Source organism: Anguilla rostrata, chromosome 2 (genome assembly GCF_018555375.3).
Source record: "Anguilla rostrata isolate EN2019 chromosome 2, ASM1855537v3, whole genome shotgun sequence".
In the NCBI taxonomy this organism is placed as follows: Eukaryota; Metazoa; Chordata; class Actinopteri; order Anguilliformes; family Anguillidae; genus Anguilla; species Anguilla rostrata.
Window position 1 is genome coordinate 12,203,480 of NC_057934.1, and position 144,179 is coordinate 12,347,658.

The window sequence follows — 144,179 nt, forward strand, 5'->3', positions numbered from 1 at the left end:
TCAAATGAAACAACCTTCCCTCCCATTTAAAAATTGCCTGCTCCTTATTCCTCTAAAACCTGGTGCCTGACTACACTGAATATCCCCACCAGGTTAGAAGGATAGGGTTCCATACATGCTCCTTCAGAGTAACCTAGTACGCCAGATCCTGTTTAACTTCCTGCAATTTAAAAGGCTCGTCACCTACTTCCACCTAAAGCCAGGCAGAGCCACTGTAGGAAAGTCTTCCTTTATCCCTGTAGTGGTGCCGGCTGTTTGACCAGATGAGATTATAACACTGTTGCTCCAAGGATATCCTCCCAAAGGCGAACTTTAGTCATTGCTAAGCAAGTTTGAAGTAACATCCTAAAGACAATTCTTACATCAAGATATTGTGATACCTGTCTTCTGTAATCTTGCAACTCCATTATTTTATTTATTAAGATTGTTAAGGTGTGCATTTTAAAATACAGCAATGTTATGTTTTAGTGTACATAAACTCTAATAAAATCAATATAGCTCCGACCGAGTTGATATGAAACAAGACAGGAAGACTTTGACCCAGTTTTTGAGCCAGGACCTCAGTTGAAATAAATGATAAAATATTTAGCAATCTGTCTTTTCTAGTACATTTCTAGCAATATATAGAACCCTGTCTATTATCGGTTATTCAATTGTATTACAAGGATTCGAAATGCAATGACTGCCATACTATAGGGAACATAATTGATGGTGCATATAATAATGGAATCAATCATAACTGGGGACATGGCTAAAGAAAGATGTTTGCACTCTTGAAAAAGAGAGCACTGATCCATCAATGTGTCTTTGAGTACAAAATAAAAGAAAGGTTGAAGGAACATAACAAGCAAAAAAGGGTTATATTAGGTTCACTGTGATTGTTGTGGTGCACATGTATTAATCAGAATATTTAATATTGGTTTTAATTCTCATTTCTTATTTTCCAGCTGTAAATGATTCTGTTTTAGCAGTCTATGAAGCGTACTGGTACTGGAGGTGACGACACCAATTCCTAGACATCATCAGATCTTTTAAGAAACTTAATGGCAATATGATTAGACAAAGGAATCTAGGATTTAAATGATGCATGTAGGATTATGTACTCCAGCCATGCACAGTGCTTGAAGGATGGTCTGAAATTTCCGTTTGCATCAACTGAACAGAAATGGCTAATAGTTCTCATAAAAATGGAAATAAATGAACAAACAAATATTCCAGGTAGTGGTGTATTGATTTAATCAGGTAGACCTCCAGGGTGTGCATTTCTGTGTATGCATACTAGCCTTTTCTTTTTGTATTCTTTTGTTTAATCCCAGAATATAGATTTTTATTCTTATAGTATGAGCAGGACATTAAACTTCCTTAAGTCTTCCTGGACATTCAATGCTAGTCTCATAGGGATGTTTGAGGACAATCTCTTTTTTCATTTTAAAGACCTTTTTAGCACAATAAAAGACAGTGTACTGATTTCTTTAAAACGTTTCTGTTACCTGAGTTAAATGTCACACGAAATGTCATAAGCTACATATTACAAGTCATCAGTCAAACTGCCATTGACTCATGCGTCGGTTTCTGTTCTCTTTGTTCTGGCGTATTCCGGCTTTAAAGGGCTTCCTGTGTATCCAAACTTCACAAATATTTTACCACTTAGTTGATCAAACCCTCTCTGTCAAACAGAAGCCCAAGTGCTTTCATGTTAGAGGCAAGCATGTGGAAGAGGTAGCAAAAACGCGGGTGAAATGGCCAGCAGTTGTTGTATTACCCTCTCTTGCGGCAGTCAGGAAAACTAAAGCCAAACGAAGTAGAACTATGGAAGCTGGAGAGGGAAAAAGGCAAACATAGTTAACCTATTCAGGAAAAGTCTCTCTCCGGGCACTGCAGGCAGTGTCTTCATAAAAAAGAAGGAAATGGCTAATTTAGTCTGAGGTGAGCATGCCTGTATGTGAAGACTGCTGTCCAAAATCCTGTAGGATTTGAGAGGGAGTTTGGAATTGACTGACTAATGAACTCATGAAAATGACAATATTTGATTAAATTTGGGTGTTTTTCCAACATTCCAATACTTTCTTCAGAAAATCACTGGCTTCAGGCTTTCAAAAGGTAACACACCCAATGTAAACATAACTTTTAGACTGAGGAAAGCAGCCGCCTGACAATTTTTAAGGGCAGCATTTAAGCATGTGACACTGCAGGATATTAAGATATATATATATATATATATATATATATATATATATATGTCATGGTCCTGTTTTCCTGTCTGTGTTTCCCTTGTTGGGCCGCCAGATGGCGGCACTTCTGTTTTGTGTCCTGCTCCCCCCCTGTTAATTGTATGATTGTTTTCAATTGTCTCGTTATCCCATCATTGTTCCCACCTGTGTCTTGTTATCCCCTCCTTCTGGTTTGATTGTTTTTTGAGTTCACCTGTGTCTTGTTACCCCTTGTCTATTTAAGTTCTTTGTCCCCTTGACTCAGGTGCTGGTTCCTTGTGTTTGTTCCCGAATTCTGTTTGTTGCAAACCGTATGTACCTGCCTGTATTTTGTTCCTGACTTGTGTTTTGTTTGACCTTCCCTTGTGCTCTGCCTTCCCGTGTTTTGCCCTGCCTGTGTTTTTGAGTTCCTGTTGTTTTCGGTTTCATTAGATTATTTTTTGAGTTTGTGTTTTTGCCCATTGTGGCCTTGTCTGTTCCCTACTTGTTTGCCTGTCGTGTTAGTAAAGTCTTTGTTAATTTTCCCTTTGAGTTTGTGTTTTTTTCCCTCTGCATTTGGGTCCCCCCTACCCGTACCGTGATATATATATATATATTTCATGATAACCATCAGCATATCGGTGAACCTACTGAAAGTCAAGAGTGCTTTGTGTCTGGCATCATATGACATCTCAATGCCTTTATATTGGGTATTGTACAGCCAGAATCTGATGCAAAAAATTTAATGATTCAGATTGAGGATGCTAGCCTTTTTATATAAAATTATTGCTGACTGCTATTTGTGGCAGAAAAGAGCAATAAACTTCCAAGCTTCTACTTTTGTTTCTCATCCAGTCACCTATGTGAAGCGCTGTGGCACACTTTAAGCTTGTCATCACTTTATGAAGACCACCTATCTATCTCACAAAGAAGCTCACATTCATTGCTGGGGGAAAAATACCCAAATCTTATCACTAACAGAACTTGAATGACAGGGGTCATGTAGAGGCTGAGTCCTTGGTATATTCAATTACTGTCACCCAGGGACAAAGCAGTCAGTTGACACTGGCTATTCATAGAGCTCTCACAATGTGGCAATTTTAGATTTCCATGAGTCAGATGAGATTGTTTTTCCTTTTTTCCTGAGTGGGTTGCACAAAGGGTGGAGGGTGGGCAGTACGAAAATGTAACGGTGCAGCCACAGACAGGGCTATGGGTATATGTCGCGCAAGATGTATAGTATAGAGAGATGGCAATTCCAGCGCCTTGAATTTCACTGCGAACTCTAACCCTATTTCCGTTCTCAGCTTGTTGAGTGATGTTTCAGTACAAAAGAGGCATTTACTTGTGCATGTTTTCATTCTCATACTCTATGGATTTGGCTTATTGTACTTGTCCCTAAGGGGACTGTTTCTAGTTTGTTGCCCCTGTCTTAAACATGAGATTTAAATACACAGTTTATCTTTATTAATGAGCTCAACAGAAGCAGAAGCACTCCAGTACACTAGGAATGCTGGTACAGAAAATCAGTGTTCACAGGGTATGGTTTAAAAGCTGTCATATTACATTTAACACCACACTACCATAGTAGTGGTCATCTAAACTGCTGTTTATTTTACGACACAGCTTATTCATTCGAAACAGGCCAGAGGATGCTAAACAAAAAAATGTCCTTACTGTAGATAGACAATGCATGCTTTTATTCTGAATAGATATAATGTTGGGGGGGGAGTAGGGTTATACAAAAGCCTGTAATTCCTAAAAGGATCATGGGCCACATATTTATTGTTTCATTTCTAATCCAAAAACCCCCTGTAAAACATTTTGTGATGTTCTGTCCCCAGGCCACTGCAAGGTTGGGACAGACATTTTTTTCTTGATTTTGGTCCCCTTTCACATTAGAAAATCACTCCATAAAACTGCCATGTCATCTCTAACTAGTTCCTATTTTAGTTATGGAACCAGTGTTGTGTGGAATCTCAGTTGATTTTTTTGGCTAAGCATTGGGCAGCATAACTGATACAAATATACATATATTTTTGGGTCTTTTCTTTTCCCCACAAACTTCCTGTTTTTCACTTAATCCTCTCAAACCAATACACCTGGATTGGGTGTGCTACTGGCAGACCCCCAGCAGTTTCCATGACAGCATTGCATAAGTATGGATTATCTCATAGTTATGTAACTCACCTTCCTGAATTTGCATGAGAAAAACGTGTGTATTCACATGACAACTCAAAAACCAAATATGAGTAATCTGATAAACAATAAGTAATATGAGCGCAATCTTTGCTGAGCCGTTTTTTATTTTTATTTTGAGGGTTTTAAAAAATCTGAATTTTATGGTTTTATTAAAAATCACTGTGGAGTTCAGAACTGGCATTAATTTATTGACCATAAAAAAATGTAACTATGAATATTTATGCAAATGAAATGAAAATGAAATACATTTTTTAAATGGAATACTGCACAACTCCTTGTCTGTCTATCTAACTCTAGTGCCCCTCTAATCAACTAAGCTGAAATTATTTCCTAAAGGAATTTACTTCTCCCCATAGGTTAGTTTTTGAAAGTGATGATCAGTGATCACTCTGGGATTTGTTGAGTGATTCTAAAATTATTTATGTGTATGTGTATACTGAGGTTTTGTTACGTTACCTTCCTATGCATCATTTATCACATGAGAAGAAAATATTTTGGATGTGCCAAAATAGATTGTACTGAGGTTATATGCTGTATTTGTGTGTGTGTGTGTGTTTATATGTTTGTGTTCTTTGTGTGTGTGTGGGGGGGGGGGGGGGTGCGTCAGTGTGGTGAATTGAACCTCAAATAGTTAATTATGAATCTAAAAATCTTGGTCGTGGGCAATTCACTTCCTGAATAGGCTGGATCAATGTGATATTGACCTCAAACCTGGAACCTGGTCTGTATTTGTCCAAGGCTAAATATTTCCATTCGCTTAAAGCATCTTTAATGTCATGTGAACTAATTTATCTAGAAACACACTTTATTGTAGTTATTTGGTTTTATTGTGTAGTTATTTAGTTTGTGTACTTTGCCCATCTTACTAAACAAAAGGAGAGTCTTGGGGTTTATTTAACTGTTTCCTGATGTTGCATTGCCATCTAGTGAAATAATTGGGCACTACCGAGCACAAAGGCTGATTTGGGAAAGCTCATACCATGTCACGTCAGCTGTGTGCTTTGAAACTAAGAAGTACAGATTAATGAACAAATTACGAACCATCAACCCTTCATATATTTTCAGCAAAATACGGGCTGTTTTCAATCAACATTTTTCTTTAATTTGGATAATAGATAAATGCAAGACTGTGTCTTTGGTTTTCCTTTTTTTTCTTTTCTTTTTTTTTTACAAATAAATCAGCCAAAACCAATTTAGCAAGCACCCAAATGATCTCACTGTATTGTGTTTGTGAAGAAAATAATAATAATGTACATTTATTTGTATAGTAAATATTACAGGAAATGTTAAATGAATTCTGAACATGGAAAATAAGGGGTGGTTTTCCCCGGAGTCTATATCTATATGTGTAAATTGATTACATCAAAGCTTTTAAACATAAAAACACACACATTGCTTGCTGTAGTCAGTCAGTCATACTGTCAGTTATAATTCCTGATGTCTTAGTATGATGACAATATATAATAAAAATGTTCATGATTTCAGTTGATTCTTTGAAAAAACATTTTTTTGAGTACTTTCTGACAGTGTTGAGTTTCATAAACTAATCTTGTATCCTTGGTGGCCCTAATCCTGATTTGGGCAAAATAATGTATCATCGTAGATTTATATTTAATGATTTTTTAAAGACAAATATGTTTGGTCAAATTGTGTAATTTATCAGTATTGTGTCTGCTCAAACTCTAAAATAAGCACTCACCATTTCTGTGTGAGGGCACTTGTCTTAATAACAATGGAACTGAATAAAATCAAATGCTTTGGTGTGAGAAATCACCAATATGACAAGTTCAGTGAGGAGGGGAAAAAAAGCATTAATGAAACTATAATCGTTGTTTTTTATTCCAAGAAAAATGAAAACAAAACCTCGCTTATGACAGGGTTTGTTTTAATATGAAGAGATATGTCATCTTTTCTTCTTATTCATCGGACAGACATTTCCAATTAACATTAGTTTCTCATGCAGAATGTCACATCTGGAATGAGTTTACTTTCAATACACAACTTAAGCAACAGTAACTACACCAAATGGACTGATTTGTTTACAAAGATCACCTGAGACATTGGCCGCTGATTTGTAACATGGTGCAAGTCTCCAAACATGAAAAAAAAAACAAACTTGGCAGTCTCTGCCTAAGAGCACACCGTGATCCACTTACAAATATTCCACCCCCATGCATGATAATGGAAATTTAATGGTATTAACAAATCACATGGACTGATGCAATTTTTTTTACAAGATCCTTCTATGAGATTTTTCTATGAGGTTTTACGCTCAAGATCTGTAAGGATCACATCCTTTTTTCTCAGCACTTAGGGTTGGATTTTGGCTGACTTTTTACAGGAAGTTTTTCCCCCTCTTCATTTGTTTACTTGACAGCGTGCCTTGCCAGTTGAAAGGCTAAACGGCTTGAGTGTAGGCCATCTTTTATGATCAAACATCAGAATCGCTATGTTTACATAACCCATTGGACATTTCAGTCTAAACATTCTGTGATGTGACACAGTTGTTGCCAAATGTGAAAGCAAATGTGAAAACTAATATGTATTTCCTCATGTGGAACAAGTTGAGTGTTCAGTTTTTGAAGGGTTGATTTCAAAATAGAAATGATTTAATGGAGCATTAAATTGTAATAAATACTATTAGATTATTGTGCCCTGTTCAGCAGACAAAGACAGGGTAGATGTGCACCATGCGCTCATATACATTCATATCTGTAAGACACGTCATATGTAAACCATTCCTCATTCTATCTAGGTTAGATCTGGTTAGAGCAGATTGTCCCATGCAGTAACCTTAGACCACCAGGCAAAACGAAAGAAATAAACATAAACTAGGCTTTACCATCATACACTCACCGGCAAACTGCACCCGTTAATGCAAATATCTAATCAGCCAATCATGTGGCAGCAACTCAATGCATTTAGGCATGTAGACATGGTCAAGACGATCTGCTGAAGTTCAAACCAAGCATCAGAATGGGAAAGAAAGGTGATTTAAGTGGCATGGTTGTTGGAGCCAAATGGGCTGGTTTGATTATTTCAGAAACAGCAGATCTACTGGGATTTTCACGCACAACCATCTCTAGGGTTTTCAGAGAATGGTCCGAAAAAGAGAAAATAACCAGTGAAGTTCACCTAGGGAGAAACAGTTATTTTGTTATATTCTATTCTACATTCTGATATTGACTTTGTCAGAGGCTCAAAGGGAGTTACAGAATTTCTCTACCTTAATATATTACATAATGTCACTTATTAGAGTACGGGGCTCCCCTACAAATCAGCCACACCAAGCGACCTATGAAAAAAGATTTTTTTAAATCCACCAGCCTTAACAATGATTGTGTTCTCGGATTCACTAGCTCATATGCCTTTAATTAACAGGGATGGTGCTGTGTCGAGGCTCAACTGAATGTTTGGCAGACATATCACCCTGATTCTTACTCACACTCATCTTCTTGAAAATAATCTACAGAAAAAAGCTCACTTCAGATTGGTGCTCCCATATAAAGAGTATCAGCCAGCTTAAATTCAACAACACATTCTTTAAAAGGGAAGTACAACCATTTGAGATGATTCTGCCAAAATGACTATTTCTGCTTTTATGCTGTTTAGACTGCTTGTGAACTCGGATATGTTCACCGGAAAAAATAGTACAGATCTTATCTGATCATATTGGCGGTTGTGTTTGGATTCAGTATGTGTTTGACTCTTGACTCGTGTTTGATTCTTGACTCTTGTGAGCAAGTCCACAACTCCCTCTCATGTGACCTGCAAGGCAGATGATCTGTAATCCTGGCATATGACAACAAGGTAGTACAGGTTCAGTAATATCATCAGAAGATTCTTGACAGTGAAGAAGACCAGCATTGGATGCAAGACCTCAAAGTAGATCATGACCATCAGCCGGACCAAAAGGAAGGGTCCGTCCTGGATAAAGAGACTCTGCATGATGTTCCAGATTTCAGTTCCATGCTTCTTCAGAAGAGAGTCACTCTGATCCTCACAATATTCGTCTTCTGTTGATTTCCCCACTGAGGAACACAAGCATGGTGCACTTAAGAAAATTGGTTTTTAAAAATCCCAACAATGAAGGGTCCTTGCAGCTTGCAAAATTGATTAAGCTAATGTAAGGATTTCAAAACCCTATAAAAGACTGGCCTCACAGTTTAATTTCAACATTTCCCTCAAGAGTAAATGCCAACTTCCTTCTTAATGGGAAGACATCTATTTTAAAATTTCCAGCCAGGGATATAATTACTTCAAAGAATCAGGAAGTAACAGATCCAAAGTTTCTCACACAAAACATTTCTCAGAATTCTTTTGCAGTCTAATACAGCTTCTTAAGTTTCATCTGAATAGGACAAAAAAGTTTGGGTCAGGGACAAGAGTGCTGTAATGGTCTACAGTTTCTGGTAGGTTGGTATGCACGCAGACAGCCAGATACATGTTTTAAAAGACTGACCTGACAGATGAAAAGGAAACTGAAGCATGCTCCATGTCCACACTGCCAAAATGAGATAGACCAGTTTAGAACTGTGGTCCCTGTTGAAAACATACATTTTGGACGTATTATTGTGGAATGGAGATGAATCTGGGTGAGAAGGGTTTTGGGTTGGCCAGGAAATCAAAGTTTGGTTTCCTGAATGAGGAGTATGGGGAAAATGTGTTTTTGTAAGCATATGACGCAAAGCAGCTAATTTCCTAGAAGCAGAGTTGTGACTTGATTGGCAGGATTGAACGTACTCAGGTTACAGCTGGTTCACATGGTGCAGAAGACCCATCAAAAACATATTACACATTGCATGACTTCAGCCCACTTTAGCTCTTTTAATTGACCTCTAGAGTTTGTCTTGACTCAATCTAACACTCAGTAGGTACATATACATACCATAATGAGGGTGTTGTGGGCTATGATTTCCAATAACTGATCTGCCTCACAGTTTCCCAAGTGACATGCAGACATCAAACAAATGAAAAATTCTCTCATTCTTCACCAAGTATTACTGTCCAGAGCCCAGAGTGGATAAGCAACATCCATTAAATTCATAAAATTCCATAAAATTTTATTGGAACAGTTGAAAAAACCACTGCAGTCTTTGTTGGCCTTTTGTTTACATCTTTTTAATACCTTCCTGGAATCTCGGCTACATGCTTTCACAGTACTAATGCTTAATGCATGGTAATTGGTTTGCTTCCCTAAGAGGTGGCTCTTCAAATGCAACAGTGGGTTCATGAGAGACTCAATAAAGAATAAAGAAACCCATTAGAATCAATAAATTCACAAGCGCAAGCACAGGCGAACCTTATGTCATTAGCTGAGTAGAGTGTGTTTTAGTTGGCTTCATTTCTTAGAGTTCTTGCCACAATTGTTTTTCCCCGCAATGTGCCTGATGCACACAGGTTACCCGTATTCATCCGAAGGAATTACAGTTCCCCACTGACTGGCACTACCTTTCTGCTGTAGCACTATGTGGTCTGTTGGGTTTCAAATTGTCACTGGTTTGCCCAAGCAGGAGAGGGCACATGGCACAGATTCAGGTGGCACAGTGGCCACTTGAGAAGCAAACTGGCAATTCCAAATTGGGGAGAAAAGAAGGGGAGGGAAATTTGTTTAGGAGGGTGACGCATTGCTATGCCTGGGCTGTACCAAAGGAAAGATCGGCAAACTCACTTTATGTCTGAGAGCGTCTCGTTAGTGAACTCCAGTATGTCAGCGGCGGTTCCCACAAAGCTGAGGAGAAGCTGTGCGAGCTTGTCCCGGGTCACCCCGCCTCCGAGGGGCAGCAGCCACTTCCCCACAATAAGCAGGACCAGGAGGCTCTCATGCAGGACTAGAATCCAGTCATCAGCGCACACAGAAGACAGCAATTTTAAAGGGTCCTTCAGAAGCACAGAAGAACATAAACAGTCAACAGCTCCATAAAAAAACCCTCTTTTCTAAAAAAGAACAATAGATCCACCTAGGAAACAGAAAAAAATCTAAACTTCTCTTCAGAGTCCTTTATTATGAGTACTTGGCTGTCTGCAAGGTCTAGGTACAACCTATAGCCCTTTTCTAGAAAACCTATGTGCATGTTTGTTTTTTTGTTGTCATTATTACAAGCTGGGCCAGTTTTTTAAATAGTTTTATTGGTATAGTATAAAACCATTTTTCCTTCTGTTCACAAATGCTTCTTGTTGGCACAGAAAAATATTACCAAACAAACCACTTCGTAAATGGTTAGGCTAGACAAGCACTTGGGGGAAAATCTCAAGTAATATTTAGGAATATAACTGAAAATGTAAGAAAAATAAACATACCTCAAAGGTGTCATTTTTCATGGGGCTGTTTATAAGGGAATTTATAATGCTTGTCCAATTCTTGGCTGAGTTCAGTTTCCAGCACTGAAAATAAAAAATACAGTACATTCATCATAAGATGTGCATTGAGTACAGAAAAAGTTGTCATGGAAGCTACCGCAGGTGAAAATTCAAACCACACAGAACAGCATGCTGTTTGTAGGCCTGGAGATTTTATGCTACTTTGACTGGACGAAAAATTGAAAACATCCCTATCCATGACAGGGGATATTAAAATATTAAATAGCATAAAATATACTCATGAAGACATAACAATGATCTGAGGCCACAGTAGTATGAAAGGGGGAAATAAATGTGATACAGCATTTTTGTAAGTATATGTAAAATCCTACCTGAAGATCATTTGTTTTATTCATGTGGTCGTCTAATTCCAAAATCCACATAGATGGTATAATGCTCATGAGAAATAGCAAGAGAGGTGGCGAAAACCTGTCAGATGAGAAACCAACAGAAACATAAAGTTCTTAAGGTATTTAAAACGTAGATAGTTCTGTTCACCAGCAAACACCTACAGACCCGGACACGTTTTACTTTCGGAGATTTCCTTCCCCGTATAGTAACAATGGAATTTGCAGGACATCCGTAGCAGAGCACACTGTTGTTTAATTATAGTCACAATTATGAAATGCATGCCTATCATGCAGTAGCCAATACAACTGTGTAGTTCTTAGAGAAAGACCTGCAGTGTGTGTGTATGTGTGTGTGTGTGTGGGCAATCATTCAATAAGTATATGAAACCAATGTTAGCTATCTCTGTGTAATTATCACAATACAAAAAGGCATAAACGGGAAAAGTCGACGTATTTAAAGGATGTGATGTGAACTAGGCTTAAAACTGTAAATGTGTTTCATCTTACCACTTGTAGCCATTTCCTTTTCTTCTTTTCAAAGTGAAAAACATTTCGACAATCAGAGGCAAGAACAAAAAGGTCAGAAACCAATACAGGTAATTATTTGTAACCAATGTCACTCTTAAGACAGAAATGAGCGAAACAAAAATGAACAATGATCTGGTAACAACTGCGCATATAAAACTAACCAGGATCATATTGTAGGCTATGTAAACACGGTAGACTAGTCTATAAAGTATGTAGACTATCCACAACCTCAAATGCAACCTCAAACCTCCTACTGTGTCCCGTTATTTCTGTAACCCTCCAGAAAAAAAATGAAAGCACAAGCCCTTGACAGAAGTCCCCGTTTTTCACGGGGAAAGTTAGGTCTAGGTCTCATCTACATCCTCCCCTCCGCTGGACACAAAATACAAGATAGAAAAATTGCTGCGATATGGTTCGAGGAAGCTAAAAACTATTCGGCTGCACGTTGATTCGTTGTCGGACTGTTCCAAATGAACGTATGATATCGTCTCGGTTAGGTTAATGCTGAATTTTCCTAAGCATATAGGCTATACCTCCTAAAATGCAGATTGCAAATAGGTTACCATTACATTAGGTATTATAACCATGGACCATAACATACGCGGCCAATTAGTCCGAAGTCAGCGTGGGCTATTAGCTACTATTAGGTTAGCCCATGGGCGTAAATTACGGGGGGATGGAGGGGTTGTAACCCATCCATCGGGGGTGTAGCCTGTAATGTATTTTACATTGCAATTAAAAGAGTCAGCAGCAGCAGCATTGTAACATAGTTTATATAGAATTGCCTGTTTAGTAGCCTTTGTCTCGTGGAGATGTCGGGACGTTTTGCACTACTTCTCAAATGTAGCAGAGTATTTGTAAAATTCTTAGTAGACTTTATTTGTCTAATGCCGTCCAAGCATGTTTCAATGATACAATTGTTTGATTGGTTTAAATACCTAAATACCCGTAGAGCCAATTCTAGGCAATCAAAATGTATCGCGCTCCGTGCGCGCAAAGAAAACCAATCATTATTGAGCTCTCTTTTACTTCTTGACGTTGAAGCCGTGCGCTACCATATTTTGAGGCTCAACGGCACACTGTTTTCGTGTGGTGATAGAATCGCCTCTCAGCTCACTGTTTAAAGATGAATGGTCGATCTATTATGGCCATTACACACACTGTATACTTCAATTCATGTTAGCATTTGCAAATCTTTATACAGTCTATGGTTTATCCATAGGTTAAACACTGCTTTTGGCTTGTTGCAGCCTAATTAAAACGGAGCTCAGCAATGTGAGTTCAAAACTATGAATACAGATTCGTTAGCAATTAATGGCAATGCAAAGAATGATAATCATTTATGACATGATCATTATGTCGTCAATGACCGAGCATCATTTCAAGAAAACTAATAAAACTTTGAGTATCCTGCTTTGTCCCGCCCAGTCAGGGGCGTTGTAGACATTTTACCAACCCAGCTGGCTCCTGGTTACTATGGCAACGTTGTTGGGAAAACGGATGTATAAGACATGGCTGCTACAAGAGAAAAAGTAAAACCGAATAACAAATCCCAAGCGTCAGATTTAGACACTACTGGAATTAATACAAAAGAGCGTGTACGTATCGGCTGAATGTTTATTTATAAAAACTTCCTAGAGATTTGAAAACGCTTAAGTACGTAGCAGTTTTTAACTTTAGCTAGGTAGCCTAACTACCTTAACGTAACTTTCGCTGATAATTGTTATGTTGCTATTTTAAGGAGTTATAGCCTACTTACATTTTTGTTTCAATGCAGTTATTTATTTGTTGTTTTAATAATCTAACTTCAGGAAAATGGTGACAGTGAAAAAGAACATCCTATCGTCACTGAATGGAAACATTTAACCCTCGAACAAATTAACCTGCTGTTAGACCTAACAGTGGAAGAAGTGCAATTGTGAGTAGCACTTTTTCAGTTTTTAGCTTTATTTAGTTAGTCTTTGTTAGACTGAATACTCTATTACTACAGCTATTATCCTAGCATGCTAATGGGAACTTCTTACAGTTAAGTATTGCCCCTTAAATGACCTCATTCGCTGTCTTCAATCATTATAAAACCACTGGTAACCTAATAGCAAATCATATGATAGATTTTGGAGAACATTTTTGTCCAAAACATAGTCCTTCCCTTTGACAGTTCGCATTGTCAGTGAAACATTTGGTTTGTAAACACTGAAGATGAAAATGTAATGTAGCTATTCTGGAAGGGTCTGTCTGTATAGGTTTTGAAATATTATTTCTCTTTTAGAGTAGGCCTGAATATTTTTCTTAACCTTTGTCTATAAACTACAGTATATGGCTTACACTGGAGTATGTGGTGAAGTACTGAGGGTAAGCCTACACATTAAGCCCATACACCCACAGTATATGATTTACACAGGAGGATGTAGTGAAGTACTTATGGTAAGTCGCTCTGGATAAGAGCGTCTGCTAAATGCCTGTAATGTAATGTAATGTAAAGCCTACACATTAAGCCCATGTACCCATTACCATTTTCAAGTCAAATAAAAATTGATACATAAAACTACATCAAAACTACATCTCCTGTTCTAAAATGTCTCTACCAATCCACCAATTTACTAGTTACACTAATTATTAGTCCAGTCATTCAGATGAGGCCTTTTTAAGTTATGGGTTACAATGGGCATGCACTTCCACCTAGTTTGGAGGTGGTCAATCTGGCGACAAGATGGCTGAGATAGCAACCGTGCTGGCAATACCATGTCCAGTTGGTGGACCAGGTTGACACAGACAACAGACCATCACCAAATTTGTAATGGCATCCAGCTGGAGCAGAAACTGGTTCTTGCTAGATTCCAATTTAGGCTGGTGGCTGGAATTTCAGCCAGAGGTTGTAAATAATTTTTTTTTTTAATTCACTGGAATGTGCATTTTGTGGGCTTAATTGGTACGCTTACCCTATATGTTGGATTTCTGCCTTTTATCTTTTTAACAGACAGCTGGAAGATATACTCAACTTCAAACACCGCCAGACATGTTTGAAGGAAGCTGCCCTGTTAGATTACTTTGTCTCTGGGTTCTGGTGGGCCAAGGAAATGCATTTTACATGTCAGCAAGTTTCAGGCTTCATGGCTTTGCTGCAACTGTTGCTGGATAATATCAGAGGTACAGTGAGAATATTCTGTACGATTGTTGTAGCTGAAAGACAGCTGTATCAATCACAGTGAAGGCCTGTGCCACTTTCCTTGGTCAAGGTAAATTTTGTAATGTGGGGTGCAGTAGTGTGGTCCTTGCTCTATTCATGCAGAAGTCCTCCATCTGAAAACAAAAATGATTCACTTTCCAACAAGGGCAATGAAACACAAGACTGCACTCATAGAATTCATGTGTTTTCTTTGCTCATATCATTCCGCCACAGTGAATTCGAACAATATGTAATCCAACCAATGCTTTCTTGTTTTTTCTGCAGAAAAACAGATGCCACTAGTTGATAATTTCGCTGAATTTGCTAAGGCAATTGCTGGAACCAGGCAGCCTTTGTCACCACCAGACTCAAGTCCTTTGTTTTATGTGGATCAAGCCATTTCCATTACTGACTACTTCAAATCCAGGTTGTGTTTCTAAGCTGCTCTTAGTAGCTTATGTCTTTTACTGCCTGACACTGCAATTAAGAAGTGGGGGTAGATTACAATCGGAAAGGCCACCTGTGATTTACGAAAAAAAAAAAAAAAAAACTGAGCACTTTACGATAGACAGGCAAAAGATCAGGGGCTCAAGCAACAGTTGGGTCTGCATGTGCTTTCTGCCCAACTTTCTCCCTGGGAAATACTGTAGAAAAATATCTGATGCATAGTGGGGCTTTTGGGTAAAGTCAGCAGTTAGGATTCAGTGAGTGTTTTAGCAAGTCCAGGTCTCCCAATGGAGAGTATACTTAAGAGCAGGCATATAACGATTCACAAGAATAGAGCCAAAATAAGAAAACCTTGTTTATATAATGTCACATTGAACTCAAAAAATGATTAACCATTTCAGTATTCCAGATTCCAGTTTGTGCTGTGGTTTTTGGGATAAACAAGTAATAATGTTGAGAGAAGGTTTCAGATTTCAGCAGAAAATGTTAATTGATGTTTTTTTCATAAAACACGTATAGACCTTAGTCGGGGTTGGAAAGTGGAGATCATGTCTGGGAGAAAAATATTGATTTGAATTATGAAATACCCAAGAATATGCTCAGTATTAAATCAGTGCTGACTGAGCAATTTTGCGCTGCACCATCAGAAAAGAGGGTGCAGTGGGCGATCATTTTGTTCTCTAAGGTACAATGTTCCCTCACTGGGTAATATTTGTACCTTAGAGTACTAATCTAAAAGGGTAAAGGGTACAATGGGCATACCTTTGAGGGTACTGCCCCAATGACCATTGTACTCCTTTAGGTACAATTTTATGCACATTTTTTCTCATAATGTGTTAGAGTACATTCTATCGATTGTTGACTCATATAAACTCTGTTATAGCTAACACTGAGGATTTTACTGTATATAATGTAATGAAAGGTGCTATTTACAGACTAATTGTTATTTTTTTATGGAATGTAGAGACTGATTCTTATTTGTATATTATAATCTGAACTATATTTATCCTAATTTAAATAATTCAGTTACTTTATTCTCAGAATATATTTATTTCCAGAAATAATCAAGTCAGTCATGAGTTCTTATTGCACTGAATTCTTTGACAGCAGTGGTTCATGTTGCATACTTTTAAAATGACCGCAGATATTTTATAACCAACATTTGGCAGTCTGCAATTTATATGTGAAAAGGTTAGGAACGCATATTGCAATCATTAGCAGACAGGATATTCTTCAGTCTCGAGAGATAAAAAAAGAAACTTTCCCGACCGCAAAAAATAATCTGCACTAAATAATCAGTTTCATTCCAAGATGCTTGCAGATGAGTCTATAACATGAAGTCATGTCACACAATCTAAATGAATCACTGCGTTCATTTAGTTTGAAAGCTGAAACAATATATTGCTTTATACTCTCAGCCACCCTTTTGTTCCCATACAGTTCCTGAGTCTGCCCTCTAGGAATGACGTCATTGTGTTCTTAAAATGGTTTCATTATTGTGGTCAAATATTATTTGAGAGGAAAAAAATAGAATCATTGTGAGACTACACTGAGACTACGAGTCAACGTGACATAGATTTGGACTGTTTTCCTGTTATTCACTCTGTTTTATTGGCAAGGCTTTCATTAATTCATTCTGCATGAAAGTGTTCACTTTGTCCTACATTTCTGTTTTTTTGGAGATTGTAGCTGTCAGCATGAAATAAAGTGCTCTTAGGTGCCTTGAATCGATCTAAACGAATGCAAGAACATCTGACTAGCTGTTATTACATTATTTGATGGATATTCTCATATCAGATATTCTTACAAAATAAGTAATCTATTAGACACTAAAATACTTTTTAAAAAGAATACAGGGCTGTGTACTTTGTGTAGTATGTGGCCATGCGATTTGAACAGAAATTTAGTTAATTATGTACACTGGTAGGTATTTATGATCAGCAACAGAAATTTCCTAAACTGGCACATTTAGTGTTTTGTAAATTGTTTTGGTCTGAGTAACATTCTGGACCAAGTTTTAAACTGATAAACAGACAGAAGGGAAGAAAGCCCTACCTGACATTCTGTGGTGAAGACACTAGGTAATAAACATGCAAAATAGAATTTTTGAATTCTGTACAAAATAGAATATCATAAACAGCATCCGTTGTTCACCACTGTTGATTGTTTGCTTGGGGCTATGAAAAATAGCATTCGCACCAACACTTTCAAACCTGGCCGTCTACGGCGTACAATTTTTATCAGTTGTTGTCAGAGCTCACACTGTAGCCACGCACAGAACCTGAATGTGGCATAGTGGCTGAAGACTGCATCATTTTGACAGCTCTTATCTCTTTAGATCTCAGTTGCTAATGTGGTTCACAAAGGTGGCTTAATGCTGAGACTGTCTCACACCCATTGTGGGGACCTTGAAACTAACATTGGCTTTCCTGCTCAGTCTCTTTCAGCACTATGAACTATATGAGTTTCTCTTCACCCAGCCCAGAGAGGAACGACTGTTTTCCACTCAAGTAAGAGTCTTCTGTCTTACCTCATATTGTATTATAAATAAAGTAGTGTGCATGACTTTAATGCTGCATCTCCTGGATAATAAGAGGTGCACATAACCCTGATTAATATCCCCTCAGTAGCTGCCCCTGCCTTTTTTTTTTTTGACAAGATTTGCTCACCATGTGACATTGATTTCAGGGTTAAATAAATCTATCTATTGTTGCTTCAGAATCCACTCCTTCTGCACGTCTGACTGCCTATCAATGGTGACTGATTCCATTGTTAAATTTGACAGTGATTTTGCTATTACAGAAATTTGCTATTAAACATCAAGTATTACACCTACTTGACTATAGTCTAGTAGTACTGCAGGCAACATAAATGAATGACTAAAATCAGAAAAACAACCCCAGCCTTCTCACCATTATAGAGTGTCAGCACATAGGCAATTATGATTAATTATGTTTGCCCTGAAATTAAGTCATGGTCTGAATAGTTAGCAAGCTGGCTTTACTTTGCTTCTTCCATAATACCCAGAACAAATAGACAGCCAGCCAATAAATCTGTGGAAACTCTATGAATAAATATAGAAACAAGATACAATCCTAATATTTATGCATCACATTCCACGAAACAAATTTCTGTTGGTCTCTCTCTGAAAACAGTTGCTTGTGAATATTTTACCTCACAGTATAGTCTGACATTTAATTCAAACTGATTTGGTGGAAATGTTATTCTGGGGAGGAAACTAGATCAGGTTGCTAGGAAGGGCAGTGACCCTTGAAGAGAGACAGACCTTTCCTGTCTTTGTTCCAAGTTGTCTGTCACACCGAAGACCCACGTAACTACACCAAGCCCCTATACTGTCCATGCTCAGAGAATCAAAAATACAATGAAATCAGAATAGAGAGAAACTGAAAATTTAAATATGAGGGGGAAAAGCAGTGAACAAGTTAATTATGTTGTCTGGGGAAAATAACGGACGATCATGAAATGTGTTCTATTTAGTTAGGCCAATAACCCGGCGGTGGCACACCGAAGGACGTCGTATAAATAGCCTAATGTAAACTAATTACTTCCGGAAAAAATGTAACGTGGCTCACCCAGCAGAGAAAAATCAATAAGGTAAAATGGACTATTAAACAGAAATTATGCTCAAACCTTAAAAGATTTTGAGTGAGATGGCGTACTTTGGACCTTAACTGGAAATACGAGAAATGTATGCAGGCCCATCCGCTAATGATGCTTTGATATCATGTCTGAAGCCGCCTCTGACAGCTAGTCTCTAGACAGCAACGTCTGAAGTGGAAACAAGATCTGTTTGGAATTAGGTCTGCCTTATGTAAACAGCGATAGATCTTTTGACTGGTACACCGAAGCAGGCGATAGCACAGACGTGTCTTCTTCTCCGCTTTAGACGTGCTAAATAATGCTAATGAGGGTTTTCATCTTCCATGTCAGAGAAACAAAAACACGAGCGGAATAAATCAGCCGTTCAGGATGCGACTTGTACGCCAGTCTGGCTCTGGCTATTTCATTCACCGCTGGCATCTGAATGCTGCATATGCTATATTTATCCCCTAATGAGTTGCTTTTGAGGCAGGGAGAAATGCGCTCGTTGGTATTTTTTTATTTTTTAATAAGCGAACGTTGGCGGGTTTTGATTTTACATGCATTTACGTGTATGGAGATGTCCTCTAATTTTAAAATACAGATTGCATCCAAATGTTTTCTGACAGCCAGCATTGAACGATTCTTTATTTTTCAGCGAGCTGGAAGTGGTTGCGAGCTGATTATGATTTTTGTTTTGGAGTGTGCTGCAATGTATCATGAATCAGAAACAGTATCTAGGTCAAGCACTGCGCCACAGTCATAATGGGTCCCAAATGTCAGATTATGTAAAAATAACAATTTTTCATTTGTTTTGATGAAGGGCTTTCAGCATCTTTTTAACATCTATACATGAGTTTTATAAATTGAAAATATTTTAGTATTTATTTTTTTGAAAAAGAAGCGCACGTAGTGTGGACGTTAGCTTACAATTCATTTCTATTAATACAATTAATTTTGTCCACCTCACAATAGGGCAGCCAAAGGAAACATGGGGACAAAATAGTTTTTCTCATTAATTAATTTTGCCTGAAAGGATGAAATTGTGCTGTTTTTATTTTGTTGTAAGTTTGGCAGCTTAATTCTCTTCTGTACATAAACCTTAACATCTTGTGGCTTTTTCAGCTGATTATAGATGTGGGTTAGTGTTTTGCTCCCAGGAAAAACATAAAACTTGAAAAAAAAATGAACTGGAAATTTAAATCAGCATTTTAAGTTAGCAATATTCTTTCCAAACATAAGAGGGCAGTGTTTCTCTGGCTGGTCCCTGAATTATTTATAAAGCATAGGCATGCATACTCTCTCTCTCTCTCTATCTCTCTCTCTCTCTCTCTTTCACATACACATACACGCATACGCACACTCCATATACATCTACTATTCTGAATATATAGTATGTTTCTTTTAACATCTTGTCGGAAACAAAATAGGAGCATGGCTCAAAAAAATCACTGTTTATTTCTTCAACATAAGAGCATTGAGATCTGCTCTTACTGAGCAAATGTGCAACATTCATGTTGATCATAACAAACAGGCTGTCCTTGGCAATGGCAGATATGCGTGTACATTGAACAGAACGGAATACCGTTAAGTGAAGTCTCACGCTGCTGTTATTTCAGAATTTGTGCTGCATATTTTAACAGAGGCCGTTGCCAGGTGTACAAAGGACTGCAGGTTAAGTAACAGGTGAAAAGGTGTGCTGACAGATAACTTGTTCTGTTTCAGGAGCACATTGAGGTGGTCAACCCAACAGACTTCATTCCACCCTTAGAGGAGGGCATGCCGGTTGATGTCTTTTTCCGTTATATGACCCAGACCCCTGTGGAAGAGGCCAAAGAGGTACCATTGAAAACCCACTTTGGCTTTTCATTTACTGTGATATAGAGAAGAGTATCTGTGTCTTATATCTGAAGCCACCGCTGCATTAATGGGAGGAAAATATGGGCTGTTTGTCAGCTAGTCTCAAGAACCAGACACCTTTTAGAAAGCTTATAAGGAAATGTTAGCGCAAAATTTTCCCACAATATGGTTTGTTTCATTTTAACATTAACTTCACTGTAAGAAGAAACATATTCATTCATCTGGCATTGAACCGAGAATGAATATTTTGTACTTCAAAGGAACCATGACGGCAAAATAATAATTCATATCATCTGCTGTGATGTGAGGAGAAGATCTAGTCCACTCTTGTTATGCTAATCATGTTTTAAACAGCTTGCTTTTTTCCCAGATAGATCATATTTACATAAATTCTATCTGAAACATATGTGGTTTCAATTGAAGCGCTTTGTTTCCATGAAAAGAAATAAATCCTGAATCTCTAAGTAGGGTATAATACAATATTATAACAATAATACAAAGTTTCATTCAGTTTTTTGTTAATAAAAGGAAAAAGATTTTTTCAGCTATTTGAAATAGAAAGCACAGAAGTGCTCTTTTTTGAAGGAAGACATGTTTATTGCCTTAAGTACTTCGATGTTTTTGGTTTCTTTTTTGTTCAAAATTTTGACTTCTGAGAGGGTTCCTGGGGTGGAGGCCTGTACCTCTGCCATGGCAGCATAATGGCTGCCTGATTTGTCTGCATTTAAGACACCGGAATGTAGCAGTGCAGTATTTGATATATTATATTGTGCCCACTCCATTTCTACTGTCGGTGAACAGCAGAATCCACACTGTGCTTGTGCTGCTGTTCCTCAGGCGACCACACGTAGGTGCCGTTCCACTTCTGAGCACCTTCTCTGTAGATAGACTACATGGCCGAAAGCATGTGTACACCTGACATCCAACATCATTCGTCCAAAATTATGGGCATTAATATTGAGTTGGTTCATTGTTTGCTGCTATAACAACCTCCACTCTTCTGGGAAGGCTTTATACATATAGATGTTACAGAATTGCTGCAGGGAAGTGGTTCCATTTAGCCAGACATGCATTAGTGAGGTCGGGCACTGATTGGGGCGATTAGGCCAGGCTTGCAGATGGCTTTCCAATTGATCCCAAAGGTTTGGATGGGGTTGAGGTCAGGGCTCTGTACAGGCCAGTCAAGCTCTTTCATACCGTTCTCGACAAAACCATTTCTATATGGACCTCGCTGAGTGCCTGGGGGGCATTATAGCTTGTTCCTCTCCCTAGTTTGGCTTGGCATAAGTTAGGTCAGAATAATGTTCACTGCATGAACTGAACTGTGTTCTTGGCTATAAACAGCTGTATGAAATGAGTATTGTACCTTATTGAACCTGTGTTTTGTAGTTGTCCAATGACCACGATTTTCTTTTATTTGGATAAAAGCGCCTACTAAATAAATGTAATGTAATGTAACGTAATGCATTGTCATGTTGAAAGGGCCTTCCCAAACTGATGGGGAAGTAAAGAATCGTCTAGAATGTAATTGTATGCTGTTGCATTAAGATTTGCCTTCACTGGAACTAAGGGGCCTAGCCCAAACCATGACAAACAGCCCCAGACCAAGGGCTGTCCAGATACGTTTGGTCATATAGTGTATGTTCAGGTTTTCCAGTGGCAAAGATTGACTCATTTCTGAGAGCAGTTGTAGCAGGGTTTTAAGGTAGGTTCACACCAAGCTCTGCCCCAGCTTCTTTTTCACGTGCGCCTTTCTCAAAGCCCTAATGGCCTGTCAGCTCATAGCTCCTAAACTGTTCCGCAGTAAAGTAATTATAATCTTCAGTCTACCATCTGTAGCGCGCTACCTGCAGGAAACAAAGACCTGTCCCTGAGCGACTTCCTTTTGTGCATTTAATGCATTTTCTCCCTGTCACAGCAAAGGTTTATAAAACATTCTCAATAAAGCGTCACTCAAAATCCCTTTGAAGAATGTTGCTCGGGCATAAATAGCTGTCTCTGTGCTCTCTAGCTGCCTTGTGCGCCTGATTGAGCAGCTTAAGTTTCGGTTTCTTTAGCAAGCGGACTGATGGCAGCTGGCCTATAGAACTATATGGACTCCTGTTCACCTTGAGCTCCGGGTCCCTGTCCTGCTTTGTGTTGTTTCTGTGCCCTGCCAGCACCGCGTTAAGAGCAATCCATGGCACAAATCTTCTGTTTGCTATAAACAGGTACAGTTGCACAAACACACGCACGCAAAATGACCAAGTTCATTTGAATGGGGGCAGGTGCTTAAAGGACCTCCAGAGATCGCTGAAGAGGAACAGCAGGAGGCCGAATCGGCGGAAAAGGGCCCGTCTGATGGGGGCGCCGTAGACGCCTCTCAGGAGGTTCTGGGGCAGGTGACTGAAGACCCAGTCGAAAATCCGCAGGTACGTATTTAGGCCATATTTGACTTGGGAATCTGTGTCTGGTTTACCTGGCCTATTCTGGCTTCATCGTGAAGCGCACCCCAGGGCATGTTCTCTGAACATTACTGCCCTACGGGCATCATTAACAAGTCTATCTGGTTGTAGCATGAAAGCCATTTAACGTTTTTTGAAAAAAAAATGTCATTAAATATTTGTACGTGAACTTTAGGGAGTGGGACTAATGTGGCTGTTAAACAGACACATCAAGACAGTGGCTCATGAGGTTGATGTCTAACCAAACACGTTGCTGGGTTTTATTTTCTCATTGAAACGCAGCTACCCTTTTAAAACATAAACATAATATGTGGGGAGGTACAGAATTCTTGTTTTGTCAAGTTTTATTCCTAATTTTGTATTTGTTTTCAATGTGTCAGTGCCTCAGTGACTAGAAAGGTCAATGTTAAAATACACTAAAATGTTCATTAAATTGGGGACCACAGTCTTTTCTGGACATTTTGACATTTCTTGCAAATTGCCAAGTGTGTGTGATCAGAGAGAACTCAGACCAGAACAATGGCAGTCCAAGAGCAAAATTTGAAGCACAAGACCGTTCACTTCACTTAAATCAATTTAATGCGCACGCCTCCTTGTTTTTCAAAACTGCTGGTATTCACAGCGGGCGATCTCATGTGGTTTAATGATGAAGTTGCGTCTGTGTGACTCGATTATCGTTTCTGAACAACATTATCATCTGCACAAACGTCCTGCACTCTTAATAACATTAATATTTCCAGGAATATCATTAAGTACGCAAGGCAGTTCTCAACAGATATTTTAAATTTCAATTTCCTTTGAGGGTTTTGTAAGCTGAATGCTGTTACTTGTGTTATTGCCATGGTTGCAGAAAACAGGCCTCTTTTTATCTTTTGAAAGTGCTGTTGTGTTTTGCATCTTTTGCCTGTTTTTCATTTTGGGAACATTGCTTCATTCTGTATTGACATACATCCCTCCAAAAAATTCAAAAAGGCATTTTCATTTAGCGCTGGACAGGTTGGCCCTGATGAACAACGCACTCTTTGTTAACCCTCGGAAGCCATCGAATTCATAAAAGGCTTGATGTCCACATTTTATGTAAATGATGACCTTAGCAACTGATCCTGCATCATAATTGGCATTCTGAAAAGCAGTGTGTAGCCTGCCACAGCTTTACTCTGGGTGGGAGGGTTTAAATCAGCAGGGTACCTCCCCCCCCTAGTCTCATTGGTCAAATGGAGCTCCTCCGGTCACAGTCTGCAGTCTGCCGTCCCACAGCACGAGCTGCACATTCTTCCAGCACAGTGACCGCACGGTTAAATGTTCGGCGTCAAATCAACTCCGACAGAGTACGTGCGGTCGGTATTGGACTCATATGTACTCTGTTGGAGTTGAATTAACACTGGACATTTTACTTTGGGGTCTGCTCAGGCGGGCCGCAGTGTGAAAAGAGCTGACGGCTGACTGTGCACACTTTGGAGGACACGCTAGCCAGCCTGTGCTCTCTCGTCATGACCGGGGACTCTGTCAGAGTGGAAATGGCTTCGGATTCCAAAAGAAAGAAAAGGAGATGAAAATATGTTTAATGAATGAATACTGCTCGGATTTAGTTTTACCCACTGCTTCATAAATAGCTGGACAGCTGCAGTGTCAGGCCCTTCAGTTTATTACATGTGCTTTCTGTAATTTGAGACCAAGTGTACATATGGTGTATGTACATCCTGAATTTGGATTGCATGCCATACAGTATGACCAGTCTATTTCAATCCATACCAATGGCTTACCCCACATTGCAATGTTTGTTGAAGGTGTTGAAACATTGTTCTTTTAAATGTTAAAATTCCTAAAATAAAAAATAAACGTTTAAAAAATGTAATTCTTAAAATTTTAAAAGTTAAACATTTGACTCTTTATGAACATTTTGGTTCTTGATATTGTATTGGTATTTCAGGTCACACACCACTTTTGAGAAGAATCCCTTTCAGAATTTGCATGCTTTTAACTTTAGTGTTAACTGTAGTCAATCTTGTCATTCAGTATGAGGGCTTTTCTGTATTTATGTAAATTTTATGTGGGCTGGTTGTGCCACTCCAAGCTGTTTTTCTCCCAGAAGAACAGTATTCAATAACGGCTTCCATTTTTCTGAAGCATATTTTGGTTCTAAATGTTCCCCAGGGGTATAATAACTCACGTGGAGCTCATCAGACTGCTCCTTATATGGTAAACTCTTAAATTTACAAATCAAGTGGAGGCTGTAGTTAAATTCCATATATTCATACCATGTTGTTAACTTTCCATAAGAGGATTGAGCAATGAAAGGCTTTTTATGAATGCGGAATCAAAAAAAGGACTTTTATGTTCTGGTATGCATATGTGCCATGTGGACTTTTATCAAAAACTCTTTCTTGATATCTCTTGAAACTAAGTTAGCTCATGAATCAAATTTAAGCCAATTTCATTGTCACAAGTCAAAAACCAACAGCTCAGTTTTAAAAATGAATTGCCCTTAATCTGACAAACCTGAGGGTGGTATTTGAGTTATAAGACATATGTTAAATGTATGCAGTCAAGTTGTTTATCTATGTTTAAATATATCCGTTAGATATAATAAACACCTGCAGCAATCAGGGAGAATAAGACTGGCACTCGGTTGAAAAAAGGAGCAGAAACTACACTTCCATTCTCTGTATCTCTGGAGCATATGTTGAGTGCTGCTTCTATTTAAGAATTTTGGAGCTAAAATAGTGAAGAAAATTAATTGGACTGACAATGAACCAGAAGCTCTGGGAGGGATGTTCAGCGAGCCCCTCTGTGGTGTGTTCTCCTTTTTTTCTGAAGGCAGGACATTTCTATGGTGAGGGACACATGAGCCGGAGAATCTTCTTACACTAGTTTTGGCCCACCTGTATACTGACCTGAAATGTAGAATGGAGGCTGTAGGCCCCAGAACAGTCAGGGGCCTACCAGAGCTGGGAGGTGGCAGCGTTGGGTACGATGAGCTGATTGAATGGGACTTGCCCTTCTTGGTTTTTCCCCTGCAGGTGGACGTCAGTGAGAAGCTACAGGTCCAGAAGGAGTCTTCCTCAGCCAGAAAAGGCAGACCTAAGAAAACTTCTTCCAAGTAACATTTAGGAAATAGGGCTAATGCATGTCCGTAAACTTCCCTGTTGCGCTTGTATTCGATTTCTGTTTTAAATGTCATTTTGTTTGTCGCCTTTAAAACATTTTCTTATCACAAAAATGTAAAATATAAATAATATTGTTGACTGATTTTTAAAAGAATTATGTGGGATTCAGTCACTCTGGCATAGCAGCTTGTCTCTGGTATTTAAGCCATACACTGAATCATTTGCCATTATGCAATAACATTACACCTAAAACAAACCTGTTTTGCCTTTTGAAGGCCAGAAGGACAAATGCGAACAATAGGCTCATAAAAGCATTATCTCTGTAGTTCTGTAATGGTGTAGTTCCTTAGACCTCTCATTTTATTACGCCGGCTTGATTGCTTGTAAATACTTCTTGAGACACTTACGGTTTGATATAGTATTTTAAAGAAAGAACAATGTTAATTATTTGATTAAGTACTACTAAGGGATCTCAAATCTACTACATTCATTAAGTTATAAACGTGTTAAATGCTACAGCAAAGCAAGCTTCTCATCGTCGTTTAGCAAGCAAAGCCCATATCCAAATGAATGCTTGTATAATGTTTACAGTAAATGTTTCTCTTAAGCCATTAACTATCTTTAAATACTCCAGCGCTGTGGCAACCCGGCGTGGTTCACCAGCTAAGGAGCTGATTGGCTATGCAAAGTGCTGTATTATCAAAGCTGAATGGTTATTTTAGCTGGGTTATTTGAACATTCCCACTTAAAGGGACTGCAAGCACAGCAAATGCACTCAGGGGGAGATAAGAAAGGAGGCTGATAAAATGTTGCTGTCGTCTGTTTTGTCTTTTGTCTTGTAGTTCAGTTGTGGGAATGGTATGGAAGAAAAATAGTTTAAGACAAACCTGGGCTCCCAAGGGGGAAAAAAAAAGAATATTTCAGCCCGGTTTTGTTCATTTAGTGTGACAAGTTCATTTGTCACAACTCTTATCCATTGCAAAGCTTTTAATTACATTCAAGCAAGAATAGCCGCATATAATGATGAATTTCTCCTCAGTGCTTTAAGTTTGTGTCCTCTGTTGCATTTTATAGCTGTTTATGCTGCATTCATTTCAGAATTTTGTAATAAAAAAATTAAAAAAGAGCTCAGCCTGAGGAGGTAAGTTGAGAACCTTTGTCCAAATTCCTTGAGAACATGTAGGCACAACTTTTTTTTTTAACCCCCCCCCACCTAATTTGATTGATAGTTTTGTGTCTGAGCCAACTGCAAGCTGATCTGGTTTGGTGTTTAGCTGAAAAGGATCTCAGGTAGGGAAGACCCTCTCATGTGTCACACGGTGCCCTCTGCTGGTGAAGTTGGGGCATTTGAATAGTATCATGGCTTTCCAAATGGGTGGACACAGCCAGCAACACGTGATTTGATGAAGGATTTTAGGAGCCCATTCATAGACGTGCAAGGTGTTATGTGTGGCTTTACTTTCCAATTACAAATGTAAGGCATTACAATTACAGGAGATTCCGAAGTAATTTTCATGTTTCATTGACTCGCTTTCCATGCACTTGGGCCCAGCTTAATTGATATTCCAGGGTAACTTTGAGATATACATTTACATAGATGTTACTAGATATCAGGATCTTTCAATGGGGAGTTTAGATTGAGCCCTGAGTTAATCACCTTTTGTTTAGTCCTGAATCAGAGCTAAGCTTGTTAAATTCAAACATATTTTGAAAGCTAGAAGATTTATTTTTTGACACTGACGTATTATTGTCCTGTGACATTATTTGTTAACAGCCACCCCCCCCCCCCCCCGCCCCCCCCGGAAGCAAATGTTTGTTCCTTTATTCCATTAAAATAAAATACATTGGTTTTGGAATCAACTTCATTCAAATGAGATGAAAGAACCAATAAATTAATCTATTTTCCCCTGTCGTTGTTTTGTTTCTGTTGTGTTTTTCAGAAGCTTAATCCTGCATGCCATCCCATTTGAGATATGAGATGTGTCAAAAATAAATCAGCTCTCACCAAGCTATAAAATAAAATATTATGTGTCTGCTTGTTTTTTTCAACACACCTATTGGTATTAAACTGTTTCTGAACAATGGAGAATATGTGGTTTTAAAATGACAGTCCTTCTCTTCAAGTCCTCTATCTTTTGTTTGCACTGCAAGTGAGAGCATGTTCCTCCCTGGCCTTCAGCTTCGGGTACAAGGAAAGGTAATTATTAGGTCAAACTCTATTTTGCAAAGTAACTGTATCATTATAAATAGAAATAATGCTGTTATTTCAATCCTTTAAATTGAAAGGCAGAGGCACATATATCCAAAGAATTCAGAAAATGCGTTTGTGGCAGTGTGTGTTTTTCAGTTGAGGCTAGAGTCAAACCTTTTGACATACGGTCTTTATCAATGAAATATATATATAAGGGAGCTTCTAACACCATGTTACTGAAGAAATGTTTGAATCTATATCCTGATATTAACTGAATAAGTAATCTTTGTTAATATTCTAAGTATCACATTATTTTGAGTGCATTGAATGTGAACACAAAAATACCTTTCAGAGACTACAGGACATGCAGTGTTTCACAATATTTAAAGTGTAACACTTGCCTGAAGTCAACACCAGTCAAAGTTTATGACAAAGCATGTGAAATTTAACATATGGTACAACACACACACACACACACACACATATATATATATTTATATATATGCAAAGACTGTACCCCTACACATTTCTTTCGTATGGTGATTGTTTATTTAGTAATTTAACTTATTTATTTTCTGTTGAACTCACATTCATCTCTGGACATTTACAGAGATATGTATGTTTTCTTTCTGTGAAATAGCATAGCATTATCAGGACCATAGAACCAGACTTTGTAATCAGTTCTACAGATGGGTTTAACGTTTCAAGCCAGCAACCAGAAACCTGCTATAGACCCATAATCTGTTCCCATTGACAGTACATAATTGTTAGTCAAACAAGATATTGAGCTGAGCTTATTATTGCATGTTCTGCATACACAGACCTGTTTATTTTTCTGCATTCTCTGTAGTCGCAGGGAGCTTGTAACACTCTTTGATCTCCTCTGCCAATATGAGATAGCACAATGCATATCAGTGGAAAATAACCATCTCAGACTAACTGCCGACATGTGGCAGTTTCAAACAAACAAATTCCTGAATGGCGAAGTTCGCATTTGTCTTTTTTCTTATTGTATTATTGACTCAAGAAATTTGTGTGAGGGCCAAAGTGCTGAACAAAGCCCGCAGGATTTCGTACATGCAAAATGAGTCAAATGCTCCAGCCACCTGGCTTTGATTAGTCATGTACGTACCACTGTGAATTAATATGCTAGCCGAATGTTGCTTAACTTTAACTATTAAACAGCCTTATCTCAGTCTGATGGAAGATAAGCTCAGCTTTCACTTAAAAAAAACTAAGGGAAAAATCCTATGTCATCTGAAAAGAATAATTTATGTTTAAAATTGTTTCAGGATATAAACACTTGGTCTGGCTTAGTCATAAAGCCAGATGTTTGACTTTTCTTTTAGCCGGAAAGTTATGAGGGTTATCCAAAACTCCTGACTGTTATAACAGCCTTTTGGCTTTCCACACATTCCTAAATTACCATGTAATTTAAAACCTTGTTTTCATTGCAAAATACTGGAATGTCCCGTTCAGCTCAGTGTGGTTACAGTCATAATGTAGAACACAAAATAATAATGTTTGTATTGTTTAATAAAACTCATTCAGTCCAAAAAATAAAAGAGGTAAAAAAAGAGCTTTTGATGTGCTTGTTGCACTCTGCTGTTTTAAACCTATAGTAACTTATATAGACAGTACAGTACATGTTAGCGTGAAGTTTTTTCCCCCAGATTCAGGCAAATGCCAAAGATGACTTCTCCTTGTTTACGTCATGCTCGTGCAATTTTAGATGCCTTTTAAGTCACACTGACTCAGTCGTTGTTCTCGTTGAGAAACCGGACACAACAAAAAAGCTATTCTTTAACTGAGCTCAGTGAAGCCCGTGGTTGAACCCTATTATACAATACTGTTTATATTCACGGTCAGCACCATTAACGTCACGTATATAATGAAATTCATTGAGTCTTAAGGGGTTGTTGCATAAATCATTAATTCCTCCTTGTACAAGTGGCAGTAAATCAACTTCACGGTACACCTTCCTTGTCTCTTGCTTTTGAGTAATTGTCCTGGGCTCAGATGTTTTAAAACATATCTTATCAGTTGCAATATGTTCTTGAATTTACTTCTCCAGTGGTACGAAGCTGAAAACAGTGGCAAAGTTCAATTTTATTGACAACCCAGCACTTTGCAGTAGATACAGTTCGGATATGTATACAATGTAAGGCACGATATACTAGCACGTACAGAACTTGGAATGTTGACTGCCTTTGTGAGGGAAAGTGTATCTTAATTAATACTTACCTTTCTAGGTCATGGTTGTTCACTATCTTTGGTTGGGCAAGAAATGGGTTAGAAGAGTTTGTCCTGACAGGACGAGTTTGAGTAAAATACATATTTTGAGTGGAGTAAATAAGCATGGTAGATAAAACGAGTAAGTGTTATTGTTCAACTGGTGGAATTAACATTACACATTCACTGTGTTCCCTCAGAATCCCATAATAATTTTCTCTTAAAGGGGTGCTCACCAGTATGGTATGGTAAAGAGCTAAAGGGGGCATTTTATGAATGTTAGTATAATATTATTGAAATTGAAATATTAATTGGCTCTTGGAAAATTGCAATTCTGACCACACTCTAATTAAAGTTAAAGTGTCCAAATGACTGCAAAAAATAATAATAAAATAAATTGGCACGTGTGGCCTTGTATTAGGCTATGTTTCTAGTAGAATTTTAGTTGCCATAGCCTGATAATCATTATAAACATTATCTTGAAAATGTTTTAAGATAGTAGTGACACTGGGTGATATTGATGATTTTAAAATAAGCTTTGTGAGAATTTGAGATGGCACTCACTTTGTTAACTGTCCATTTCTGATTGGTCCAATGATATCCAGACAGATATGTGCACAGTGCGCTGAATCTCTCTCCCATTTTATCCTGCCCTGTTGGCTTTGTTTAGACATGTGGGTCTATGTGAATGTGATGAGAGCTTCGAGCAGAGATCATGTTATTAGTCAGCACAGGACACAGTGAAACATGTTTTGTCATTTTTGATAAACTGTGGTGTAAACGAGTGCGTGCGTGTTTGTTCATGTTACAAACTGAGGTCCTGCTGTGACAAGACATATTTTCTTGTTCAATCCAATGTGGCAGGAGCAACGTCTCAGAAGGCCGCAGGGCTTCAAAAAGAATGGCTGGACACACGATAGCTGTGTAATATAATTGAATCCGAAATTTTAAACCACCTCGAGTACCGAGCTCTGACGTTACAGTGGGTGCTCAGCCTTTGGTCTTTTTTTTTTTTTTTTTTTTTTTGCATGTTCCATGTACTGCTTAACCCCTTATTGTGTGTGATAATGTTAGGACTTACATAATTTAAACGTGGGCATGTGTTGAGGTGACAGCTGAAACTTATGTTGTATAACAACCTGAATGATGCATTTTTAATAACAATCCTTAAAGCAGGCTTCTACTGTAATGAATTGCATTTTTTTGCAAGCAGCAGTTTAAATAATGTAATAGCTGGAGTGTCAAAGATATTGTAATGGGTTTTGCCTAATAGGTGCACTGTTAGCATATAGAGAATATTTCAAAGACTAGCTTAATAGAGGACTCAATCACAGACAGGTTATGTCAAGAAGTGTCTCCAATTAGCTGTTCATCCAAGTGTCATCTCCTGGGATGTATGATAAACAGGATCAATAAACATTGTTTTCTGTCCTTCAATCACGTGAGCTTGCTTATAGATTCATCTGATAAGGGGTGTGTGAGCATACTGTAGGACACCCTGCACTGAGAAATGAAACAACATGCAGAGGATGGAGTAAAGGGCTCTCAGGAAACACAATGTCATTACCTGTTTTTTTTTCTGTAGGTGAGAAACTACTGTGCGAGCTAGTACTTCAACCAAGGGAGGATCAGACAGCAGCCTTGATTACAAAGTGAACATTTACGATAATAATAAGAGGCACAAGGGCAAAAAAACAAACATTGTGTACAAATTCAAAGAACTGTTTGTTGAATTTTAGGATGATTATGGTCTTCAGAGACTCTGACCTGCATATTATCATGTTTGCAGACGAAGAAACCTGTACCCTCAGAGGTGGACTGTTTTTGTTTTTTTTTTGTTTTGTTTTTTTTGATACTTTAACCTTACAGATTAACAACAGAGGGGAATTGCCATTTGTCAGAGTATTTGAACAAGTCAATATGATTTGAAACCTCCAGCACTTGCATTGGAATCACGTTTGCATTAGCAAACAGTGTTTGGGCCTTTTTGAAAGTTGTTGATCAAAAGTGAAACTTAACCAAATTTGATTTTAAGAACTATCTATTCCTGAATTATTTGTAATCCTGGATAGCATTCCCATATGAGCTTTGGGGAAACTTAGGGGACAACACTTTGGAAAGACCTGCTCAAAGGAGCTGTTTCTTGTTTCTGTCTGCATGCAGCGTGTAATATTAGTGTCAAAATAAAAGCTTCTTTTTTCAATGAGAAAACCACTGCAGGCAGCTTCAGGTTTTTTGTGTGCTAGAAACCCTTTGAAACAGCACCCAAATACCGAATGATCAACAAAATGCACAATATGTGGGAGATGTATAGCAAGCACTCTCCTGGTAGTTATGGTTTTGTGATCATATTGTATTTCACAGAAAACCAACTGCCTTCAATAAATTGTGCTAATGATAGATTGGTAGTTCATAATATCAATTAATCTTAATTAAGTATTCTGTTTCACAAAATATTTAACTATATCCAAGATGTTTCTGTTATCACAGGGTATTGCACGGTATAATTCTATCATTATATTCATGTTCAACCAAACAGGTTGGTGCCACCTACATAGCTGATTAATGAACACATTGTACTCCCAATGTTTTTCATCAACATCCACTGACATTTCTTTGAACCAAAAATAAACAGCAAGATACTGTATGATTACTCCCACAATCCTGTTTTATCACACCTATGATCCTTCGCCAATGTAATACATCTCTACTTCTTCTCAATGTGTTTCTTTTATTGCTCCTGTCTCATGTCATTTTACTTCATAAAATGTGCCTAAAATGAACATGGTTTTGCGCTCGACGGAATGACCGTTAGCTCATTAATTATCAATTGCCCTGTGCTCCCACACTTAAAAAAATAATTTGCGGTTATACTGAAACCATAGTCCCCGTGTATTGGATACAGATCATAATTATGGAGATTGTACTTCCGTGAAAATGGCCTGCAACCCTGTGTGCAATACGATTTGTCAGACCTTGCGGAAATTTCTACCTTTTCGCTTCCCATGAGACAAAATGCTATTCGTTTCTCGCTGTTTTGTTTACACTTATTAGTAGATTGTTTTACAGGTACTGCAGGCATTCCAAGCCCCATTTAAACCATCTGCTCAGCCCCTTGGCAGAAGCATTTCATCATAAATTATTGATAGCTTCAGTCTGGCAGTAGGGCGAGTAAACTTTACATCTAATTTTACATATCGAGCAAGCAAACAATAAGCAGTTGCAGTGTATGGGGTGCTCAGAAATGTTAAAAAAAAATTTTTTTAAGTGCATGAAAACAGGCCGCTGGTCATCTTTTGCACTTCATGTTGTGAATTTATTTTTGTTGAGGAACCTGTGGTACCTCAACAGGGTTGCAGCATGAGTTTCTTGAATGAAATTTTTATGTTCATGCAAAATAAAACAGCAGTCAGAACTATAGTCAGTCTCACTTATCAGACTAAAAATTGGATGACCAATTTGTGGATAAACAAATTAGATCATTAGAATGAATGTTATTATTTTATAGGTGAAACAAAAACAACAATAGAGTCTTGGGGATAAATAACACTCAGTGTTACAGGATCATTAAGCATAATTTTGTTCCACACAAAATTACATTTTATAAAGGAGGTGCAGCCCTGTTTGCATGCTCTTTGATTTTCTAAATCTAAAAAAAAAAAAACTGCCTACAAATATTGAATTATTACATTTTCCCCTCTGGCAGTGCAATTATGATTCAATCCAAACCTGGTGTAGGTTTTTTTCCATCAGCAGTTGCCGAGATTAAAAACAAAAACTAAAAATTATGCACTTTAATTTCATGTACTTGCCTTTTTACTCAGTACATTGGATGTTTTTTCTCATGTAAAAATCTGGATCTTTCTAGAATATTTTGGAGAGATGGGAACACATTGTTGCTAATCCTTTCAGGCTGTTTTTTTTTTTTTTTTTTGCTGTTCTTAAACATCTTTTAATTTAAGATTTGATGGTATCAAAGGTGAATTGTCAGGCCCCATATCGATGCCATATTTCAGCCAAACCTTCATGAAATATGGTTCAACTATGCCCTATATGATGCCCACTTCTGAAACACAATGTGAATATTCTGCTTAAGGACAAGGGTCTCCAGTGTGAAGTATTTATTTTATTACCCTTCAGAAATGACTTTGCTATCCTTCAGCCAGTTTTTGCCATCCATATATATATATATGTATATATATATGGACAGTAAGTGAAGACAGAAACCAGCTCTGTCCCGTTATTTCTGAAATGTTGTTTACTAGATGTTAAGTTATGATAGACCATGCAATGTGAATAAGGTGTATAAACACTCAGCTCTTGTTTATCAGAAATTCTATAAAGTATTCTACCTACCATCAATTTAGACACATACATACATGGACCACTCTGTCAGTGGCACACCATCCAAAAATATGCAGCACTGTGTAGACTCTACAGTGTAAAAAAGTTAGTAGCAGTTCCCTTACTATCAGGATGACATGAAGGCACCTTGTACGAAAAATTTAATTTTCCCGGATAAGGCAGCATTTTCTAAGAATACATTATCTCTGTTTACTGTGTTTTACTGGCAAGTGAAGGTGTACCCACAAGTGTAAAAAAAATAATTTGAATGTGTAAGCATGCAATACACAGTTCTCGCCACCAACTGCGCTGTAGAGTTCATAATGGCTTGTCATTAATTTATATATCATCTCCAAAGGGAGAAAAATGCTGACACTGTTTTTGTGCTCCTGCTCTATGAATTACTTACAGTATGATGAATAGCATCTGAATCCCTTGGAGCAATCATTTAAAACAGCACCATTTGAATTCAAAACAGGTTTTTAAACCTCACAAGACTGTGTATGCATTTTCTACATATGTTGAATACTAATAGAATTGCAGGGCAAAGATGAAAATTACTGAATCTATCATTCATGTTCCTGACTTATATGATCTAAATAATATAAAACACAATTTATGATCCACATCATTTAAATGTAGAGAATTAAAATGTGAATTGAATCAGCTGGTATTTTTGAATGTATGTTAAACAATCATTGTGATGTTATTCACTGCAATGTGCATAATTTATTTATGACTGAACTAACAATCTATGCAATTGTATCTATATGTATTGATCACTGATGCACAAATACAAGCACACACCCATACACCCACATAGATTTCAACACACAGACCCCACCCTCCCCCATACAGAATTCAGTTGTTTTTTTTTTCAGAAGCCTTTCCCACTGCAAATGTTCCCAGGAGCTCAGAAAGAGGGAAAGATTAGGCTATCAATCTGCTATACTCATATTGTCACCAACAACGAGAAATCCATGCTGCACAGAAGATACTGAAACATACAATCTGTAAACCAAATTATTCTCAGCAATGTTATCATCATTTATTATTACTTGGACGTTTTCACCAGTCAGAAAGAATTGCAATATCTGATTGTGTTTGTAGAGCTATCCTTTTGTTGTTTTGTCTAGACAACCTGTTCATTGTGTGTGTATGTGTGTGTGTGCTTGCTTGATATAATAAAAACTATTCAAATGTATTGTTGGAAGTGCAGCCTTTTTTTACTGAAATTTTGTGATGGTTTCATGTTCATACACATTTGGACGTGGAAGTATTCACTTGATAACATTATTTATATTGCACTGCAGGAGCAGTCTTCTCATCCCCTGATGTCAGTGTGTCACTGTTTGATGTCTTACATCAGTTGGGTGATTGATGGTGCCTTGAATACACTTGCTATTTCTCGCACACTGTCAGAAAGAAAGCAGCTTAATCACTGCATTACTTTACGACTTTACTGCCACAAACAGCGAGTAAAATAATTAATATCCTCATATAGCCGACCCCCGCCACCAACAATCTGTCACCAATATTAAAATTTGTTACAGCTCAATAATTTTATGAAATTTGGAGTGGTTGCCAATTTTTTGTAAGATCCACTGAGATTTAACATAATATTTGATGTGTGCATGTGTGTTAACAACAGAGAGGCTTACATCAACCCTGGCACAGTTTAAGCTGTTTTAAACTTGATTATTTACGTCAGTGTCCAGGGGCCATTCTACTGCTACTCAATGTTTGCACGTGACACATAGACAGAGAAACTGACAAACAGGACAAAACGAAAACGTGACGACTACAATACGCTCTGGTTTTGCTATAGTACGTGATCATACAGATCAATTATTTGGGACTAATGTAGGCTACTTGGTTCAGGTGGGCCTATTCCTGTTTTCTACTGTTACGCATGCAATCACCTATAGAGGGTTGGTTTTGGTATAAATATGCAAATAGCTTGAATTACATGTTTTTAAAAAGATGTTACCTTCATAAATATTTTAATGGGGAAATTAACCATATTCGTCTATCATAATGCATTGAAAGGGGACGAAATATAATGGTCAGCTGTTTTAATTCATTAAGACTTCACAAATGCATAGTACAATAAGGTCTTATTTATTTCTTTGTCTAAGCCCTTTCATTCCCTCGTTACGCCTAGGCAACTTAATTATAACATTTTATTCACATTCTCTGCCGAGCGTGCTTCGTCTTGTTGGGCCCCTACCCCCACCTAAAATCCCCTTAATCTACATATAATTAATAGCATTCTCCTTTGAACGCATGACATTTTTTTGCAGCTATCACATGACGGTATGGTTGATTTTATGCCTGAAAGGAATAACATCGCTCTGCAATATTACTCGGTTAATCATTTTAAACGAAATGCACTTGTTTAATTGAGCTCAGTGTACACCCAATATCCCTCGTGCCTTCACATGAAACATTGCGTAAGTTATTAAAAAAAGAAAAGCGCTGGTATAAATGCTGCATCTTATATCATATAAAATTTCTCATTTTCATATTGCAAAAACAACATAACAGCCACAGTCGATGGAAGGGAGGGGGGGGGGGGATGGGGGTGAGCCCGAGGACTTCGGCTGAAGTTACACAGATCAAAAAACGCCATCGTACTGACTTTCGTTAATTTTTTTTCGTTACCCGTCTGTATAGCCTATTGTTTACCTCTTCAGTCTAGATCTGTTCATAGCGGTTAGTTGCTTGTTTCCTTGTTCTACTGCGGTTCAGTTTCTAGATGTTTGCATAATTTTTGCCTGCCAAACCGTAAAATGCTGAAGGCATGGGAACAATAAACCTGCATTTAGATTGCGTTATTATCTCAGAATTTTAATAAACTTCACTTTGCTTTAGGAAGTTGTAGCCTGCGTGTATAGCTACCAGAGCAAACCTTTCAGAAATAATGATCAAATTTAGAACACTGAAAAACAGTCGCTGTTTCGCGTAGCTATGAAAGGCGACTAAAGCTGAACATAGCCTAATCGTTATTAAAACTAAATTGCCTTACAAATACTCCAACTCGATGTAGTCCAAATCACACACTGACCTACGTAAAGACTCGGTAATCGGTCGCGTTTGTTCCATGTTCCTGTTCATTGAAAAACAATGGCAGCAATTCAGTGTTGTCAGTTGTTTCCATATCTCGTGATGCCTGCCAGTATATTTATTGCTGTCTCCCCGCCCGAACCGTTTTAGCACTATAAATCCGACTACCAATATTTAGCCTATATTTCGGTGCTAGGAAGTTATAATTGTTAAAACAATGTAACAGTCCGTGAATTGTACGTCACGACAAGTACACTCTTTACAAGAAAGGTTTTTGATTAAAAATGTACAAAAGTCTGTCTTCAATCAAATAAGCTACAGTACATGCACTCCAGAAATAAAAGAGCGCCCCGAATCTCTGCAGGTCTGCAGGAAATGTTCTTTCTATTACACATACAGACGTCCTAGTCCAAGGTCCTGTTAGACACATATTCCGTTAATCATACACATTTGCACAACAAGAGGATTAAATAGACCCACTTTAATATGAATTTCTGCATACAAAGCGTATAATATTGATATATTTTTATTTAAAGCATAACATATGAAAATAACAACCTCTCATATTTTAAAGAGAGTATAGCTGCGAGAAAAATCTCTAAACCCGTAATGTCCCTTCGCCATTTTGAATTAAATGTGAGTATTTTGCGGTACAAATGACACAGAAATAATCATATTTAAAATTCTGCATCCTAAAGAAATATTGGATAGCAACTTCCGACATTTTCTAGTCTGTGCCTTTGTTCTGTGTGGATTTCATATTGACAGTTGGGAAGATATTGTACGTGAAAATATTGTGCCCTTCCAGGACCGTCAGCAATCCATTCAAGCCAACAAGTTTGGAGAGAATGTTGAGTTAAATCAATTCAGAACGTCGAGATGGAGCCCAACTCACTCAAGGTATTATCAAGCCTACTCTGAATGTTTTATTTGCAGTTTTCTTTTTCTTTTTATTTGCTGATGTTATTGTAGAGTCCGTATTAATGAATGCATATATGAAATTCACGGAGCTTTAAAATAAACGTCATGAACTTTTAAAACAACTTCATGTGTTAACAAACATTAAATATATCGCTAGGTAATTTGCTTATAAACATTTGTTGTTAATACATATACAGTTTGTCAACAGTTCTTTTTGATGCTATACATGCGTACGTCTATTACTTCAGTTGATCTGAAGGTATCTTTGTGTTTTTCATTTATTGAATTTGAAGAGTGTGTACTAAATACATTTATCATTACTATTTCCGCAGTGGGTAGGCTCACCTTGTGGCTTGCATGGACCTTACATTTTCTACAAGGCATTTAGATTTCATCTTGAAGACAAACCAAGAATTTTGTCCCTTGGCGACTTTTTCTTTGTAAGATGTAAGCCAGAGGATCCGATTTGCATAGCAGAACTCCAGCTGTTGTGGGAAGAAAGGACGACCAAGCAACTTTTATCTAGCTCTAAACTTTATTTTCTCCCAGAAGATACTCCCCAGGGAAGAACTGTCAGTCACGGAGAGGTGATTACAAATATATTTCAATTTTTCCTCTTATGCGTGGTTTACAGTATGTTACTGATTGCTTAGAACAGCATTTGGACGAAATTTAATCGATGCATTTCTGAAATATGACCTAGCTAGCTACTGTAGTTATATGTATCCATTCTGCTTTCTGTTTGCAATGACGCAAAGCCTGATAGCACGTAGCTAGCATATTTTCCTCTCATGTAAGAGCTCTGATCGGTTAATTCATACGATGGTGCTAAAATGTAAGAAGGATTAGGTCATTTGAATTCCAACGTACTTTCATTTCATTAGTATTTATTTCCTTGTTGGAATTGGCGAGTAGCCTACATTTAGTCTGTCATACAATTTGAACGAAGAATTGAAAATAAGATCTTGGTTGGTTTACTGACGTGACTTGCTGTACTGTAAAGTTACTGTATTAGTGTTTTAATGTTTCATATCAGCGCTGTGTAAAACAGGGCGGAAATTACGATATGGAGATAAAGAAAGATCAAAAGCCTCGTGTTGGCTGAATTGCGTTGAATAATGTGATGAATGACATTACAATATGTTTTAAATTCTCGATCTTAATGGGCTTATTTTAAATAGACTTATGTACAAGCTACTACCATAGCTGGTTGAACAAGCTTAATCAATAAAATATCGTCTGTCAGATTTAATTTACAGCCCCTTCTATTTTATCGCGCAATAAGACAGAAATTAGCTAGCTAGCTATATAGCTTCAGAGGTAAGCTATTATAAGCGGACATTTTCTCCATAAGCGTTCAAATGCTTTCGGTCAGTGGCAATTGATTAATAAAGGCAAGCCGATAAGGCAGGCAGATGCAACGGCTTAAAGGGAGCGAGTGACATTTATGAAGGTTATTATGTCAAAGTGCTACAGTTTAATTTTTTATTACAGATACACGCTCCTGTAGGCTAGTTTTGTCAAAATAATAATAATAATAAAAGATTCGTGTGGTCCTTGAAGGTTTAACTCGCAAATTGCCAGCCTTGATAGTTGTTTGTCTTATCTAGCTAGCCTATATTGTTCAAATCCTGTGTTGCAATATTGAATATGGCGATTACATAGCTAAACACAGCTGCTGGTTACACATGGGTAATGTAATGAGGGGGTAAACCTGTTTTATCTTGTACTAGGCAGTATAATCACTCTGGTAGATTACAAAGAAAACAGCTCTTCTCTTCTGAACTTTTATTGTAGTTTTCCCCTGAGGAGTTTGGGTATCAAATTTCTTTTTCATAATAAGCAACAGGTTTTTTTGTTTAGCCTGTCTTGGTGAAATCTCAAGGTTGCACTGCCATATAAGTTTAAATATTGAGTGCATATTATCTGTCCGCTGAATCGACCTTGTGCGCATCGGTGTTTACACAATGTAACAAGGTGGAATTGGGGGGAAAACATTCGATTTACTCCCATGCTTACACAGTTGATCCGACACTGTTCGTTCGCAAACTCGTCATCTTCTATGCTCCCCTCCCCCCGCCCCCGCACACCAGCATTGCGAATTATTTGCTTTTCAAATTTATTACGTTACAGGATTGGTGATTTGGAAACTGGGAGAGATAGAATTACACGTCCAAGGACAATGCTCGCCTGTACATTTGCTAAACATAATTTTAAATTATTGATCAACTGTAAATGGCTACAGTCAATTATTCGGCTACTTGGAATTATTTGACGTTTTTTCACAATAAATTATTTATAGACTTTGACATGGAAACAACAAAACATATAGCCTATATTTTAGTGGTGTGGCTACTTTTAAGATGTTTCATATTTGCCCTTTGTCACACATTGACCTGAAATGTAGGCATTTGTTAGATCTTAAGTGTTCTAACTGATGTTGGAAAATGAGTGACATATGTGAAATCTAAATAACAATGCGATTGGGTTCCCTTCTGCAACCTGCAGTAATCTGAAGCCTATAATGTGACTGCCAGATCACTGAAAATGCACTCAGCAAATTGCACAATTAAATTCAATAAATTGAAACACAATTAGGTTTTTAAAAAGCTGGCATGAGGTTTCTTTTTAAATATTCCCAGAGGACTTGCTTTGTCTCCCTCTATTCTGCAATTGATATGTTTGTTTTGGTTATGCTGTGACACTTTAATCTAAAATTTGAAGACTCCCAGAATTTTTTTTTTTTTTTTTTAATGCATACACTTCTTGAAGGGTAGCAATCTTTCCTTATTCCCACTGAGTCTGATACGTCTTTGTTCAGGGAGATTGTCACTTAATTTCCTGGAAACCTGGCTTCATGCATATTTTCCAAGTCAGGGAATCTTAACATCATCAGTAGGCTGTTATGACCATGAACTTATGTTTAGAGCTTTGCAATACAGTTAGAGTCACTGTGATAAAAAGTGGTAGTATATTTCCAGATGCCTTTTGTATGTACAGCCAGGTGATGTAATTTCCCCTCTGGCTTGAGTTAGTCATTCATTAGCAGAATAGCAGTGGCAGGAACAGCAACAAGCTTGCAATGATCTTGCCCTGGCAGCCAGCCTATAGAATTTAACACTAAGAGCTTGAACCTAGAGAGGGCAACATTACGCTCCTGTTTAGCCATGTGCTGTTTTTACTTCGTTGAACTGACTGTGTCTTCTTCTAAAGAGGTTTGTTCCTGCCAAGAAAGTTCAGGCACTAAATTACTTACTCTCTAACTGAGAAAGTAGCCTGTTATCACAAATGCATACATTTGGTGTTTGTTCTCCTTTATGTTGGCCTTTGATTGTAAATATTTTTTCTCCTTTTGCCTTATTGTCATTTACAGGAGTAACACAGTTGTTGCAAACATTTAATTGACATTAACTATCATAAAGAATTCTGACCCTTGAATGTCACATGAGAACGCATTATCTCTCAGAACTGAGGGGTCAATATTTAAATTATTATATCACCTTGGAGGAGATATATGGGTGAATGAGGAACATAAAATAGACTTAAAAAGCGAAATGTAGCTCAGTAAGTCATTTTAGTTAACATGGTCTGGTTGGCAAGCACATATAATTCAATAATTTCAGTACATAGGTTATGGTAATGTTATACAGCATAAGATTAAAGGCAGTCTCCCTGAATAATGTTGAAGTGATTTAAAGAATGTTGGTGTGCTATAATTAAATTCCATTTCAGATTCTATCAGCCACAGTATAATTAATGTTGAAATTATAGTTTGCAGAGCTACAAATAAAGTTAGTATTTTATACACACAAATGTCTTTATGTAACCAAATGTGGTTGTAAGTTTTGTATTCAGTTTCTTCTAATCCCAACACAAGGTGGACTGAAAACAGAAATGATTGTAGTCTGGCCCACATTTAATTAGTTCTCTCTCTCCCTGCTATTGTTTGGATTAACAAAGCAGTATGGCTTGAGATTTGTGACTATTGCGAAGAAAATGCATGGCTTGTATCCAGAGACATCTTCCTGGCAAAAGTCCATGTTTCTGTTTGAATGCCCGGAATATATTTATAGTTTAAATTAGATCATCAGATTTTTTTCCCCAAAGGTAACATTCTTTAATGTGATATTTATGGGTTTGAGTTGGAACATGCTACTTGAAAAGCACTGTTCCTAAAGTTAGCACACAAGTGGTACATGTACCCGTGTCTATTTCATATATGTTCACACATGTGCAACATGGCTTAGACAATGCAAGAATTTTTGTGCAGGAGGGGCTGAACTACATTGAAATAAGGATATAGCTGTGAATATTAGGCCTGCCTGTTTGTTTTCAGAATAAGTACAAATTATTCTCATATAAAATGTGTGTGTACCTATACATTTATTGTTCAAACGCCTTATATTTACATCTACAGTATATTTTCTCATTTGTCTGCATAGTCTTAATTTTAAACCTTGCAAATACATATGGATATGGTTCTATATATGTATAAAATAATTATAGGGCCTGTACTGTCTGTGTGCCCATTGTGTTTTGTAGCACCGTTTTTAGCACTGATTGCAGCTATGCTCACTGAAAATAATGTAAACAATACTTGACAACTTGTACTGTGAAGTTTCAGTCAGCATTCTGTCCTTCTGCAGCACATGCAGGACTGCTGTAGTCATGACAGGAGCACAGGCAAAGATGGACAAAGCAAAATTTTTTCAGATTCATTAGTGTTTATTTTCTTCCAGTTTCACAGTACATTTTTAACTGGGCTTTAAAACTTGGATCATGGTGTGCAGCTTAAGTTTTATATACTTTCATTATTTAACACTGGCTATTGGAGACATCCCCTACTTGAAGAGAAAATTGAATTATTTTACTTTAAAAAACTTTAGGCTGAGACATCCCCAGGATCTGGTTGGCACATTGTTCATGTTACCAGGTCAATAATTCAATAGGCATGCAAGCAGGTGTACAAATCTGCTCTGACCTGGGGAATTCTTGCCCTGACCCCCAGAATCAGTAGGGTGAAACAGGCTCAGCATGACACTGCTAGTGGGCTTGCTGCTTTAGTTTACTGCACAGCTTTGGCCGGCTAATGGCTCAGTTCCCCCTAATGTGTTATAACAAGGAGCTGATTGTTTCTTGCTACTCAAATTCATAATGTGCAAACCTTTGCAGAACAGATTTGATTCTTTTGAGGACATCAGTCTCATCTGAAAGAAAATAGAAATCAGTGGTTGGCTAATGTATTCATCGATGTGCCCTCCTCCCCTTCCCCCACCATCTGATAAACAAATAAGTTTGAGAAATATTTCTATCAAACATGTGCAGATTGTCAGATCTTCAAAGCAGTGGGCTAGAGCACGTGATCTTGTGGTAAAGTTTGCTGTGTCGCCATTAGGATTAACAACGTTTGACCCACTTAGTTTTATTGGAACATGAAAACAGATGCCTCTGTGCTGCACTGGTTATTATGTAGAGGCCTAGACTGATAGCTATGTGGCTATACTTTAGGGCCTAAACTCCCCAGGGACTCAAGGAGAACTGATGAGAATGTGTTTGTACTCGTATTTTCTGCACAAAGGAGAAATACATTGTTTAGACTGGAAAGTAAACATTGTTTTCATTGAGCAGCATTCTTCTGCAGTTTTATCCCACATGGAATGCATGTATTTTGATCAGCTTTGTTTGATATCCAGAATGAAAATGGCGTGCTGCAGCTTTTAACTTAACTGTAATTTACTTATAGTGCAGAGGTAATGTCCTGTTCCCTTTGCAAATGGAATTATGAAACACTTGGCATTCTTTGATAGTAGATTAGTGGATGGTAAATTATGATGGTAGATTTATAGCTGTCTCAGATGTGTTTCAATGGTGTTCTTCGCATTTAAGACTATGAAGTAAAATTATATTATCCTGGAGGATCTCTTATCTTTCTTTTACCTAAATTAAATTGTAATTTTATTGTGTGTTTAAAGTGCATCATAACAGTAAATAGACTTGGCTGCAGTAATTTCATAGAATATATGCTATACCTTTGATACCCATATATTTGTGCAGGGTTTAAAATAATTTAATTTGTCTGAAACAAAAAGGCTGTCTAGTATCTTTCATTTAAAGGCGATGGTACTGAAAAACAAGTGCAAAGGTTTCAAATTGTCACAAGGATGCTGTTTATTTGCAAAACAGGAAGCCATGTTTTTTTTTGGTACACTGTATGTAAATGATGCATAGTTAACGTAGAAGCTGTTTCAACCTGACTGCTCGACCTGACACAATAGAAAGTCTGATTAAACGTCTTATAAAAAAGTACAATCAGCACAAGTTTCTGCCTGTAGTACACAGAAATGTAGCCTAGAGCGGTTGAAAGGAGGTCTGTAAGCAAACCTTGTGGAACAGGTATTGCCTGCAATCAGTGTTTTCTATTAGGTCATCTCAGGGTGTCAGGCCCAAAGGTGGTGTTAACATCCATTTGTGCACAGTGTTATTTTAGCACCAGAGGAGCACTTGAGAAAATTGAAAACTGTATGTAAAATGCCTTACTCCCATACCAACATATCTGCAGTCTAGATTACTCAGTTAACCAGGGCCCTTCAGTCTTTGCCGGATAACAAGCAGAATGTTAAGTCTGTTCTGTAATATGGGAGTAGATTTAGAAATTACCTTTTTGTACGGCCTTGATTCTACCGAAATACGAGGGGAAAGAATCTTTTTTTAATATTTTCCTCAGGTTTGTAATTCTTAGTTTGAACAAACCATGTTTTGAAGGTTAGAAAACAACAGTGATGCCTACTGTGCTTTGGTGCACTTGTGGCATCGTGCTCATACGTCATTGGCCAGGGAAGCAGATGTCACAGAGCTCAGCGCGAACGGAAACTTTGCGTATTCCCGCCTACCACCTCCCCTGACTTCATGTCTCTTCTTCGCAGGACGAGATCATCGCCGTCTCTGAGAAAGTCATAGTGAAATTGGACGACCTCGTGAAATGGACGGTCTGCGATTTCTCCCAGTGGAAGTGCGGCCTGCGGGCCATTCCGCTCAAATCCGCCACGCTCAGGGATCTGGGGAGGAACGGCCAGTGCGAAGCCCTGCAGAAGTACAGAGAGTCCACGCTCAACAGCGGCCTCAACTTCAAGGATGTCTTAAAGGAAAAGGCGGAGCTAGGTAATAATCTATTTGTCCCTCTCTACTCTCCTGTGCTGCGCACTGGGCGTGTGAGCGTTTCTTGGAAACCGCAATTTTGTGTTCTGGGTGGAAATTTCTGTTTTGGCAGGCGTTTGGGGGATAGTGGGCATTTATTGTTGTTAGATCCATAACCAATTGTCATCTTGTGCTAATACTGTATGTCTACCTCACGTTGTATTCGAATGCAAATGGGACCACCCAAGAGTGAGCAGTATATTTTCCACAGGTAATGAAAACTGATCAGGCATAAAACACATAAAACGTAGTAGATACTACTTATGGTGAATGATGCCCCCATTGTTTCCCAGCATTGCTTTTTTTGCCCAATCATATCTCTGACACATGGTGTGCAAATTATAGGGGAGAGAAGATACCCAGAAAACGAAAGACCCCAGTTTTGACTTAAGACCCAGTTTTGACTTTTGACCCAGATTAGTTTTGGAGAAAGCAAAAAGAATGCGTGTGAGAGTAAGGTCACGGTTGTATTTATTTCACTGCAGTTGAGGGTACAGTTTAAAGCTATATAACATGTATTTATACATCTCTAACATGCCTCAGTTCTCACCAAGTCCTTTGCAGCTCAGTATAAAAGCTGTAGTGTGAGCTTTATGAGCTTATAAATGTCATTTTTGGCTGCATTTCTGTGCAGCAGATACCTAGTTACAGCTAACAAAGCTTGTCCTCCACGCGTGCATATTCAGTCTTTAAGCTGCCATGTAGCAGTCCTGTCCCACATAACAAATTGGTCTTTGTTGCCGCATCAATATGTGCCTCTGCGATACCTGCGTTATTTTTCTGCCTCTCTAATGGTTTGTCTGGCCTATTTGTAAAACATGTTCTTTTTCAGGGTTAAAAAAGAATGCAGAACAAGCTCATTAAATGCATGCGTTGTACGATATCTAGTGGATGCTTTTATTATCGTAATAGATAGATCTTTCATTTGACTCTGCCAGTTACTGGAATTTGCATACTGCTTTGTTTCAGTCCATGGAACCAAATGTTAAATTGCCCTTGAATCGGCTGTTGTATTAGATTCTTATAGAGATTAGACGGAAGAATCAATAATGGATGCTTTGTCACTTAGGCACGCATAGAGCTACAGCTGCATATACGAATCAATAGCGGGCAGAAAAATGTGTTAATGGATTTATTTGCTGTCCGACTTGTAACCTTATTATTTGTGTGTATAGGTTTTTGTAATGTTAATAAGTTGTGCTTTAATGACTATGTTCCCCTGTTTGTGTTGTCAGGACACTAAATGCAGTTACTCAAAATGCCTCTGAATTCGCTTGGTAAGCTAAATATTCTGGCAGTGGACCAGAGGCCGTCTCTAGCTTAAATTTGCTCTTCTTTGTTACCCAGAGAAAGAAAAGGATCATTCAGCAGAAAGCAGACTTTAAAAAGCAGCCCTGCTGATGGAAATAAATCATTAATTGAACAGCCACATGAAATAGCCACGCTCACTTTTTTCTTTTTCCCTGAGGTTGCTCTGCTAGTATTTCTGTGAAAATCAATTCATTATTAAGAGATGTATTAAATTATAATATGTTCCAGCAAATACAGAATAAACTAATTTGCCATTTCATTTGACATATAAAAGTATAAAATTAATTTTATGAATTTATGAGAAAGGGTGTATCTTTTCCAGATTTCTTAACTGAGACCGAGTGTCCTTTTATCTGTGGGAAAATGAATTGATGAATGTCTGTTCTCATTTTTATGTACGCGTTCTGTGACATGTCACAAAATGAAGGCAGTTGAATGAATATTAGTTGTTCCCTTGATAGAAATTTATTTCTGTAATTAAGTGAATGGGTTTTCAGTGCATCATCAGGAACGGAATAGCAAATTGTGGTGGGTAGCTTTGATTACCATTAGTGTGCTTTCTCCAGTTTGGCATAATAGCTCAATGGCCTGGATTTGGGATATGCATATGCAGTATTCAGCTATTTCCTGAGTCATCATGCCAAACTGTGTTTGTGAAAAAGCAAGATTTTGTCAAGAGTCCAGGCCACAGTTCTGGATAAAAATAAAGTTTGATAGTAGTCAAGGACTCACCAGGAGTATTCATCTCTGAATGTGAAGAAAGTAGCTTTCCCAAATCACATTTTAAAAGAATGGCAACTACCACAACTTTACCAGACTGCATTCTGCAGCTTATGTGCGCCTGTCAGTGTTTTTATTTATTTATTTATTTATTTTAATCTGAACATCTTCCTGGATTTCTTATTCTAATAGAGGGCCTGAGTATAGTAATTTGTTTCAGATTGGCCTACCTTGCTAGCTCTGTATCACTGTGGGTTTTTACTGCAAAGCAAAGAAATGGTGTTATAATTTAAGCCCCATCTCAGGGGAGAAGGCAGTGCTATAAAGATTCTCTCACAGTAGACTTGGGTCACCATGGAGAGGGAGGGCTAATAGTAATATTATACTTATCTGGGCTGCCATTTGAAGTAATGCCAATTCAGCAAGTGCTGTCAGAAGGTTTATAATCTCTCCCAATTGTGAATTTCAGCAAGCTGTTCTGAGTCCCCCTGTAGAGGTTTTGGTGCTGTTTCGGACCCTCAAAGAAAACTGATATAGCTAGTGTGTTACGACATCAGTGAACGTTAAATGTTGAATGTGTTCATCAGACCTTCATTTGAGAAATATAATTTCAGTGTGTACGTAATTGGGGAGTACAGATAAGCACTCATTTTTATGTCAAATGAAATATGACACAAATTAAAATAATAATTACACAGAGTGATGTGTGTGGATTGCGTGCTGGAAAAAGCATTCCTGTGTAATCCCTAAAATATTCTTTCCCCTGAGAGATTTAGATACGACTTATATGACAGACGCTTGAAGTTAAAGTGTGTCTCATCTTTGGCACTAAACTTTTCCGGAAGGGTGAGAAGTGGAGTTGTGCCCTACTTTGTCATTTTTTTTTTTCTGAGAAAGAAAGTATTGCAATTTTCATGATTAGGGAAAAATATTAAATTAAATGAATAGAAATTAATTTGCAGCTTTTATCATTATCTTGTCCCAAAGCACAAACAGTTGTTGCCCCAGAAGCCTGCCGAGGTGATTAAGTAAAATTAAGGATCTTAATTTTATGTTTTTTTAATGCATGCAAAAGAGCTGATTGCACTTTGCATCAACTTGTGCAAAGCAGGAGAACTGAGGCCAAGGGCATGTTCAGTCCAACCTCAAAGGCACTTTGCCTTTAACAAGTATTTAAGCAAGTGTGACATATATTTTTTAAGAAAGCAAACACCCATGGTGCCAGCAGTTAACGCTTCCCTGTTCCACGAGCATGAGAAACAGTAATGCAATCAGAGAAAATCACAATGGCTCCACGTTCAGAGTACAGAGCATGCTCAGAAACAGCACCGGAATCTACACAGTGGGTCTGTAACATTGTGTCTGACATGCTCAAGTGTATTGTGGAAGGAAAAAAAAGGCAATATCTCCTCTAGGATGCAAAGTCAAGAGTCGGGAAGCAGTCAAGGCTTATTGTGGCTCGCCTACCACACAACCTCTATTGTTTGTTGATGATAGCATTCATTTATTTTGTTAGCCGTGAGATTGGAGGGTTCTGGGGATGTGCCGCCACCAATGTACCTATCAATATAACATGCTCTCTTAGCAATGCTATCAGTAAACCCAATGGGAAAAATGAAGAGACACAAATTGTAATTCTTCTGTGATTTGTGTATAGTGCAGGAAAGGAGGTTTTGCTGGATGAGAATGAAAATTCAAACGGCAAAGATTGTCTTTTTTTCTGTGGGAGCCATGGTATAAAATATGCCTATGCAAAATACGACAGCTGTAATACGAAGTGCTTCTAAACTTTGCTTACATGCCTCAGTGCTCAGCATGGGAGTGCACCAGTGATGGTTTGCTTAAGTGGTGACATTATTGTTACTTAACAGTGGACTCGAGTCTTGACCAAAGGGCAAGGTTGTTGATAGTCTGCTTGGCCTGGGTGCTTGAATTCCTAACCATATTGAACCTATATATTTAGCCTCAGAGAGGATGTTTGTGAAGGTGCTACCTCATCTCTCAATACTGGAATTCATGCTCTTTCCCCCATTCTGTTTCATGTGACTGATATGATCTGTCACAGTCGTGTCATTTGTTGACAGCAAGCTCGTTGTCAAGCGAAAGAAAAATAAAGCTATACACTTATCAGCTATAACTGTCTTTGGCTTGGATCCCTTTCTGATCCCTTTTTGGCTTTGAAAGGGAAAAGCACTTGGCTCATTTTTACAGCGACGGCACTTGCTGACCTCTCTTTCTGATTCGGTGACATCACGTCGCAGAAATGCGGCTGGTATCGCCGATTTGGAACAGGGATCAATGGGATTGCACTGGCGTGTTTGCTTTTTTCCTGTGGCCTGAATGTGGCTTCCACCAAATATTTGTGCTGACGCAGGCAAGGCGAGTAATGGGAAAGTAAAAACAGACACGGTGGTGCTCGCAGCCCAGGTAATGTATTCTGCTCCAAGTGCAAATGACTTTGCATTGCTGCACTGTGACTTTTGTCCGGGAAATTGTTATATTATTATGCGTATGCTGTAGAATAAGTAAAAACATGCACATACACACCTACCCACACACACACACACATTCTTTCTAGTGCACTTCCAGTGAGGATCTGATGAAACTGCTTATGCATTTGATATTGACAGATTTCACAAGTAGTCTGTATTGTAGTAATAATTGCTAGATCAGGGGTGTCCAGTCTTATCCATAAAAGCGCTGCTGTGTGTACTGGCTTTTGTTCTAGCCCAGCACTAAGACACCTTATTGTACCAATCAAGGTCTTGTTTGACGATCATGATTAGTTAATTAGTTAAATCAGTGTCTCAGAGCTGGGCCAAAACAAAAACCTGCGCCCAGACTCGCCCTTTTGCTATGTGAGTGGACTCCCCTGGCATGGATACATGAGAAAAAGAGAAACTATGTGTTTCTGGAACATTCTTTAACTCCGCTAGAAGCCTAAACATTCTGAAGTAATTAAGCCAATGCTTTATCTACATTACATTCTCCTCTGTTGGGCTTTCAGTGTCAATTGATGTAGTGTGCACTGTGTGCAATTTTAGACTGCCTTTTTATAGTCATCATGTCATGATTATTTGCAGACCTTTGGGATATTCACATGGACTTTTTGCCCATTATAACATGGTGATCTGTTCAAATCATTAGTTCCCTCATGACTGAAGTCTGAACAGCTGCCAAGAATTCTAAATCTGTGTGTATTATGATCTGGAGTAGAAAGTATCTGTTAGCTCTTAAGAATGTTGGAGCAGCTTTTTAACATGGAGCAAGAGGGAAAAAAAACAGTAATTGTTGTAATTATACGATTCCAAATACAAACTTTTTTTTTTTTTTGCTTTTGTTGGTTGCGTTTTGTTTCTGTAATTTCCAACTTCTTGTGTTTCATTCCCTGCAATTTGTTGCGCAATAATAGCCGCACTGGTAGACAGTTAAACAATGTGCATGTCTCCAGGGGGTGACCTTTCAGGAAATGAATAGTTTTATTGTCTGCCCATTACTGAGTCTGAAACAACAGAGAAGTTATTAATGTGACTTCTATAACATAAAAGATCCCAAACTGCCAACAGCCAAGTGGGAGGGGGAAATAAAGCTCACCAGAAATATTCCCATTTACGTTTGCTTTATTAGATTTTCCCGGTTTTTAAAACGGATCTTTTTTTTTTTTTTTGAAAGGGAAATTCAATTAAATGTTAATGCTGTGTAGTGTCCTTCATGAAGTACCCCACCCCCTCTAGGCGGCCATACTGGCATTGTTAATTTTAACCTGAGGGCACTCCCCATGTTTGTAAAAATACAATGTGGCTTTTTATGGTTGTTGTGCCAGGCCCCATCTAGTCACGATGACTAATCTGCTATTATCGCCAGCCAATCATTTTGCATCAAGCCGGGGGTTGTTGCAAAACCGAGAGGCCTTACTTAAATATTAAACATCTTGGAACTTGCACACAGTACCATCTCTGAGTCTAATTAATCCGTTATTTGGCACCGGCTTTTTAATGACATTCTGTGTGCTAATCCATTTTATTTAGTCATAGGAAACTGCGTGCTGGAAGAATATTGTGTGCGTGAGTATTTAATTATTCACTAATCAGATTCATCCCAGCTGCAGTCTTATCTCAATATCCAAAAGAATTAGTGTTACATTTTTCAGTTGTCTGCTTGTGGAAAGGGGCTGGCCATAGTTATATTTTTTAAAAGTACATATTTCTTCAAAAGTCTTAAAGTGGATGTGGTATTGTACTGGACTCACCTTGATAAAGATGCCATTGTCTGTCAGACATCAGGCTGTGTTTTTATTCCTGTTTTTTATTTTTGTATCTTGCTAACATGGCAGTGTGGAGAGCATTTACTGTAGAGAGGAGATGGAATATTTCTGCCCTACCCTGGCATCAGCCGTAGACCTATGGCTGTGTTTTCTCATTGGCTGCGAGTTAGTCCTCAGCTTTCCTGAAGCTCCGTCTCCAACCAAGACAGGAGGAGGTGAGAGTAGCCCTGTGTCCTTCAGCTAGTCAGGGCCTGTGACCCACCCAGTGTTTTCTATGAGCAAGAGTCACTGTTGACCTCTGTACCTCTTGAGTGGTGATCCCCAGCGAAAGGGAACCATCCCTGATGGTTTATTCTCTCATACATCTGGCCACAAACTTTTTTGGCCAGATGTATGAGCACATTTATTGTGTTTTATGGCAATTTAACTGTAGAAATGCCCTAAATATATTTTGATTGCGTGATTGATCGTAGTTACATAGGCCACCCCATGAACTCTCTGTGTCTATCTGTCTATCTATCTTACATCTAGTTCTTACATATGAGACCCGGCTGCATAATGGTTATTTTAAATACATGAATAATATACATACAGATTTTTCATCACTTCAGTCCATTTTGATATAAAACCTACGACTGGAGATTAGTTTTCATCTTTGGTATGTTTTTTGTCTGGGGTTTATTGACAATAAGGACAGGAATTATTCAGTGTTCTTGTAAAATTGATGCAAAAAATCTTTAATATACATACCCTTTGAGACAGGCCCTAGAATTATGAATGATTTATTCTTTGGACAGTAATTGAAAGAGCCATCTTGAAGTGACTGCAAATAAAGAAATCAGCACAATGGGGCCTTGATAATACACCATCTTGTTATCCTGGCCGTCATCTAATCCTCCCTCTGTGACAGATTCTAAATGCTCTTTAATTGGTTTCATTGAGTAATGCCATTATTCTCTGCCATTCTTCCTGTTCTCTGGAAATTGTAATCATTTCACCCACTCATATGCTAAAAAAGAGCATCCATTGTTTAGGATGGCTTGTTCGAATTTAATTTTCATTTTGCAAAACAAGCCAAAGTTAATCGCTTTGACATTTGCGTTTGTTCGTCCCCTGTTTGACACCTACATGCAAGTTAATACATATTTAAATTGCATATTAAAACCGAGAAAAAAACAAACATTTTGTTTGTTATGCATAATTTGTTTGAATAATAGCTAGCAGAACTGAGTTTTGCATTAGGTATTCCAGTTCTGCTTCTGCTGTTCTTATTATTTTAGTCTGTGGTTGTGATCTTGTCTGTGTATATAATATAATATAATATAATATAATATACAACGTGGATGTTACAGTCCCTGGCATCTAATAATTATTTAAGGCATTAAAATGACGTTTCATAGATCAGGTGTGTCTATTCAGGCAGCTCGCAACGGCTATCATCATAGCTGCTAAACTGAAATAATGCCAATTTTGTGTTCATGGCTTAATGGAACCTGTTAATTTTATTTTATTATTATTAATATTATTTTATTTTCTCTGACACACGATTTAATATTGTTCTACAAATGAGGATATTTTATTTTTTTTCAGCCTTTACAGTGGATTTAAATTGGCTGCATTAAATTATGTTTCACGTCATGTCTTGAGCCATTTGTTAAGGTTTGTTGCAGATTACTTTTGGCGAGGTTAATCAAAAATACATACGAGTCCCCAGACCCACTTCAGTCTCTTCTATTGTCTCATCCTGCCATACGCTCAGCTAAAATATGCATTTTGCATCTCATAAAAAATACATTTATAGGAAAGTCACCCATTTCTGACACTATTTAAAATTCAGCTGACTGATGGCATTGCGATCACTGTTAACTCAATGGAGCTTGCGTTGAATAAGACATTTGTAAATTCATGAGAACACCGCACCGCTTTCAAAATGAGCTCAAACAAAATCCATTGTTCACAAACGAAAATGGTTTTGCTTAGAGGAACCATGGACAAAATCTGTAATTTGATGTCATTAATTATGTATGTTAGCATGTATGAAGACATGCTTAACACAAAAAGCATAGTGCAGGCTGCATATTGAATTCCTGATGATGTCACTGAATCATTTCTGCTCGGCACATTGCAAGAAATCAATAGCTTTTTCTGTCTGAAATCCGAACAACTCATTCTCTCTCTCCACAAAGGCCTGCGATCACAGATATGCAGTGATTTTGATCAAGTCTTTGATCGCAGTTGCATTTTTACTGGATTTTTTTTTTTTTTAAACTGAAACTCTTGGCACAAAGAGAGATCCACTTCCAATTCCAGACAAAAACAATGGCAACGATTATCCTATAGGGATCAACGTAACTGCTCACTTACTTGGTTGGGCGTTAATTGTCATAAAATCAGTAGTGCTTATAAATGAAAACAACATGAGTTTCGCAAGGTAAAATTAAAATGAGCTCTAAGCGCAATCGAGGAATGTTCCCCATTAGGGCCAAACATTTTGGACACAAAATATACAGGAGTGGGAGTCATTTTAGTAAACAGTTTGGCAGCATTAGCTGATAGGGGTTATACTTAAATAGGGGTCATATCTTTGATGGGATATGGGCTGGGAACTATGCTTATAAAGCACTTTTTTTTTTTTAATTCAAAAACACTGTTGTCGCATTGTGGACATAGTTTTGTGGTCTGAGGTATAAAGGATATGAAGAGAGGTCTGCTCATTTCCTTATGGTTCATGTTTTTGGCCACTTCCACTTTGACTAGCATTCAGTAAATGCTGCTGCATGCCATAATAGTATATTGGGGCTCGGCCAACATGTTGACTGAGTATACAGTTCCTCCAACAAGCGAATAGTTCCTGCCGGAGTATATGGGCTTGTACTTTGATCCAACACCACTGTGTTGAGCATAGTTTGCCAATTTATAATAGAAATTGTGAATGAAATGTGCTGTATGCACACAAATTAGGCAGATTTTCTTTTTTCTTTTTTTTACTATATCAGTATTCAAACTATGTTGTGTATTCATTCAGAAAGTGTGTATTTTGCAGTTCTAAGAATATGAAATAGTATTTCAATGACAGTATATAGAATGGCAAAGGGTGTATATGTGGCTGCGAAGGTGAATTGAAGAATAGCAACTGAATATCATAGCAACTGAATATAACTGTACATTAGCATTCCACTGGTGGGTATGTAGATGAATCATTCAGCAACAACACAGTTACTTAAAAAATAAATTACTGCATTATAAAAACTGATTTTAAATAGATTTCCTAAGTTCAGCCTGGGCAGGAAAATACAGTGTGCTTATTTAGAAAACTACCCTGTGATTAGACCGTAGTCAGTTAGTTTACACATTAGCGCCAGTACAAAGAAAAGCATAAAAACTTCTGGCTGCTCTTTGCTTGAAGTGTTTCAGCCATGTAGTGTATGTAAGTTACCACTATGTTTTGTGGACATAATGATTTGTGGATGGGTGAAAAGTAAGTGAGATAGAATGTAATTGTTCTGCAGCAGTGTAGGTGTTTGCAACTAATGTCTAAACAGTGGTAGTGGAATGAGTTATTAGATTATGTTTGAGAAAAAGATCAGTGTCAAATGACTGTTTACAGCCCTAAGCTACAGTAGCTAGCTAAGAGAGGAAGAAGTAAGGGAATTTTCCCTTTGTAATGCTCTGCACCTTCAGTGAACTCTATTATATGTGGTTTAGAAGGACTTAATCAATGTTCCAACTTTGCTCCTTTGTTGTTAAAAAACAATAATAGATTCTTTGTAGTGACTAACTATCCAGTTTGATTTGGTTACCTTGAAAAAGCTAGCTGCATTATCCTTTACTGTAATCCCATATATAGTGTTCATATGACCTTCACGTTACACCATAAAGAATGCCATTTTGTTTTTTAAATCTGTGGTTGTTGTCATTCAGGCATCCCTCCCCTAACCTTTGATTGGTTAATGAGTGCCTTATGTTATGTTGTTAAGGTTATGTAAAAGTGAGATCATGCCTCTTCCAAAAAAAAAACAAATTAAAATAATAATTCCATGACACATTAGAGATTTCAACTGACCCAGACCAACTGCATTTAAAAATGCTGACATGAGTTGACAAACAGAGAAGCACAGGCACCCTGACCCGCTGGCTATTGTCCCAGTCTGATGGGAGAAGTTGGAGCCTTGCACATCCATTTCAGGGTTGTAGGTAGGTTAAAGGTGGCTTCTTAACATCAACAGAACACCACTTGCAGCGTTCTGGGTTTGAATCATGCACCTGTGACACTCAGTAGGCCCCATGAGGGATTGTATTTCGTTCATTAGCATATAACTACTTTTACTGATCTGATTGGTCAAACTGACAACGCTAATAGTTTCTTGAGGTACACAGTTTTAAAAGAGGCGGGGACTGCATTACCTTTACTGGGATATTATGACTTGTGTACAGGAAGAGGAAGTGCCATGTTACTCTAACAAGTGAATAAGAGTTAGCCTAATAGCACAATCCCTTGTATATTACAAGGTAGGTCAGTAGGGTGCTTAGACTGTCAAGATAAGGAAAGGAATTTCAAAGTGAAAGCTAATTTCTGTTTAGTCTTCTTTCCGTTCTTCACACGAAGCCACAATGCTACAATGTTCTTTGCGTCGTGCTGTTGATAAAATAAACTGTGGTGATATTTACAGACAAGTTGGTGTGAAATGAATTTCATGTGAATTACATCTGAAGCACTGAGCTCAATTTTTATTGTTAAAGATTAACCGGATAATCCTGTTCTAAAACTGCTCTTTGACCAACTATTCTGGCAGTGTACAGCTTCAGGCAAGCCTGTTTCTCAATGCATTCTGTGGTGATTACTGAGTAGTGCTTTATCTTTTTTTCATTTGTAATAAAAAACAATGGTGTTTGCTTCAGTTCAGATAGCAGAGAGGAGCAATTGGGAAATGTATTTCCTGTACATAAAACCCATTTGGTCTGATCTCCCGTGTCTTTATGAAGTCATTTTGTTCCTGGTTTTACTCACTGTTGCATTAGGTTAAAACAATAATGGTTTTATGATACAGATATTTATCAGCTTATGTGGTGGTTAGTGTGGGAGTCGTGTGCAAGTATTATCAGCTAAATATGCTTCGTCTAGCACTGGTTGATATAGTGGCTTTGTTTTTTTTAACAGCAATCTCTTCGGGCAAAGGAACAATTTGGCACGACAAATTTTGTATAATTCTGTCATGTAGCACAGAAGCTATTAAATGCAAACTTTGCAATCTAGCAATCAATAACACAGACTGTTAAAACTGGAACACTGCCAGCTCCACAAAAATCACTGCTTTGGTTGGTTGCTAGGGAGCAGACTGAAAGTGCAGGGCTTAGAGAATGGAATGCCTAATGTAATAAAATAACATGAGGTAAAATAAATCATCACAGGAGTGTTTTACGTTGACATTTGAGGTATATTTTGGAAAATGTGGCTAAAGCCAATTTAGGTTTCAACAAAAATTGATTCAAATAAAGAGCAAAGTTATTGTGGTCTGGGGAGAAGCAGGGCATGTGGTTATGCCCGTGTCCATTTTCAGTAAATTGTAATACATTATGCCTAGATGTTCAAAATGTTTCTTTTGGCATCTAAGTAGGCAATTGCACAAATATAACAGCCGGGTAGAGAAAGGCACATTTGACTGTTTGGGTAATTAAATATAGGAACAAACCTGTATGGTACTTTACCAGGCACATAGTTTCAATAGAAGGTTTCCTCTGGCTTCTTGTAACCTTTTGCACAAATGTGATACGCTTTGAAGAGTTTCAGACATGCTGAGAGAGAAAAGCTGGTTCAACCCCTAATGATTTCTAAATGAACAGATCTGAACTGAAGAGGAACCATTTTGTGGTTTTAATATAGGGCATGTGCAAGGCTCCAGAAAGTTCACAGAACAATGTAAGCAGTGGCGGAGCTTATTAAATTCATTTAAATATGAAAAGGTTTTTCTCTCTCTCTCAATATTTAGCGGTGGTGTCGAACCTGCTGAAGATTCTATGTCCTTATATTGTTCCCACATATTTCACTGGCAGCTCCTGGTTTTTTTAAATAAAGACAAACAGCTTGAGATGCTGCAGGCCCGCTGCTCACTGTGGCACGTCTTTTGTTAAAAACCGTTGATGTTGCAGAAAGAGTGTGATGCATTTGTGTTATTAGGGGCTGTGTTGTACGCATGAACGGGGACCGCTGAAATGAGAACAGTGCAGCCCTGAAATCAATACCAGTGGAACAACAAACAGCACAACTCGCAGAATTCAAAACAGTCCTCCTCTTGTTAATGTTCACCTTGTGTGTTTACTTTTGTTTGTGTCATACTGCTAAAACCGACACCAGCGTTGCCTTTGGTAATGTTATGCATTTATGCTCATTAACATACGTCTCTGCCAAGATGGATAATGCGGGGGGGAGGGGGGAGGGGGGAAAGCTTCACAGCTGATAAAAATATATTTTTTTATTTTGTTGTGTTAATGATTCAAATGTGGTCAATGAGAAATCAGATAAGAAATTGCATATTTATTTATACCAATATCAAAAAATGAACAGACTACGCCTTTTGTTATCAGGAGTTTGGTTTACACATGTGGAAAATATGTTGTGCCTGTTTGAACATAATCTGCTTGGATCTCAGAGCATGAGTAATGGTAGGATTTGAACTGTCTAAGCTGTGATCTACACCCCAGCAAGAACTGTCGAGGTGATGGTTCTAAGTGAAAATGTCAAATCTAATATACAATGCTGTATTGTGTACGAGAAATATGCAATATGTGGGGGTATTCAGTCAACAGTGACAAAAACCTGCCCTTTAAGATAATAGGTGGTTTTATACTGTTAATTATAAAGACATACTTTCTAGTGTCAACACAAGGCTTCAGTTTGTTTTTAAAAAACTAGAATAGCAATTGGCATTTGCCATTTTCAGGCATTATGGTTATGTTTTCTTTCACTCCGCAAGATGAAATAATACTTGTCGCCTTTTTTAATCAAGACGTTTTTGTTGTTTGCTGAGTCTGAGACTGAAAAGCGAAAGATATTGAGAAATGCTTGAGACTCTGGGTGGGGCACCGGAGGAATGCGTTTAAATGGCAGTGTTTGTATTTCATGGGAACCCATGTATGATTGGTGTTTGAGACATTGACGCTTACGCAGAATTGGCACCGGAGGGAACACACGGCCAATTGTTTGTGTAAGGAGCCCGGTCACTCCGCCGTGGCGTCTGAAAAATGTGTCTGGGCTGATACGGGACAGTGTCTTTTGAAAGACTTCATTTCCCAGCAAGATAATCAAAGGATCTTTTGATGTAATCGAATGTTATCTGGATTGTTAAAATTATGTGAGGATTCATTTTCCTGTGTGTTAACCGCACGATGAATTGGTTTTGTACTCCTTTTGGTCAGGGTACATTTAAAGAAAGGGGAAGAGTGTTAATAATTTACAAGTTTTTTCAAAAAACTACAAACTTCAGTGGGAAAGTTGGCATCCATGTTGTGACCATTGACATTCCCTCTATCATAGACTTATAGACTGTCTGTCATAGACTGTCTGAAAAAGACACTCTGTTTGAAACTTATAAATGGCAAATGTTGAATGCCACAAAAGGGAAGTGGTCATGTCTATTTTTGTTCTCTAACGTGAGTGCAGAGATAAATTCTTCCAAGTCAGACTAACCATCACTGGTGCATAAATGCCCTGTGTCTTACATTAATGAATCGTTTTTATTTTTAACAAACTAATAAAGTGTGATGTTATTGTTTAAATTGTAAAATATGTAATAATAATAATAATAATAATAATAATAAGTAAAAATATTCACATCAGATCTGAAATAATATAATTTCCTTGTTGTTATCGCTGTTGTTATCTGTTTTGTAAGTTGTAATAAACACATTGATTGGTTTCCGTCTAAGAAGCCCTGCTCCCAATCTGTGTCAATGTAACATTTTGCACTAGTAGAGCAAAGCTGACATTGGTCTCCTGTATTTTGTGCCATTTTGAGATAAATCAATAAACCATCACTGACTGAATTTAGGTAATCCTCAATATATGGTTTTAAGTGAAGTTTTCACATTTTCAAACCATAAAATGACTGTTGATATTCTCATGGTGTGTGTGGGTGTATGTTTTTTAATCGGATTACATCATCTGATAGAATGTGTTGGCTGATATTCATTCTGTAAATATTCCCACAGTTGTCTAGACCTTCTGCAGGAAGACATGGTTTGTAAACCAGGAGAAAACAGTTGATATGGTTAAGAATTGGGAGTTCATGCTTCCTGATCTGATAAGACATGCGAAGCTTAGTCAGGCAGATTCGGAGGTTGATTTTGCAACCAGTCTGTGCATACCTGTTTTCTTGACAAAGGCCGCTTGTCAGGAGTATTAAAGGAAAATTGCCTAATGTGATTTTCTCTGCTCTCTAATGATAGTGCGGCCCCAACCAATTAAATTGCTAAGATAAGGATTCCTTTATTTAAAAAGGGTAGATTTTATTAACGAAAATGGCTGTGAAGCGAGAGGGGGGCTTCAGTTACGTCCCCTCTTCTCCGGTCTCATCTTTGCCCAGAGCAAATGCGCCGAGCACAATGGACCGACTCTCCTGGTGAGATTAGCAGGGCCTTGGTAGCCCATAAAATCCTGGATATTCTGAAAAGCAGTTTCAGATGCATTGATTGGCCGTGGGGGGAAGAAAGGTGTGTTGTCAGGTTTTGAGACGAGCTGAGAGGTTTTGTGTCGTTGAGGGAAGGAGCGGTGGGATATGAGGAAGAACTGGAGCCCGATGTAAGCTTAAGCTGTGCAATGTGAGGACTGCTACAGTGCCTCAAAGAAACTGAAATGAGGTGCAAACACGAAAAAAAAGAAAAATAATTACACCAGCATGATAAGAGCAAATATATGTTGTGTATGTATGTTTTACTTATGTGTGTTTGTGTATATGTGTGTGTGTGTTGTACATTCACTATATATATATATATATGCTGTATATAATATCCAGTTGTTTGTAATATCTAGGCACATTCAACCTGAGCAAATATTGCCAAACCTTGTCAGATAAAATATTTTATTTTTTTAGAAATGTGGAATGTTCCCTCCACATTTGGACCAATATTATATTTAACATGAGGCTATTAGAAGATAGACCACACAAGACTTGTTCTGTGGCTTGTTATGTGACTGTTAAGACCTACAGTAGGGGGAAAATATGATGCAGCATTCCTCTCTGCATATGGAAGCACTGACATCCACTGGGAATTAACTGGGTGTATATTTGGAATGAGGCAAACACCGTGGGTTATCATTTCTGGAAAGGGTGTTAGAGAATCATAACTTTGACAAAGCGTGAGATTAACTAGATCCTTAAAATGTGTGTGTTTGTTTGTAGTAAAAGCTCAGTGCAGAGGACACTGCATTTTATTATACCTATAACGTCACTGCTTTATTTGCCTGTCTCGTTGAGAAATGTACAGGAAGTTCTTCAGAAGTGTTTGTGTGACGCAAATGCCATGTACAAGAAATACACAGGCTAATTGTCTGGGTTGTGCAACTCCGGGTTTTTGTGGCTCGGTTTTCAATGTGATGGATGGAAATTTCACAACAATGTAATAGATTTTGAAAATCTTCTGTCATCCCGTAGAAAGTAGGTTAGGGAGTGAGGTGGAAAACCACTGGTGGCAAAGACCTTGGTGTAAAAATATTCCAGTGATTTGATGCCCTTTTCCCTGAAACACAGCGATTTTCAGCATTGTGTTTTTTGAGTGGCATGCCGCGTGTCTGCTTTTTCAATACCGTTCTACCTGACATCTTCTGACATGGATAGATTTTGACTGCAGCGACAGACGCAAGCTCACTCTTGACTGTGTGGAGTGGGTTGTATTTTACTGTGATTTCTCGGCTGTGGCTTTATGCAGTCTGAGCAGCTTGACAATGGCAGTATGGTGGTTTTTTGAGGGTACAGCGCTCGGGAGCGTCTCAAACCACCTGCTATAACATGTGAACTGTTGTGGGGATTTATTAGCTAAGTGGTAAAGCTGTTAATTTAGATTTGGGTGATGTCTTGGTTAGGGAGTTAATTTAGATTTGGTTGATGTCTTGGTTAAGCAGTTCATTTAGATTTGGGTGGTGTCTTGGTTAAGCTGTTCATTTAGATTTGGGTGGCATCTTGGTGGAGCTGTTCATTTCAATTTGTGTGGTGTCTTGGTTAAGCAATTCATTTCGATTTGGGTGATGTCTTGGTTCAGCAGTTGATTTAAAGTTGGGTAATGTCTTGGTTAAGCAGTTCATTTAGATTTGGGTGATGTCTTGGTTAAGCAGTGCATTAAGATTTGGGTGATGTCTTGGTTAAGCAGTGCATTAAGATTTGGCTGGTGTCTTGGTTAAGCAGTTCATTTGGATTTGGGTAAGCAGTTCATTTGGATTTGGGTGGTGTCTTGGTTAAGCAGGAGCCTCTCTCTGACTCAGTGCATGACAGAGGGACCCGCTTGCTATGCTCTGATCTGTCTGCAGTGAACGACATGGCTCACGTCCCAGATATTTTTACCCTGCCAGTCCATGCAGGGAACCATCATGTGCAAACAGCTGCTTGGTCACACATAATAGGTAGTATGCCTGAGGCCTGCAGTGAATATTGTACACGAGGCCAACCAATTTCCCCCAGAGCTGACCATAATGCTGCAGACTACTGTATGTGGACAGTTTTAAAACAATCAGATGACTGCTGTACTGTGATTGGTGCTTTAAAAATGTTTTTTTTTTAAAACGATGCCCTGTCTGTTCTTTCTCCTCAGGCGAAGACGACGAGGAAGGGAAGGTTCTGGTTCTCAGCTACCCGCAGTACTGTCGGTACCGGTCTGTCATCGCCCGTCTGCGGGAGCGGCCGTCCTCTCTGCTTACAGACCACGTGGTGCTGGCACTTGGCGGCATCGCCTCCCTTAGCAACAACACCAAGATCCTGTACTGCCGCGACACTTTTGACCACCCCACTCTCATCGAAAACGAGAGCATCTGTGACGAATTTGGTGAGAGGTCAAAACCCTGTGTGTGTGTTTGTGTGTGTGCGTGCACGCACGTGCATGGGTGCGTGCATGGGTGTGTCTACTGTGTCTTAGTATGAATGTGCACTTGTCCATGCATGTGTGCGTAATGTGAATCATTAATTTTAAAATGTTATTGCCAGAGCTGTTAATGAGCCTTTGCTTGATGGATGTTGTTGAATTAGGTCAACAGCAAAGAAACTTCGACATGAAAGGTAAAAAATAATAATAATAATACAAATAAGGCAAATTTGTTTTGATCCTTGGTTCATACTCTGTTCAAGGCATGTCCCACATTACGTGACCAGTAAGTGGCCACTGGATAGAGCTGAACCAACATGCAGTCACGCAGACTCACTGGACAGAGCCGCAGTGGCGGGTAGCACATAGAGGACATTTGATTAATCAAATGTCAAATATGAACAAGCAGGAAATGGAAATGATCCGCTGTGCTTAGTCATTGTGACACAGTCGTTGAAATGGTTAATTATCTTCAAAAGCTCCTACAGCACACAGATGCTTAAAATGGGTGAGACAATGAAAGCTTTTAACCTGTTACATTGATTTATATGGATGCATTTCAGCTTTTAAACTTCTCTGAACTGAGTTTTAAGTACTTTAATGATTGGACATAGAATCCAGTCCAATAACAGTGTTACATTTACTACAATAGAGGGAGTTGATAAGTCTTAGTCTTGTGGTATGAAGTCACTGCTCTCACAAGAGTTACCATATGCCACATATATTACATAGGGACAGATTTTATTTTTGATGTGAAACGCATCTGAGACAGAACAATCTTAAAGTACTTTTTATGCTTGGAATTATGGTTACTTGGCAGAAAAATCCCCTGCTTTTTGAGAGCTCCTGCTTTTGACATCCTGGTTTCTGAACTGTGTAACACAGCTATGAAGAAATGAAGTCCAAAGATTTCGAGAGAGGGTCCAGGTGCTATAGAAGTTTAGTCAACTGAACAAGGGAATTCTGCAGTATCAGTACTCTGGAAATACAATCTTGAACAACAAGTTGCAGCCTTGCTTTTTTGTAATCCGTGGACTTGGAGCGAATCAGGATTCCTGCTCTCCTTCATTTTTTTTAATGGAAGTGCCACAGGGAGTACAGTACTTGCCTCTTTGAACATGTGTTTTTTTTCCTTTCATTTTTTTTCTGTTTAAGGAAACAGCGAGTTGTAAATTCACCGATGTCTGATCCACACTTTACTGGGCCGTGTTCCAGGTGGAGGAGGGGTGAGGATCCCACCCTGTTAAAAGGGGCGGGAGGGGCCCTCTCTTTATGTGGTTTTGAGGGCCCTGACCTTGACCTTAGGAATTCACGGAACTTCTTACAACAGCTTTCAACAACTATTCCGGTACATTCCTCATTGGCTTCCTCACATTTTGAATGCATCTCTTCCATATTTGCACCTAGCTGTAACAGTGATGTGATTTATTTTTTATTTTTTTGCACTCACTCTGCTAGTTCCAGATGGCAAGAACTTCCCTTTTCATAGAGGAAGGACAGAGCCAAGCTCAGCTGTAGATGCGGAGCCAAGCCCGGGGAATGATGAGTCTGTTTATATGTGTAATGGAAGGACTGGTAAATTATTGAACGCAGCTTCCAAGATGATGCGTGTCATTTCTCTGCAGTCTTTGTACCTCCCAGATCATTTCCTGTTTTGTTAGAGTTTAAGGAAATACTTCTTAGCAGGGTGTATTAAGGACGAGAACATGTTCTGTAAACTAAAACTAGAATAATATTGAAGTAAACTGTTGACATCTCTCATTACTTGGTCTCATTACTTGTAGTTATTAATAATCTGATGCTTATTAATACTTAGTCTTGCGTAGGTCTTTTTGCGCGTGTTGTAGATCTGTGTTTAAAAATTAGGTACCTGTTTTCTTTATGTTAATGTGGATTTTGCCTTACATCTGGTGAAATATTTTTTATCAGTTTAATGGTCTGTCCAGACCAGCTTTTCCCTGATGAAAATGGCGGTTTATTTTTGTCTGATTTGCGCATGCCATTGACGAATGAGTGCATGAAGGTTACCTGGTCGTCTAATGGAAAAGATGTGCGCAACAGAGGGAAGGCATTATTATTATTAATCACCGAGAGGCCCTTTGTTTGGGCTTTTATTTTTAAGCTTGTTGATAATTTGTACCTTCATAAATCACATTGAAACAGCATTACTTCCCTGCCCCAGTACGCCAGAGCTTTCAATGTGCAGCATGCAAATTTCATTCCTAGTAGCACTCAGTACCGTTGGTATGTTTATCACAAATATTCCAATGAAAATGGGTCATTTAATTTTTTTCCACCCACCCCCCCCCCAAACCCCTTCCTGCCTTTGAAAAGTAACTGTCATTTGTCTTGCAGATCTCAGCAGTTCTATCTGTGCGCGCGCGTGTGTAATTGCGATGTCTGTGTTTTAAGAGGATAGAAAGAAAGGGTGTATGCTTATTAAAATATTTCGAGGATTGGAGATCAGTCCCCGGGGAATTATTCAGCATAATATTGGTATTTCCAGGCAGCGTCAGAAAATGCGCCATGCCTTCCAGAGAACAGCAGTGCGATGCCATTAAGGTGCTGGGAAGGAGCACAGAAGTGGGCGAGCCTCTCTGGTGAGAACATGTGGCTTGTGGAAAATTTGAATAATGAGATACTGGGAAAAGATTCATCATCCAGCGTATGGAAAGTTCTTATTTAGAATATTGTGAAACATCAGGCCGGTCCTCTATATACGCCGTTATTCCCTGGCAGATAAATTATGGAACATAGCAGAGAATTCGTTGCCCAAGCCCTGTCGCAATCTTCTATGTTTGCAAAGGCACGCTGCTTTAAATAAACGGTTCACATTTGTAGCAGATCTTTTTTTTTTTTCGCTATTTATAGCAAGCTTTTCATTTGACCACATAGGATATGAAATTGTCCTAGTTTCCCCTTCGGGGGAAGAGAAGAAAATTAAATACTCATGGTTTGTTTGTTTGAAACGGTGCTGTTCACATTTCACAAAACATAAGCATTTCCAAAACTGGGAACATATTCAGCATTCCATCAGAGCCTCTTCTTGCATTTGGCTGGGGTGGATTTAATTCAGGTTATTAATGATATCCAGATTCTCCAAACAGATCAATTTCAGCACAGCCATGGAACCATGGACATTCCTGCATATAAATGACACTGTGTAGTAATCATTTAAGACACTCAAGTAGGGATTGTATGAATGCTTAAGAAAACAGTATAAAGTAAACTCTATTTCTGTGTGCACACCACGCACTTACAGATGCTCAGAAATTGCTTGTAGCAATCTTTTGCAGTATTCTGAAAATGAAGCATGGCATTAAATCTTGGCTCATTATTTCAGTATGGATTGAATTGTGAGAGGACAGTTCACTGTGTTGATAGCTATACATCTCATCTGCACATGTAATTGAAAGAGAATTTGAGAGCCTGAAATGTAATTTTTTTTTGTTTCCCAGGTAATAGTCTCAGGAGAACTATTCCCTACAGTTATTTTTTTTCTAACCAAAAATTATTTTTCAAATCTGAGAACATTTTCCTCTTGAGTGGAATTTGTACAGTTGTGCAGGGAGGTATGCTGTTCCCTTGCTCCTTAATGAATAACATGCAAGACATCCAGATGCACGTTATTACAACCACCGTCAGTGAACAGCCTTGAGAAACATCACACAGGGGGTTAAAGTGTACAGGGATTTCAAATAAAATGGCGTACACGTGTTATTTGCGGTTAGTCCAACATGTCTGCGGGGTCAGTGTTTTATCACTTCAGATTAATTCTGCCATACTTAACTTAAATTTTTCAAATGCCAAATGATTTCAAGGTATACATTCCCATGTGTGATGGTTTCCAGTTGTTGTGGCGCAAGTCCTTAAATGCAAGCAGGTTGACATTCGAGCACCACTTAAAGGATAGTGCTTGAAGCCAGAAACTCGTAAAGACAATGGCTTGTCTACACAGGGATCTTGTTTACCGTAGCCTGCTTACATGATGGCTAAATCATTTCTCTAATTCCAGGGGAATTTTGGACCACCGTCACCAGCTTTCTGAAAGGATTTTTAAATTCCTCATTATTGAGCATTGCCCTTCCCACAGTCCCCTTGGTGTTCTTGTATTTGTGTCATGCTGCTGCTATGAGTATAGACTGTGTTAGAAATTCAGGCTGATGAGGTTCTCAGCTGAGAGACGTTCTGAGAGGAGACAGCAATGTAAAAATTCCAGTAACTGTTTTGTAATGCATTCTGTCAAATTTAAACAAAATTGTTATTTCCTCTAATGCTGCTTGGGGCCTCGGCTGACAGTTATGAGTTATATGAAATACTTTATTAAAGTACCCAGAACCTGCTGTGTAGGAGTCCCGGTGTTGTTAAATTTGTAGTGAGGGATGATGTAATCGTTTTAACAATTGTCTGTGAACAAACCAGCAGAGAAAGTAATCTTTTCTGGATTGTGTAACTAAATTGAATTCAACCTCTGTACAAACACTAGACATCTACCAGCCTCTGTGTTCATCCTGTGCATAAGGGTCTCCTATACAGTAATGCCAGTGTTTCCTTGATGTAGTAATTTTTTGTGTGTCTTTGTCTGTGTGTGTTTTTTGTGAAATAACAATAACTCACACTCGCATCGTAGGAATGGATTATCTGTTAGGTTTGACATTTGAGGTTGTGCTGTTATTTTTAGTGTGCTCCACTGTGATTTGGACTAATTACGCTCCTGGCTCTCTTTAGTCAAAGAGCTCATTCTTGGCAATAAATCCTCAGGAGATGGAGAGTCGACATTTCTTGTTCAAAAGTATTGCTTTGCTTTCAAGAAAGGAACACTACATGTCAACACTTGAATGGCTTTTTTCTGTTGTTATTAAGTAACTTTAGAAATGTGGCTATGATGTGCATTGATTTGGAATGCTGCACCCAGAAAGAAAATATTGAGCTTGATTTTTAGTCTCTTGTATCCCCAGCAGACTACTTACCGGGAAAATAAATAATTCATGCCAAAAAAATGGAACCTTCCTTTCAGGGCTCAGAATAATTTTTATACCGGCAATAAAATAAAAAATAAAAACCCTGCTTTATATACTGGAGTCTGAAATAAAATGTCACTTAAAGCCTGATGCAGCATTTAATTATTGTTCTCGAATCTCATCTAACTCTTTGTAAGGTTACATGCCGGCTGATTTGCAGGGATTGTTTGCTGCATGCGAGCGGCTCTGGAGCTTCGATGATTTATTGCCGCGCTGACATCCGCGCGCCTTTCCCCATAAACATTTAATGAGTCTGAGTACATGGATCTGAAGGAACATACAAAAATATCTGATAATAGGTTTAAAGCAAATAGTGTTTCAAGGACTTCTTTGTGCGCCATCAGGAAAACATTACTTCCCTATTACAGGCAGAATTCCTTTGTTTTCATTATTTATTTATTCCCCCCCCCCCTCCTCCTCCTCCTCCTCCTCCTCGTCTTCTTCGTACACAGTCAGTCATTATTCCTCTCAGTGAGGCTTTTAGGAATGCGAGAACATGGAGTGCGGAGCAGTGCGGTCCCTCCATACTGGCCCCAGAAGCAGCTATTTCGCCTGAGAAGAATATTGAGACGGCTGTTGATAGATGTTGTCATGGTTAAGGACGTTATTATGCAGGCTCGTCACAGACCATGTGACGTCCTTTTTAGACAAGAGTTGTTTTTTTTTTTTGGTTTTTTGTTTTTTGTTTTCGGTGTGTGTTTGTTTTTTGTCTCACTACATTGCGATTTGGCCTAACCTTTTAGCAGGTTATTTTTTGATGTCTTCCATCTTTTTCTTTTGGCGTTTTTGTTTCGGTCTGCTGCATTGCTGTTATTGCGTGTCTGCCTTGCCTGATTCACTCCTGTCTGCTTATGTCAGATCCACCCCCCCCCCCCCCCTTCTGTATGCAGTCAGAGGCCCAAATGCAAACGTAAACAGCCGGTCACTCTTACTGGATGGACGCCACATATTTGTCTGCTTGTATCGGCCCATATTCCCAGACAAAACACACCGGGACTAAGGAGGTCAGCGGAGACGCTTTTACTGAAAGGCATCTATCCCTCGTTCGTAGAAGTGACACCAAGGTGAAGACAAAGCGCAGTATTTTTCCAGTAATTAATAACATAAGGCTGGGTGTTGTCCAACTTGGTTCTTATGCTAAGCAGATTGTTTGCATTTGAAAGGCCGGCCCATTTATTTTCATTTATTGCAGTCCGTAAAATGGATTTTGAGTGTTTGAAGGTCAGCACATTTTGTGCGCGTTTGTTATGTAATGTTCTTAAATGGCACATGAAGTGCTGTATTTAGTTCAGCCTTGTGCTTTTAACATCACATTATTAATAATCCTTGAAAGGGGATTTTTTTCCCCCTTTGCCATCAAAACAATAGCCAATAAGCTGAGCAGCTATTGCAAATCTGCTTTAAGAGGAACTTGAGCAGCATGTGAACTACTCAGATGGATATTTTTAGAGCAAGATACTGATTAATCTTTTCTCTTCCCATTAACAGTGGCATAGTATGGCAGTTAGCACTAGGGGGGGGGGGGGTGTCGGTGGGGTAGGATTTGGCGTGTACAAAAAAAGAAACACACACACACACACAATAGGATTCTAGATTTAAATGAAGTTTGAAGTTATACGTTTAGAGGTCAAAGTTCTGTTAGTAGAACTTCTCTGTCTGGCAGTGGTTCAAAGCTCCCAGCGTTGACTCTGCGATCGTGATGTGTATTAATGAGCAGTTGTGACACATAACAGAGATCATGAGTGCGTCACATGGGCAGCCGCGCATCGACGGAACAAAAAAGGCATTAGTGTTCCCACATGCACAATTATCGAAATGAATTTTTTGTGTTCAGGTTAATACTGAAATTAAGTTGGATTATTTATTATTTTTTAAATGTATTTATTTATTGATTTATTTATTTATTTATTTTTATTTTTTGCTTGTCCCTCATTCCTACAAGTGGGCCACAAGGCCATAGCGTATGTATATATTGTAGGCTGTTGTATGTGTGTATCTATGTCAGACATTTCTCTCTCTAAGTGGATGTGGGTTTTTTAAAGGCTCATTTGTGAGTGGAAGGAATTTCTCAGCCTCGTTTGACTTTATTCTGACACCGCTGTATTGAGAGGGGTGACATAGCTGCTGTCTGCTGATGCGTGGATTCACTGGTGGACGCAAACTGACCTAGGATCAGTCCCGTGCTGTTACTTGGAATAAACGCTCTCGTCCTCTGCCGCTATCGTTTTTGACCTTAGATTTTATTTCCCACAAGTGTCTCCAACGATTCCATCTGTCACACTGATAAATGACTAAACAGACACAAAACGGAATCCATTCCCTTATATCTGTTTTTTTTTTTTCACGGTAGCAATGCATATGTAGGCGATTCGCATTTCAAAATTGCACTGTTTGAATGGCGTGCAAATTATTTCTGAATCACCTCACGTACAGTAAGGCTTTATATACGAGGCTCTCTAGATTTTTATTGTAGTTTCTTGGCCCATCTCAACCACCACCCCCCCCCCCCCAAACACCCCCCACAGAGCCATTTCCAGGTAGCGCTGCGGACTCCCCGCCGATGTGTGCTGTATATGCATTATCATTCCCTATTCGTTTCTGCTGCGGCGCCAACACAACAGAGGACGACTCATTCTGCAACTGAATGACATTAATGTGCTGCATGAGAAATGGAGGCCATTTAAATAGGGCAAGCTTGTCATTTTCAAACTTGCATGGCATATTTTTCTAACTTGGGCTATAGCAGTCATTTAATAACTGTGAAAAATATTGTGTCGACAGTGACCTGTGACATAACCTTAGACATCCTTGTGGAAGTTAATGGCTAAACTTACAGGGCTTACTGATAAAATAAACAGACAATGGTATGCTAAAACTGAATGGATTTTCATGTACATCGAGTAAAACATTCCCAGAAGTGGTGTAATAAGCAGTGAAATGGTTATGATAGATCAAACATTTGGTTACGTTATTTGAATGTTAAGATTTGGTTGTGTAAACCCTCATTTCTTTCTCCTCTCAGGGTTGTTATGGTACTAACTCATTGAGTTTTGCATACCGAACTGACAGCGGTGAGCCCGTGGGCTGAATTTGCTTAGTTTTGTGTTTCACTGTAATTAACTGTTACAAAGATGAGTGGTTTAGCCTGCTTCAAAATTAGAAAGGAGACTTCTTCAAATATCACTCTAACCGCTGTTTAGTTAAAACAAATAATAGATATTTATTGTATTGTGTGTATGTTTTGTATGTTTTTGTACAATAGCTGTTGCTGAAGGCTCTCTTTGACTTGGGAGCTGCAGTGTGTTATAAGTTTGCATAGCGCAAGGCCATTCATGCGGAAATAATTGACTGCGTTCTGAAGAGCTGCACAGCTATGGCCTTAATGGCCCTCTGGGTTCAGTTTAACAATTAGTTTGTGCACTTTGCTTTCTCCCCGGTCATTGTGCGCCGCAAAATACTAATCCAAATCATGTATCATTACGCGGAGTGCACGGAACAAAACGCACTGTATCAACAAGGCCATTTGAAAGTGTGTGATAAGGAATATTTACGCCGAGGGCTGTGTCTTTGAAAAAAAAAAAAAAAACCAGGCCTCCAAATTAGACGGTAGCGTTGGGTGACTAATGGTTCTCGTTTGAGCAGTCTCTCCTCTCTTTACCTTTTCAAGCTGACACCCTGTTTTTTTTTTTTTTTTTTTTTTTTTTAATCCTGACATGGCTTTTTCAGTCTCCAACCACTAGACATATGGTAGCGTACTGTAGAATAGCAAGGCAACATACTGTAGGTCGGAGGGCAGCAGAACGGAAAAAAAAGCATACTTGTAAGCGCACACTTCAAGAGAATAACTCCGATAGCTAAATGCGCTTGTGCCACATACTCTAGTAATGAAAAGGGCGGAACAGAAGGAGGCAATGGCATGCATTCATCAGCGCTCATTCATGATTCCCTCAGAAAAGTGAGAATAAATGCCTCCCGTTTCCAACAGGAATAATTTGGGAATGAACTGGTTGCCGTACTGTTGTGATTTTTCACATTTGGTCAGGCAGTGATTGCACTTTTCGTCAATGCTTGTGCATTGTGGAAAGCCACCATTTTATATTTTTGTAGCAAACTATGTTCATAGTCTTTTTCGGGCTTATAGCTCGGCGTACCCGTACTGCCCATTTTAAAGGTCTGCTCTGAGACTCAATCAGCTAACGAGGTTCTGCGGGGACACGTTTCACATGAAAGGGCCGGAGGTTTTTATTACGACGGGTTTTAACCGCGTTGCAGTTCATTTATTAACAACAAACGGTTCCATTGAACTCTCCGAGATGCGACTGCGCCGTGCGTTGAGGAATCCCGCGACAGAAGCGCGATGGACGTCGGGATTCGTCCACAGCCCACGTAACAGCGAGGCCGGCTGGCTTGCGCCCAGCGCCGTCGCTGCGTACAGTACGCGCTGTTACAGATGACAGCGTCGTGACGAGAGACTGTTTCTCAGCCCTCTGTGTGCTCTGTGAGAGCAGCACAATGCGGAAAACCCAGAAAGAGCATGTCAGCGCACACGTTATTGGTCTAGTAACAAAGCAGTTTAATATTGCTCATCCAAACCTGTTTCTCTGGGCGTCTAAAAGCTTTCTCTCCCTGGTACAATTGACGTTGAAATGGCAGCAAATGCCAACAATTAAGTTACTTGAACACTGTAATTGAAATTCCTGGCATCACCAGTTGTTTATTTATTTTTTTTTCAGCTGGGTACATTTCATAAACACATACGCATTCAGAGGGATGATGAGGAACAAAAATATTTAGCAATTATTTTAGGCCGTAATGAATTGCTGGTTTCTCCAGTGTTTACTTAATTGTAGTTATTATTCCAAGTTTATTTGGGTTTGGCACTAAGGAACGGTTCAAAGGGAAGAATGCCTTTATCGAGGCAGGGGTGATGAGGACAGGTTGGCGCGTTTCACTTGCAGATACGCGGTCAGAGATATCAGCCTGTGCGGACGGCTCCCTTCCGCACTGACGCTCTGCGTGAAAGATAAATGGGGGCTGTCTGTTGCCTTCTTCGCGGAAGGCCATATCAAGCAGCAGGGTCCCGCCAGGTTAACTTTGTTGACCCGCGTTGCCAGCAGTGAAGAACTTGCAGATTCAGGTTTTACCAATGATATGCAAATGTGTTTATTGTGAGCGCTGGAAGCTGTGAGCTTGAAGGAGGGCTGGGGGGTGGGGTCCTTGAATCATGAGGAAGGGGAAAGGGGGGCGGCGATGTTGTGAGCAGATCTGCGGGGTTTCTTTTCTCTCTTCAATCAGATTTCCCTGGGGACAGGATGGAGATGGGAACCGGCATGTCATTTGTGGACATTTGTCCATCTGTACTGGTGTTAGCTGGGGTGGGTTCCCCTGACAAACAAAAGTGAACATCACCCCCCCCCCCTCACATCCCCCACACCCTTCCCCTCAGGAGCCTGTGAATGCTGAACTTAATGACAGATAAACAAGGAAAGCTTTAGCTCACCAGAAAATCTCATTTAGATACAGATGTTTCTTAATTGTAGGAAAAAATATGTTTTTTCAGAAACTGCACTCACTTTTCAGTTAAGTTATTTATTTCACTTTATTAGTTAAGTTATCAGCACAATGACAACAGACTTCCTATCTGGAGAAGATGTGGTGTGGTTGAAACTTAGAAAATGGCTCCATTTTCCCCTAGAGAGACCTGCCAAACGAAAGAAGAAAGAGAATATTTTAAAAGAAAGACGGGGAAGGAGACGTGCCCTTTTTTCGTCAAATCTTTACTGTCAACGCTGGCTTAAATCTGAGTGTAATCATATGGTGAGATGATGTCATCATTTCTGAGACGGGTTGTCTTGGTTGGGCGATTTTATCTTAGGCCTGTGGGCCTAAGTTTTATCTTTGTAATTTTAACACCACTAAAAATAATAGGAGGTGCGAATGTCCACTTGATGTCTGCGTGTGCCTGCAAAGAATGGAATAAATCCATCTTGTCCACGTGGCCAGCTCACCTGGGGGGGGGGTAGAACGCCGACTTCAGAGTTATATTGTGTTTCTTGCAAATATACGTGCGGGCATATCTGCCCGTTGTCATGGGGACTCAAGGTCCGCTGTTTGCCGTGTGATGATGATTAGCGACTGGCTTTCAGCCGCGGCACTGAAATCACACGTGCAGATAACGCCGGCTTCTTCCTGTTAGTGACCCTCCACCATTTGGCCCGCAAATTCTTTGAAGTCGTAATAGGTTTTAAAGTTCGCAATTCATTGTCTGTAGGTCATGTGAATTTGTGTGTGTGTGTGTGTGTGTGTGTGCTCAGTTATGGCAGAAATCCTTAAATGCATAAGTACTATGATAAATGTACCAGTTAAACTGCCGTTGCACTGCTACGAAGATAGTTAGCGGAGGGACACGAATTACAAAGAGGACTTATTACATGGGCTTGTCCTGGGTATGATTAAAGCTACATGTAGCCCTATGCAATTATTTGCAGTAGAAAGCTAGTCAGTAAATCTGTTACCAGCTGCCGTATCTTTGTGGTAGGCGAGCCCGCCGTGGAATTTACATTATATACTGGATAGAGGTGAACAAACAGGCATGGTCAAACAGCCCCACGACCCATGCAAATTTCTCCCAATTGAAGGGGAAAAATAAGTCACATTTTACCCCATTCATTCAAAACCAAAGATTAAAGACGTGGTGAGAGAACAGATAATGATGTCAAAGGGACTGAATTATGTTACTGGTGTTTACTAAATGACCATGTAATTCCTAGATCAAGTACCATTGTTTGCGCATTTCTTTGCTCAACCTTTTTTTAATTAACTGAATTTCTTGTTTAGAGAGAACTCTTATCTCTCAATCCTCCTCTTTTTCAGTTTGTGTATCTCTCTCCCCCTTCCTTCCTCCTGCCTGCAGTTGGTGTAGCTTTTCTTGAAAGAAAACAGAATAATGAAAGTGCTTATGCTCCTCTTAAATGTATGTCCGCAACACAGCATACAAGTGGCCCTGATGCTGTACATCAGCGTTGGGGTCAATTGAATTTCGCCATTGCAGTTCAATCAATCCGGGAAATGAACTGAGGCGGAAAATCTCCATGGAACATTATGAGCATTTTTCAATTCGCGACTTGAATTGCAATTAATTTCCTGAACGGACATGAAATTGACCCTAACCCATGGAAACACTCTTAATGGGAACGGGGGGGGGGGGGCGGGGGGGTGGAGGCAAGAGGTGTTTTTCATTCGCAGCCGCATTATGTCTAAATAAATAAGTAAGGACGGCAAAAGGCGATACCGTGGTATCAAGTGCGCCGTCGTCCCTCGAAATCTCTGCTCCGCCTGACCGCCCCGAACGGGTCCCAAACAAGTTTGTCGGAGCCGTGGCGTTACGACGGAATGGCGGGCTGGGGGAGCGCACCGCCACCGGTTACGTAAGCCCAGAGGGCACATGCATTAGCCGGAGCGCGAGCGCGGAGTTTTGATGGCTGTCTGCGGCGCTAGCTTGCCTTTTAACACTGCATCTGTCAGACTAATTGCATTTGCGCCGTGCCGGCTGTAATGCAGTTGCATCAGCTATTCTGATGTTAATTTTCGCCGCGCGTGAATTCGCCCAGAGAACATTGTGCAATTTATATTGAAAAATGTATCGTGGGGCCCGTGATTACCCTCTTGTAGATTATTTCTCTAGCAGTTTTTTAAATTGGAAGCTTCTGATATTTCCTCCACACCCCCTCTCACGATGAAATATTTATCGTAAGGGAGTGTAATGTTGCATTTGTCCATACGCGTTATGAATTAAACATATTCTTATATTATGTTTGCGTAGATATAAATGCACGTGCGTCTCTTTTTATTCATGATTGAATGTTTTATTTAAGACTGATGTTTTGGAAAACGAGGAGCCACGCGTCGCACATGGCTTCCGATTGGAATGGTGAGTGACATAAACCGGGGAAGCTGTTTGAAATCCAGTGGAATCTAAGTGTTAATTGGCCCATTCATTAAATGTCAATACAGATGGCGGGAGCCGTGTGGAACCGCAGCGCATATGAGTGTCTTCATTCAGAGGGACAGGGGAAGAGTGTATTTGGGGAAGGGGGGGGCCTATAAAATGGGGATTTATGAGAAGTGAGATGACTGGATGGCACATGCCAGGGATAGCAGATAAACTTACATCACACACACCCCCCCCCCCCAGTCACCCCGTTCTGTCTGACATTTCTAAATGAGGATGAAATGCAGCGTATGGAAGATATACTAAGTAAACGTTGAGCGCCGGGATTCTGTTACAGCGCATCTGTTGTTCGGCGGGCGCCCTTAATTTGCGCGTCCATAAATCCCGCTCGTAGCGCCCTGGCTGTCCCGGGGTTAGTGGACCTTGCTGTAGCGATGGCTGACCCCCTCGCCAAGTCCTTTCAGACCGGGCACGCTCGGTGCCCGTGAATGTGCCCGTGGTCCGAGATGAAACGGAGGGATTAATAGAGACTTTTATGGAGGTTTTTTTCCCATTAGACTTTTTTTTTTTTTTTGGTTTGTTGTAGTGTTTTAAAGCTGGTGGAGACAGTGAGTCACTCGGAGGTATTCATCTTTGTAAGTGTGCTGCGCTTTGTTTGTTTCATCTGTTTTTATTTTCAACAGAGAATGTGCGTGAGCACAAAGACAACGGAAGTGATTTTTTTAAGGTAATCCATCTGATCATGACGATCATCGCTGCTGTTACTTAACTGAATGCTCTTATTTACAGAGAGTCAGACATGTTCAATAACTTATGAAATGTCTCTCTAGCACAGCTGCAGTGAAGAATGTGGTAAATGTTGCCTTAGATTGTAATCTATTCTCTTTTGATTAAGGTTTCAGTCCTACCATGGCTAGTCTGTTTTTTTTCCAGAGCTAAGTGGTTAATTTATCATTTTTCATGCAATTTCTGTAAATGTCCACATATAATTTTATCATTACACATTTCTTGGTTATATGAGGTCATTATTTCTTAAATTCAGGGTAATACCCCACAGTGACACTAGAGGGCAACTAGTTGTCAGTGTGCTGCTCTCTAACACGAGGGATATAAATAATTCAAAGTAGTTCTCTGGCTAGCCAGTATTCATTTTCTTGTCATATTTTCTATTTCTTGTAATAATAGCTATACCCCCAGGCTAATAAAATTAGAACAATATTTTCATGCAAGTAGTCTGAAATGGTGAGGCTGTGAGTGAGTGTGTGTGTGTGTGCCTGCGAGAGAGAGAGAGAGAGAGAGGGAGGGGGAGGGGGAGGGGGAGAGAGAGAATGTTTTACATTAGATAATGATCAAATAACAGTTGGTCATGAGTTTATAAAGCTGGCTGGTGAGACTGTGTGGTACAGAGGACTTTCAGTGTACCGAAAGGAACATAGCCTGGATAGAGTTCTCATATTTTTCAGAAATGTTGCACTGTAATTTCCTGCTTTTCGGGCTTCATTCCTTTCAGTTGATTTCCTGGAAACCCTGGCAGACGCAACACGGCGTAAAACTGAGATTGTGACGCACTTGACTGACAGGGCATTTCATATTCATAATGAATATTCCAGAGAGACGACCGCCCACTTATATACTTCCTATCTGCAGTTCTTGTGCGTCCGACAAAGGACAACAAAGCGGGGGGGGGCAGCACCACGACTCTATAAACGTGGCGTATCAGGTTATGAGCGATGAATGATTTAAGGAAATCCATAAATGAAATATTTACTGTGTGAGTTTCAGCTGATGCTGCGTGCTCTGAAATAGACCGGGAGGGGGAGGGGTAGGGGGGTGTCGGGGAGGGGCGGGGGGGTGACGAAGCAGTACAGGTTTGGAGAAACGGTGACTCGCGCTGCACCGCAGTGCCTGAGCGCTGTCAGCGCTTCGGTCCGTTATGTAGCGTACACACGCGCCCGCACAGCCATGCCTAGCCGCCTCCCCGTTCCCGTACCGTCGCCATCGAAACCCCTGCGCTCGGGACCCTGGGGGACACAGGATTTGCATCGAACCAACGTGTTTCTGTCGCACGATCACAGAGGCCAAAAAATATTTGGGCCTCCGAGCATTCAGCAAAACAAATATTAAATAAAATAAACAGATTAAGATGGTAAGCTTTAAGCTCGGATATCTCCGTCGAGCAAGCCTTCTAACTGTGTATGATTAAAAAAATAGACCAGTTCCTCTTTCAGATGGGAATCGGAGAGCACACAGCATTATTTAGCGAGGAAGGTATCATTTATTCATTGTGTATGTTTTTCTCCTTCTGTGCATGGCAGTGCCATCTGCTGTATAGTGCAGTATTAAATGGAAGAGCAAGAGAGAGAGAGTACAGAGGGGATTGATTTTTCCCTTGTTCTTACAGACAGAAGGCTATATTCTGTGCAGACAGATCTGAAGTGACAGGATTTTTTCTTTCTACTGCAGTACATTGATATTAATATTTCTGCCAGTGTTCTCATTTGCCTTCTTCATTGAAAGGCGTACAGATGGATCTATGAAATGAAACACAACAGGGACAAGGACTGCCGATAGAGTATGCGAGGTTTAGGTGTGTCCACTGCTGTCATTACAGGTTATTAAATCATGGGAGTTTTAGAACAGCTAAGCTTGTGGGTTGTGTGGAATGAGGTAACTTCCTGTGGAAATAGGTCACTTTCCAAAAAATAATAAATTTGAGAATAATATTGTTCAGTTATATTATTATTATTATTATCATTATTATCATCAGATTGTCTGATGAATTAGGACAGTGTATGGATGATGAAGTAATTAAATGAGACAAAGATCTGTCAAATGGCTGCATTTATTGCTTACAGTAGTGTGTGCATAATACATTGTTTGAAGGCTGACCCAGAAATGGCTACCAAATAGAGGTTACTAATGTAAAACACAACAATACAATTCTGCTCAGGTGATGCATCCGTGGTAGAGTGCTGTTTAGGATGTTCCATCACCAAGATAGCAGATAGTGTGCTAGAATCAACATTTTTCCATTCACCTTGGGGGGTTCGTTTGTATTCCAGGGTGAAATGCCGCAGTTATAGAACACAAGAAAGATAATGCCTACAGCCATGTATAAGATAACAGTAATGACATTCCTCACATGCTGCGCCTGCCACAGAGAGCCTTTTTTATTTTTATTTTTAATTTATTTTTTATGAAAGACTTTCTGGATCTTTCAAGATTTTTTCAGTTAGTGTGTTCAGGGGATCCACTTTAAACTGAACATATTTGGTTAGAGAGAACAGGAGAAAATAGTAAGGACGTTATACACGTTTAAGGCCTTGCCAGTGCACTAATTTTTCTCAGTCAAGTCATGGGGGATTTGATAAGCAAAGTGGTGCATCACTGCAACCTCAAGCCCCAGTGAAATTGAAATGCTGCTCTTGAAAAGCCAGAGCAATAAATTACAGTCAGAAGATTTGGGGATAAGAGATTTAGAACCCGGGATCGTTTCATGGTCGCTCACACTCACATTGCCTGGAAGCATTACCACAAAGGCGGTCACATTTCCCGGGAGCGATTGTAAACTTTTTCCCCTCAGTCAGAGCACCAGTTTGCCCTTGCTTCTCCGCGCTTTTTGCAGCAGTACAGTGACACAGTTTTTTTACAGGCGCTGTTGTGTTTGCCAAACACCCCCACTCCCCCCCCTACTCCCCTCCCCGCTCTTATCTGGAGAGAGCGTATGTATATGGGTGCTGGGGAAAGTCAATAAAGGGGAGAAGTGGGGCACCGGCCCCACTGGCAGGGCTCTCTGGCCGCGCTCGGCATTCAGCGGCCTCCCATCCCCTGCCCTTCATCCCGCCATTCTTGGCCAGCCTCTAATCTGTTTATGTGTGAGTAATGGAGTGCTGAGACGGGGCCAACAGAAGGAAAAAAAAAAACGGTATGAGCCAAAAGCCGAAAAACGTTCACTCCGCTCGAATCGCCGAAGCACTTCGGGAGCGCGGGACGCGCCTCACATGCCGACGAGCCGGCGCTGGAAAGCGCCACAGGCCTCCTTATGCGGGAGAAGGAATGGGTAAAAAAAAAATTTAATCTCTATTTTTAAAACGAGGGGCAGCCTGTTCGTTTTCTTCCTGTCAGTTAATTTAATGTGTTGCAGAGCGGTGAACCTTGGCTGTTGTGAGCCACATCTCTTTTGTGAGTTCTCTCCGTGCGTGCTTACTGGTGTTTTGTGGTTTATTATAATCATAATATGAAGCTCGAGTATATTTAGTTCCTCTGAAATATGTACTGCGTGTCGAAAATGGAGGAACTATTTGTCCAGACTGATGACACTTTGTGAAAACAGTGGTATTGAATCTTAACAAGTGTATTTTAAGTAGTCATGAGTAATTTCATTACTCATAGGTTTGGAATTCAAATAGACGTGTGGTATAACAAAAGAATGCAGAAAGCACATTAATCTTCAGGACAAAGACTTGTTATGTTTAAGAAATAGGCTTTTGATTTTTACAAAATGTTCTTTTTACCCTGTGTGAGGTCTTCTGAGGCCTGAACAAGCATGTTTGATATGTCTGGAAAAAACATGCCCCTTTTCTAGCTAATACGAATGTAGTAGGAATTTTTCGGTGGTGAAACTGTTTAATTTCATTTTCTGCGTTGTGCTTCTGGCTGAGCAACCATGAAGGAAAATGTCAAACAGTCACAGTGGATTTCACCTTCAGTAATTGGTTCTGGTGAATGTCCTTTATTGAAATATGCTCCGTTGTTTTGCTTTAAAGTTTAAACGACAGAGCAAATATGATTCGGTAAAAAAAAGAAAAAAGGTTGTGAGCCACGGGCCTATCGCTGTAATCACTGTAACCTTGGCTTTCATCATCACACGCCAAATGTTACTCACTCGTGTGCTAGCGCTTGTTTCTGAGTCAGAGGCCTGTCTCAACAATGAGCCTGTTCAAACAGTCGCTAGTAACTCATTTTTTAATTGATTTTTGGAGATACACACAGAACAAACAGAGGGCTTAACAGTGACATCACCATTCTGTGTTTTCTACCTCCTCGTCCTCCTACCTCCTCCTCCTCCATCACTTCTCATGATGTCTTTCCGCTTGGAATGTTAGCATTTTACTGGTGAAGCTTTTAAGATTGTATCGGTACATTTTGTGCCTAGGAGGCACTGTGACAGGCATTGGTGTGTAGTGGTACGGCGTGTACTAACCTGCCGATATTATCATGCTACACGTGTGCCATTCCATTGATCGCAGGTGTTGCTTGAATTTCCCAATCAACAATAAACAATTGGATGGTGCAGTACCATGCTTGTGCGTAGGCATATGTTGGCTATGCCACAGCCTAGATGTTGCGGTCGTCTTAAACAGGTCTTAAACATTTAAAGCGTTTCATTTGGTGGTGCGTGACTGGGTAAGCTGTGTACTTGTGCACATAATCTGCTAGCGGTGTGGTACGGTGCGCGGCGGGCTATGGGCGTGGGGCCGCTAACCTGAGCTCGGCCTGCCCTCTGTCTCCACAGCGCCCAATCTGAAGGGCCGGCCCCGGAAGAAGAAGCCCTCCATCTCCCAGCGACGCGACTCGCAGAGCCAGAGCTCGGGCAAGGAGGCCAGCGGCGCCGAGGGCAAGGCTCCTGCCAAGGTAGCCTCATTAGCATTACATTTCCCCGCACGCCCTTTCAAAGGCCCGTTTCAGAGCGCCGGCTCTCCAGGAGTATACTCTTTCACATTTTTGGCATGGAAGCCCGCTTTTCCTGGGGTACCAATAATGTTTAATTAATGTTAGGGTATCAAGTATTTATGACCCTCACAGTTGTTTTTCCTCTTGTTATTTTAATGACCTTTTGTCCCCTGTAATGTGTCTATCTATTACCAAATTTGGTGGGGTGGTGGGGAGGGGGGGGGTTCACTTGTATAATATTTTGGTTTCCTTTCCAGAAAAACAGCTTAGGCTCTCAGAGCCTTTGCAGCTAATGTATTAGAGATTTTCCAGGGGAACTGTAGTCACCCGGAACGGAGATTGTGCTTGTTATTGCTGAGGTGTGATTTGAGCTGGAGCAGGGGGAAGCATGAACTCAACTCTGTGGTGTTTTCCAAACGGCAGTCTCTGTGTAAATATCCCACCGACAAGTTGAGTTAGTGGTTAAATATTATGACTCCACTTTGTTAATGAACAAATAATACTATGTTTTGAACTTGATGGAAAATACATAGTATTATTGCAAAAAAAAGAAAAAAACATGGACAAGGCAGTTATATCTTTTGAATACGGTTTTTTTTTTTTCTTTTTTCCCTGTGCATATCCTAACCGGCCTTGATAGCTCTTTTGTAGAAAATAAATTCACTTGATTATATATAGCAGATGGATAAACAGACGTGTGTGGGCCAGCAAATGAGTGTTGTGTGACGACATCATTATAACAGAGCTCTGGCTTTGCTGACTCAGTGCGCGATCCGTGCAGCCCGGGGGGGCCCACGCAGTGCCCGATGGGGGCCCACACGGCCAGCGATGCAGCTCGAAATGCAGTCTCTGTGGGCCCCCTTCCCCATTTTAGTCCAGGCCTTTTGAGGGCCCCCCCTGGGCCCCCTCCCATCCCTGCCTGGGCCCTGGGTAGTCAGTTTAACGGTGCCCCCCCCCCCCCCCCCAGCTGTGATATTCCCCTGCCCACACCAACCAAGGCCTTGCTGCTCCCCCCACCCATTTCTCACCATAGCCACCTAAAACCGCTGCTGCTCTTTCCACCTCGCCCCCTCTCTCACCTCCGCCACGTGCTCTTTTGGTTCCAGGTGAAAACCGACCCCAAGGCGGCGGTGGCCAAACCCAAAAACGGCGGCGGCGGCTGCAAAAAGGCGGCCGCCGAGGAGAAGCCCAAGGTGGAGGCAGGTGAGGAGTGCCGGGCGGACGAGCAGGCCTTCCTGGTCGCTCTGTACAAATACATGAAAGAGCGGAAAACGCCTATTGAGAGGATCCCATACCTCGGGTTCAAGCAGAGTAAGTAGAGCCCGCCTCCCTTCTCCGACACCATCACTTCACTCTCTCCAGCCCAATGGGAGCTGTGTCTTTGAGATCTGGGGGCGGGGCGGTTAGCATGAGGCTCTGGTGCCTAGTAAACATGGGTCCTTAATGGCATCTCTTTAAAAAAAAAAAAACACACACATTCTGGTGCCTGCGTTCGTCGGTGGTTCAATCAATGCAAATTGTAAAGCCGCAATGGTTTGGGGAGTTTCGATTTTCACCAAAATGAGATTGCCCATTTTGATCTGTGAGTAACTAAAGAACCATTATCATCATTTCACCTTAACACTTAACAGCGTGCACGATGTAGCCTTACCCCCACAGAGGGGTTTAGTATTCCTTAAAAAAAGGGAAAAGATCTTAATCTCTTCTGCAGGGTTGCAAAGTAGGTCAGTGTAACTTAAGAAAATGAAAGAGACAATTATACTCTGTCAACTCTATAGCACTAATTTGCTGCAGCCAACTGCTTTTATGTACATGGCTTGAATAACAGATCAAGCGCCATCAGATGACTCTCTTAAGTAGAGCGACTTCAAACCGCTCTCTGTCTGCCGAGCAGTGAAAATGAAAGCACATAAAATATTTTAAAGATCAACCCCGATCCCTTCCGTCACACTTAATTCTGGACTTCGTAAAGACCGTCTACAAATGTGAAAAATCAAAACTGAAATTTCTCGCGGTAATATGAAGCCGTCGGTTCCGCGCACATTTATATGCAGGCCATAATTACGGTTTCATATTACTACGCAGATCAGTTGCTGGTGCTTTCCGAGCTATTGTGACAGACACAGCGTCCATTCAGTTACATTTTCCATCCTTATGTTACACACCAAACCAAAGACTAAAATAGACATACAAAACTGACATACTGTATCTCTCGCTTTCTCTCTCTCCCTTTCTTTGTCCATCTCACAGTGTACTAGCATTAAGCATTAAGTTGTGCCTAATTAGGTCTCTACCACCACCTTACACCACATAATAAAGAACATAATTGTTAAAAAAAAAAAAAAAATGACAGGAGAAAGAGGTTCATTATTTCTCATTCTCTTAGATAAACAGTAATTCCCACAGCCAGTGGCATATTTCCAATAGTGTCCTTGGGAATAGGAGCGCAGTCTCCCCTGGCCGCCTTCTCAGAGGTACCCATCAAGGAAAGTTTAATTGGTCTCGTTGGATGTGCGCGGATCCGACTCGTGCGCCTCTACGATAATGGCGCCGCAGAACACGCCGCTTGAAACGACATGAAGGCGAGCCGAGACGGGCTTTTATAATGTCGTGGCGTACTGCGGTAATTACTGATGCATGACACCCTTACGGACGGATCGGTGGGTTTTCACCTGAAAAGACAGTGTCACTCAGTGGGGTTGGAGGGGCCCGCCTGTTGTCGTTTCTGCCGCGGCCTCTTCTGCAGCCGCGAGGGGGAAGATAATCAATACGAGCGGATCTGGGGATAGGAAAACAGCGTTCTGACAAACGCGAGGCGGTGTGCGCGCGCGGTGATTGAATTCTGATTGATTTCTCCCCCGTGAAGTCCCTCGGTTTATTTGTTGCCATTTTGAAACATGAAACATTTACACATCATTAAATAGACTGCCATTTATTTGGGCCATTATCTGCGAAAGACCGCGTTAACATTCACCACGCAGAAGAACACGACGGCGGGAGAGAAGTAATGAAATTAATGTGTGTCAATATCTCAGATCCTGCATGAATGGGTCCCCACATTGAAGGATTGATGTTGTTTGTGTGTGTGTGTGTGCCTGTGTGCGCAAGGATTTGTGTGTGTATGTGGAAGCTACTGATTGTAATTGTTGCAATGCTAACAATTGCCTGTGTGTGTGTGTGTGTGTGTATGTGTGTGCGTTTGTTTGTGTACTGTATGCGTGTTTGTGTGTGTTTACAGTGAGTTATTGATCTTAATGCTTATTATCCCTCTAACAGTAAACCTTTGGACTATGTTTCAAGCTGCTCAGAAACTGGGAGGATATGAGCTGGTGAGTGTTTACATAATCCTGGCTGAAAATCCCTGCCTCTCATTCTTCCTTTCTCCCCGGGCTCTGAGATACATGAAGAACAAGCGGAGTCATTTTCTGATTTTAGGCCCGCTGTCAGATTTTGTGTTTACCCGGCCGAGCTCGGGCGAAACCTCGCCTAGATCCACATTTGGCGGAGTGATGCAGTTGTTGTAAAATGTTCAAGTGGAAAACATATGTAACTCTTTTTCTGTCAAGGAAATTGGTAGCGTCTGTGCTGCACCCATGTTGGGACTGTGAAAGGGAACTGCGATTGTGCAACAAAGCCAACAGTACAATAAAGAGATTTCACTTGGCAGCCAATCTGACATCTGCTCTGTTCTAATATAGGAAAAGCATTTAAGGGCTTTTCAATTTAATCAGTTAAGGTTATTCAAATACTGTAAATGGCTCTGTATTTGTTTATCAGCAGTGAAATAAGAGAGTGGCAGCCAAAATGTTTATGATCGGAGCAAACAGGAAGTTATTCATCTGATTTCAAAGGTTCCTCTCAAGCCTGCTATCGTATGGTTTATCGGCAGTTTAGCGTACCCTGTGTACAGGAAGCACTGTGCTTTGCATATCTACTGTAATGAAATTATTCACAATACCATTACGGGTTGCTTTTTAGCATTGAAATTTTTCCTGGCTGGTTCTGCAGAATTGGTTTGAAGCAGCTGACATCTGTGATAAAAATCAGTTTTCAGAGGAAAATGATGTCATTGGAAATATTTACATTACACACAATGATCAGATTAAGCTCTGTAGCTGGTTCTGTACTCGGTCTGACAGAATTGTGTTTTCTTGCCAAAAGGGAACTTAAAACCTGCCTCTCTGATAATAGCTATGTGAAAACAAACGGCAGTCATGAAATATTAAAGCTGAGGTATTTCATAGTGCGCGGCAGGAGCCTGAGAAAATGTATAGTTCACATGCTGTCAAAAGTATGTGGATCTTTAAGTCCGTGTAAGGACATGACAAGTTGTTCTGTAAGTGCAGTATCAAATGCTCTCTGAAACTATTTTCCAAGTCTGAAGTAGATTTTATATACAAGGTTGTACTAAATCATCGGAAAGCATTTGTAAGATGGCTCTCTGATCACGTGCTGATGAAAAGTATGGAGAGACTGCTTTGCCCTTACTGTAATTACATGTTTCATATAGAGCTCAATATAATGATGCATATTGAGTTCAGAAGGATTCTTCCAAGGCCAAACAAACACACATCAGGATACATTATCAGGATACATTGTTTTTTGGAATTAATTATGTGGCACACGCAGGTTTATATCCAGGGAAGTATGTAATTATTATTGTGTTCATTCAGAGATTAGTACGTTATATTAGCATGCTCTGTAGAGGTGACTTCACATAATGAACAGAAACCATCAGCAAATTAATTGCAGTCGCCTCGAGGAATGCGTTTCAGGCAGCTTTAACTCTTTGTTTGCCAAATGCGCTACTACCGCTAGAAATGATGAATTCTTTCATGTGTTACACAGTGGAAAGTTGGTCACTTTTTGGTTCTGCGTGTACCTACCACGCCCAGGCTTGGATCTGGTGGCAGTTAAAACTCAAGATCGTTGCCTTGGCTACCGTGTCAGCTCTGTTATTCACAGACGACTTTTCCAGTTGTGTGGTCTGCCACGGTGGCTGCAAAGCGGGGTCTGAGGTGCGAAAGATAGCTGCACGGTGAGCACCTGCTGCAGCGAATGCGGCGTCACGGTGGGTTCCACCGCAGACAGTAGGCCCCCGAAAGGCGACGCAGAACCAAAAAGAGGACCGTGGCCCTCTGTGGTCCCCTGTGCAGTGTTTGGCCATGGTAATGTGTTTACCCTTCGCGCTTAGCAGTAACCCCCTGCCCCCCCTTCCTATTCCCCTCTCCTCAGATCACAGCTCGCCGACAGTGGAAAAATGTATACGATGAGCTTGGCGGCAATCCTGGAAGCACTAGTGCTGCCACATGCACTCGCAGACATTATGAAAGGTAAGGCCCCATGGTTTCTCTCCTCCAAGGAGTCTGCCACCCCTCCTTTTTGGTGGCTTACCTTCTTCTGCTTTACTGTAGGTCCAACTGGCTCACTAGGTGTATCTCACTGTAACCACTGTCTTTGAGAAAATGTACCCCAGGGAAAGTGCTTAACTGGCCATATCAAGTCTTTAGAAATCAAACATGTTGTAACATTCAGAAATGCCACAGTTATAAACTACAGATTTGTATATATATTTATTTATTTTCTTTAAAAGAGGCCGAGGTGCACTTAAATATACTCTTTCATAAAATACCAAGTGATCTGGACACGTGCAGTAGATGTTTCTAAAAATCCAATACCGATATGTTGGGGAGTGTTTGCACATAAAAAGTCTGCCTGTTGGGAAGTATTCATCATCATGGCGGAAAGGAAGTACTACACGTGAACGGGTCAGGCTGCCTTTCCGTGTTGTTTGTGGCCCTTTGCGGATCCACCGATCACTGTGAGAATAATTCTTTGCGTTGGCCTGTGGGAAACTACAGATCACACTCACAAAGGTTTGTTATGTCGGTACGTGCTTTCCTTTTTAAAAGGCAGTTAATGTTATGAATGGCATTCAATGTACCATGGCAGTTCCAGGTGTCCTTTGTACAAGCAGAGCATATTAGTCTGTGTGCATGCTTTAGTGGAGATCTCCCACCCAAAGGCTACTATTCTATCTTCACATCCATCAAGAGTGCATCGTGTGTGCGTGCGTCTGTCTTCTCTTACGGCAGAGTTTCGAAGGGCAGTTCTGAGCAGCGAGCGTATTCATATTAGCCGTTTTGGTCGTACTCCACGCACACTCCTTGCGAAAGTGACAGTTCTTGTCTTCGCGTCGCGGCAGAAAAACAGTCCAATGTGACCTTTGAAGTTTTGTCTGAAGACAGCTTCCCCCCGACGCCGAGAGAGAGAGAGAGGGAGAGAGAGAGAGAGAGAGGGTGACAGTGTCAGGCAGGTGAAAGCGCTGGAGCTCTGCCACCAGGGAGCTTTGCTTGGCCGCCCTCCAGCAGAAACAGCAGGTACATACTTTGTGCTGAATCGATACAAACCAATAATATCTTGGCGCAGTGAGTAATACGCTGCCAAAAGGGAGGGGAGCATCCCTGACCAAAAGACCAGATTTGCTGATGCTTTTCGCTTGCGCAGCTGCGGGGACAATTAATTGAATTAATTTTGCCGGGCAAACGAAGTTATTCTCTCTCCCTTTGGTGGGGGATGAAAGATGGATCTGCCCGGGGTGAGGTCGGTCCCGGTCCCCGGTCCCCTTGTCCACTTCGGGGCGCACGGCGCCGCCGCCATTGTTCGGCGGCGTGCCCACAGGTTTCGGTTCTGAAGTGGCCTTTCGCCGGTCTCGTTCACACGCCCTTGTCAAAGGGGGCGGAGCCAGTGAGCTGGGAATGTGGCTGTTTCAGTTTTTACCAGGCTCTCAATTTCATTCAACAAGACGAGCACTCGGGCTATTTTATTTATTTTATTCAGTATATATCTCAACCAGTCTGTTAACACGCAGTTTTAAGTGCAAACCTATTCTGCAAACACAGCCACTTCCCATTTGAGCTTTCTTTTTTTTTTTTACAGAAAAATGTTTAGTCGTGTTTTTTGGTTTTGGGTGTCTTTCCTGGATGGATTCTGAGAACATTATGTTTGTACTTCACTTTCGGAAAGTAGGCAGTGTTAAAGATTGTTAACTTCACATGAATGGCTTTTGGGAATTTAACTACCTCCCTGTGGCAAAAAGTGAAACTTACTCTAGCTAATTTTAGCAGTTGTCTTTAATTTGAGGTGCTTAAAGTGGTTATGGGTCTATTTCTCAGAGAGGATGAGAATCAATATTTAACCTCAAACTAATGCTCCAGCCTCACTCACTACAAATACCTTTAATGATATTTATTTAAGTGGTTCCTAAGATTAGCTTTCGGCCCAATGACACTCGGTTTGCAAATTAGGTCATAAAAAATTATGCTAATAACCTTGAAACAGACTGCAACATTCTTCCCTTTAATTTCACACTGCTTTTTAATTATATAGGTCAATGGCATTGATCAGACCCTGCTATGCATTTCATCCCCCGGCTTTCTAGAGAGAGGCCTTTGTTCCGGAAACTTTCACGAATGCTGCTGCAAAGATAGCAGCAGCCTGTAAATCTTGTTATGTGTGTATTTTGTATCACTCTGAGAAATGTATTCGTATCCCATAAAAATAAAAAGATCCATGGCAACAGTGTCATTTATAGCAATTTTCTATTTGAGTCTTGTCGTTTTTTTTCCCCTTCCCTCAGAGGTATGCATATCACGCCACAAAATGTCACAAGAACCAATAAATCTCGACCCAACCCAGTTCCAGGAATGAAAAATTCATTTTGAAGTATGTCTGTTGTTAATAACATACAGGTACCATAATGTATAATTGTGCTATTTGGCTGCGTATAAAATGTGTCATCGAAAGGGGCGTTAAGCCTGAATATTACAAATGCAAGTATCGCATTTCTATATAGAGCAACAAAAAAGGGTTTGGGGGAGGGGGGGGGCAACATCCATTCCTCCCAGCACTTTATTGATTTTTGTATTCCCTTCGGAATTAATGTTTGCTCTAAATTCAGGCAAGCCATGCTTCAGAGAACACATCCTTGAACCTATAGTGAGTATGACAGATTTAAATGCAGGGCCTTTAAGTATTTTAATGATCTAGCTTCGAACCAGCGCTTCTCCGCTGAGCATTACATCAGCTGTTTTTTCCCCCCTCGAGAGCTCAGGGCTTTATTTGAGATCTCTCTCCCTGCTGTAAACACATGGTAAAAAAACCAGTTTGCTCAGTAGATGTGGCATGTTAAACCCTTCTGTATTACGCGTTGTTGCATTTGGCGTGAGTATCTTTATATATTAAAGGGATTTATTTGTCTTTGATTTATAAATGCCAAACTCATTACAGTGGCTGTTTGCACTGAAATATCAAAAATTATTTGTTTTTTCTAGCTGAAATGTATAATGGTATAAAGTATTAGAGTTACCATTTTGTGGGCGCAGTCAGTTTTAATTCAGTCGTTGGATGATGTAATTTGTTTATCGTAATTTGCTTATTAAATATACAGCCTCATTTGTGCAGTTAACATGGCATCACTTTTGTCTTCTTTGTGAGACAAAGAGTCTCTCTGATAGACTGGACTGAAGATGATTAAGTGCATGGCAGGGTAAATCCAGCCCAATTATGAAGCACCTTAGGCGTGTTCACCGCACAGTCCCCAAGTGTGCCTTGTCAGTCATTCTGAAAGGCAAAACATATGTGGCCGTAGTCCTTGGTTACATCGATATGTTAAATCAGTTCTCTCCACTGTGGCAATAGATTTTTCATTCGTCGGCCAATGATGTGTAACTGACCTGTATTAAACATTTACAAAGGTTAGACTTTGCTTTCTTGGGTAGGGTTCCAATTCTGCCTTGTGCTTAGATTCCTGGCTTCTCCAAATTTGCAGATTAACAGTCTTTTTCCCCCTTTTTTTTTTCTTTTCTTTTTTTTTTTGGAGAACTCAGTTTTGGAACTGAGATTTTGTGCTGTTAGCAACCACAGTATTGATGTAGTTTCATATTCACTGAAGGCTTATTTGTGCTGTATAGCTATAAAGTGTCCTGAGAAGAAAAGGGGCCTGTGTTTGTTTTGTGCAGAGAGGGAAAAAAATGTTCCAAGGAACTTGGCGGCAAAGAAGAGGCTTTTGATTTTATTCCTTTAGAATGATTTTTTAAGGGGAAAAAAAAATAAAAACATTTGGCTCTACTGGAGATTCTGCAAGAAAATTCTTCCAATAATTGTGAGCAGAGAATTTAAAAAGGGTATAATATATATATAAGAAGACTGTACCCCTCAAACATAATTCAACACTTTTAATAATTAAAATTTGCTGTTGAAAGTTAATGGGTTTTAGCCTTTGGGAATGGATGAGGTAATTTCAGGTCTAAAAGGCAGACATGACAAAAGGAGTAGTTTGGCATTCCCTTACAGCCTTGTTTAACTGTGTGAATCAGGATTAGTTCAAGGGTCGACTTCTTGACAAAACCTTTGAGGCAGCCACCAAAGCCTAGGGAACAATGTCTTTTTTCACCCCCTCTCTTTCTCTCTTTCTCTCTCTCTCTCTCTCTCTCTCTTTGCCCCCCCTTCTCTCTCTCTCTCTGTCTCACTCTATCCTTTTATTAGATCTGCATTTGCTTTGCCACAGACCGTCCTGCTTTTTCAAGTCCCCAGAATTACTTTAATTATAACCGCCCGAGTTAAATCACAACTTTCCAGAAGTGATAATTAAGATCTTGTTTTGGTTTTCTCGTAAGCTGTTCTCCGTAAGCTGAAGCAGCCCCAGGCCTCCAGCTCAGCTGCAGCTTCCATTATGCTCAATAACAAGGATCCAGTTGTTTGTTTAACATTCATTTAGCATCAGAAACTTGCTGAGCTGCCATCTAGCTTTGCCTCTCCTTTACTGTGGCTCAGTGGTAATTCACAGCCAGAAAGTGGTGTTTCATCAACTAGTCATTAGAGGCAACTCTGTGAAACGCAATCCCAAAACTACTTTGTCTCCGTCAAATTACTTTTTCATTTCATTTGCAATTATGTTTCGTCCTGACATTTCTTCTGGAATAAAGCTCTGATCTCCTCTGATGAAAACTGTGCTCTGTTGAGATGTGTGTTCAGATAATTGTGTTTTGACGGTAACATGAATTTTAAAAATGTACACCATACAAACAATTGACATCCACCATATCTACTTCACAGATATTACTGTACGTGTTCTCATACAACAATATTTCCCCTCACAATTTTTATTTCCTTTGCACATGAAACATGTACAGTCAGTTATTATTTTTCATGTACTATTTGCAGCATGTTTACCATCTTGGGCTGCCAGTATGTCTGCATTCTCATCCTTTTATTTGCATTTTTCCTAGTGGGCAGTGTGCCATCTTGTGACTAAGACAGGGAATTACAGCACTTATATAATAGTAATATTAGTAATAATGATAATAACAATACCAATATAATAACTGGTATATCATTATTGCTATTAGTAGTAGTAGTATTAGTATAATAAAGTAGTAATTATTATTATATTTTCATTGTTTGCTTTAGTATTGTGTCTGTTTGTGTAACAGACAATATAAGTATACTGTCACGTTCTGTGATACTACTGTCACATGTGTCACATTCCTTGATCTCAAAATGACTGTAGTCACCACAAGCAGTTGCTTGTGTGTTTTTCAGTGAATGCAACTGTTTTAAACCGTGTAAACACCGTTCCTCAAATGCAAGCCTATCAGATTATGTAAGAGGTTATATAAATATTCGAGGATATTTGTGCGCATTCTCTCAGGGATGAACGTAAGCTAAACAGGGCACCCTGATAGGAGGTTTGTGCTAACATCGGCATCGATTCGTTCCCACCTTTAATGTTTGCGGGTCATCTGGCGAAAAGTCCCTGAACCTCTGCATAGCGAAACCTGGTTGCTCATTTGAGGAGCACGAGAAAGGTCAGCTACCTGCCTCCGCCCCTGCTCTATCGACGTGCTCTTAAGAGACCAGGCGCCGTCTGTGTGGTCCTGGGCGGCCTTTCCTCTCACACCTACTCTACGGTTAGCGTCTCTCTTTGCTTCTCTGCCGCGGTGGGTGCAGTTGCGGTCAATATTTTGACCGACAAAAAACGTACAAAAAGAGCAAAGATGCGCCACAGCTCATCCTCTGTTAGCAGCCCTTGAGGTCGAAATGCCCCGTAGTCCCACTATGCATGGTTCCTCTTTCTTATGTACTGCAGTAATGGGGGCTGTAGAGGATATTGCAACATTTTTGCATTCGTCAGTGCTTGCTCAGTGTAGCTTTTAAAGCACCTTAGCCGAGCATGTTCTCCAGTACAGGAAATAACAGTTGAGACCAGCGTTACTTTTCCATTTATGCATTATGTGACCAAACCACGCACGCCTGTATTTATTTCATACTTATTTTTACAAGGGAACGGGTTCCGTGTTGCCATGGTTTTCTAATTAATTTATTTATTTTAGCCGGTTTCCCTGGGCAAGGGCACTAGCCATAAACATACCTGGGCTCCGAGTAAATGCTGCACTTTGTATAATTATTGTGTTCTTTAAGTGAGATTATATAAAGAGCCTGTGTTCCGAGCGCTTATTATGGAAATGAATGTTATATAAGACGTGGATTAGAAGCTCGGAGGGAAGCAGACAGTGGAGCAGAATCTTATTACCCACTCAGTAGCACTCCCAGCGGAGGTCTGGGCCAGATAAAGGCAGTGTACACAGGCATTCAGTTCACCTTCATTTTTCCCAGCCAGGCAGCCATCTCTGTAGTAACGCCCCTATCTGTTCAGAGCGCTTCATTATTCATGGATCCATCCTGCATAGCAATTGCGAGCCTGAATTAATGATGGTGCGCGTTTCATTTTTCACACCTGTGCTTTGATTCTTGTTTTTTTTTTCTTTCTTCAATTTATAAATTACAGGCTGCGCCGCTTTGTCCAAATGAAATGTGTGACTTTGAAAATAAGGATGCTCTGCGCCGTTTAGCTGTAGTTCATTTATTTGTACATAAATTTCTATACGAAGGTCAAAAACAAGGTGAACAAATAAAAAATGTGTGCGTGTACAGGGGGATGGTGGAAAAAACCCTCAAGAGCTTATAGGTTGCCCGACTGAGAGAATAAAAAAAAGAAAGTGGTGCTGCATTTTATGCAGAAATATGAATCATTTAAATAAAAAACTGAATGCTATTAAAGGAAAATAAATGGCACAAAAGCAAATCTGAATAGCTATTGCATTTAAATTACGATTCCATTAAAGGTAATGAGGAAAAAAATTAACAAGCTACTAGACCAGAGAATTCAGCAAATAAGCTCATTTGCACAAGATTTGCGTGATAAGTGATAGCATATAATAATTCAGTAGTAGTAATAGTTTTAAGTGCATTTTATAGAACAATACAAGGATGAGTTGGTACTGTACTGCGGTTATTCTATGATACTGGACCTTTGTATTTAATTTCAAACTGGTTTAACCTGGCCCTAAAAAAATTGGTATGTAGATTATGTAAAATTGTTGTGAGAATGAATTTGTGAAAACAATTACTGAATGAATTTATCAGTAAGATTTTTTTTTAATGTGAAGGCAAATGGCCAAATCAAATTGGCTATTTATTTATATGGCTAGCATTTAAACCTTCCCAGTTGAGAAATACTTGTAATAATGGGGGGGAAATTATTTATTGCCCCGAGGAGTGAACGCAAAGGGCATAAATAATGCTTTGTTCTGGTCAGATGGTCAGAGATGATCTCTGACCAAAACAGGCGGCTCAAAGTGACCTCACCCCGTGCCCCCGCAGATGTCACCCTGGCCGAATGTTTTGACTTCGTCCGAGCCGCCGTTCGCTCGCTCGAACCCTTCCTCTGCCCTTTCCTGGAGCTCTGTTTTGGAGGTATGAACGAGTCTGATCCGCGAAACGAACGCGCAGTTTATAGCGCTTGTTGTGCAACCTACTGTATGGGGAGTTTGGGGAGGCTTGTATTCCTCTTCCGGTTTCAGTGGTCGGTGAGCGTACCGTCGTTTTCTGAGCGTGCAGGTGCAGCTGAGCTCGCAGACGCGGTGGTTAGAAACTGAGATGTCTTTATATAAACACTCATATCCTGTAGTGAAGTGCCGCACCAGCAGTGGGCCTGCCCTCTGGTAAAACACGTGAATCCACTGAATGGCAGAGCAACATGTTTATCTGGCCTAAAAGTGAACCCGTGTTGTCAGCGTGTTGCAATAGGTTACTTTAAATAACTTTCCCAGTTTTGATTACAGATGGTTTTTCTCTCAGCTGTGGCCTGGCTATTTGGAAAAGCGGGATTTTTTTTATATTAAGAGCTCAGATTGCCGTGAATTCTTTCACAGGCTTGTGGAGCTTTGCTATAAGTTTTGAGTGAGAAGATAAATATTACAGTTTTCGTCAAAGAGGCCTGGTATCATAAAATATATTGCAGCTCTTTCAAAACTGGAGAAGTGAAACTCAATATTTGAAGTGTTTTTTTTCCCTTTGTAGTAGTTGCTCACCGGAACAGCTAGCACTATCTGATGTGACGCGGGAATTTGGCATGTCAGCCTACAGTTGCTCGTAGTTTATGGTTTGGTGTGAGCGGTAAGGTGTCTCTTGTGTTTGGAGATATAATCAGTCACTTCAGGGATGGTACTAACTGTTAAATGGGTGGGAAAAGAAGTCACATCCTGTGGGTGGGTCTGCCTGTGCTGCACCTCAGCAAGGAAATGCACTGTAGATCGTGGAACAGTGTGGGCAGTTAAATTAAACTTATTTTTTGCATCCCAAAGTGAGTTTAAATTAAGATCATCATCTTACTGTGACATACTGTACATGGTATCCTTTTTTGCCTTTGTTGGTTTTTCCTGATAATCATTTTTTATTTATTGGTTATTTATTTATTTATTTGAAGCAAATTAAGTGGAAATTATTTTAGTGGTTTGCCCTTTTCTATCAACACCCACTCCCTTTTCCCTTTCTTGTTGTTTCTTTGTCTCTCATTCTTTTTCTCTCAGTCAGTCTCCCTCCCTCTCGCCGTCATAAAGGAACATTTAATTGCAGATTTCCTGCTTTTGGCTCTGGGCCTTTGACCAGCTGTATGAAATGTAGTTATACTGCAGTCTATGTGCCAGCTGCAGAACTCAGTGAAAAAATAACAAAAAATGTAAAATCTCACAGACCCACTTGAACTCTTAAAAGCATTTTTTTCCTCTGAAAGGAAATATGCCACTCTACCTAATTTGCAAAGAGATAAATTATATTTGCCAAGGTTTTTTTTCCCCTGAAAGGAAAGGGAGTAGTTATGTCCATACATGGTAATATGGAAAGAATGATGTAGGCCTTTTCTGTTCTCCTGACTGGTCGACTTGCTATGAAGACTGTATCCAGTTTTATTTCAGCACTCAGTAAAATAAAGGCACACACACACACACACACACAAAGAAATATTAAACTACATCTGATGTCAATTACCGCCTGAAACATCAAAAAGAGAAAATGGAAGGTCGAAAAGTTATGTTTGCCGTTCCACGTAACTAAACAAGGGCAATCGTAAAACTTGCGTAAACACGGGAGGCAAGGACGAGGGGTTTCTGAAAAACATACACACTTAGCCCCGGACTTAAAGACTGCAGAGGATTAGCTATGAGCAAGATAAGCTATTGTGTGCATTATTGTGCTCTCGTTATGTAAACACGAACCGAAACATTACAGTGGGAATCAGGTATTTGGCAGCTGCGCCGCTATTTTGATTCGACTTCGTAGCGCGAGCGTTTTCCAGTTTTAGCAGCTGTAACATGTTTAAACTCTTTTGGTAATGGGATCTGAAGATGAATGTTCCCTCTGGGCTCCTGCTTAGCTCCGCCGCTGGCTGGCTGCCAAATCCGAGCCAGCGTAGCTTTATTCATGCTTCCCCGCGCTCGCCCTGCCCGAGCATGCTCAGTGCGGGCCGCTTTACTCGACGTCGCTGCCGCGTTCGGCGCGGAGGGGTGGGCGATCTCTGACGTCGATTAAACTCATCGAAAATAGAGGAAATCGTCCGGTGTTCTCAAGATAGTCCCCAAGATCTTTAAAAAAAAAAGTAAACAGGGACGTGGGAAGAGACGGGGAGCGGGAGGGTTGGGGTAGGGGGGTAGGGTGCTAGATTCCTGGTAATTAAATACAGCTGTCTTGTTTTGTATGTCCCCCTGTAGAACGCATCCCTCTGTTATTTCTGTTCTGCTTGCATTCACAAATTGTGATCTGCGAAATGTTTTGACTCAGTCCGCTGCAGCACAGTTAATATTTATAATTCAGCATGCCTCAGATGATTCCCACCGTGACTCATTAATCACACAAAACACATTATAAAAACTCCAAACCACTAGAGCAGAAAGTGCGATTACAGCCCAAATATATCCCTTCCAATTACCATCTCTGTATCAGGGGGTCCCTATCACAAATGTGGAACAAAACAGATTAGCGTAGAAATGTCTCTGTGTGTTCAGTTAGCTTCCAACAAAGAAAAAAAAACCTAATGGTGTGGAAGATCTCTCTCTCCTCTCTTCTCTCTCTCTCTCATGTCTTTTTTTCTCTCTCTCTCTAGTCCCCAGAAGATGGCTATCTGAGAGAATAGATTTAGATGTTGTTAATATGGGGTACACAAGGGGAGCAGCCTTCCTGGGATCAGCTGCTGTGATCTGAAATGCTTTTAATTAGGATCGAGTGCATTTTCGCTATCTATCCATGCTCCAGTGCTAAAGAGGCGTGTGTGTGTGTGCGTGCGTGCGTGCGTGTGTGCGTGCGTGCGTGCAAGCATGCGTGTCACCTCCTTTCCAACTTGCTACATTCGAGGTTTGGCTGGCAGCAGATTAATTTAATCTTTCCTTTTATGGAGAGGTATGATTTTATCATTCTAATCAGGTAGATGTATATATATGTCAGATTAAGAGAAAAAATATTCAAATGCAGGCTTGGAATTAAGTCGTCTAGACAGTAAGTGGTCTGTGATGCCTTGCCCAGGAATGACTGTATTTCCTGGAATATGATAAAGGCTAAGGTGGGGGGGGGGGGTAGTCACTGGACTTCAAGGGGTGGGTGGGATGTCGGAATTCGGGCCAAAGTTTTCACCTGTTCCTCTCTCTCGCTCCTCAGACTCATCCTCCCGTACGAGCGATATACTAAAGGGGAGGAGGACAAGCCCCTCCCCCCCGCCAAACCCCGAAAGCAGGAGGCCGGAGCCCAGGAGGGGGGAAACAAGACAAAGGTGGCGGCGGCGAAGAGGCCCAAAGAGGAACAAAACCAGAAGCCCAAGAACGAGAAGGACGCCGCCGCGAAAGACCTGGACGTCTCGCCGGTCAGTCGCCGACGCTCTCGCTCACCTCAGCACGGCCGCGAAGCGCTCTCTGCCCTCAAACAAACACAGGGCCCCACCCCCGCTCTGCACGCACAACACGACAGCCCGCTCTGGAGAGGGTGCCTTTCTTTATTTAACAAATCAGCTGTCAGAGTCCTTTCCAGAATAGTGTTGTCAAGAGCAGCTGTTTTTAACATAATTATTTTAGCCTGAATAGAGGCTGCAACCACTTCACTGCGCGGTAAATATAATGTACTTTCTCCGCTCCAGCGACTCCTCTAACAGTTTTTTTTTTACCGTTTGGCCTGTTTTTAAGCTGTTTAGTCTCGGAAAGCAATTGTTGTGCTCTGGGTGTGCCTTCCAGTAACCTTTCGCTGAAATCAGTTCAAAACACGACGGCAGATTTATTATTATCAACAAATATTTTACCCGCCGCAAAGCAGGACGAGATCGCGGTTCCCGCAGAAACGCTTTGTATCAAATCACATCGTCTGTTGTGTGGAAACCGAAGCGATGCCATATTTTTGCTCTTTCATGAACCATGGGCTATTTTTACCCTCAAAAGCCAATAAATCCATGGTGATTTGCGAGTGTCTGTAGTTAGGCGTAAATAGGGGAGAGAAAGAAAAAAAAACAACACAGCCCTGAAAGGGAATGAAAATGGAGTTATTTTCCCATGAATAACCAAATGATTACAGAGGAGATGAAAAGGCCTTTTCAGTGTTCTCGCAGAGTGTCAAATTTAGACACATTTTAGAACAGCTACATAGCACATATTAATTCCCGCAATGCATGAAATGAATAATAGGTTGTGCGGCGGAAACAAAGAGGCCTGTTGTAAGGGCTGACGAGTTTTCCAGTGGCATGCCGAGCTCATCTGTCTGGTATGTTCTCTAATTTGAAAGCCTCTTGAGATAATTGATTGTACATTGTAAGGAGCAAATGAAATGGTGTGCTGTTTGAGAAATGAGATGTATTAAGTGGAGAAAAGGATTGTGGGGGGGGAGGGGAGGGGAGGGGTGGGTCGAAGACACTACACCAATGTTCTGCGTTTGTCAGATGGACGTTCAAATACGAGGAACTGTCTCAACAATTCAACGTCGGTGGAATACTGACAGACGATATAGACAGGAGAGGAGGTGGTTTTCGTTAAGAAGCGCAACGTGTAAGCAGTGTTAATTCACTCATTGCGTCCAAGCCGAAGACAATTCTAGGCCCTTGAGTGATGCCCGCATTGCCAGCAGCCAGTCACACCCCATTAGGGCGGCATAATATGGACTGCTAGTCACCAGGCACTAAAAGGCGCCCGGACAATGTGTCCCAGCAAGTTGCAAGAGAGTGTCAACAAACCTGAAAAGGCCTGTCAGTCCCCAGAGCCGCGAGCCCGGCTCGGCTGTGACCTCAGGGGTCAGAGGTCAGCCGCCGAACAATGAGCGGAGAGGCAGGAAATTTGCGCACAAGCGTCATTACCACAAAACATCGCTGTCTGATTTTAACACTTACAAGTGTGAAATGGAAAAAAAAGAGTTGTGTATATCGCATATACACATAACATGCACATGCACCTCCAAATTTGAAGATCTTGAGGGCAAAATAAGGTCATTTAAATAAAATCCTTCCTGTAGGTGGAAAATGAAATGGAAAAAAGTCAGAAGACCCAGCTAGGAATTAAGAGGCTGCTCTTGTCTAAGCATAGAATTTCAGTGTCTTGTTTTCATTGAAGACATGTGATGTCCGATTTCAACAGCAACTGTCACATGATGCTTCGCAAAGGCCAAAGCAGATATATCGAGCAGCGCATGCGTGACTGTGTTTGCTGTGTGAAGAAAAATACCCGCACTTACTGGGATTCTGAATTAATTCGTTCAGCTTCACAATGCAGGAACTGGTCCAGCAGGAGTTGCGCAACCTTTTTTTTTTTTTTTTGTTTTTTTTTTTGATCTCCGGTGGGTTTTTTTGTTTGAAAAGAGAATAAAGCGTGGGCCCGTGTCAACCGCTGTAGGCAAGGTTAAGCTTGCAGCTTAGCGCTGGTGTTTCTAACACCCGAGCCATCTGTTTGTCAACTGCCTGCGCTCCGCATAGCTGAGCTCAGACGCTTTGATGTCGAGCCACTTGTTCATAATGCAGCCCGGTTTGTTTTCCCAAACGAGGCTGTCACTCTCCAGCTCAGGCACTTTTATGACGAGGGACCCTTTGTGTGCATGGTTTGCTTTGTCTTTGGAGACGGGGCGGTCTGTGTTCCTGCCTGTACAGCAGGATCTTCCAGTGACCGTGCTGTCCGTGTGTCTGTCTGACCGTGCTGTCTGTGTGTCTGTCTGAATTCCCGGGGCTGTCGCTGTCGTGTTCTGTTACCGTGAGTCGGTGTCTGGTCTGTGTGTCTGTCTGACCAGGCTGTCCGTGTGTCTGGCTGACCAGGCTGTCCGTGTGTCTGTCTGACCATGCTGTCCGTGTGTCTGGCTGACCAGGCTGTCCGTGTGTCTGGCTGACCATGCTGTCCGTGTGTCTGGCTGACCATTCTGTCCGTGTGTCTGGCTGACCAGGCTGTCCATGTGTCTGCTGACCAGTGCTGTCCATGTGTCGTGTCTGACCAGGCTGTCCGTGTATCTGGGTGACTAGGCTGTCCGTGTGTCTGGCTGAGCAGGCTGTCCGTGTGTCTGGGTGACCAGGCTGTCTGTGTGTCTGTCTGACCGTGCTGTCTGTCTGACCAGGCTGTCCATGTGTCTGTCTGACCAGGCTGTCCGTGTGTCTGGGTGACCAGGCTGTCCGTGTGTCTGTCTGACCGTGCTGTCTGTGTGACCATGCTGTCCATGTGTCTGTCTGACCGTGCTGTCTGTCTGACCAGGCTGTCCGTGTGTCTGTCTGACCATTCTGTCCGTGTGTCTGGCTGCAGGTTCCTGATGAGGAGATGAGCAGCGAGGCCTCCGAACGGGAGCAGGAGGCGCTGAAAGAGGAGAGGAAGAGCAGCAGCGGAGAGGAGGACGAAGAGGAGCTCCAGCTCACTGTGAAAGAGGAGGCCGTCCCGGAGAAACCGCCGCACCGCGCCCCGCCCTGGGAGAACGGCCCCCCCGAGCGGGTCCTCGGAGACCCCCCGCCCCCGGCCGAGCTCCGGGAGGGGGTCGACGCCGAGCCCACCGCTCCCAAACCGCCGCACTCCTGCCCTGCGCAGGACGACGCCTCCGAGCCCGGGGCGGGGTACGCCGCGGGCAGCGCAGAAGCTGCCGGAAATACTGAGACCCACAACCAGGTGGGTCTGGTGCTGCCCACCCTGAAGCAGAGGCCCCCGCCGGCCCTCCCGCCCCGGGACCCGCCCTCGGAGAAGGAGGACGCCCCCGGCAGGGACGAGGCTTGTTTCGGGTACCCCCCGGCGCTGTACCCCAGGGGCAACCCCGGAATCATGTCCCCTCTGGCCAAGAAGAAGATGCTGTCCCAGGTCAGCGGCACCGCCCTGCCCAACAATTACTCCTTCGGCCCGCCCCCGCCGCTAATCAACAGGAAGTGCGCGAACGGCGGCCCGGAGGAGCCAAACGGCACCGCGGGGCCCCTGGGGCCCGGAGCGGAGCCCCCGATGGTCAACCGGCCGTCGGTGATCCAGCACGCGCAGAGCTTCAAGCCGCGAGGGGCGGAGGAGAGGAAGGCCCCGGGCGAAGCCTGCGACCCCGCCCACGCCCCGCCCCAGCCCCACCCCCAGCCCTGCCCGGCCGGGGACCCCTACCTGCTGAGGGCCGACCCCCACGAGGGCGCGGAGAGGAAGGTGGCGCGCCCCTCGCCGGCGCCCAGCTTCCTGTGCGACTTCTACTCCTCCCCCCACCTGCACAGCCTGTACCGGCAGACGGAGCACCACCTGAGCAAGGAGCAGCTCACCTCGTACCTGAGCCGGGAGGCCCCCTTTTGCCAGGACGGCGAGAGGGTACCGGGCTTCCCCCCCGCCAAGTACCCCGAAAACCACGGCCTGAGTTACGGCGCTCAGCTGTGTCAAAACGGCAAGGCGGGCCCCGGAGAGAGGTCACCGGACGACCAGCCGACGGACTTGAGCCTCCCCAAGCCACCCCCCCACAGACTGCCCCTTCCCAAGCCCTCGGCGTGCAGGGCGTCCCATTCCATGGCCCAGCAGGACGTGGGCGCCCCCCCGCTCTTTCAGACGGGCAACGGCCAGCCCTCCGGCCTGGACTACCACCCCAGAGCCTGCCGCGTCCCGCCCATGACCATGTCTGCCCCGAAAAAACCCGCTGACCCCCCGCCCAGGGCTGGAGCCAAGCTCCAGAACGGGCGGGGGGAGGACGTTGCGGGGTACAAGGCGGAGGAGATGCCCCGGCCCATCCTGGGGGCCAAGAGCGGCCCCCAGAACGTGTGCACCGCCCGGCCCCTCAAAAGGAGCCTGGAGGAGCCTGACGGGCCGCCAGAGAAGAAGATCCGGGTGGTGACGCCCATGCACTCGGCCAAGGACGCGGCGGGCCACGCCCGGACCCCCGACCCCGAGGGCGAGGGCATGAAGCCGGCGGAGCCCGCGCACGGCGTGCACGTCAACAGCTACGCCGACGGCCACAAGTTCCCCCTGCACGCGCCCATCTTCCCCGGGCTCTACCCCGGGGCCTTCCTGTCCCAGGTGCAGGACGTGTGCGACAGCCTGGGCTCCCCCCTCCCGCCCGGGTACTCCTACCCGCTGCAGTACTTGAAGAATCAGGGGGTCCTCTCCCCTCTCATGCCCCCCTTCGCCATCCATTCCTTCATGATGCAGAGACAGCTGCTGGCCTCCACGGCGGGCCCTCCCCCCCTCTACCGCCACCCCGCGGGGGGGGGCTCGTACGGGGACCTCCTGCACCACAGCCTCTACCCCATGTCTGCCCTCAACCACCAGCCCGCGTTCAGCCCCTCCCAGCTGCCCTCCGTACACCCCAGCACCAAACTGTCCTAGGCCAGCCGGTCTGTCATTCCCTGTAGCAATGCAGTGCAAAGCAAAGCAGCTCCTCCCCTGTTCTTTTCTGTGTCCCGTAAGCATGGCCGCGCTATAGACCTTAAACAAATGGCAGAAGACCTTGAAGGTGCTTGAATCTGGGAACAATACCTTTTTATTTGTGCACCATTTTTAATTTTTTTTTTTTTTGTTTGCCACGTCACGTTTTATAAATTTTGCACATTACTCTGAACGTGGGCCAACTCGGGCATCACAGTGTCAGTTGCTGTTGAGTCTGGGGTCAAAGGGCAAAGGTCACGGACGCAGCGTCGGCAGGGCTCGGCACGAGGGCTCCCGTCACACCGCTGGCTATCCAAAGGATAACACGAGTCACGTGACAAATCAATGCAATTCACGGTGCAATTTCAACAGATCCTGGGTTTTCACTTATTTTTGAAACACTATGATGAATTGTTATGGAACACTGTCAAAGGAGTTGTTATAATCAAGGTTTACTATCGGAAAAAAGCATTCAATCTGCATTTTAATATTATTCCTTATTGTGCATTTCTTTTTATTTAATTGTAGATCTGCAGTCTGGAGTTCATTTCAAGCCTACGTGGGTTATCATTAGTGACTTAATGCCATTGAAGGCAATCGCCTGGACCTGAACATTGCAGTATAACAGAGCAGTTTTGTGTAGATACAGGCAGGACTCTCTCCTTGAAGGAAATCTTCAAATTCAGTGATACAATGTGAAGTGGCATTCACATGCTGTTTTCAATCACTGTTTCCAGCCCTCCTTCACAGGTTGTCATGTGACACAGAGGACTTTGTTGTTTACCAGGATGATGTTAAATACATTTCTTAAATGTAGGACTATGGAGTTTGTAAATAGTAAAAAAACGAAAATATTACAACATTTTGTATCCTATTCACTGGCTACTGTAATTTCTGACCGCTCTGAACTTCAGATAACAAAGGGTTGGGGTTTGTTCTTGTGTGACAGAAGTGCAATGCCCAGGACTACTCGGAAGCCGAAACTGGCTTTTTGTTTTTTGGTGCGGATGTAAGACTTTTGTTCCTTTTCTCAGAAGACAAATTCAGGAGCCGCAGCCACAGTTTTAAGCCTTCACCGGAAAATATATTTAAAACTATGATTCTTTTAAGGAGCACTTAACTGTAGTGAAGCACACAAACCATACCCCCCCCCATAGACTCTCAATAATCACAAGGCCAGTTGCTCTGAATTTGTTTGCAATGGAGGAAAAAGACGTAGCGATGACAGCAATCAATGGAAAGGGTATGTAATGGAATGACGCATAATGCAATTTTGAAAATGGTTGCCAACAGTGAAAACAAAGGCTTATGTAATTATTTTTGCACAAAGGATTTGGGGAGGGGATGGGGGAGTGAGGGTGGGGGGGGGGGGAGTGTTGAAAGCAGTGAGAATGAAAATCTAGTATGGAGCAATCTTTATTAATGTGTCATTGGTGAAGACTAAATATGAACTGAAGAAATGTATTCACTCCAAAAATGCTTGGAGTAACACTCAAGGTTGCTATGTAACTTTTTTTAAAAGAGTAATAAAACTGTTTTATATGCACCATAACAAGGCTGCAGTATCTCCAATTTAAACTGCATTCAATAGTGGTTACACATGACTCCCAAAAAAAAAAAACTATTGTTACCCTTGAAGGTATTGTGAATACTTTGGTCACAGTCAACCATAAATATTAGATATGAAGATATAAAATTGTGTTCAGTTCATTTCTCCCTTGCAAGTTTTGTGCCTTTTACATTTGGCGGTTAACTATTTAACAAGTGGATGAGCACGATTCTTCAAGTTTTGTTTAAAGCAAAAACATCTGGGTTTCCTTTAATCTTGAAGGCCCCATTAACACACATTATGTTGTTCTATGCTTAGTATAGTGTATGAACAGAGAGGCCTGTGTTACTGGTCGAATGTTGTTACTTTACATTGTGCTTCAGTAAAGAGAAATTAATCTTCGCATGGGTACTGTACTAGACCACACGTTCAAAGGCCTGAGTTGGAGCACATCTGGTCTAGTTTACAATGTTCATTCTAACTGTAATGAGCACGGGGAATTTCTGGGCCCTATAATTAGAATGTTTGTCGGGAGCACTTAAAGAGCCTCTCAGTGTAAGATTGTCGTATCCAACCGTGCTGAAGGGGTTAAAGTTCTACTGTCAGGGCTTTCGAAACACAAATCTGTTTACCAGTTAAATGCGTATTTTTCTTTTTTTCATTTTTTGCGGTCTTTGTTGTAAATGTTGTACACCTTTCTCGGGCCTCCTCTAGCCTTGTGTTATTGCGTTTGTACATAGTAAAACCTGAGCTGATAACGCTACGTAGTTTTGTTTTAATGATACCGAGTGACCTTGCTATTATAGGTTCACAACGCTACACTTACGAGTACTGAGCCAATTATAAACACTCGGTTTGTCTGTTTTGTACTTTGTGTTTCCAAATTGTACTTCTTTGAGATGCTTTTTGATACCATGTCCCATTAGGTCTCCAATCACATAGCTGACAAAATATTTTGTACTTTCTGATCCACTGTATATTTAATTAAAATATTTTACTACCTACTCCAGCGTGTTTTCACTCAGCAGTGATATACTACCCTGTTGCACTCTCCTGCTGCTGCAGAGAAATTTCTTAATCAGGGATGCACTTGAATTCATGCTGATGGCTTGGCCACAGTAAGGGAATATTGGAGCTTTAAGTGTAGCACTGGAAATACCAATCCACTGCACCAATTAATAAATAGCAGACTTGTGTTCAGTTGGAGCTACAGATGGAAAAATGTTTAATTATGAACAGGCTACTTGTGTGCTTTGGAGCATTGGTTGACTACACCCCCTATTGTTTGAATAAATAATAGCATCAGCTCACCTACCTAATGATGTTCGCTAACACAAAGATGTACTGTAAGCAGATGCAGGAGCAAAGCACAGACATTCGCTGCATTTGCTCTTGCAAAGGAAGAGATGGGACAAAGTGGTATTCCTGACTATTCCAGATGTTCGACATCCCCAAATCAACGCAACTGCAAACATAGTAATACTTGTGGCTGACCTATTCATTGGAAATGTGCTTTCATTTTGTTCTCACATAAAGAAAACATCATGCATAGTGACCCAGAAAACCTGTATGCTATGTACACCGCTCTGTGCTCACCAAAACTGCAATTACAAGAAAACCTGAGGATGTATGTGGTTGAATGTCTTATCTTGTGTTTTTTTTTTTTTTTTTCAATTTTTTATTAAAGGTCACTCCTGTGCTACAGATGCACGACAGAAATGCAGAAAAAATATTGACGTCAATGCTTCCTTCCAGGTACTGTCTGAAGAGGGCTCTGGCAGTGACGCCTTTTGGTTTGATGTGTGCAGTAAGTGAGATGTCAGAACTTTCCCCATACTGAAGTTACCCACAGTGCAGGATTACCCCTAAGTAGTTATTTATACAAGTCATCTGCCGTCACTAAAAATACCCTGAAGATTGCCTTTTTTTAACTGGAACCCAGATGAGTGTTCGCTACCGTAACCATGACCGAGAAGCAGAGTCAGATGTTGCAGTGCATGCACATTAGTTGTGTATTTTTTATATCGACAGCCATAGAAAAGCCTTAGAAGCTTTTCCCTCATTACCGCTTCCCGCAATTCATCTTCCTTACAATTGCTGTCAAAACCCAAGCGAAACGTTGTGTGAACGTTGTCTAAACGCTGCCTTCCGAATCTCTTGTTTAAATCTCTTGTAAACTAGGGAAATAAATCAAGGTCAATTTAAAAATCAATTGAAAATGAATTAAGTGAATCCTGTCTAAGAGTGTAGGGGGGGTGTACGTGTGTGTGGTGTGTTGTGTTGTGGGGTGGGGGGAGGGGGGCTGCAACCTTGAACAGGCTGTGATCTTGTCCTTTCAATATCACAAGCACAGCAGCAGGAATTGTTCTGCCTCTCAGTTCAGTCTGGTTTGCAATAATGTTATAGCGTGTACTATGGATCACTAAAACGGAAATGAGCTATTTTTAACCGGAGCACATCTTGAAGTGTAAGCACTCTGCTTTGACTTTCGCCTTTGAAGACGGGAGAGGTATGCGCATTCACCTTTACCCCCCTGACTTGCTTGAAAAATACAACACAAGCTGGGGTGCAGAGAGCAAGCTGGGAGCGGTTTGTATGAATGGAATGTTAAACCAAGAGAATAATCAGCCTGCATGTTTGCAGTAGAGCCTTGGGGCTGTAGGCTGTGGAGAGCTTCCGCCGCAGTTTGAGCACCGCACCCCCCCTGCTGGCCAAACACAGTTATTGTCGTTGCACTCCAACCCTTTGGCAGTCCGCTCTGATCTCTAGCTGGCAAAGACTGCACTAATAAAGTGCAGCTTCCAAACTGGCAGAATGGGATATATTTTTAGTCTACGCTGCCAGTCATTAACCAGGAATGACTGTATCAGCATGTGACCGGGGGAAAGGACAATGGGAGAGATGAACCTGAACACAGCAGCGTTTTTTTTTTTTTTGTGTTGTTTTTTTTCATTCCACTAGCAGAGCACTGCCACTTCAACTCAAAGGCCCCTGTGTTCTGCTCCGTAGGCTTAAGTAAATTATCAGCGAATAAAAACTGTACTGTGAAATGTTCTGCACCGAGGCACACGTGTCAGAAACGACCCTTTCCTCCCCGTTCACTCCCGCCTTTTTTTTTTTTTTTTTTTGAAGTCGTGCTGTTCCCGTTTCGCGGGCGATATCGTCACGGTAACGCGGACCCTGACGGGAGCGTCTCGCCGCCTCTCTTAATCATCACAGCCTATTTTTATTCGGCTTCGGCACAGTCCATTAAATATGTTTCAAAGTGACCCCTGGCGATGTTCTCGCTTCTAATCTGTTGTGATTGTTTTGCCTCACTGCAGACTTTTCACATCCACGGAGCAGCTGAGACGTGTTGCCGGGCGGAGAATTCGGCAGTCTGAAATCTGCTGGCACATTTTTTAAAAAAGCATGAACTATTCATTTGTGCTGCCCTCTGCAATATTTTTGGCTCAGTATTTCTGTTTCTTATATGTGTGTGTGTGTGTGTGTGTGTGTGTTCTATAGTGAAAACTGCTTGGGTTTCAAAAACCAGGTTGTCCCTAGTAATTTTACAGAGAGAAATACTGACTTCAGTACATTATTTTTTATGCATTTTAAAAGATTAATAGTTACAAGTACAGGCCAAAATAAGGTATTAGGAAATGCTGCTGATTTTTCTTCTCTACTTTTCTGCATTAGCCTGTAAAGTGGTCGTTGTAATATGGCAAAGCCTGGCGCTCTTCTCTAATAAACAGACTCACTGTAATGAATGCATTCTGAAAATATTTACTGTGGAGGAAAGCAGGAAAACCACAGGCCAGGCAAGTCCCTTCCATGGGAAAGAGCAGACGTATTATGTATAAAAATAAAGAGCTTTAACGAGCTGATTAAATCCACAGAGGAAAATATGAAATGGAGGGAAACTGGGCCGTGTATTTTCCCTCTGCAAAGTTTGTCTTTGCGTTTTTCAGCGCCTTTTAACAATTCCTTTGTCATGTTAATACATTTTATGAACAAGCTTGTAAGTAAAGTGAAAATGAGTACTGTTTAACTACAAATATGCTGGGGCCTGGTCTACACCCAAGGTCGTATTGACTGTAGGGAGGGAGTGCAGGACAGAGACTGGCCAGAGGAGGCGCTCAAACTCTGGGTTGTCAGTGTCCTGATGGCACAGGCTTTTGTGACTGAGGGAGTCCCATCTTGCCCTGTCTTTCTGACATTGCTGTGGCTTGACCTCCAGCACCTCCTCCTGCTGTGGAAGGACATTGACATTGCTGACAGCCAGTTAGAGGGGCTTGGTGGGGGCGGGTATATTTGGAAGTCATGTCTGTGAAGGCGAGTTTCTTTGCATGGTGGTACTTTAGGAGTGCTGTTCGATATGACTCTTCACAGAGGGAACCCTGCAGCTAATTGTGGCAACGTAATGAACCGTTTCTCTGTGTGTTTTTTTTCAGCAGGTATGCACACCAGCTTACTGTTTCTCTGCTTGTCCTCTTCTCTCTTGAGATGCTAAGCTACTTAAGAACAGGACAAATCCCCGGCTTAAAAAGGTTTGTCTACTAACTTCCATTAAATAACTCATCTGCAGACTTCTTTAGGGGCATGAAGATGTGCCAGAATGAAGTGCGTTACACCACAAGACATCGTTCCTTCCAGCCGCGCTCGAGCACCGGTGATAAAATATTTATCCTCTCGAGGACCGCGCGCTCTCTCCTGTGCAGCTGGGCACCGCAACATGCCAGGCTCTCGACCGCAGGACCAGTTCAAAGCCGCTGGTTTTTTTGGGTTATTCCCAAGAGCCGATTTTGCAGGTTTAGGGCTTTAGAGTTCCTGGTAAAACCGCGCTTACTGCGATCGCCGCGGAGACGATCGAGCCGGTGCCGTTTTGGCCACAGGCACGACGGGGAATTCCTGAGGGACGAGGCCTCGATCCTCATGAGCTCACTGCTGCGGCGCTACTGATCTGGGCAGAAACATCAGAGCACATAAATAATGGGAGCTGGCGCTGCGGAGGCCCGGCGAGATGTTCGCGCGTTTCCGCCGCGGGAACGTGAGGGAAATGAGGATGCGCGCGGCGCGGGGGTCAAGCCGGGACACGCCGACGGGAGGGAAAGATCCCGCTAAATAAAGGCGCTGATAAGAAGCGACTCGCCGACGATAAAGCGGGCCCTGTCACACACATCAGAGGAGCAAGCCCCGCGCATGCAGAGGGAAGAACGGCCCTCGGCTTTCTCAGCAACCGCAGATTCAACCGGTGGTTCCAGAGACAAGGATTTATGTCCGCCACCGGTTCTGAAAATATCACTGCGCCGCAATGGGTTTTGACCTTTTTTTTTTTTTTTTTTGGTCTTTCACGGGCAGCGTGTAAGACGATAGGCCGAAATTACCGCCGGCCCAAATTGCACTGCCTTTATTGGGGCGGCCTCTGAGAGCGCGGCAGTGACATTTCCGTGCCGCTCATCGGAGGACTGAGATCAGGAGGGACCCATCTGCTATCCTGACACAGTTAGCAGCCGAGCTGCTGGCAGCCTCCCGTGTGAGAAGCCGATGGCGTCGATGGTGGTTATTTCTCACAATGAGCTTCTAGCTGCGTTTTATTTTTCAGTATGTGACTGTTCAACCTCTGCGTGGCCTCATTTTTCTCCAATTTTGAATCACTGATTATCCCTCTCAAAACAAAATTTTAAAATTATTATTTTTATTTTTTTTACAATAGTTACCTGTGCTGGGCGCACTGCAATAGTTGCTGACTCCTCATTGTACAGAAGTACAGTTGAAAACTCCTACCGGACTCTTCTTGTGCTCTGTTATTAAAATATAGTATCTCTCTCATTTTATACTGACAGGGTTTGTGATCTACAAACTTTTGGATCCTTTCTAAGTTGTCTATCTATCTCCTGGAAACCTGCTTCCCCTCACAGAGGAGATGAGGGGGGGGGGGGGGGGAAGTTGTCAATATTTCCTCTCCTGACCCATTTGAGGCTGCTGTGCTCATCCAGTCTGCCAAAAAAAATGGCTAGACACTGATTCTCTCTGACATCATTCGTGGCCTAAACACAGCTGGATGCCAGCTTTAACACAACTACACAAACTGATATTCCTCATCACCTCAGGCCTCAGAAACAGCCGGAAACATGGCCTCATCCAAGCAGCTAGATACTGCGCCGGACTGCGGAGAGCACGGAACACGCATTTCACCTTTCTTATACCTTTGCAGTAAAAAGAAGAAAAAAAAATCCACTCTGCTTGTCCCGGGATGAAATATGGAGGTCACAGAATATGGTTGCAATCCCAGAGCACGGTGTACTGTTTTACAATTACCTTGTTGACAGGAATGACAAGGGCAGGTTGCAGGCTGGCATCGATTTCCTCCCGGGGATAGCGGAGAGATGCGCTGCCAGCTCTGAGCTCACAGGACAGACTGCAGCACCAGAGGACGCTCACTCACGCGCGGGAGGGGAAAGAACGCAAGCCGCTCCTCTGTCACGCTAGCAAGGAACAGAGGAGCGTTTGGCAATCCACGGCGAGTGTGTGTGTGTGTGCGCATGTGCGTGTGTGTGTGTGTGTGTGTTTATGACGGTGGGATCATAAATCTTCTTCGTAACTGAGTCTAGTCAAGACTTAGGAGAATTAGATGTGGCCCCAAGTGGGCCCCGGGACTGCTGAGGAGAATTACAGGCCCTTTCTCACAGAGGTGTTTTATCAAACATGTTCATCCCCAGGTTCACCGCGGTAGCCTCTGCCCCTCTGGATCCGTGCCATCTAAGCGAGGCGTCATGTGCTGCTGGCTACTAGTGCCAAATTCCCATCCAGCAGGCCTGCGCCTTAAAGCTCAGACAGTCAGCTCTACGGGGGTAACTCCGATCCACGGGCCAATTTCTCACTATTAAGCAGAATCTGAGATGGGGTGAAACAAGGCCGTTCCTCTACGGCTGGGTGGCTTGCGAAACTCACACTGGTGAAGGAGAAGAGAAAATATATGTATTCAGTAAGCAGGCCAGAACTGATAATGTGGTGAATTTATGAAAGAAATGCACTGCAGCGCTACACAGGGCTGCATTCTGCAGAACTCTCTGGAAACGTCAACGCACGGAGGAAGCAGTGCGCATTTAAATGGCTGAAAGTGTTAACACGTCCAAATTCGCTACAATAGCACAACCACACCCACCCCCCAATGGCCAGATCCACAACAATATCACAAACCCCTTACACACACACACACACACACATATTTTATTCCAGAGGTATGGTAAAAAGCTAGAGCTGCACAGACACAGACTCCAGCACCTCTGAAACTTTCAGAGCGGGGAATGTTTGGGCTGGCTGTCCCCAGGGGAACTGGTAACTGGTGCTGCATTAATCACAGTTTGGCTCACCTGCCAGTTCGTCGTCCGACCGGGCCCAGTGGTCTGGCTGTGCCCCCAAGCGGTACGGGGCTGTGCACTGTACCCAAGGAAGCCCTGCCCTGTCTTTCATACAGTTTGAGTGACATTGCTTACCAAATTATTGTCTTATCACAAAAGATTATACGCGTTTAACAACTGCAAATCATATGAAAGTCTATAACATGCTGTAGGAGTGCATTTATATGTGATCCATTGGAATACAACAGTGATCAGATTTAGGATTATGTCTACTGTAGGTCTTACTCATACTTAAGTCCCATCTTTCTCTATAGCAGTGAATGCACTCCACAGCATGGGCCAGGCATGAAAATCTACATGAAACAAAGTTATACCTTGTAGCACTGCATGAGTTGAAAAAGAGGGTTTCATCAGTATTTCAACGACATTAATGCAATTGATTGCAACAGCTAGAGTTAACATTGGCCCAGTCAGGGTTCTATTTCGAACAATACGTTCCTTAATTGCACAAAGCTGGAAAATTCACCTTAGAAGCCCCATCAGTTCTGTGAATATTTTTGCTTCAATTTCTCTCATTAATCCCTGTAACAAATCTGCAATGTTTGTTGGTATGTGGCTGCTAAAAAAAGCTTCGCTACAACACTGTGCCTCCACAATTGTATTTCTCATCAATCCTGTGTCAATTTGCACAGATGTACAATTGTGTAGCGCACGCCCACATCAATATGTCACTTGTAATTGCTAATGCCGTCAACTTGCCAACATATTTCCTTCATCACAGCCTTGTACTGTCTTGTCAGACACAAAAAGCAGGTGTGCACATAGAGTAAACCTGTTAATTCAAACAATTCACCACAGCAGAAAATTGTAGTTGACATAGCGTGAATCCGCCTTGGTAAAGTACTTCAGATTGGACCGAATCCAGTACGAAATACTGGATTCTGTGAACCTTAATGAACCTTAATGCAACTTCAATTAACTACAAAGAAATGTTATGATGAAATAGTTACTTAATTGCGAGAGGTAAGTCATTAATATTGATATCCCAAGGTAGAACATAAAAGGATGGTGACAAAGACAAATGTTACAGGAATATTTCTCAATTTCATAGTTGACATGATAAATGAATTTACATTATGTGGTAATTAGGACTGTTTTAGCATGATTTGTGGTTTTATATGGGTATTTCTTGTATGAATCTATGACTGCTATCATGGTTATGGGCTAGAATAAGTTTACTTACACTTAATAAGTTAGTGATCTAGTGATGGGAAAATTATTAGACATCTATGACACTCTTGCTTGCATAACTCCATAACACAATGCCTTATGTTTTATTTTACTATCAGTCTCTCAAGCTAAGAGCATCTGCTAAATGAATGTAATGGTGAGGCCAAAATAACAAAAATGATTTAAATCAATATAGGTGATCCCATCTAATAGAGGTCCAAAGATCGAACCGATTCCCAGCCACTGAATCTGTATTATACGACCAAGAGAACTTTCAGGCCTGCAGAAACCACTTTGGTAAAAACTGAGTTGGCCTGAACATTCTTTCCCTCCATCCTCCAGCAGGGGGCAGGGGTTTTTTTTCCCCCACCTCTGAGCTTTCCCCGTCTGGTGTGCATTTTGTGCTCTGAGACACAGCTGCAGAAAACTGTCAGCACAAACAATCATCATGTGTCTGTATTGCTGCACTGGGAACAATGAGGAGGTAGTGAAATGCAATACTATAGCACCATCTCTATTACTAATGGGTCTGAAATTCCACACTGAGCACAAAGTGTCATGCTTATAATCAAAGGCACAAGTGAACTGGAAGACAGCTGGAGGGCTTGAGGGGAGGCATCTGTTCTTGGAGAAATAGCTGAGATGTTTTTTTGTACTCGCAGTCAATAGCCACTTTGTGATGTCCCCTAAAGTCCCACCTTTTCAACACTCTTCTGAAAGAAAAATTATTCAAATAGACTCAATTTCCTAAATAAAAAAAAACTAGTTACATAATGATGCAACAAATTACTGTTACAGCAAGAAGGTCCTGGGTTCTGTTGAATCTGTGTTGAAATTCCCCATAGGTATGAGTGTGTGAGTGAATGGTGTGTGTGCTCTGTGATAGATTGGCAACCTGTCCAGGGCATATTCCTTCCTCTCACGCCCAATGCATGCTGGGATTGGCTCCAGCACCCCCCTCAAACATGAGCAGAATAAGCGGGTATAGACAATCGATGGATGGATGTTATTGTTTTCAGGAATGTTCTAGTGAAGTTATATTAGAAATTGAAGTGACCATAATTGTTCCTTTGCTTTTCAGATTTTAAATGCCATAATATTTCATTGCATGATAGCATATTGATTACTTCATGTGTTACATAGTAGAGTTTAATTTAGTATAGGCATTTTTATAAAAAACATGCACCCTTGTAAGGCACTAGGGTGTAATCATTATAAAAATGTATTAATTCATTATCATGACATCCAGTATCTTATCGGCACAAGCCACCTGACAATCCCAGTCTGAATCCAGAAATCAGATACAGGAGTAAAAGTATCAACACTGTTTCTAAAAATCCTTCAGACCATTACATTTGCACAAACCACTGTGTAATCCTCTGATGCCATAGATAGAATTTTGCCTGAGGATTACGACCAGAGAATTTAAGGCCCATGATCAATTCCTCAGCAATAGCCTCTGCAAATACATAAATATTCACATGGCATTGCCAATAGAAAATGACCTCTTTGACAGAAGATTAAACCATGTTATATCTGCATATGATTTGCCATGAACAAACTCAGAATGCTACTCCCGCCAAGTAAGTAGTTTCATGTGACTTGCCTCAAGGCAAAGTAAAATTCTGAATTAAAGCAGAATCAAAGCTTGTAAAGTGAAATACCAAACAGTGCTATTGGTCCTTCTCTGATACAATTTTGAGCCATCTGTTTTTAATTCAGAAAGTTTGAAAATATATATAGTGTGCAAGTTGTGCTTTCAGGGGAAAATATACACTACCCTCGCATCAAAGCTGGTTTGAATAAAGCTTTGCAGGCCCCTGATGCTGATCTTCCCAGCTTTTCCGTTACAAGCTACCCAATCATCAAGAATGCTATCTGGTGATCTGTAAGACAAATAGGGTTCAAAGACTCTAATTAAATTCTACAAGCCACCAACACGTCACTGTAATGAAAACATATGGATTCGGTGAAAATAAAAATGATGATCTTAAACTACATGCAGTGCGTACGACAAAGCAAATGTAATGTGGACAGTACTATGTGCTACTTATGAGACCTTAAACAGCTCGAATTTGGAATAAAGGATTTATACAACAAAAGTGTTATACTGCTGTGATGGATTCTGCAGTTCTCTATACATGAATATACAGAGCCGCCCCAATCTGTCCCTCCCCTTGTTCTGCAAGAACAGTCATGTACAGTGCAAACCAAGTGTACACACTGGGGAGGGGGTGCATTTTTCAAAGGGTTCTTAAAATAGGGTTACAAAGACAGACTGTGATATGTCCATGTATGGGTGCCAAACCGAAAACCAAGTATTTTGGTTTATGTGTTTACATGGCTGGTTTACTCTCAGCATTGCTCCAATAAACAGATATATCAGCTTGTCTTAACCTTGTTTCCATAACCCTGGTTCTTCAGAAATTGTCTGGGGTTTTGGACACTAGCAGCTCGTACATCCTCCACTGTCTGTGGATCTGTGATTGTTAACCTGAAAAAACCTTCTAAATGAAGCTAAATTCCCAGAATAAACCATGTAAATATTACCTTTACAATTAAAACAAAGAAAGCCATTGCATCAGACAATGTTATAATTCAACCTGTGCTTATTACAGAAAGAAAAAAAACAGATTAGGCTCATGTAGAGTGGGTGGTGAGTGGAGATTGGGTAAACAGAACAGTCTGTAGGGAAGGAAAAAATCAACTTTTTAAACAATAAAATGCTTCTTGTGCCAAAATGTTTGAATAGTGATATAACATGAATATAACCTTAATGAACACGAGAAGAAATATTGAAAATCCCATTCTAACAGTATTATTGGTCAAATATGAGTTGGCCTGAACAAGAAAACAAATATAAAAGTAACAACATCTGTTTGGAATGAAGTTTTTTTAAATCTAATATTGTGTTTTTAGAAAATGTGGTATTTAGTCTTGAGAAATACCATGGGTGTGGTTCAGGAAAAAAATAAAGCCAAGACCAAAACAGTGATTTGACATCTGATGTCATTCTGTGTTCTTCACAAAAGATTTTATTATATCTTGGATGATGATTTTATTATATCTAGGATGAAAATGACAAAACAATGTAGACATCAGAATGAAATCGAGTATACTGCTTGGCTTCCATAATATATTTAATGAAATGGTTCTCGAAATACAAAGTGAGAGGTGCATGTATGTGTGTGTTACTCACACCTCAACGCCTTTCGTCTAAACTGTTAAAGGGAGTCACGAGCATATAGGTGGCGATACTGCATTTTATTTTCGTGAAACAAGCTGCTGCATAATATTTGTCACTAGTTGACTACGGTAAAGTTAAGAATGTCTTCCGTTCCATCGCAAACCAAAACAAAATCTTGATGTGGGATTTCATGAGTACACATAATGACCACTATTCATGTAATTTCACTTTTTGGTTTATATTTTGGATCCTGGCATTGGGTATGTGGTCTGGAAGACATCTCCCTTCACTCCCTGTATTGAATGGAAAATGTTTGGGCCAGCCAAAAACACCCAGGCTATATTAGTGTATTATTGCATGTGCCAGCATGCTGTTTTATGCTTGGCTGTAAACTAGATGTACTTTTAAGTGCTCTCTGGGTAGGGAAAATATATTACAATTAGTGTTATTGCTGTTTTATTGCCATTTCTCAGCATAGTTGAACACAATATTGTGACTGATGGGCTTTTGGTACTTTGTTAGACTGTTGTTCATCTCAGGCTGTCTATGAAATGCACAAGGAGTCCAGTGAGAGAAAGATCCTCCTCTGCTCTGATTTGGGACGGTTGGGCCTCCTCTGACTGGCTTTCCACCGCCCGCAGTGTGGGGAACACCAGAGGTTCCAGTGCCTGTCTTCCCAGAGGCCACGCCAGGACTACAGCCACCTCTACCGCACTGCGGACGGCCTCAGTTCCATCTCCAGGTGTGACGATGACAGTGTTCTGCTCAACACCAAGAATCCTGCAGGAGATGGAGGCTGCACAGTGAACTGTGGGAGCTCATCTGTGAATTAACAGGGCCAACTGGACTCCACAGGGAGGATGGAGGGCTTTAAATTTAAGCGGCAGATCTGTCATCAACAAGGTCCTGCTCGCAGGCATTCGGGGGCAGCCCTGGAAGATCAGTGCACGGTTGAGCTGACAAGCTGCAGGATGACTCAGGTGGTTCCTGCTGAGGTCCGAGTGAGGCGGAGGTTGGAGAATACTCCTGAGAAAAAGGGACAGCCCTCTTGAGAGAATTTTGCAGAAGGTGAGCGTGGAGCAGGAGCAGAAGGAGGCGAGGCTTCTACATGAACATGCCCACCTAGGCCCAGGCGAAACAGGAAGTGGTTTGGCCATGACGGTGATCAGCTTCCTGAAGGGTGCTTCTCCGGGAGTCTGAGAAAGAACCAGAAAGGAAGGAACAGCGAGTCACTGCGGTTCATTTTCAAGCTGTTTAAATCGAATACAAAGTGTTCACACATGATGAGCAGCCTTTTATGCAGTGCTATTATATTTGTTCATTTGTCGCAGCAGTTGAGCTTTATTTATTCCTCTTGCTCAAACATGTACTCATTTTTTAAGTGGATTCAATGTTGATTGCAAAAATTTGCTAAGTGCCTCGAATGCAGATTTTTGCAATATTGGCTCTGTCCTTAGAGTGATTTCATGTGCCGTTTCAAGAAGCTTTTTGACGCAACATAAAAATGGCACTGAAAACTCAAATGTCATGACTTAATGAGCACACTCGTTATTTTGTCTGTGCGACTCTTTCATACATCTCTGGCAGCACATCTGAGAGCTCCTGGAAAAGCAACAACAGAGTCCTTTGCTTTGGCTGACGTTTAACAAATGAGCCTAGAATCCCTGGGTCTGTATGGTTCCCCTTTCATTCACCCCACCCCCCCAGTCCCCCACATTTTCTCTTTGTTAATTGTTTCCAGGGAAGTTATTACAATTCATAACTTTTTGGATGTGGCTACTCAGCAGGAGATGTGTGGGAAAGTTCAGCTTCAGCACTTCACCGAGGCTCTGTCGCAACGTATAGCCTTGGCAGAGATGCTCTTGGAATACTACCAAAGTGGCTCCAATCAGACATAGCCAAAATCGCAAGTTTTTTTATTTATTTTATTTTATTTTTTTAACTGTGCACTTTATTGATGTTACCCTCCTTGTAACGTGCTTTTTATGAGATTAAGATTATGAATTTGAAATTCTCTGAGCATGTTCAGTACAGAGCAAGTTTCCTTTCTAAGCCTACAGATTCCAGCATTACCTTTGGAAAATGTCAAAATAAGCTTAAGTATTGATTATTATACTGAATAATTGTAATTGCAGAGGTTTCTGCATTTGATAAGTAGGACATAACATAGGAATTGTAACATATGATAATTTCCTGTATTCAAACACTTGCCTGTAAAGGAATCTGCCATTCATTGTGAGACGTGTTCTGCCTATAATCCTTAATCCATTTCTGTTGGTACTGAGCTGCACCATTCAAAGCTTCATCCTAGTTTTTTATTAGCCTACAGATTGGTGAGACTCACAACCAATAGTAGATTGTAGTCAGTACATCAGCCTACAACTGAATGTTTAGTGCCATAGTGGATGCAAGATGGGGATTGAGGATATGGTGCTAAAAATACTAAATGGAGTGGGAGGATGTAGGATGTTACCTATGCTGAGCTATGATGACAGCCTTTTCACAAGCTATTCTGTACATCATGCTGCATATCATATGTAGACTTTTTCAGTTTGTATAATCAGAGTGAGACTGGGAAAGGATTCATAGTTTAAACAGATCATTAACTCACTAATGTGCTTTTGTACCCATAATGCTTTGCAATACTGTATGTTGTAATGAATGTAATGACACCTAATGATGATGACACATGTTATTTGGTATTTGCAATATATGTCATTTGCAATGACACATATGTTATTTGGTATTTGCAATAAATGTTGAAGGAACACTTCGTTTACATACTAGTTTACATATAATTTAGTTTAGTGGAACTACCAACAAGGCCAAGCTCTTGCCGGGAGTGCTTTCACCTGGGGTGATGCAGTCTGTAAACACTGAAAAGCAGCACTGTGAAACCATGAGGAATGTCAGCGCGCTAAACTTAATTTCTTTCTGTCTGAAACCTGATTGACAAGGATGTTAAATGTGTGTCATTTTGCACCACGGGCAGCATACTGATGCCTGTCAGGTCACTGCAGGGGTGATATCTCCTGTGCTACATTATGTTTTTGTTCCTGCATCCAGTAACACTCTGGGTAAATCATTCCACACGTGAAGAGACATGTCGAAGCTCGCTAATTCATGAGATGAATTTGAATTGTTGATCTTACCGGAAGGGAAAAACTTAAACCGTTAGCGTTTTGCCGGAAGTACCTTTGATGATTCGGAGATGACAGCGTGATGAATCGGGCATTCTGTTTGATGGGCTGTCTGCTCTCGGCTGTGCCAGAGTCCCCCTCCCTCCCCTGCGTCATCGGACAGCCGCTTTTGTGCGCATTTACGTCAGCTCTTTGTGCGCAACGATCTCGTGTGTTCTGCCTGAAGTGGACCGGGATTAGTTCTGCGTTTCAGCCACGCGCGCGAGGCCTTTGACAGACTGCTGGCCGTGCTCTGCGAAACGATCGCCGTACGCCAATAAGACCAAACCTGGCGCTGGCAGAACGGGCTGTCCACGGAGCTGTTTTTGTGATGTTATAATTGTACCAGCAGTTCAGCTGCACCTGTATAAAGCTAGGCAATGCAGTATCCACCTTTCCATCAAGATGCTTTTTATTTATTTTTTATGTATTTGGATTCTTAAGTAAGCTATCAGCAGACCCTTTCTCAAGTTCAAACATTTTCTCACAAAATTAACGATAATCACTGACATGAAAGATGCAGTATAACGTCTTCCAGGATATGATGGTACTGTTAAGTGCAAAAAAATTAGATTTTTGGACAGTTGAGCTGAATGAAATGCCAGCCGATTCAATTCAGAACTTCTGCAAAATGGTTTTCTGTTTTTCTAACATACTACTGAGCTCTTAGAAAATGGAAGAACAGTCTCGATATGAGAGAGGAGTATTGCAGTTTCAAGTGTAAATGGTGGGGAACCGACAACGGTCATAAAAAATGGTCATAAAAAAGCTGACCTCAAGCAAAATTTAGGCTTTATAGTAATTATGTCAAAATATAATGGCCCACTAAAGCTGTACCGTTCCATTAAATTAAATCTCAGGTGGGTTTCAGGGTTCTATATTAAAGTGGATGGACTGATTGTGTGAAACAAAATGGGTCCTGATCAGCTTAATGTGGATTGTATTTAAGGGGCACTGTGTTATCCAATCAGATGGAGGCTTTAAAACTGTTGTTTTGTTGTTGGCTGCTGGAGGCTCAGCACTTGAGCAAAGACCAGCATCATTTTAACATGGTGCTGGGATAGTTCTCTGCAGCGATGGATTCCTGTTAGTGCATTGATCAGTCTGTGTTTTATGGTTTACTGTTGGTATTCAGGGAACCACTTTGGGTTAGTGGGTCAGGAGGTTAGCCTATCACACAAGGGTTGTATATTTTGGTCTCCTGTTAGGGCACTGCTGTTAATGCTGTTGTACTTGTGAGCGAGGTGCCTAACATTAATGTATTTTGGCTTCTATTTTGGCAAAGGGTTTCCTCTAAGCAAAACAATTATAGCAGTGGTCACTGCAGACAGAAGATGTAATGTGGCAGAAAGTTTTTTGTATTTGTTTTTGTTTTTTTTTTACAGAATAAAACACATTCTTGGTTATGATGTCCACATCATGCCTTTCTGCAGATTCTCTGTTGCAGTGGGCTCACAGACAAGTGGAATTGCTGCAACTTACATTAGAGGATCCGGTGTCTGTTGAGCTATTATGTCTCAACCATGTCTTTGCATTTTGTTGTGCAAAATCATCAGAGAATTTTTAATTGAATGTGCATTAGGCAGAAGTCATTCAAAGCCGAATAAATATTCATGTTTAATAATATGTTGATAGAGAGTTCATACAGGTCCCTGCAATTATTGGAGATAAACCTGTGGTTCGTCCTTAAGACAATATCTTTGTCTATTCCGATTACGGTTATACATTGAGTTTCATAGAAGTTTTAAACAAGATAAATACGAAGCATGTTCGAAGAGCCAGAGTAGTGCCAGATAAGAAGGTGATGCTCCACAAACTTTGCTGCATTATGAAAGCATAAGAGAAACATTCTGTGCAACTAGTAGTATATTTTGTTTTCCTCTTGAGGAATATGCTCACAATTAACAATTTTTAATCATCATCAAGTCAGTGTAAATTCTGGACTGATAGCATTGTGGCATACTCCAATAAGAATTGGAAATTGAGAGTTTTAAAACTGCAAGATAATTAATCTCAAATCGTACTTAGTGTGTCAGTAAATGTTCGGCAACTCATGCAAGATACAGATGTGTCCCAGTAGAATAAGGCAAGGATATTGATTTGCGTTCCCTATTCAAAATCATTTTTCAAGGCATTCGATCTGAATAGTTTTCACTTAAGTATTTGAAATAATTCTGTGCATAAACTCAGTCAGTTAGATAGATATTTATGTTTATCCTCTTTTAATGAAGAAATATTGCCATTTATCTAACATAATTGGTTTCATAGCAGACTCACAGTCAGGTAAATATCTGAAAATGGTCGTGCTTTTTGGTGGCATACTCTCCAAATAACATTCTGGGAGAAATTGAGGGAGTGTTTAAGGTCAGTGTTGACACAAGCACTGAATAACCACTAGGTGTCACCCATCGCACATACACAGCAAATCCACTTCCTGTAAAAATGCATTTAACACCAAGGGCATCAGATGCATTCACGGATCATCAAACTTGTTTTCATGAGCTCATACTTATTGTATTACATAATACACTTAGTGGTAGTCCATAAATAAAATCAATGGAGTATGTAATCTGCTCAGTCATGACAGCATTCTCATCATACGTTTTACTGCAATAAATGGGAGCTGCCTTGATTTAATTTGAAAAAGGTACAAGGATAATTGTTTATCTGAAACAAATTGTTTGTGGCATCGTTCATCCACGTTTTTGCCAAATACATTGCTTTTGTAGAACTCCAAGTGCCATCAGTGATTATTGAGAATGTAAGAAGGTTTATGACAAGGCCATTCAGAATATCTAGGCTTGTCATTATTTATGCTGTTTAGGGAGCATTGATCTAGCCATGTGTCAAGCCTAGTCATTACCACTTCAGTGGTCTGTGCTTCTACTATGTGACCTGGCAATCTATTCTGTATTGACAATGGTAGAGAAAACTTCCTGATATGTGGGAAATGTGCCTTTATCTAATTACTACCGATGCCCCTTTGTTACATTACATTACATTGTGGGCATTTAGCAGACACTCTTATCGTAAGTGACTTACACCGATTTTGCTTTTTTATCCATTTATACAGCTAGATATATACTGAAGCAATGCAGGTTAAGTACATTGCTCAACGGTACCACGACAATTACCTACCTGGGAATCAAACCTGCAGCCATTTAGTCACAAGGCCAGTTCCTTAACCATTACTCTACTCACACAAAATTTTAAATATTTTGTCCCCCTGATAGAAGTTAACCTTAAACTGTATTTGCCTGCAACTAAATTTGATTCTGGAAACCGGTTTGGTTGCTCTAAATCAATTAATATCTTTCCTGTAGTGTAAAGCCTAGAAGTGGACACAGCACTGGAAATATGGGTTGATGGAGCTTTTAACCTGTGATGTATACTCAGTGCACTTTGCTATATATCACAGCATTACGTTTGCCCTTTGGACTGCTTTGGCACTGTGTCTGGACTAGGGACAACTATTACTCACAAATACTTGTCAGTTGAGCTCATTCAAATTTTTCCCTTCCCATAAAATAATTATTTTATAAATTCTTTCTGAATTTGCCTGTGTCACTTTTTTTGTTTTTTGGCCATTTTGTTTGGCATGTGTCCTCCCAAGTCTGGATCATATTTCATTTGTAAATGTTACTATTTTCCTGCTACTAATGATTGGGTTTTCTTCTTCCTTCAGCACTCTATCGTGTATTCTACCTATTGGCTAACTTCAAATTGTAAACAAATTTGAGCATAATTCATCCAATTCCACGCAATGTAACTCTTCATATATATACTGGATGAGTTGCGCTAGAATTTGTTTGAAATATAAAATTGTCAGTGTTAAATCAACTCTTACAGAGTTCATATCATCCATTATAGCCAGGTTTTTGTCATATTTGTTAAGTCCTTTGTGTTATGTGATGTCTGTTTGTGTAAATGATGTCATGTAATCATATGGAATGATGCAAAACATATTTCTTAGGACTCACTCAGTGAAGTATTATCACATCATATCATGTTCCTTATTTCAGCCAATTATGTCAGAGAACTAAGAAGCCATCTCTGCCTTTCCAGAAATAGCTGGTTTTTATGATGGCTTATTTGGGCCATCATTATTTTGATTATCAGGAACAGCAGCCTGTAATCTAGAATAGTTGTGAGTCTCTCATGGAGTAGACTCAGATAAGACGGGGACATGTTCCCGAAAAATAATATTGAAAAAAATGTTGGTAAAAGGAAGTTCCTGTTGCTGGCTTTTGAGTGTGGAGATACATAATGTGTAATTAAGTCCCACAAAGCCGACAGTGCACGCTCATTTCAGCTTCACAAAGAGTAAAAAGGGAAAAGTGTCTGCGTGTATGCAGCTATTCTTAAACGGCACCCCCCTCCCCCATGCCCAAACCTGGGGATGGTGTGGGAGGCCGGGGACTGGATAATCGCCTTTTTAGCCATGACTGGCGCAAACGAGAGGAAGAGCGTGGAGGTAAACAGGTGTGCCGGATGCTTAACCCTTTGTGGGGCTGTTTTGTCTCTTCCGTCTGCACCGCGCAGTAACCGGCTGTCAGGAGAAGTCGGCCGCAATCAGAGCATCTTTTAGAGTCTGTTTTTGCAATAGCGTGACGCACAGGAAAACCAGGCTCTCCACATGTGCTGCTTCGGCCGCTCAAGAAGGCGGCAGCTGTTTCACGCTGTGCATTTGATGACTGGGTAACCTATTCCCTTGGTTTACCACAGGTCCGGTGCGATCCCTCAGAGAATAATATATCCTTATTGAGGCCAGAAAGGAGAGCTTTTCTCCAGATTTGACCCAATATTTGAATCTGTTATGAAAATAAATTACTTTTTCAAAGGGGATTAAGAATTCGTCCCTTCTCTGTGAAATTCCCAGGAGCATTTAGGCATGTATGGATGTTCACTTCCTGTGAGCAAAGAATTACAGGACTTCTGACTTTTTTTTTAAATTCAGGAAATAATTATGAGTATTATTTTCGTGAGCAAAACTACAACATGTCTCATGCTGATCTAACACTGTTTAAATGAGCCTAGGCCAATATATGCAGCTTATCTAAAAAGCACATTTATTTAAGTGGATTTAAGTAGCATACAACATCTTAATAAGACATTAAGAGAAATTATCAAAGCTCAAATAGTGGGATAAAAGGCATGGCTTGTCCAAATTTTAAATGATTAATGTCCAGATGATATTTCATCAATTATGTCATTTGTATTCCAATTCTAGCAAAATGAATTCACACATCTGGCTGGGTCATTATGAAATGAAGGCTGTGGGATATAATCTGAGGCCATGATTGTTTTGATTTTTACAAATGGACTGAATGTTTTTCCCAAAATGTGAATGTATAAATATAAGTATGACAAAACATTGAAAAGTAGCATTAATTTTAAAAAAATTATTAGCTGCAGCTTCAGACATGAATTTACCTTCCAGTGTTGATGTGGATTTACACCTTGGTGTAGTCTCAAGTGGCATCATTTAAATACCCACAATAACATCAGCCACAAATCTTAATCTGCTAAGTGTTTTCTTCAATTATAACTATTTTGATTACAATATGGTTTGTTTAATTGTGTTTCATTACAATATGTGCAGATGTATTATAGTAGTAGCCTTGGATGTATTTACCACTTCATTTGGTGCCGTCACCAGTGAACCTCGTTGAACCTTTTTGGACACAAGATGGCGCCAATAGATAACTGGAGCAACCATGCAAGCAGCAGGTCGACAGACGCGTTATCTAAATCATCTTAATATAAACAATTTTATTTTGCCACTGTGGAAACTTACTGATCAGTAGAAATCACAAACTATTTATATATTTTTTCTATGTCAATACATATGTAATTCATCTGTGACCCAGTGAGTGTATTTGTGTGTGTTTGTGTGTGGGGGGGGGGGGGGGGTTGAAGGAAGTACTTCAAATGTTCATTGTGACTGCCTTAAACTGATTTGAAAATCTCATTTTATGCTATACAGAGGAAAGCAATTTAAGAGGTAATAACCCTGTGCCTACAGTGTTTAGTACAAAAATGCTTCTTTTCTATAAGTGAACCACGAACAATACCAGAAGTAATGCTGGTTGTTGCCTTATGTACTCCATTTTAGTTTAATTAGGTCACAGCCTACCAAATTGCATCTCTGGGACAATTTACAATCTGTATGGCTTTATCTACATGAAAAAAAAAAGAAAAGATTACCGCACAATGGAGAAGTGAGGTAGGTCCTCTATGTTGCTGTAGCAGTAACCCATTTTACCACTGTACTTGTTACTATAAGGGAAATGGTTCTGCTCATTCCGTCTCTTTCCATTAAATGGGCATGGTGGGCTGCCACTGCAAAGGAACTTCAGTAAGCATTCATCCCAGATTGGCCACCACTGGCTTGATCTGGCCATCCACAGTGCTCTGCAAAACACATCCTCCCTGTGGATCTGGCCTGCCATCGCCCAAAGGAGACATAGTGAAATCTGCTGGATTGCAGCCCCACAGAACCAGAGCTAAGCCCTGGTCTAAAATAACTGTGTGCCACTTTGCCCAGATCTGTATATGCGCAGGAGCTGGCAGTGGTATTGTGGTGTCTATAGCAAGAAGGGATCCATATCTGTGAGTCTCCCTCTCGGATTTGGTTCAGTTTAACATCTGAAATTTTAACAGTTCTACTCTAGTTGTCCGTCTGCTTGCCAACATGAGTCATCAGTGTGTTCGTATTACTGCAGGCCAGAGCGCACCGTGCTGGTGATGAGAACGTAGCTGCTGTTGTCCATTACGATTACCAGAATAACGCCTGTTAGGAACTCAGTTCAAGAGTGCGGCTCTTTTTAAAGCTGAGGAGGAGCTCATTACTCTTGTAGTATCATTTGTTGCTATGCTACCGTGGTAGGTGAATCTCACTTAGAAAGAAAATGAGTTTCAAAAGGTTTAAAATATTGCTTTGATTAAAAAAAATTTAAGAGAAGCTTGTGGCTCTTGAGACCATAGTTATTCTGTGACAAAATAAACCTGATTAAATCTTTTGTTAGACACCCCAAGCTTTGATGCCTTTAAGTCATGTCAGGCCATATCAAGTTTATCCCAATAAGAAATTTGTTGTGCAGAAAATCTCAATAAAATTTATATCAGGAAAGGACGTAAAACTCGACCAGATTCATATCACCCATATCATACATATGGTGGTAATCAGAATAAATGAATAAGCCAAGCCTGCTTATGTCAATAAGCCTGCCTGAAGTGGCAGATTAATTATCAGTTATTGGCCAATTATAAAATACAAGAAACAGCTATGAAAACAATAGCTAAAAATACAAAAGTATAAAAATAGTAAATTAAAACAAGGAAAAATTCATTTGTCTATAGTTTTCAATTAATTTTATGTGCTTTGTTTCTGACATTCATTTTTCAACCTTTAATTTCATATAGATGTAAAATGATAATACTAAATAATTGTTGTTTTTATTATGAACAATAATATTTACAATTCATATTTGGTACAATAATGTTTGGCTTAGTCAAAATATCCATAGAATTCACTATCTATTAATGCCACAATTATATTTCATTTTCCTTTCAGACTGATAAATGGCATTTTGTTTGAAATGTGAGTAACTTTACTATGTGAATGTAAATCACAATATAGCATGAGTGAAACAGTTCATTTATATTTCAAAAGTTAAATGGACAACAACAGTATTTTGGCCAAATCTTCAGAGTTATAAAAAATGTAATAAACAAAACACCAGCTTTCGAGACTGACTCGAGAGTTTTTCTTTCAAGACAAGACTCAAGACTAGGGAAAAGACACCACCACAGTGTTGAAGACCCTGGTAGTTGAATTGGAGTATGCATGTTGGATGCTGAGCTTCTATGCACAAGAGGACATCCCGGGGTTGACCAGCTAAGTAAATGTAGGTGACCAGCACAGTGAAACTAAAAATTATAGACAGAGATGGAGTGTGAGAAAGAGAGTGAGAGACAGAGAGAGGGGGAGAGAGGGAGAGGCTGAGACAGGGACAGAGATAAAGAGAGACTGAGACAGAGAGAGAGAGAGAGAGAGAGAGACAGAGAGAGAGAGAGAGAGAGAGAGAGAGACTGAGACAGAGAGAGAGAGACAGAGAGACAGAGAGAGAATAAGCAGAGCTGCCATGCTATCCCAGGGCTTTTTCCAGCCCCTTCACTCCCTTTTCCTGGGAAAGGTTGAGCACTCTGCAGAGCAGATGAATGAATATGTTGTGAATGGAACAAACAGACACAGAAAGAACGCTGTTGCACGGGCGGAAAGCTTTGCCCCTGGGTGAGACATGATCTTTGGAAATCTGCGGCGGAACAGGAGGGATCGGGCATCTCGCTCGGAGCCAAACCGGGACAGCTGATCCCAGGCTAGGAGCACAGGCAGTGGGGAAGAGGAGAGGAAGCCTCTCATGTCCCGTCAGAGTTTTTTATTTTCAGCTCTGCTAAGGGCCTGCTGCGTCATCTCAGCTAGAGCTCTCTTACCTCACAGAAGGGCGGAGATGTGACTGCTCTCCCACAGGGTGAGCCCTTTGTTCTTGGACACGCACGCACACACACACACACACATTCAAACACACACATACACACATCCTGAAGAGGCTCTCTGTTAATTAACAATAATTGGGCCAATTGGAAAAATAGCAGGGTTGTGCGATCGGCCTTCTCCAACAAGCATGCACTTACTCACTTTGTATTGCAGTGATAATGACCGAGACCCTTGAGGTGGAGGTGAAGCAAGAGGCTATGTATGATGGCCTAACAACGAACGAATCTACGCATCTCATGTTCCACTTGAACAGGCCCAGAGATATGGATATGAAAGGACAGTTAAATATCGTGTTTGCACAGTTTGTGCAGTGCATCTGTTCTGATTTTACATGGATTCAAGGTCTACGTAAGGGGAATAATCGGAACAAGCACTTTTGCCAAGTTTTGTGGTGTGCCCAACTTGTTCATGCAAATTGAAACCCAGCGTATGCCTAGTGTGGAGATATGTGCCATGGCACTGAAGCAGCTGAGAGGAGATAGTCATTCAGCAACTGGCCATATTTCATCAGTAGAGGGCCCTGATGAGAACAACAGATATTTCAGCCTAAAAATCATGACATGACTGGTACAGTACAATGCAGCTTTATTCAGTCTAAAAGTTCGTCCTTCAGTTCTCCACTAGATGTTTCGAGTTAGAAATTGGGGTAATTGCTGGCTAGCCTTACAATCTCTTGTGTAAAATAACTTTCTATACCTAAAAAGTAACACAAATTTTATTACAATTAGCGACTTATCACGTTACAGAAAAGTTTGTAAACAAAGATGCTGATGATGGTGGTCAAGATGAGCAGATTGCAGACAACAGACAGCATGGACTGTAGGCAGTAGGCAACTCCGAGCTGTAGACCAAGACTTTAGGTTAACCTAAAAAAATGTGCATAATCAATATAGCCCGGCATCTTTCTAATAGCACTGCTCCGTGGCGGTCCCGGCATCCTAACAACAGGCATCCTTTAGACTGGTTGCCAAGCGATGGCATGCATCCTCTCACAGACGCTTCTTCGGATCAGCATCTCTGCGAGAGGACCATTACGTCGTTATGTTCGTCTGTAGGGGAGACAAAAACAAACACGGCAGCAACTTAACAAAGCGCTAAAAACACTGGGACGTAACACTGTCTGGAAAATTGTCTGGTGACAACTCGTGACCTAACCTGATATGATGTGTGCCAAGCAGTCAGAAGCAGCAGCTGATTCACCTTCTCAATCAGCGCACAGTAGGCTCCTCTCATTCAAATTCAAGGCTCGCTCCAGCCATAACTGAAAGGCAGACGGACCTTAAGTGGTCATGAAAGCTGAACGCTTTGTTTTGTCTGGCTGTTTGTTAGCCTTGATTGTCTACAATTACATGGTGAGACACAGGCCAGAAGTTCCAATGTAATTCTTGATTTTCCTGTAGGCATGCTACACCTCAGGCTGCACCTCTCCCCATCCCTCCCTACCTCCCTGTAGTCTCTAATTGACAATGTAAGCTTAGGTTTGTAGCTAGGTAAGCTGTTTATCTTATTTTATTTTAGTTATTGCACTCGTGCCTGCTCGTATTACGAATTACTGCTTGTATTATTTGCATAGACTGCTTTGTTGCTGCTTTTGTTTGTGTTGATCAGATTAACCTACAGGGTCCAAGTTAAACTATGCGGTCGCTCCCTGCACTTGGAACTGTACTTCCATCTACTTTTTTGTACGTCGCTCTGGATAAGAGCGTCTGCCAAATGCGTGTAATGTAATGTAATGTCCCTCGACTCATGTCAAACGGCCGTTGAACAGTACAATGATCCTCAAGTGCCTCAGTAGTCACTCAGTGAAATGATGGACCAGTTTTCTCTGCCTCTGTATTTGAAGACCCTGTAAGAAAGAATATATGCTTAGAGACACCTTGCATGCAAATAATGAATATTGTAATAAAACCCAAAAATACACTGTGACCTAGAATGCCCACATCCCCCAGGGCAACTGGAACATAGACAATAAGCCAATAAGGACACCGTCAAGTTCTTAGGGTCATACGTGCCAGAATTGATGTCATTGCATCGCACAACAGAATTCGTTCACAGCGACACGCAACGACTGGCTGTATTCCCATCCCTCTGTTCTTAAAATTTCTTTTTTAATGTCTTTGCTCAGTTTTACATGCAACAGGCTGTAATTATTGTGGAAGCTGACAGTAAAAAGCTGTCTGAGTTTAAACCAAACAGCCTTAATTACATTACAGTGGCAGCTGTCACATGATCATCGGCGATGATTCATATTGCCAGAACAAATACGAAAAGGTCAAGGCTGGGTTCCCACGAAACTTCCCAAGAAACAGAGGCCGATGAGTGAGAGAGAGAGAGAGAGAGAGAGAGAGAGAGAGAGAGAGAGAGAGCAATATAAAGCATGAGGTGAAGACTAAAAGGTCTCCTGTCCAACTTTACAGTCATGCCAGAGAAATCCATGTCTTTCACAGCACCATGCCGGAATATTACTAAACAAAAAGTGCTGGGTTCATTGGGCACCATGACACCTGTATCGGCCAATGAGAGTTAATGTTTGAGATGAAAGGTCATTCCATTCTTATGAGCTAATGCTGCTTTTCCGCCTAAGCTGAATGCACTTTTTTCCCAGCTGGAAAAGTAATGTTTACTTTTACTTCACATAGATAATGCAACATCATGCTGGGAGAAACATTATTGAAAATATTTTTGATGATTTGTGTTTGCTTCTGGGAAAATTTGGACAATGGAGGGTTTTTAAATTGGAGTAGTGCATATCTGATATGTAAGGGTTAAGACCCTTTTAATGCATAATTTCCCTGCTTTCGCCAATGTTTCAATGCCAAAATCTTGTTCCCATGCAGATGATATGTCTTAACAGCCTTGGGAAGTTAAATAACATAACATTTTAGAAAATATTACCTTTGAGCCCATTTTACACCACTGACAAGAAGTATGTTTGTCTGACATGCTCTAAACTGGTGCTGAGCAGTTTTAACAATACATTTATATCTGATCCACATGATCTCCAGGAAGAGGTGGGGGGGGGGGGGAGTTGCTTGATCCTGGATAATGTAATTTTGTCAAAAGATAACTGTGTACACTGGTTAGGCATCTGAATAAGGGATGATTTAGGACTGTGTTTCCAAACCAATAGTCAATGAGAACAAATAGCTGGTCTCAATTCAATTTCTCAGCTAAAATTGAAATGCTGAGTCAGAAATAAATGCCAGGATAGAGAGGCAAAAATTAGTCAGTGTAAATGTTTTTGAACTGTAATCACATTTTACTGTATTGTACATTCCTATTTTTAGATGCCATATTTTGAAATCACGCATGCAACAATAACACTAGAGAAGAATGTTGTCTCATCAGCAACTATATTGAGCCATTATTTTTTTAATGTCCGAAGTGATCACTCATGGATATTAACAGACCAATTATGACACATAAAGCTGGTTAAGGAAAATCCCCTTGTACAGCCTGTGCTTGCTTAATGAATGCAGATGTGATATTAGATATATATTTGTCCAAGAGTAACTCATCTTTTTGTGGAAAATAATCATTCTTTAATATACAGGGTGTCATTTATTTGATTTTAGCTATTGCTAACCTTCTATCGAACACCAGATGCCCTTAACGTGCTGGAATTGGCATTGAAAAAGACTATTTACTTATTGCTTTAGAATTTAAAATAATAAATTTCATAATATTTTCCATTACAAATATTTATTACCCATTATACAAGGGCACCAGATGGTGATGCCTGCAATCATATCCTTGATTTGTCAGAGTCATTGAAATTAGATGGCAATGGAAATGAACTCTTAAGTCTTCACACGCTTTTTTACAACACACATTTCAAAACTATGTCGATAGTTGAATATGTTGACATCTTGATGAAAATTTGCTGCAAATCTCGACTGGTCCTTGAATGAATTATGAAATCCTAGAATAGGATTTTAGTTCCCAAATGGATTTTATCTTAAGTCCTCACCGCATATGTGAACTAACTAATGGAGGCTATCGCTGTATTGTGACAGATCGGTTCCAACTGCGCATCCCAAATTGGGATAACAATTTGTTATTTTGACTGGAATCCTGTTGCAGCCTTATACTGTGTGTTTCTGGATGCCTTAAATCTCTGAATCAACAAAACATTCTTATCATTTAAATAGAAATTAAATAGTTAAATTTCTGACCATCTTGCAGGTTACAGGTTTTTATTTACATTTTCATTATTCTACTTTTTTTTAAATTAAAAATAATAGACACAGAATGACAAACAAATATTCAGTGTATCTAGGTCAGGAGAACACAGGAGTAGTTATCATTAAAAAAAAGGTCTGTGAGATTGAGCTGGTTAACTGATATCATAACCACACTGTATGTGACTTTGACCATTATAAACTCCCGAAGACTCACAAGCTTAGATGGAACAAACAAGAGATCGTGCACACACACACACACACACACACTCACACATTCAGTTTCACTCGCCAGAAACTCCTCAAAAAGATAACAGGCTAGTGTCCATTAGACATGAAACACTCTCAAGTTGTCACCGGACCAAAAGCCGTAAAGGATCACTGATGTTGATTCTTTCATTTGTTATTTTAAAGACATCCGCTGAACTTCACAGTTGTAAATCAAGCTTCCTATTCACCAGGCTGCTCAGTGATGAGAAAAATGGCAGGGAGCATCTGCTGCCTTCATTTTTCCCCAAACCCTCATAAATATGCCACCACGAGGGGAATTTAACATGTTTTCTTTTTCTATTGTGGTTTCCTGTATGATGGAGATCTGATGGAATAGCATGCAAATGTTGGGGCCTCCTATATGAAGCATCAGGTCTGTAGCTTGTGTTCCCAGAATTCCTGGCTTTAAAATGTAAACCTTAATCTAAAACATATGTGAATGTTTGATTTTTATCGTTGTTGTGGGCTATTTATCAGATTACTTTCCAAAACGATTTTCTTCCCACTCATCCTTCTCTTTCCCTCCTTCTCTTTTCCCTCTTTCAAGAATCATTACAGTTTGTTTTGTTTGAACCATCTATTGTGTATTTAGTTCTACATGGAAAGTGTCTGTCGGCATTATACTCCTCCAAATCAAACTGCGATCTGCGAATACAGAAGTTTTTGGTCCTTGGGGTGCTATTCCGCAAAACGTCCACATCCTGTTAAGAAGTGAACGAGCCGTCATTTCTCTACAGCCATCTTCAAAAACAGCAGTGTAAACAGAGATTTGAAACGAGAGGGGTGTCTTGAAAACATGTGGGAAATGGCCCAACGGCCTTCTGGGAGACCTCCGCCAGAGTAAATAAAGGGCTCTAATCGGAAATGCTCTTTAGCAGCCCTGGCTCAGGCCCGTCCTGACCCCCGGTCACAGGGCAGGGATCCAAGACGGGAAAACAAACCGGAGAGGACGGATCCCGCCTGGACCCTCCTGTCATGCCCCTCGCTCCTCAGCCACAGCAGTTCAGGGGGTCAGTGAAGAGCCCATTTTTAATTTGAAGACAGGTAAAGCACACAAAGTAAAGCAACTTCTGGTGCTGCCCATGACTTCCTTTTTACACTTCACAAAGTGTATCCAAAATCCATACACTGTAACTGCAAAGACTTTGATTCCAATTATAAACTTTGAGCCAGAGTCACTTCTGGTTTATCAGGGTACAAAGGGAGTTCAGGGGTCTGTTTGAATGAATTAAAAAGACTTTTTGTGAGATGCGAAATTATAACACTTGCCTGAATTTTTTATCTGAGATTAAGGGCAGAAAACGTGGCAGCTTGGCCTGATTCTTGGGTCTAACCGAGCGGACGATGCCACCTCCTTCGTTTAAAAAAATGATAAAAATCAACCATAGCCTAATGTAGCTTATCCGTTACCATCCAAAAGGTGTAAAATAACATAAGGCTCAGAAATGATGAGCTGGTAATGTCACGACGGCAGGTATCCACGTTGGATGTTCTCGGGGGTGTCATTGAAGTTGACAGGGGTGACCAATAGAGGGCAGAAGAGCCACATCCCGTGGCGGTGCGAGTGTGGCGTGCCCACCACGGGCCGAGCCGACTCACCCCGTGTGGGTATCGCTGGCCTGCAAAGTCTTGAGGTCTGAAAGTTCACCGCGTAGGTAGCAGTAGCCGCCGCTCTTGAGAACCCTGTTCGTCACCAAGGGACTGGAATTGCTTGACTGAAATTCCCCTGCCTGCTGGCTGTACCCTAAACGTTATTCTGGTGATGAAACATTCACATCTGTGAATATTATATTCAGCTTTCACTTATGGTGGAATTTGAGTAATCCCTAACACCTAAAATACTACTGAAATACAACTGAAAACTAACTTCAGTTTTCACACCTAAGGACTATTTGTCCTAGATTGTGTCATCCGTCTCATATTCATTTACATGAGATGGATGACGTTTTCGTTCATTCTTCCTTTTGTAAAGTTTCATAATTGTAGCAGCAAGGTGGCATGACTTGCTTGTATTTGTTATTTCAGCTTAATGGCAGAATGGCATAATGACCACATGGCCTCAGGCCCAATTCACATTGGTTTTTGAGAATTGACAACACCTCAGGGGCGAAGCAGCATGTGTGCAACAGTTACAGAAGAGTCCAGCTTCCTGCATATGCCCAGAGGACTATAAGTGTGCTGCATTGAGAGAAATTATCCTGATGCAATCTCCCCTGAGAAAATGAAGGGATAACCCCTCCTACAGGACCTGATGCAAAACAATACTGCTGAAATTATTTTCAGCCATAGGAACAACAGGCTATATGAAGTAATACCTATAACAAAAAAAATGGCTTACCATTACTTTGGTATTAGGAGTAGTTGCTGCGGAACATCTCAGTCATTTTCAATTCTATTCAATAAAAATAAAGCCTTTTTTCCCCATAAACATCAACATCTTCAGCATTAAAACAGTTGGGTAATTTTAACTCTAATAAATTACATATCAACACTGCTAGAGTCAATTTAGCGCCACTAGCATTGGTTTAACACTAGTCACTTTTGAGAAATTCTGCATGCAATCTGGCTTCATATTTGTTTCATATCATATGTTATCATTTTTGTGGACCAGTCTGATCTCAATTGGACTGCCTGGTAAAATATAAAGTAAAGATGTTACTTGATGTTACTTTATACATTAAATAGTTTTTAGTAATTTGTAAAAAAATATCAGTACTCAAACTTGATGTCCTGGGGTTCCTGGTGATATGGGCTCCCTGGCTGACAGAGCGTCATTTTTGGAGGAACAGGCTGCCTCTCACACCAAATGAAGAATGCAGAAAACCAGGCCCAGAGATAAGAGAGGGCCCTACCGGGGCGGGGGGGGGGGGATTCAAAACCCTTTGGTCATGGAACGCAAATTTCCCATTGAAGAGCGTCGGGTTTACGGGTCAGGCACGCCAAGACGCGTTCCCCGGCCACGGCGACTCGCAGGCCGAGGCGTCGCGATCACTCATTTCAGGGAGACGGCCCGATGCTATCAGCCCTGGCAGCGTCTAAGACGAAGGTCACATCCGCCTACGTGCTGGTTTCCAGCTCAGTGGGCATGACTATAAGCTGAGGCGGATCAATAGCGCTGGAGTTATTCCAAGCGGCGGACCTGTTGGCGATGGTGATGCAAATGAAACCGCTGCCCGTCGCTGCCTGGGTCTCTGTCATTTCAGCACTGATTCTGGTGCTGGTGCCCGCTTAAGGAATTCAAAAGAAAACAAATCTGCAAAATGGCCTTCCTGTGTGGTCCTGTGAGGACTTGCCTGTGAGTGGTCTTTTTTACTGTCTGCTGTGAACATGGATCAGCATATTGCAAGTTGGAAGGGAATACAAGCTGATACTTGCATGTAAAAATGAAACTAAAAAAGCTCAGGGCATTCAGAAGTTATGACATGGGAAGGGGACCTATGAGTTGTACGGTATTTTGAGTTAGAATGATTTATAGTCTAATTTAAGCTTGAACAACCCAGAGTATTGACCTATACTGTTTGTGTGTATACATACACAGTATGTGTGTGTGAATTGTAGACACAGGGAGATTGCTAAAGTACAGCACATGGCCAAAAGTATGTGGACACCTGACATCCAAAATTATGGGCATTAATATGGAGTTGGTCCACCCAGCTTTCCAACTGATCCCAAAGGTGTTGGATGGGGTTGAGGTCAGGGCTTTGTGCAGGCCAGTCAAGTTTGTCCACACTGTTCGTGACAAAACCACTTCTATATGGACCTTGCTGTGTGCCCGTGGGCATTGTCATGCAGAAACAGGAAACGGTCTTCCCAAAACTGTAGGGGAAGCACAGAATTATCTAGAATGTAATTGCATGCTGTAGCAATAAGATGTGCCTTGAGTGGAACTAGGGGGCCCAGTCCAAAGCATGAAAAACAGCCCCAGACCAAGACTTTTGGTCACATAGTGTAGCTTCAAAAGACCAATAAATATTCATTTTCCTTAATTAGTTTCAATTCCCAAGACAACCATAAGACAGCTCATAGTCATGCTGTCTTACAAATATTTACATGTTACAGGAAGTGAAAAGGTCACACGGCCTATAATAGCACATATATAAGTACAGAGCAAAACAACACCTTCTCCTTTTTTCAAACCTTGACTTTTAGCCTTTATACCACAGTAACTGTCATCCGCTCGTGCCCTGTGTACCCTTTGCTGGGTTTAAGGGTGACATCACTGCTGTGCTCCAGTCTCTGTTTAATGGCCTGTGATCCTGTAGGGCCTGGAAACCCAACATCTTCCACTGAAGGTAAATGTACAGTACAGCATGGGATGGGCAGGCAGAAAGAGCTGTGGTCACTCTAAACTTCCTGTCAGGAAAGGAAAATTCATTACGCATTAATAGTATAAGTATTAGCATCAGTAGTAGTAGTATTAGTAGTAGTATTAATAGTAGCATTAGTAGTATTTGTGGTAATATTAGTAGTAATAGGAGTATCAGAACATATGACTCTGATAAAGACAGTAAGCAAACACATAAGTGTTTTTTTTTTGCACCATTAAAAGAGCTTATTTTAAATCTGTGTGCTCCAGACCTTTTCCTTTGGCAATCTCATATTGTCCGTTATGTGAGAAGCACCGGATAGCCTTTCAACTGACCGACGCGCAGTGACCTCCTTTTTGAATTCTGTACTAGTAGTATTTGTATTAGTTGTAGTAGTATTTGCAGCATTTTATTTTATTTTTTCCACAGAGACAGAGCGTTAATGCAGTGCAAATTGCATTGTAAAATACGAAACTTGAAAATACAAATAACAAATGTAAATTTCCAAGGGCAATTTCAACAGTATATAACCACTAACTGTAATAAATTTAATACTGTCGTGATATCTGAACTAACCACTGGAAAGCATTGTTTCAGAGATGCAGGCAAATAATATCAATTCATTTGCACTGTTTGTGGATGTGTAGCCTTTTGGGGGGCCGAGGTTCAATCTACAGAGCCTCCAACTGGGAGGATTTAGGTGAGGGATGTGTTTCCGGTGAACAGCTCGTTGTGCCAAATTCCTTCTCATTGTAGGTTGAGTTGGCTTATCGATGGAGATTGCCGAAATTATTTCAGTTGACCACACTCTCGCTCCACTGATCAAAAAGACACCCTTTGCTAGGTTCATCTGGGGTCACTCCGAAATCAACACACCATGCGATTCAGAGCCAGATCGTCCACATGCCCTGTCCTCTGCAGCACGTATGATGACAGACTACGCCCATGACAGCGCAGAATGAATAGAGCTGTTCCCTCAGTTTCAGATCCTTGTTCTGAGGTCACCGGTCTCCTCACCCGGGAGGGGCGCTGTCTCATTGGGTGTTCCCCTTTGTTCCCCATCGAACTCCCATCCTCACCCTGTCTCGTTGTTTGCTGAGTGCAGAGTGTTCCACCTCACGTTCATGTGAGGGTCTTACGGTCACCAAGGGACGGGAATAGCACAAGCTCTTGTTAGAGCTGGTCAAGTATGGTCATATTGTTTGCGGAATCGTTACCCCCCCCCCCACCCCACCCCCCATCCATGAGTAACGACAATGTGACTTTAAACTTCCTGGCCTAAACAAGCAACAACAGAAAAGGACACAAATATAGCAGAAATAATGTTGTCACTAAGGCAAACGGCAATGGCATAATATAAACACGTTTAGGACTGAGTTGTTTGCTAACTTAAATCCTACGACTGAAAACCTAAAAATATTTAGTGAAGGAAAATTGAAGGTTTCTACTACAAAAGCTATTGAAAACATGTTTCTCACCAATAGTGTAGCAATGTGGTTTTGTGGTTGTGAAGGTCAAACATCCCAAGAAATTACTCAGAAGAGAGAAGTGCATTACACAACAATGTCATCACAATTATTGAGTCTCCAAAAAGAAAAAAAATGAAGTATGTATGGTCAAGACAGACCTCTTTCCCTGGACATGTATCATTGGACTGCGGCCACTTTGATCAGTGAAAATATGCTGTTAGGCAATACAAGCAGCTGGCAGTGGTTAGCAGCAGAAATACAGAAGTTACTATATGAGCAATAATGACTAAATCGCTCTCATTGCACATGTAAAACATATAAAGGCAAGTGGAAAGAAGAACTCAAAATACTCCTCATGGCTGTGATAGAACAACAGTGTCATCAAAACTCATCAAGAGACTCTAGATGTCCATCCATCCATGATCTATACCTGCTTATCCTGGGCAGGGTCGCGAGGGGTGCTGGAGCCTATCCCAGTGTGCATTGAGTGAGAGGCAGGAATATATCCTGGACAGGGCACACACACCATTCACTTACCATTCACACACTCATACCTATGGGCATTTTAGAGTCTCCAATTAACCTACCAGCATGTCTTTGGATGGAGTACCCAGAGGTGTCCCACACAGAGACAGTGATTACATGCTAACTTCACACAGAAACGGCCTGGTTGGATTCAAACCCAGGGCCTTCTTGCTGTGAGGCAAAGCTCAAATGTTGTGGGTTAATTATATTACATTACATTGCAATCACTTCTTAAGAGATGCTCTCATCCAGTGTGACTTACAGTAGTGAAAAACACTAGTGTCACTCTCAGGAATACATGCAATGATTCAGACCCTGGTTAAATCTAACCGCAGACACTATGTCCTTAAAATTCAACAATGTACATTTGTCATTTTCACAACATTATGAGTTTGGCAGAATTGCAATATTTTTCAAAAAAAGTAAAATAAAATTTTACTAACTTTTGTGTACTATTGTCAAATATTTCTAACTCATTCTAATTAATACTTAATCCATTATTCAGATGAAGTACTGCGGGAGTTATCAGAAGCAAGTCTTGAGTGTCAATGGTGACTGCCATGAATGCATCTGTTTCTGGAGCATATGTGACTGAGAATACAATTGCTTCCAGGCCGCTCATTCAATGCATGCTGGGATAGGCTTCCACACCCCCACCTGGGGCTTGTCCAGGAATAAGCAAGTTGCATAATGCACTGCATGACTGACTGTAAGCAAAGTGATGGGGACTTCCACTTATTCTTCGCATTACATTTCACAATTTATGGTATGAACTGGCAAGAGGGACTAAGATCTTTTAATCAAATAAAACATCAGTTACTGTGTGGTCACCATTATCAATCAATTATAGTAATCATGTCAATATGTATATCTGAACAAGAGCCTCTGGTATTTAGACCCGTAATGAGGGGGAAACAAAGCAAAGAAAGTTATTTGCGTGTTTGGCGATAACCATCTCTTAACAGTGGTCAATAACTTTGAAACAAAGTAAATATTTTTTTTTAAATTCAAGCCCATATTAAGTGCTGTGCTTGGATTATTTTACCATGTTCAAGATGCAAAAAGTGACTCGAAAAGGTCTTTCTAAGGGACAGTACACCCTCTAAAGAAAATCTAAAATAAGCCAGTGGAAATAATAATTGCACACAATATTGCATGAAAGTCTGCCTGCTTAATCACGTCTATAAAAGAGTGCTACGGAAATAGTCATTAACCATAATTGAACCCCAAGGGTTAGAAATGACTGTTTATCTTGTCTAAATATACACAGCTATTTGTATTTTCTCTGCGATAAGAAATGAAAAATACACAAGAGATGTGGTCCAAATGTTTGCATGTAATGCCACACTGTAGTCTGGGAATAATGCTGTAATAAGAATTGTCTTCTCAATCTTACACCACTTTGGCTTATTTCCCCCTTAAACACCAAGCTTCCCTTAATTGAGTCAGAAACAGGAGGAAGGGCAGTAGTTGTGAGTGAAGGAGATACCTGTTTCCTGTCAAACGGTCAACACCCCCACCCTCCTTCTTCCTGTCTCATCATCAAGTGGCAGTGCAGGGCTCTGCCAAGCTGACGTGTGGGACCCTGTCCAAGCCCTGACACCTCAGTCCAACTGCAAGCATTTCAAACCTGGATATAAAGGAAATCGGGATATGCAAGGAATGTCCTCTCAATGCCGAAAGGAATCCGGGACCCGCCAATGACGCGGCCGCTGGGCCACAGTGGGGGGGCCCCGGGCCCCTGTCGCTGACGGTCGCCAGGGCGGGAAGTCCACTGCCGTGGGCCCTGCGTGGCCGGCAGACGTGACCCGCCAGCGGGCTGAGGTTCCTCATATGAGGACCCATTTCAATCTTGATCAATAACAATAACAAGGAGACAGGACGAGGCCATCAGTCTCCATTACGGGCGGCGGTGTTTTCTCTGGGATGATCCACTCTGTCGTGTTCTCCTCGGGTTCCAAAGAAGACGCTGTCTCGTACATCATTTTCCCACAAAGGTTGAAAGCCCCCTGCGGCAGGAGGGGGGACCTTCCTGTCGCCCGTTCCTTTCTGCCCTGTCCACCTTGACAGGGACAGCTCCCAGCTACATGGAGGGAATTTGCATAGCAATGGGGCCCGGTGAGTGAACACTGTGAGCACTGTAATTGGCTCTGCAGCCCCAGTCCCCATTTGAAAATGACACTGACATGACTCTCCTCAATGGCCAAATTCTCTTTAAAGTAGCATTAGCCCACCATGTAAAAATGGAGGGAAATTTCCTTGCGCTGAATATATTGAGAAGCTCAAAGGTGGTCGAAAGGAATAGTCAACCTTCAGTCACCCACGCACTGTACACCCAGGGTTGGCCCGTAATAAGCATGCAGCACAGAGGAATTTAACATGGTTTTCCCAGTGTACAAAAATCAATTCAAGGTTGCACTGGTAGCCATTGTTCCCCAGCACAGACAAGAGACAATGGGTCAGCAGCAAGACGTCATTTCATTTTAATGAATGTGCAAATATTTGTTGGAAATGCATGTACGCCATTTAATGCAACAAACACAGTAAAGGCCTCTGATGCATGGCAGTTCATTAATTCATGAAATCTAGTCTACACGGCAGGCTCGGGGGGGGGAGAGTGGGGTCTTTCCATCTAACACCAACGTTAATGCATGTCAGCGTTCTGCTCCATTGTTTCATACAACGATCTCTGCTCGTATGCCCTCTGAAATGGATGTGCCTCTTTGCCCTGGATGGAAGGCAGTGGTTACGGTTCATGTCACAGATAGTGCAGCTATATATGTTACTAAATGAAAAGAAAAATACTTCTTAGAATTTCTTCAAGACACAGAACAGAGTCTACCATCCTTTCTAATTCTAAAACACTTGCAAGTCCTTGTTCCAGTTCAGAAGCCAAGCATGAATGACAGCAGGGCATTCACTCTATGATAGATAGGGCATTACCACAGTTGTCAAGACCTGTTGCTCAAAACTCACAGTCTCTGTGAACAACTTCATTTAGTGGTAATGGAAAACCAATCTATACAGTATATATCATCTGCCATACCTGTCTCTTAAGAAATCAAATTTAACCCTTTTTATTCTGGGAACTAAGCATTGTCACATGGCGATGTATTGGGGAATTACCCGATACAGAATGTCTGAGAAAAACTTGGAGAGCTAAATAAATCCACACTGACGATAAGCCACTTCCTTCTGTCCCACATTGCGTTGTGTTGCTCAAGGTCAGCTTGTCCTCCGAGTCTGTTTCAGACTTTATCATCTGCAACTTCTTGGTATAAAGGAGAACCACTGTGTTGGCCTTGGTTCTCCAATGCAGAAACAAGGAAGGAGAGGGCAGGGCAAATGGACACAGTGTCACCTCCTGCTCTGTGTGACAGACTCCGCATCCTTGGCTGAGGAGTGAATGTCCTTGAGGACAGCGGGACATTGTGTTGCGTCTTTCCAAGCATATTTCTGAGATATTCTTAAAGCAGATCCTTCATTTTACCTACCACACAGTATGAACATCCACTGCAAATCTTTAACTGAAAACCAAAATACTCATAGCAGGAGTGATGCACGACCAAAAAAATCAGGCAACGAAAATGTTTTAGTGCTACACATATGGAGAGAAGACAGTAACTGCGCAATGTACCGTTGATTATTAGTTGTTAAAATGTACTATTTTGCTCATTTTCCACTGGAACAGAGGACAGAACAAGACTGCACAAATTTTGAACAATTGAGTGTTCATGAAAAATAAACAGTGAAAGGGCCTCATTTTATGAGGAATGCAACCTTTCGATGCAAAGAACAAACATTTGCATTGCATTTCGGTACTCACATATGCAGATATTTATCTAGCAGGCAGCCAACTTATGAATTTTCATAATGTCTGCAAATTGTTAGCATAGCTAAATAACAAGCCTTTTCTAGTGTCTTTCCTAATCAATGACTGTCTGGTAAGCCAGGGGAAAGCGAGGACTCTGGATGGAAAGTAGAAAGCATGCAAGCAATAACAATGACAAAAGAGAACAGGCAGCAGATTGAGTCCAACAAAGGGGACGTTCATTGGAATCCATAAGCAATTATAAAGTCATAATGCATTGCTTGCTGATTTCACAAGGGAAAAGAAATACTCTTCTTATTGTGGATTCTTGGCCAGATCTCTGCAAGAAATATGAAGGCTCTCTCTGCTTGACTTCTGTGCAATGTAAGTCATGCACATTTTAAACAGCACTGAATAATGTTTCCTTTCTTCTGTGCAACATTAAGAGATTATGAGGGGGGGTTGTGTCTTGTTTCGGAAAACTTGCATTCACTAAGTGTCTGGATTCTTAAAAATCACAAATATATTTCTGAATAACGATCATAGTTTGTCTGTGTGAACAACAAAAAAAACTAACTGAAAAAGATTTTTTTTTAATATTTTGTGCTTCCTATTTTGTATATAGAGCCACAGAACTTTCACAAGATGGTCATATGAAAATGAGTAATGTTTTCAAACCCACAAACAACCTCACGTGATCAGTTCAGTTTTAAGTTAGGCAGAAGAGATATAATCTTTATACAGTATATGACTATACACTGTTGGAACTTCCCATTGTCATTGGATACAAACAAGCAAGCAGGGATAAGCATACAAAAAGTATATATGTACTTAACTGGAGAAAGCAAGTGCATGCAGCACCAGGTAACTGAACTATGAAAAGTAGAGAAAAAAACATTCATACAGACAACAAATTTGACAAGAGATTGGTATGCCTCTGAGCCTAATTACTTTTTTGAAATATTTATTTGCATCTCTAATTTATTTTCCTTGCAAGAGGGAGAAGCTAGTTTAAATTTAACTTTCTGGGTTTGACACCCCCCGAATACTGTGTCAGTTCATCTGATCACACTTCATTCTAGATGGATAAAGTGTAGTATGCCCAAGCCATACCTTCCCTGGGTTTACATTTTCCATACCTAACTCTTAAGACAATGGGA

The 144,179-nt window shown here is 40.9% G+C and overlaps 3 protein-coding genes across 5 annotated transcripts; 2 read left to right on the top strand and 1 right to left on the bottom strand.

Moving 5' to 3' along the window:
- Window positions 1-6,259: 6,259 nt before the first annotated feature.
- Window positions 6,260-12,501, bottom strand: tmem26b (transmembrane protein 26b). Its single transcript, XM_064320308.1, has 6 exons — window positions 11,609-12,501; window positions 11,084-11,180; window positions 10,692-10,775; window positions 10,063-10,271; window positions 8,854-8,933; window positions 6,260-8,422 (listed from the first exon to the last, which is right to left on the bottom strand). The coding sequence occupies exons 1-6, from the start codon at window positions 11,797-11,799 to the stop codon at window positions 8,151-8,153; spliced, it is 933 nt and encodes a 310-aa protein (XP_064176378.1). The 5' UTR covers window positions 11,800-12,501; the 3' UTR covers window positions 6,260-8,150.
- Window positions 12,502-12,987: 486 nt separating this feature from the next.
- cabcoco1 (ciliary associated calcium binding coiled-coil 1) lies at window positions 12,988-28,275 on the top strand. 2 transcript variants are annotated; one of them, XM_064320319.1, is made up of 8 exons: window positions 12,988-13,227; window positions 13,441-13,547; window positions 14,607-14,776; window positions 15,081-15,222; window positions 17,680-17,752; window positions 20,568-20,681; window positions 22,970-23,113; window positions 26,167-28,275. In XM_064320319.1, the coding sequence occupies exons 1-8, from the start codon at window positions 13,141-13,143 to the stop codon at window positions 26,248-26,250; spliced, it is 921 nt and encodes a 306-aa protein (XP_064176389.1). In that variant the 5' UTR covers window positions 12,988-13,140; the 3' UTR covers window positions 26,251-28,275. The 2 variants fall into 2 exon arrangements, with proteins under 2 accessions (XP_064176389.1, XP_064176395.1); XM_064320325.1 differs by having other exon boundaries at window positions 13,105-13,161.
- Window positions 28,276-38,851: 10,576 nt separating this feature from the next.
- arid5b (AT-rich interaction domain 5B) lies at window positions 38,852-105,958 on the top strand. Of its 2 annotated transcripts, XM_064320330.1 has the most exons (10): window positions 38,852-38,986; window positions 39,340-39,594; window positions 45,931-46,165; window positions 63,294-63,524; window positions 82,048-82,166; window positions 83,312-83,516; window positions 85,482-85,534; window positions 87,441-87,538; window positions 98,253-98,454; window positions 101,345-105,958. In XM_064320330.1, the coding sequence occupies exons 1-10, from the start codon at window positions 38,966-38,968 to the stop codon at window positions 103,364-103,366; spliced, it is 3,441 nt and encodes a 1,146-aa protein (XP_064176400.1). In that variant the 5' UTR covers window positions 38,852-38,965; the 3' UTR covers window positions 103,367-105,958. The 2 variants fall into 2 exon arrangements, with proteins under 2 accessions (XP_064176400.1, XP_064176408.1); XM_064320338.1 differs by lacking the exons at window positions 38,852-38,986; window positions 39,340-39,594; window positions 45,931-46,165; window positions 63,294-63,524 and adding an exon at window positions 80,246-80,592.
- The last annotated feature ends 38,221 nt before the right edge of the window (window positions 105,959-144,179 follow it).

Excerpts from the sequence above, each read along its gene's own strand:
- tmem26b (XM_064320308.1), bottom strand. The coding sequence starts at position 11,799 with ATGATCCTGGTTAGTTTTATATGCGCAGTTGTTACCAGATCATTGTTC. Across the intron at positions 8,934-10,062 it reads GAGACGCTCTCAGACATAAA|GGACCACAGTTCTAAACTGG; the intron begins GTGAGTTTGCCG and ends TGTTTTCAACAG. Across the intron at positions 8,423-8,853 it reads GTTTCCTTTTCATCTGTCAG|TGGGGAAATCAACAGAAGAC; the intron begins GTCAGTCTTTTA and ends TGTGTTCCTCAG.
- cabcoco1 (XM_064320319.1), top strand. The coding sequence starts at position 13,141 with ATGGCTGCTACAAGAGAAAAAGTAAAACCGAATAACAAATCCCAAGCG. Across the intron at positions 13,228-13,440 it reads GAATTAATACAAAAGAGCGT|GAAAATGGTGACAGTGAAAA; the intron begins GTACGTATCGGC and ends ATCTAACTTCAG. Across the intron at positions 23,114-26,166 it reads ACCCAGTCGAAAATCCGCAG|GTGGACGTCAGTGAGAAGCT; the intron begins GTACGTATTTAG and ends TTTCCCCTGCAG.
- arid5b (XM_064320330.1), top strand. The coding sequence starts at position 38,966 with ATGGAGCCCAACTCACTCAAG. Across the intron at positions 38,987-39,339 it reads TGGAGCCCAACTCACTCAAG|TGGGTAGGCTCACCTTGTGG; the intron begins GTATTATCAAGC and ends CTATTTCCGCAG. Across the intron at positions 85,535-87,440 it reads AACTGGGAGGATATGAGCTG|ATCACAGCTCGCCGACAGTG; the intron begins GTGAGTGTTTAC and ends CCCTCTCCTCAG.